General features: G+C 38.8%; 3 protein-coding genes and 2 pseudogenes across 9 annotated transcripts; 4 read left to right on the top strand and 1 right to left on the bottom strand.

Moving 5' to 3' along the window:
- Window positions 1-21,111: 21,111 nt before the first annotated feature.
- Window positions 21,112-62,949, top strand: LOC114496533 (intracisternal A particle-promoted polypeptide). Of its 4 annotated transcripts, none has more exons than XM_036026000.1 (9): window positions 21,114-21,304; window positions 23,815-24,156; window positions 29,175-29,606; window positions 34,393-34,548; window positions 35,575-35,742; window positions 40,807-40,944; window positions 43,943-44,065; window positions 45,507-45,727; window positions 60,179-62,949. In XM_036026000.1, the coding sequence occupies exons 2-9, from the start codon at window positions 23,862-23,864 to the stop codon at window positions 60,401-60,403; spliced, it is 1,758 nt and encodes a 585-aa protein (XP_035881893.1). In that variant the 5' UTR covers window positions 21,114-21,304; window positions 23,815-23,861; the 3' UTR covers window positions 60,404-62,949. The 4 variants fall into 4 exon arrangements, with proteins under 4 accessions (XP_035881894.1, XP_028367879.1, XP_035881893.1 ...); XM_028512077.2 differs by having other exon boundaries at window positions 21,114-21,760; XM_036026001.1 differs by lacking the exon at window positions 29,175-29,606 and having other exon boundaries at window positions 21,112-21,304.
- LOC114496163 lies at window positions 24,831-25,978 on the top strand (annotated as a pseudogene).
- A 2,214-nt stretch (window positions 62,950-65,163) lies between the features above and the next one.
- TMEM69 (transmembrane protein 69) lies at window positions 65,164-70,153 on the bottom strand. The gene is made up of 3 exons (XM_028514232.2): window positions 70,066-70,153; window positions 68,224-68,362; window positions 65,164-66,176 (listed from the first exon to the last, which is right to left on the bottom strand). Exons 2-3 carry the CDS (start codon window positions 68,263-68,265, stop codon window positions 65,469-65,471), a joined length of 750 nt encoding a protein of 249 aa, XP_028370033.1. The 5' UTR covers window positions 68,266-68,362; window positions 70,066-70,153; the 3' UTR covers window positions 65,164-65,468.
- A 1,003-nt stretch (window positions 70,154-71,156) lies between these two features.
- Window positions 71,157-117,277, top strand: GPBP1L1 (GC-rich promoter binding protein 1 like 1). Of its 4 annotated transcripts, XM_036026002.1 has the most exons (13): window positions 71,680-71,833; window positions 90,707-91,051; window positions 91,539-91,732; window positions 92,294-92,408; window positions 94,457-94,586; window positions 94,944-95,230; window positions 104,025-104,097; window positions 105,237-105,430; window positions 112,096-112,236; window positions 112,689-112,847; window positions 113,610-113,734; window positions 114,649-114,751; window positions 116,399-117,277. In XM_036026002.1, exons 4-13 carry the CDS (start codon window positions 92,349-92,351, stop codon window positions 116,549-116,551), a joined length of 1,425 nt encoding a protein of 474 aa, XP_035881895.1. In that variant the 5' UTR covers window positions 71,680-71,833; window positions 90,707-91,051; window positions 91,539-91,732; window positions 92,294-92,348; the 3' UTR covers window positions 116,552-117,277. The 4 variants fall into 4 exon arrangements, with proteins under 4 accessions (XP_028370028.1, XP_028370027.1, XP_035881896.1 ...); XM_028514227.2 differs by lacking the exon at window positions 71,680-71,833 and adding an exon at window positions 71,157-71,304 and having other exon boundaries at window positions 90,707-91,732; XM_028514226.2 differs by having other exon boundaries at window positions 71,602-71,833; window positions 90,707-91,732.
- Window positions 114,758-116,131, top strand: LOC114498136 (annotated as a pseudogene).
- Window positions 117,278-118,290: the final 1,013 nt, after the last annotated feature.

The following is a 118,290-nucleotide window of genomic DNA, read 5'->3' as shown; positions in this document are numbered from 1 at the left end:
AAGGGTAAGTCCAGGAGTGGGAATGGGACAACTCAAAAACTAGAGCCAAGAAAACAAGAATTGAGAAGCCCTTTTCTATGATATACTGGATCTAGATATGATTTTCCAACCAGTTATTGGACTGGCCCAGAGTGGCCAGGCAGAACTTCCTGCACAATCTCTGTCCAATGCCAGCTCAAGCTGAAGCAGGGCCACGTTACAAATAAACTGTTTGGATGAAGGCAGAAATTCTGCTTGGCTTCCCTGGGACCCAACACAGCAGCCTGAGTCAGAGTAGATGCACGCTCTATGTGCAGGAATCCACTAGCCACTTTGGCCATACAGGAAGCAATCATCCTTACAATAACAATGGTGTGTGTTTGCACAGGGACAAATAGTTTATGAGGCCCTTTAACTGTATTGTCTCATTTGAGCCTTATATGGGCCCTTTGGGGACATTGTCATATGCATTTTATAGATGAAGTGATGTAGGTTTAGAGCTGAAGTAATTTTCCTGTGATCCTGTAACTAGTTAGTAACATATCTAGAATTGCAATTCAAGTTTGTCACCCAAACTAGAAAATATTGTCTCTTCTGTTTCCTTTCCTAAACTGGTCTCCTTGGTGTTCTCTTCCTGGATACATATACTGTAGAGGCCTCTGGAAAAATAAGGGTCCACTTCATTGGGCCCTGTAAAGCCCAAGAACCTGTTTGTCCTCAAGCAGATAAGGTCCTCAGCTCAGCCACATGATGCTTTTCCTGCCAATTCACCCAGGGAACCCTGTATGAACTGGAATAAAGGGAATCTGGGAGCAGAATGTCTCATAGTCTATCTTGGTAAATGTCCTATGCGCATTTGAAAACAATATCTATTCTGAGTATAGTGTTCTATAAATGTCAATTAGGTCAAGTTTGTTGATAGTATTGTCCAAGGCTTCTGCAGGATACACAGGCCATCAAGGTCAGAGATGATGAGAACTGATACAGGTTTCAGTCCATCCTTGCGAGCTTAAACTTGTGCTTCTGGCCATTATTTTTTCATCCTTTTCTATTTCATTTTGGCTAGTTCCTATTGCTTTGTCTTCAGGTTAACTGATCTGCAATATCTAATCTGCTGTTATTACCATCCAATATATTTATCATTTCATTCTTCTTTTTCCTCTAGAAGCTTCTTTTGGGACTTTTTCTTATATCTTCATGTTTCTGTCTAATATGTTCATGAATGCTTCCTTCTACCTTTTTGAAACATATGAAATGTAGTTAAAATAATCTTAGAGCCCTAACTGGTGTAGCTCAGTGGACTGAGCACAGGCTGCAAACTAAAGGGTCACTGGTTCAATTCCCAGTCAGACACATGCCTGGGTTTCAGGCTAGGTCCCACTGGGGGGCCATGTGAGAGGCAACCACACATTGATGTTCTCTCCCTCTCTTTCCCCCTCCCTTCCTCTCTCTCTAAAAATAAATAACATCTTTAAAAATAGTAATCATAATTTTAATGTCCTTGACTATTAATTCTATCATCTGCATCATTTCTGGATCTGTTGTCTACTCATTGATTTTTTCCTCATCATAGTTTATATTCTTTACTTCTTTGTATTACTGATAATCTTTTATTGAATGACATACTTTGTCAATTGTTGGGTGCTGGATATTTTTTGTATTTCTATAAATTAGTGAGCTTTGAGCTAAAAAACCATTTGATTCTTTCAAGACCAAAACAGCTTTCAGTCTAGCTATAATTTTGCTACACAACTGAGGCGTAATTCAACCTGATGACCTACTCTGGCTCTTGGGAACATAAAATGTTTCCAGCCTATGTGAGACCAGGATTTTTCCACCTACTTTACCAGACTTGGATAGTTTTCTTCCTACATGTACTGATCAGTACCCAGATAAAGATGTTGAGGAGAGCCTTCTGAAGGTCTTCAAAGTACTGTCCCTTCTCTGCATTGCTCTCTCCTCTCTGATACTTTACCTTTCAAATTCTATCCCCCTTGGCCTCCTCAAGTTCTCACATTGTCTCTTTAACTCAGTGAATGCTGGACCCTGAGCTCCCCCTCCTTAAACTGTGGCAGAAACTTCTCTCCGTGCAGTAAGTTGGGGCAATTACGGGGCTCACCTTATTTGTTTCCTTCTCTCAAGAATCACTTTTTGTTCTGCCTGCTTTCCAACATTTGAAATGTATTGTTTCAAATTTTTGGTCCAAACTTTTACACATTTTATGCTGAAGGGTAAATTATTGTTGGAAACAAAGAATGTATGAGGAGATACTTGATATTATGTAAATATTGTGTTCTCCAGCATATTTTTATTCAATGGTTTTAGCATCCGTCGATTATTCTTATTTATATCATCTGTTGCCATGATGGTTGCAATAAGTGATTTCCTGACTATTTATCATTCCTTCTACACTTTTTAGTTGGCCTATTACCGTGAAGAATAGCTTTCCCTTTTACATCCTTCACTTATTACTTGGATAGTTAGGAAGTGAGGTGGACAGGCTCAGGGTGTTTGTTCTCCATTATCCCTGCTTCCCACTTTGAATGTGTGAGACTTGTGACTTGATTCTCACCAGCAGAATACAGCAAAGGCGACTGCATGTATGTGATTATCTGCATGTGACTATATTACATAAGATTTAACTATCTTTCTACTAGAACCTGTCTCTCTTTTTCTAGATTAGAAAAAAAAAAGCTGCCGTGTCGTGAACTACCACAGAGAAGGACACTGTGCGGAGCTGAGAGTGGTTTCCTGTTGACATCCAGCAAGAAACAGGTCCTCGACTTGTAGCCTGTGAGAAACTGAAGACTGCCAACAACCACATGAGCCTGGAAGCCAATTCGTATCCAGTCAATTCTCAGATGAGATGGCAGCCTTGGTGAATAGCTGATTATAACTTTGGGACACCCTGAAGCAGAGGGTCCAACTAAGCCATCATCAGATTCCTGATTCTCTGAGGCTTCAAGACAATAAATGTGTGTTGTTTTTAAGCCTGAGTTCATGCTATTATGGCTTAATAGCAATAAGTAGCTAATACAGTTAGTTATTTGCATCTTTTAGTGTCCGGACTGAAAGGACACATGGAACTTTTTTCTGAATTATTTTTAAACTATAATATCCATTAAATCAAACATAGGAATAAATTAAACCTACACCTGGATCTTCAAATTACTGTTTACAAGATATTTAAGAAGAAAAACCCAGTCTGTCTCAATGCTCTCAATAGAAAGCAGTAAAAGGGTTCTTTACACCATTAAAAGTAAAATAAAACTATTTTAGAAATATTGTTTGTCATATTTTATATCTTTTATTTTAATTTTATAGTTTTTTAATATAATTTACACAAAATAAATATACATATATTTGGAAGACATTCAAAATATTTTACTGATGAGGTATATACAATCAGTTTGGAATAACTGTCCTCTATATATACCTTTTATGCCCTATTATCAAAGCCACACCTTTTTATTTTTTAAACCCCAAAGCCTTTAAGTCTTTTATTCTAGAACAGTGATTCTCAGCCTTAGCTACATATTGGAATCACCTAGGAACTGTTTAGAACATAAAAAGACTGTGCCCCACCCTAAGATAATTTAATCAGTATCTCTGGGGGTTAGGCATAGTATTGTTTTAAAAACTCTTCAGGTGATTCTAATGAGCAGCCAGGGTTGAGAAGTACTGCCTCTGAAATAAGCAATTGTCTTTGAAAAGTACTTTGTGAAAAATGACCCAGTTGGAAAAACATCCTGTTTGAGGTGATTCTCTGGCTAAACCCAACTCCTGGAAGCCCTGAAACTGACCCCTAGAGGAAATTTAATCCAGATCACAAGATGTCCAGCCAGCATTCACCTCACTTCTCTTAACCAAAATAAAGTCATGAGTATTAGATGAAGGTCAAAACCAACACATGTTTTACAGGCAAAGTGGTCCTCAACCACTTCAGGTGTTTAGTTTTGAGGGAAGTAAGGACAATGGTGAACCCTGAACTTTGAGGTCAGTTCTCTTCTGGTATGTAAATAAGCTACTTACCCTTTGATTCTCTGTTGACTCGAAAGCCAAATTAGTACAGTATTTTGCCATGTATAATGAGCACTTTTTTCCCCAGTTTTCTGAGGGAAAAATAAGGATGCACATCATGCATGGATAGTACTAATTCCATATCTATATATATTTTTTAATTCTTTATTTATGCTTATGCGTTAACAGTGTAACTCTGGAAAGCAATAACAATATCTGTATGCAAAATAATAATACTCTGGAATATGATCATTGGTTTTGTTTCTAAATATAAATAAGTAAAAAAATTGAATTAAAAAATGAAAATGAGCCTTGGCTGGTGTGGCTCAGTGGACTGAGCACCAGCCTGAGAACCAAAGGGTCACTGGTTCGATTTCCAGTCAGGGCACATGCATGGGTTGCAGGCCAGGTCCCCATTAGGGGGCATGCAAGAGGCAGCCACACATTGATGTTTCTCTCTCTCCCCAATTCCCCTCTCTAAAAAGAAAGAAAATCATTTTTTGAAAAAGCTCACAAATTTTTTTAAATTAAAACGAAAGATTTTTTTTTCATGAAAGTTTGAGCCAAAAACGGAGGTGTGCATTATACATAGCAAAATACAGGTAAATACAGTGACTGCATAATAATCAAGCACTTCTGGGCAAGGCACCAAAAAGAAGCAGTAGGCCCTTTATATAATTTGCAGACACCAACACAGAGATATCTGATCAGATTACTGGGACGAACACGAGGGCTGTAGGAGGCAGCAGTGGTAAACAGTCTGAGATGGTATTAGCTGAAAAGCTGAATGCCTCCAGAGCACATGGAATTGAGGGCTAGAAGATTTGAAATACAGGGCTAGGTCTCTGGTTCAGAAGCTCTCAGGCTCTCAGGCTTGCTCCAGCTCTCAGCCTCGAGGATGCGTGGGTGATCATGCTGCAGCTGCCTGTATTTCCCAAAGGACAGTATTTTGGATGGGAAGGAACTCCTGGCACAGCTTAGGATAAGGCTGGCCTGGCAGAGGGTGGCAGGTTTATTCTTTGGGTGTTCTACAGGGAACAGTGTCTGAGGCAGAAATCTGCCAGTCTTCCAAAATTTTATAGCTTTTGTATCTTATGTTGTTTTAGTTTATAAGCTAACCCTATAGAAATAAGATAATTAAAACTAACAGGGGAATGATAGGAGAATTCAGGTGTTAAAGAGTTTAGCCTTAATTGATAGGCCTAAGTGACTAATTCATGTGGAAAGCTGTTATTTCAAAATTGTGAAGCTTTTGAATAGACTCCTTTCCTTAGGATTCATGGACAACAGTTTGGTGATTGCTGGGGGAAGAGTGTATAAGGGGACTAAATAGTAATAGAAAAAATAATAAAGACAAAAAATAAAAGACTCCTTTCCTTTATCACCAAAACTTTACCTCTGGAATTTTGCCTAGATCAGGGGTGTCAAACTCATTTTAACCAGGGGCCACATTATCCTCAAGGTTGCCTTCAAAGGGCTGAATGTAATTTTAGAGCTGTATAAATGTAACTACTCCTTAACCATTAAGCAAGAGCTCGGCACTGCCACCAGGTATAAACAAGGTGCCAGGCCGGATAAAACAAAGTGGATGGCTGGATTCAGCCTGAGGGCCTTGTATTTGCTGCCTGTGGCCTAGATGGTGGCAGTGGGCAGCAGGACTCCAATTGCTATTTGGTAACAATCTTTCTTTCCTTCCATAACCACCGCATTTACAGAACCACTGCATTGTTTTCTATCTCCTCTGCATTTCAGTGTTATTTTTTTTAGTATTATGAAAAATTCTGTTTTGTCTATGTCTCAGACAATTCTACAGCAAATTTTCTGTTCAAACCTAAAACCTGGCTCTTTAATCAAACCATCTTTCTTCTCTACTCCTTATTTCCAATCTAAACTATTATTTCTAGGGAAAAAGAAAAAAGAAGGAAGGAAGGGGAGGAGAGGGAGGAGGAAGGAAAGGAAGGAAGGAAGAAGGAAGAAGAAGGAAGGGGGAGCGAGGGAAAGACAAAATATTGAGCTTCTGATTAATAAATTTAGCCTATTTCATTGTAAAGAAGATTGCTTAATTAGAAAGTTTCCATTCTCTAGTCTTTTTAAATATATATTTATATTATTATATTATTTATATTAGAAAGAGGAAAATGAGGGAGAAAGAGATTAAGAGAAACATTGATGTGTGAGAGATTCATTGATCAGCCTGCAACCCAGGTATGTGCCCTGATTGGGAATTGAACCAATGACCTTTTGGTTTGCAGGCCAGCACTCAATCCACTGAGCCACACCAGCCAGGACCCATTCTCTAGTCTTTACATAACCTTCCAAGGAAAACAGTGATATTAACCTAACTGTATACTAACTCAAAATCTTTTTTAAAAATTATATATGCTCGAACCCAGTAGCAATTAGCTCCCTCTGGTGTCCAGATTGTGATCTCTAAAGACCATTTTTCATTAGGTAGCACCTATTTACTTGATGGGATGATGACCGATTCATGAATCGTTGAATAAGCCAATTAGATCTTTAAAATTAAAAAGTATCTATAGCTCCATGGAGAAATGGCTGATTCCAGGCTTGGGACAAAAAATGTCAAGATGGTCTATGATTTCATAATGATGCCAAAAGGTACTCTTTTGTTCACCGTTAAGGTTGTCAGAGCCCTGAACCATCACTCTGAAACCTGATAAATGACAATAAGCATCAATCCTGGATGTTTAACATTTAAAATATACTTTAGGGGAACCAAAGACATGAGGTGGGAAGTTTCTTTACAGAAAAAGGATCATTGGTGGTAAGTGAATGATAAAAAAAAGTAGAATTCTTTAATTAACAGTTTGTAAACTTTTAAAAAGTGATGGATTTGGCTTATTATCTAGGCAAGATTACATGGTAAATTATTTAATTACTATAACTCTAAGATGTAGACATTCTAATTATTCCCTGTTTTACCAATAAGGTAAATAAATTGTACAAAGGCACATACCATAAGTATTATAGTAGATTGGACTAGGCACTCTGAGCTGGCTTGTACTCTTGAATACTTCATTATACTTCTTCCTGAACATAATAGGAAACTACTAAAGGATTTTAAGCCAGGGCCCTGATAATAATCCTACATGTAAAAAGATCACTCTGACCTGCAGGTAGAAGATGGATTGAGTAGGGATAAAATGTGAGGCAAAAGAGTAAATGTTATTCATTCATTCATCTAATAAATATTTATTGAGCATCTTCCATCTGCTAGCCAGTGTTCTAGGTACTGAAAATAAGGACTGACAAAGAGAGAAAAATACCTGTTTCCATAGAGTTTACATTTGGATGCAGGAAGGCAGTCAATAAGCACATAAGTAACTAATATTTACAGTATGTCAACTATATATAAGTGATATGGAGACAAGTATAGATGGGAACTGGGAAAGAGAGTTCGGGAGAGAGAGTGAAGTTAGGATGGCTTCTCTGAGAAGGTAAAATTTGAAAAATATCTGAAGAGATGAGTCAGGAAGATATATTGGAGAAGAATGAGCTAGGCAAATGCAAGCCCCCAACAGGAATGTGCCTATGGTATGAAGAACAGCAACCAAGCCCAGAGAGACTAAAGCAGAGTGAACGCAGAGAGAGCATAGATGGAATCAAACGGAGAGAGCAGATCCTGTAGGGTCTTTGGACAATTGAAGACTTAACTTTTTAAGTGAAATGGAAACACTGGAGAGTTCTGAGCACAGGAATAATATAATCCTTTTTTGTAGGAGAGCTTTACTGAGATATAATTCACATATCATCAAATTTACCCTTTTGTAATATAATTCAATGGTTTTTAATGTATTTACATAGTTAAGCAATAATCACCATTATCTAAATTTTTTTATCTTCATCCAAGGACATTTTCTTCATTGCTTTTACAGAGAGGGGAAGAGAGGGAGGAAGGGAGACAGAGAAACATCATGTGAGAGAAGCATCACTGGCTGCCTTCTGTATGTGCCTGGACTGGGGATCGCCAGTGTCAGTACCAGGGACAGAACCTGCAACCCAGATAAGTACCCTGATCAGGAATCGAACCCGCAACCACTTGGTTTAGGACAACACTCCACCAACCATACCAGCCAGGGCACCATATCTAATTTTAGAGCATTTTTATTATCCTCAATAGAAATGCTGTACCCATTACCAGTCACACCCTTCTCATTAATTCCCCTTAGCTCCTAGTAATCACAAATCTAATTTCCATCTCTACAGATTTCCTGATTCTAGATATTTCATATAAATGGAATGATACAATATGTGGTCTTTTGTGACTGGCTTCTTTGTCTTAGCAAAATATTTGCAGGGTCCATCTATACTGTAGCACATATCACTACTTCATTTTCTTTTATTGCCAAATCATATTCCATTGTATGGCTGTAACACATTTTGTTTATCCATTCATCAACTGACGGCCATTGGGTTGTTTCCACTTGTTGGGTGCTTAAGTGACACTGCTATAGCCATTTCTGTGGTCACATATTTTCACTTCTCTTGAGTATATAACTGGAATAGAATTGTTAGGTCATATGACAACTCCATGGTTACTTTTCAGGAATTGCCAAACTTTTCCCTCAGTAGCTGCCCTATTTTACAATTCTACCAGCAATGAATGAGGGGTTCAATGTCTTTACATCCTCACCAACATTTGCTATTGTCTGTATATTTTTAATTTTAGCCAGTTCGGTGGGTTTAAAATAGTATCTTCTTGTAGTTTTTTTTTTTGTTTTTTTTTTTTTTTTTAGAGAAAAGAAAAGGGAAAGAGAAAGGAGGGAGAGAAACATCAGTGCCTCTCCCTCTGGTTGCCTCTCATACACCCCCTACCGGGGACCAGGCCCGCAACCCAGGCATGTTCCCTGGGTGGGAATTGAACCAATGACCCTTTGATTCTCAGGCCAGCACTCAATCCACTGATCCACTCCAGCCAGGGGTCTTCTTATAGTTTTGATTTGCCTTTCTCTGATGACTAATGATGTTGAGCATCTTTTCATGTACTTATTGGTTATTCATGTATCTTCTTTGGGGGATGTAAATCAAATCCTTTGCTCATTAAGAAAAAGACTGTAAGACTGGCTGGCGTAGCTCAGTGGATTGAGCGTGGGCTGCGAACCAAAGTGTCGCAGGTTCAATTCCCAGTCAGGGTACATGCCTGGGTTGCAGGCCATGACCCCCAGCAATCGCACATTGATTTTTCTCTCTCTCTTTCTCCCTCCCTTCCCTCTCTGAAAATAAATAAATAAAATCTTAAAAAAAAAAAAAAAAAAGACTATAGCCCCAGCTAGGTGGCTCAGTTTGGTTGGAGCATTGTCCTGTACACTAGAAATTTTACAGGTTCAATTACCAGTTTAGGGCACATACCTAGGTTGCAGGTTTAATTCCCACTTGCGGTGCATTTGGAAGGCAACCATTCAATGTTTCTCTCTGGCGTCAATATTTCTCTCAGTCTCTCTATTGCTTCTTCTCCCTCTCCCCATCCTCTCTCTCTAATATAAAATTAAAAAAAAATATATATATATATATATATCCCCTCAGGTGAGGATTAAAAAAAATAATAAATAAATGTAAAAAGACTATATTTTTAGAACAGATGTAGAAGAAGAACAGAGTTCTCATATACCCCACACTCAGATTCCCCTATTATTAACATTTACATTAGTATGTACATTTTTAATAAATAATGAGCTAATATTGATATACTGTTAACAAATTCTATAGTTTTTTCATAGTTTCTTAATTTTTACTTAATTCTTTTTTTTTCTGTCCTGGAGAGCATCCGAAATATCATATTACACTTTAGTTGTCATGTTTTCTTAGGCTGTGACAGTTGCTTAGACTTTCCTTGTTTTTGATGACCATGAGAGTTTTGAGGCATACTGGTAAGGTATTTTGTAGGATGCTCCTTTATTGAAATTTGTCTGATATGTTTTTCATAATTAGACTGGAGATGTGGAATTGGGGAGAAAGATCACAGAGGTAAAGTGCCATTCTCTTCACCTTATATCAAGGGTGAAGAGGGTGTATCTCTTTATTTTTAGAGAGAGGGGAAGGGAAGGAGAAAGAGAGAGAGAAACATCAATGTGTGGTTGCTTCTCACACTGCCCTCTATCTGTGGATCTAGCAAGGCAACCTAGGCATGTGCCCTGACTGGGAATTGAACTGGCGACCCTTTGGTTCACAGCCCGTGCTCAGTTCACTGAGCTATACCAGCCAGGGCCCTTTGTCCATTTTTAAATTGGTTATTTGTGGGTGGCGGGAGGGTGAGTTGGAAGCATTCTTTACATATTCTAGATATGTCCCTTATCAGATATATGGTTTGCACAAATTTTCTCCCATTATTTAGTTGTCTTTTCACTTTTTCAGTGGTGTCCTTTGAAGCACAAAAGTTTTTAGTTTTGTTGAAGTCCAATTTATTTTTTTTCTTTTGTCACTTGTGCTTTTGGTATTGTATCTAAGAAGCCATCCTAAACCAAAGTGCTGAAAATTTATGCTTATGTTTTCTTCTAACATGTTATAGTTTGGGCTCTTATACTTATGTTTTTGATCTGTCTATATAAGAAAATGTCAAAACCTGTAGAGAATTTTTATAAGAGTTTATTTGAGCCCTGACTGGTGTGGCTCAGTGGGATGAGCATCATCACCCAACTCCAAAGTTTACCAGTTTGATTAAGTGTCATGGCACCTACCGGGGTTGCAGGCCAGGTCCCTGCTTGGGGGCATCTGAGAGGCAACTGATTGATGTTTCTCTCCCTCTATTTCTCCCTCCCTTCCCCTCTCTCTAAAAATAAATAAATAAAATCCTTTTTAAAAAAAGTTTATTTGAGCCAAAACTGACAACAATGCCAGGAAGCAAGATCTTAAATACTCCCTTGAGGGTAGTTATGCCTCCTAGTGGTCTAAAAAGAGGATTACTCTGGCATTTCAAAGATGTGTTACCCTAGATACACAAGAACAGACAGGGCCTGCTTAAGGCAAAGATAACCTTTTAGTAGGGAAGTTGTAGGTCTGAGAAGGGACTACCCACCATGACCTCCCCAGTCAGGAATTTGTAATCAGATCACCCTCTGGGGTTACTTTCAGTTAGATTTATTACAGTACCTTTTCATCTACATGGTTGAAAGAAATTGAAGGAGAGCTAAACAAATTAAAAGAAATCCTGTGTTCATGGATCAAAAAATTTAAAATATTGTTAAGATAGCAATACTCCTTATTAAGACAGTAATCTTCCTTACAATCCCTCCTTAATTCCAAATGTATAAAAGAAACTGCAAAACTAATTATCTGGAATATATGAGATATTGTTTCCTCACATTGCTGTCAGTTTCACTCAAATAAATTCTTTTTTTTTTTAAGATTGTATTTACTTTTTTAGAGAGGGTTAGGAAGGGAGAAAGAAAGGGAGAAAAACATCAGTGTCTGGTTGCCTCTCAAGAGCCCCCCACTGGGGACCTGGCCCGCAACCCAGACATGTTCCCTGACTGGGCATTGAACCAGCGACCCTTTGGTTCACAGGCCAGCATTCAACCCACTCAGCCACACCAGTCAAGGCCCAAATAAATTCTCATAAAAACTTTCTACAGGTTTGAACATTCTTGTATGAACATTTTATAGTTTTCCATTATAACTCTTATACTTTTGTTAAATTTATTCCTAAGTATTTTATATTTTCATGCTATTATAAATGAATTGCTTTCTTAATTTTATTTTCAGATTGTTCATTTCTAGAGTATGGAATACAATTGACTTTTGTATACTGACCTAGTATCTGCAACCTTGCTGAATTCAATTATTAGTTCTAATCTGTTTTTTTTACATGGATCATGTAGAATTTTCTACACAAGATCATGTCATCTGCAAACAGACAATGTTTTACCTCTTTCTTTTCAACCTGGTTGCCTTTTACTTTTTCTCCTTTCTTAATTTCTCTGGCTAAACCTCCAGTGTAATGTTCAACAGAAGTTGTAAGAGCAGACATCTTCATCTTGCCCCTTACCTTTGGGGGAAAGTATTCAGTCTTTCACTACTAAGATGTTAGATGAGGGCTTTTTTGTAGATTCCCTTTATCAGAATGGAATCTATAGGAGTTCCCTTCTATTCCTAGCTTTTTTGTGTTTTTATCATGAAAGAGCATCTTATGTTTTATATGGATCATTTTACTTGCTGTGTAGAGAATGAATTGGAGTGGACAAGGTCTAAAACACAGAACTGGTTAGGATGCTATTGTGATAATCTAGGTAAGAGATGATGATGACTTGCAGTTTTTTAGGCAAGAAATTATGAAAGAGAATGGAAACTACCCAGTGGTAATCAGAATAATCAGAAATATCAAGATAATAGAATTGATAGAGCTTTATGAAAGTTGAATATGATATTGGGCACAGCATGTAATGTTGCTGCCCTGTGTAGATCTTCTTTACTAGGCTGGTACAACCATCTTACAGCTACTGTGTGTGTTGGCTGATAATGACTCAGACCTGCACTTCTCTTAACGATGGGCATTAGCTACCTCATCCAGAGAAATCTGGAAGATTGCCATCCCTTTGAAGGACGATGACTTACTGATGTGAGGCTCTAAAAGGCTATCCATATCTAAAGGGACTATATATTACAAAGATTATGATCCTTGAAGTGCCCACTGGGAGTGAAAAGCCATCTCTTAGTGATGAATTCAGTTATTAATAGAAACTGTTGAGATGAACTGATAATTGGTCCAGAAGTTTACCAAGCAATTTGCAGAGGACTTTAGAGATAATGAAAATACTTGCGGTTAGAAAATAAATGAAAACAAGTCCTCAAAATTTACCATATTTTGCTGTGTATAATGCACACTTCTTTGCTCAAATTTTGTAGGGAAGAACAAGGATGCACATTATACATAGGTAGTACTAATTCCCTATTTACATAAAGGTTTTCAATTCTTTTATTTATACTTATGAGTTAGAAGTATAACTCTAGAAAGCAATAATATCCATATACAAAATAAAACCCTGGAATACAATAATTGATTTTTTTTCTAAATATAGATAAGTAAATAACTGAATTTAAAAATTAAAACAAAATACACTGACTGGTGTTGTGCTCAGTGGATTGAGCGCTGGCCTGAGAACCAAAGGGTCACCAGTTTGATTCCCAGTCATGGAACAGCCCCGGGTTGCACGCCAGGTCCCCGTAGGAGGTGTACAAGAGGCAACCACACATTGATGTTTCTCTCCTTCTTCTCCTCCCTTTACTCTCTCTCTAAAAATAAATAAATAAAACATTTAGGGGAAAAACTTTTTTTCCTGAAAGTTTGGCCCAAAAATGTGGGTGCACAGTATACACAGCAAAATATGGTATGTTAGTTTATGGATTGATGGGAATAATTTATGTCTTGATTGTGGTAGGCTAAATGACTTTAACTTGGAATGGTCATATGAATGTGCCTTGTAGACTTTCAACTACAGGGAGCATAGTTGACCAAGGGTCCTAACTGCTGGGCCTAGAAATCTGTCACCACATTTGAACCAATGCTACATTTCAATGGGCTATTCCCAGACAATGAATGGACACAGCAAGGATACTAAGGTGGGTGCAAACGGAAAAGTCCTAAGAAGATCAACTTGAGCTCAGACTCCCAAAGGCCTTGCCTGCTGTTCTTTCCTAGACTTCCTAGCATTCAAAGACACTCTCAACATTTTTTCCTTCTCTATTTCACTTGGATCAGGCTTGCATTGTGATCGCAGTCTTTCCTGGTTCCCTCCTCATTTCTATTACAAATGTTGCCCTAAAAAAAAGTCCTTGAATGTTTGATTTGATATTGGCCATCTGGTTTAAGGATAACCTGAACGAACACAATACCTTTGTCAATACTCAGAACTGTACATTCAAAAAGGGTGAATTTTACTGTATATAAATTATACCTCAATAAACTTGACTTTTAAAAACTTTATGTTAGTTTTAAGCATTTATCAACAGTAGGTAACTTGTGCCTATTTCTTCTCCACCATCTACTTCCAAGGTTATATCCTGGAACAGGCCACCACTTAAGACGACTACAATTCCACGTCTCACAATGACCATATCCACCTAGCCTTGCAACTTGCTTGCTCAGTTACTCCCCAAATCTGACTGTCATGGTTTCTCAGGGTTACCTAGAGACACAAAGGACATAAGACTGAATTTTACAACTAACATATGAGGAAAAGGTGAGATATCTGGACATGGGAAAAGAATGCCTAGGCTAGATAGAAGAACTGGCCCTAGAGAACCTCCACCATCTGACTGCTCAACAATCAGATCTGTAGAGAACATGTAATTATTATTAAGGACTCAAAAGACTGTGATCTCAGACAACTTGACTGGGTTTTTATATGCAGAAATGTGTAACCACCATTTGTTGTTCAAAACACCAAAACAAATGAAAACAACAAAACACACACAAAAGAACAGCTATTTCACTCCAAAGAAAAGCCAAAGCCTCTCTTACATATACAAGACACTACATGATACTGCTTCTAGCTACCTGTCTGCCTTAATATCCTGACCTCCTTCCCCTTGCTATTGTCTCTTCAGTAATGATGTATTCCTTGCTGTTCCTTAAACATCCTAAGTATATGCTCAGGATAAGACCTTTGCATTTACTTTTCTATCTGTCTAGGATTCTCTACATGGCTGCCTCTCTCCATTCAGGCCTCTGGTCAAATGTTTTCTTAGGCTTTTGCTGACACTGTTGTCTCGAACAATACCCCTTTCCCCAATACGTCACTCTCTAGTCCACAGGTGGCAAACACAAGGCCCATTGGGCAAATCTGGCCCTCCACCTTGTTTTATCCAGTCCAGCACCTTGTTACTAACCTGTGGCAGCACCGAGCTCCTTGCTCCTACTTAAGGAGTAGTTATATTTATACAGTCCTAAAATTATATTCGGCCCTTTGAAGGCAACTGCAAGGCTGATGTGGCCCCTGGTGAAAATGAGTTCAACACCCCTGTTCTAGTCCCTTATCCTTCTTTATTATTCTTCATAACACTATCATCCTCTGACATAAATCTATTCATTTGTTTATTTTCTGCTTCCCCAACTAGAATGTAAACCTACAAGAGCAGGAATTTTGCTTTGTTCACTACCTAATCACCATGATCTAAAGTGCATGACCAATGTGGCACATTGTTGATACTCACTAAGTATTAGTTGAATAAATGAATAAAGTTCACCATCATGTCGCCTTTCTATTCCTTCCTCAGTTCATCTCAGTAAAAATAGAAAGAAAAGTTGGCAAAAGAAGAATCTTAGCAAAGAGTAGACCTCAGCCACAGACTTATCTGGGGCTTTGAGCAGGATGGCATGTTCCACTGAACAAGTTCTCTGGGACTTTTGAGAGTGACTCTTTTAGATGTTTCCACCACTATCTTACAAAACCCTCAAGGTCTTTGACCCTCTTTCTTTTTATGGTACCCACATAGCCAAACCTTAATTCTGGAGCTCTGGATCAATCCAAATGTTTATTTTTTCTGTATTCAGGCAGGTTGCAAAGTGTTGGGAACCGCCCTGCCTGGTATCAGAAGCTGTAACCCCCACTAAGGCTAAGGCTGATGGAATGACCTTGGACCTTAAGCCAGCAAGAAGACAAAAGTTTATCTCCCTGGCTGGAGCACCGCTTCTGCTCCTTTCACTTCACCCTGCCTGGCCCCCAATGCTTAGTCAGTTAGCCAATGATGGGTAAGATTCCCCAAGGGGGGAATGACCTAAGACAGGCACAGTCACGTGGGAGGCCCCCAAGGAAGGACTTTGGGGGCTACAGCAAAAAGGGGTGATGGACCCCTGCCCCTCGGCTTTGATAAAACCTGAGTCCTCATTGTCTGCAAGAAAATCTCCTAATCTCTTGGCTGCCTTACTTCACTTGCTCCACCTAAGCCTGAAACAATGACAGAGGGTGGTGCAGCCCTGTGCTGGAAAGGGCAGGTTCCCCAGGTGATCAGGCCTAAGAAAGGATATGTAAAATCCTGTGAAACCTGCTTTGTTTAGAATGTTCTCAATTAACTAATAAGGGTCCAAGGAAGAAGTAAGTTTGTTCCTCAAAGTTTTACAGCACTTTAGCTATCTGACCCTGACTCAAAATAGGCCCTCAGAGTTCTTTGTTATCTATTGTTTGATCCTTACTTCCTGGCAATGATTAATGAGCTTTACCTGAATTCCTGTGTAAAAGAACCCAATAAAAGCCTGCTTGGGCGGGAGATGAGGCGCTCTCCCCTAGGGAGGGTGGCTGAGGCACTTCCACTAGAGAGAGTGTTACAGAACACAACAAGGGGGGCCTGGGATGATATACTATTATTGAAAGAAGGCCCCGGGTCCGTTATGTCCGCCCCCTAGGAAAGACGTCTCTCAATGCCAGAGATTCGTGAAAAGGAAAGGAAATGTTTATTAATGATATACTAACTTAAAGTAGTGACCTAATGTCTATCAAAATCCCAAAGTCACTTAAAACACCCACAAACACACAGTCCTTCCTTCCTTCCCCCTTTGCCCAGTCCAGAGTACCGTATCTCAAGAAAGGAAATAGAAGTCCATGGCTTAGGCAGTCCTCTGGTTCTTCCCAGTTAGTACTCCATCTCGACTGGGAGACCTCCCTGGGTTCCCAGCACCCTCAGCTGAGTCGCCGGGATCTCTGCTAAAACCAGGTGGTGGTTCCCCCTTCTAAAGCTGTGGGGGTCCCCACTCTGCCAGGTTGCGCGGTTCCCTCTCTCTGGGATGCAGGAGTCTCCACTCTGCTAAAGACGCATGGTCTCTCCTCAGGGCTGCGCATCTCTCCTCCTCAAAGCAGCATGGCTCTCCCTTCCCTAAAGCAGCATGGTTCTCCTCCTCCTCTCAATGGCCGCCAAGTCAGGGTTTTAAATCCCCGCGGCCAATCTTCCTCTGCAGCCTCATTTCCGACTCCTCCCACACTTGGCTTCACATGCCAGAACTTGTATCCTTCCAGCTTTACTGGGCTGCCATCATGAGTCTGGGCAGGCGTGGCCCCATGTCCTGGAGTCAATCATCTCTAAGCTCCCATGCAGGCACTGTAACTCAGGGGACCCGCCCCCCAGTTACATCTGGGTGGGGAAGTTACTTCCATTCCCCTGGCTTAGAGCTGATCACAGCTACTTAACATATCTATGCAACCAGTCAAAGGTTATAGATATGCCAAATGACCACGCCAGAGCTTAGCTGCAAGGCTGTTGCTATGCAAAACAGCTCTCAATGGCCCTGCTCCATCTGTCCCCTCCCCCAACCCACACCCTGGGCGGGGGGATGGAGACATCCCAAAATCTCCTGGACACCTTAAGTTCTGGACCCATTTCAAATGCCTATTTGGGGTCCCCCCTCTTGGCTGCACCCTGTAACAAGAGTGGCCATTTCGTCCCTATTTCCCCACAGGACCTGGTTGTCTCTGTGTATGTTTTTTTCGTGTTTCAATGAGCCATCCGCAGCGTTCCGTGGTCACTGCAGGCCAGTGGTCGTGTCAGCAAAGCACTGTTGAAGAAAAATCATTCAGTTGGGTAGATTGATGCCACTATAATTTATGGTCATTTAATTTCAATCAATGAAGACAAAACAATAAGAAAAAAAATAGTTAATGTTTATCCCTGAAAATGGTATAGATACTTTATATGCATTAACTCATTTAATGCTTATAAACCACCAAAAAGCAGATATTTATTCCATTTTACCAATGAAGAAATTAAAGCACAGGTAACTAGACAAAAGACACACAGCTAGTAAGAAACAGTCTGAATGTTTAACTCAGGTATTCTGATTCCAAAGCTTGAGCTTTTAACCCCTACTGTCCAGGCAATTTAATTATTTTTTTCCAGTCAGTTGTATCTCTACCGCCAACTATAACCTACAGGGCTATTTTGTTTGTCTAATTCCCAGGGGTACCATTCATGTTTACATTCTAAGCAATACTTACAAGGTAAATTTATAGCCTTAAACCTATATTTTAAAAGAAGGAAGACTGAGAAGTCAGGAACTAAGCAACCAAAAAACTGAAGAAACTGAAAAAGAGAAACAAATTCAATAATAGCTAAAGTAAGGAAATAATATATTACAGTGGAAGGTAATGAAGAAGGAAACAAAGATGTAATTGAAAAATCAACAAAGCTAAAGTCAGTTCTTTAAAAAAAAATGTAGATGGATATTTGATATTACTATTTTTGTTTTATTGATTTTGAAGTGCTAATAGTTACCAGGTACCTGCAGTGTTGTCCAACCTGCAGCCTAAGGGTTGCATGCAGCTCAGGATGACTATGAATGCAGCCCAAACCAAAATCATAAATTTACTTAAAACATTATTGGAAGCTCCCTGCCTGGTTTCAGAAGTTGTAATCCCTCATGGCTAAGGCTGAATAAAAAGACCTTGAGACCATAAGCCATTAAGGAGACAAAGCTTATCTTCCTTGTAGTGGCACCACCTCTGCCCCCTTTCACTTCACCCTGCTTGGCTCAGGGTAGATGACTGGTTAGCCAATGACGGGTAAGATTACTCAAAGGAGGTATGACCTAAGAGAGGCATGGTCATGAAGGGGCCCTCAGGGAAAGACTTGGGGGGGCTATAGAAAAAGGGGGTGATGGACATTTGCCCCTTGGCTTTGAATAGCCTGAGTTCTCATTCTATCTGCAAGAAGTCTCCTAATCTCTTGGCTGCCTTACTTTCCCTGACTGATTTAAGCCTGAAACAATGACTTAAGCCTGAAACAATGCTGGAGGTAGGTGCAGACATAGGTGTTCTGGAAAGGGCGGGTTCCCTGGGGCAATCAGGCCTAAGAAAGAATGCGTAAAATCCTATGAAACCTACTTTACTAATACCCTCAATTTAAATGATAAGGATCCAAGCATGAAGTGAGTTTGTTCCCCAAAGTTTTATGGCTCTTTAACTATCTGACCACGGTAGCTATCTGACTCAGAATAAGCCCTCAGAGTTCTTTGGATGTAATCTATTATTTAGTCATATCTGCCTGACAATGATTGATGAGATTTACGTATATACCCTGTATTCCTATGCAAATTAAACCCAACAAAAGCTCATTGAGGAATAGGTTCCTGGTCCTTCTCCTTTGAGAGATTGGCCACCTTTCCCCCCAAGCAGACCATGTCTTGGTAGACTTATTCTCATGGTGGTGGTGGGGGGGACGCTGTGGGCCCCCCACATCTCATTATGAGATTTTTTTGTGTGATTACATGTCACAATATATTTAATGTGTGGTCCAAGACAACTCTTCTTCCAGTCTGGCCCAGAGACACCAGAAAGTTGGACACTCCTAGAAGTGTTTTACATACATTAACAGATTTAATCCTACAGCAATTAAATGATGTGAAATAATTAGACATAGTTTAGTTTAAAAAATATGAGTTATAAGAAAAGTTAAACAGCTTGCTCAAGATCTCAGAGTGGCAGAGCCAGGTTTTGGACTTAGGCATTTGGCTCAGAATTCAATGCATTAACTCCTACATTATACTGCTTCTGCAATCAGCCTTATACTGGAAATCTTAGCCAGCCAAGTAAACAAAAGAAAATGAAATAAGATACAAGTTTGGAAAGAAAGACACAAAACTATCATATGTGTAGTTGATATATTCATTTACACAGAAAAATAAAAAAAACCTACAATTTTTTAAAATTAGTAAGGGTGTTAAATTAAGCAAAGTTGTCGTCTATAAAATCAACATATAGAAGTTACCCTGGCTGGTGTGGCTCAGTGGACTGAACATCGGCCTGAGAACCAAAAGGTCTCCAGTTTGATTCCCAGTCAGGGCACATGCCTGGGTTGCAGGCCAGGTCTCCAGTGGGGACCACATGAGAGACAATCACACATTCATATTTCTCTCTCTTGCTTTCTCCCTCCCCCCCTCTCTAAAAGTAAATAAATTTTAAAAAATTACACCTTTTAAATAAGTAAATAAACACATGTCAAAAACATTTATCTTATTAACTAATTAATGAGAGAGCTGGAAAATGTTATAGGAATGTTGTACAAATTTGCTAAAAATCAGACATGTTGAAATGAATTTGCTAAAAGAGGCAAAAATAATTTAATATACCATAGGCTAATGTAGTGTTTTGGGGGCATCTTTTCTACAGAGTGGACAACAATTATTTTAAATATCAATTTTCTTGTAAAATAACTTAGTCAACAAAAAGTCGGAGGTCCCTATGGATTCAAATCCTTCTAGCTTCTGCTAGACAATGCCCAGACTTACACTGAAGGGGCACCCAGCAATCTCTTTCACTCATTTCCAAGTCTTTGACAAATTTGCCTGATAATGGGTCCATTTTTAGCATTTTTAATAATGCAACAAAAAAGATAAAATAGAAATTTAATGTATTGCTGGTAGTAAGTACAAAATTTTGTTAATATTGTCAATAATGGTTTACAGCTATGTACCATGCCAGGTGGGTTACTGAATATCACCCAGGGGCCACTTTGTTCAAGTACATGATTATCTAACCACTATGCTATACACCTGAAATACAAAATAATATTGAATATAAGTAATTGAAAAATAAAATTAAAAAAAACGTTTTTTGTTTCAGGTATACTCCTTTACATACACACATACGTGGTATTATTGGGTTTGATGTAGAATGTTTTTGTTCACTCTGGGCTGGGGTCAACAAGTCTGAAAGCCACTAATGCGACATATGAGGTTCTACAATGAAAAGAACTGAATGTTCCGAGCTTTCCCTTCCCTCAAGTAGACATACATTCACAGTGCCAGGATCTAGTAAAGAATGGAGAGAAACTATAAATATCATATCATTACATTGTACACCTGAAACTAATTGTGTTATACGCCCATTTTATTTCAATAAAAACATTAAGTTAAAAAATTAGAAGTGCCTTGCCGGATGTTCTCCTCTGTCTTTCCTTGGCACTGAGGTTCGCGGGCTCTCTCGGATGCCACAAAAATGAAGAGAGCGTCCGTGGAATGGAAAGGACGACGCGGCAGTCCCCAGGAAGGACGTCTTCCTTGCAGCTGAACGGTTCTCAGAGGGAATCAAGCACTAGCCTGGGGTGGCGGCCGCGCAAGCGGCGGGGACGTCGCTACCAGCGAGCGGAAGAGCACCGCGCATGCGCAGACCCGTGCGGGGCGGGTGAAGCGCGACAGGCATCTTCCACCAGGCCTCGCCTCGCCTGGCGTCCACCCCTGGATCTACCGCGCACTGCCTGGTCACCCCCCACCTCGTCGTCCAAGCCAGGTTTCCCCCGCCCCCTCTGTGCCGGTGCGGGTCGCGAGTGTGCGCGCAGAGCCTGAGCGGGCGGGAAGGGGAAGCAGCGGGTAAGGAGGGCCTGAGTTCAGGGTGCGTTTTTGACGGGGTTGGGAATTTCCTCTAGGGCTCTCTCCGGCTCTCGGAACCTCTGAGGAAGAGGAAAAGGAGCCTCTGGAACCGTTCCCTCTCGCCGCTCGGGCATACCTCTGCCAGTCGATGTGTTTTTGTCACGAAAACCGGAACTTCGTCCGGTCCGCTCGGCTCCCCGCCTCCACCGGGGAGTCCGAAGACCCAGCCCCGGCCAGTCTGCTATCCCAGTCCCGTCTGAGAGGCCTTCCCAGCCCCAGACAGTGTCGGACGTTTATCCGCCTGCAGTGTCTCCGCACTGAAGGAACTCCCCAGGTCCAGCGCTCAAATCAAGCACAAAGAGCCTCGTGGCTTTGTTTGTTTTGATGCTTGCCGGCCCTGGGATTCTTTCTGACACTCCGCTGAAGGAACTTTCGTGGTCTACAAGGCCACCAAACGTAGGTCTTTTTTTTTTTTTTTTTTTTTTTTTACTTCTGGGCTGCTCTAATCTGTCTTTCAAGTTTGAGTCTCTTGATGCTGGTCTCTTACATCCCTGTGCAATGTCCCGGAGTTCTGATCTTTCCTGTGGAAATCCAGTCACACCACGTGTGCCTTTTGGGGTGAAGTATGCTACTATGGCAGTGGAATAGTATCAGTAGTTTTTTTTTTTAAGATTTTATTTATTTATTTTTAGAGAAAGGGGAAGGGAAGGAGAAGAGAGGGAAAAACACATTAGTGTGTGGTTGCCTCTTGCGCACCCCCCCAGACTGCAACCCAGGCATGTGCCCTGACTGGCAACCCAGTGGGTGACACTTTGGCTCCCAGGCCAGCAACTCAATCCACAGAGCCACACCAGCCAGGAGTATCAGTAGTTCTAAGAAGTGGTAATAAATTACAATTTCTGCCGTCGCTGCTACCCCAGTGAATAGATACTCAGTGAACTCTTTAGTAGAAGGAGGTAGCATTTTAGCCCAGTGACTGTGCCTGATGCCCTGAAGATACCTTGTAATTAGATCACCGAAGTACAAAATCTGCTGACAGGAAGAAATCTGGAACAGAATAAAGGCTGATAGTCTGGTCATGTTTACTAATATCTGCAGGTCAAATTACTATGTAGAGATTTAAGTGCCAGTTAAGTCTACTGTATTGACATTCTGTAGATACTGATGTGAACTTTTAGCAGCCACCTTGCAACTTCTCAAATTTCTCAAATTAATTCCTAGGTAGTCATGATAATCAGCTTAGTCATTTTTACTTTGGTAAGTGTGGATGCAATAAACTTACCCACATTTTTCTAACATCAGCCCACACGATTCCTGTCAGCCTTATTACCAATTCTCCTTGACGCTTACATTACAAAACCTTAGTCATCTTAGATTTCCCCTGTGCTTAATCTCCTCACCTCATATTCCTTGAATAAAGAATCACGTGGTTTCTTTATTTGAAAAGTAACTTGCATTATGTCTTTGATTCTCATTCCACTAACACTGTCCTTGGGAAGCTGAGCTTATTTCCTTCTCTCTCATTTTGAATAACAATATCCTTTCTTCCAACCAATTAATTATTGTGAGAATTCCAACTGGCATAATGTGTGGAAAAGCTATCAGAGTTAAACAGAAACAACCCAAGCTATTATTTTTCATTGTACTCATTCATTTTACAAACATTTGAAAACCTAATATATGTTAGATTCTTGTGCTATATCTATGAAAGATAGTCCCTGCATTTAAGGGGCTGTCTTTCAAGGAACTATCAAAGAAAGAGTAGGGAGTAGAGTGATAGAGTGTCTGACAAGATAGAGTGTGGTATAGGCTGTAAAACGGGTAAGCTTAGAGTGAGCACCTAACCCAGAGGAGAAAGGAACAGGGATGAGTTCTTGAAGGAAATTATGTTTGAACAGTCTTGAATTATAACAAAGATCCAGAAGGAAATGGTGAGGAAGGGTGCCATGAAAGAATCACGTTAGAGAACTGCAAATTGTTAGGCGTTGGAGTATTAAGTTCAAAGAGAAGTATAGGAAATAGGACTGGATAGGTAGACAGAGGTGAGATTTAAAGGTGTTTGTGTACTAAGGGAAGTGTACAAATTGAAGGATGCTAAGCAGACAGTTGCCCTGATTATAGTTGCATTTTGAAAGTTCATTCTGGCTGCAATGTGTGCTTGCTTTCCTATTGCAGTGTACAAATACTTCTTTCTGTCTTTGTATCTTTCCGTATCTTCTTTACTGTACCCAGAAAGGCTAATGCCCTCCTTATAGTTTTTATCTTTCAGTATCCAGTTCAGGTCTTTTGTAAAGTATCCTCTAATTATTTTAGACTCCATTACTTATTCCATTCTCTGAAACCCTAGGAATGGTACCACACAGCTGAGTCGTTATTTGTTTCATGTGTGTTTTATGTCCCTAAGTAGATTTAGTAAGACCCTTGAGGATGGGGAGTGTTTCATATGTATATGAGTAGAAGACATGTTAAACAAAAAAATGTTGTTTGGTCTCTTTCTGTTTGTTTTTCAGGGCAGGATCAGATTATGGGCAGCAGTCCTTTAAATTAATTAATCATCATGATGGCTAATGAGGGCTGTCCCAAGGCTGGTGATAGTTCTTTTTCCTCAGATAAACATGCCCAACTCATCTTGGCCCAGATCAATAAAATGAGAAATGGACAGCATTTCTGTGATGTGCAGCTACAAGTTGGGAAGGAAACTTTTAAAGTTCATCGGCTGATTCTGGCTGCCAGTAGTCCTTACTTTGCAGCTTTGTTCACTGGAGGAATGAAAGAGTCTTCAAAAGATGTTGTACAGATTTTAGGAATTGAAGCTGGAATATTTCAAATACTTCTAGATTTCATTTACACAGGTATGTTACGTGAACCTTTAGTTTTAAGTGGAGAATGATGAAATCACTCATGTACTGCTATGGAAACATAAATTGATCTTATATATATGGAACATAATTTGACAATATGTTATTATGAGTCTTTGAAAAGTTCGTATCTTTTGACACTATATTCCTTTTCTAGGAATCCTAAGGAGCTAATTAGTGATACAGGCAAACATTTACGTACCAAGATATTTATAGTAACATTATTTATAATAGTATGTAATTGAATACAAGCTAATCGTCCCTCAATAGGTTATATAGTTAAAAAAATCATGATGCATGTATATATAATGGAATATTTTTTAGATCTCACAAATGATTTAAATGTGTACTATCATGGAAGAATGTTTGCAGTATATTAAATGAAGAAAATATGGATATAATACCACCTCAGTTTTGTTTAAGCATTTGTGTGTGGGCATGACTGGTATGGCTTAGTTGCTTGGGCATTGTCCCACAAACCAAAAGATTGATGGTTTGATTCCCCATCAGAGCACGTGCCTAGGTTGTGGGCCAGGCCCCCAATTAGGGGTATGGGAGGCAACTGATGATGTTTCTTCTCCCTTCCTTCCCTCTCTCTAAAAATAAATGATTTTGATGTTTTCTCCCTCTCTTTCACATCAGTTGGTTGCCTTCTGCATGCTTCCAACATGGGGCTGGCCTGGCCTGCAACCCAAGTATGTGCCCTCATGGGGAATTGAACTGGCAACCCCTCAGTTTGCAGGATGACCCAACCTACTAAGCCACACGAGTCAGGGTCATTTGTGTGTGTTTGTGCACAGGAAAAAAGACCAGGGTTGATATTTACCTCCTAGGTGATGGAATATGAAAGATTCTTATTTCTCCTTTTTTTGGTTTTTTCTCAAAATGTTCATAATCAAGATGTATTATTTAATCAAAACTTTTATCTTTAAAATATTTTTGATATGTTTTTGTTAACGATATAGAAAATTCACACAAACTATGTATAAAATATGCCTCATATGATATGTAACATAGATAAATATACATGGAAAAAAGATTTGAAAGAAGTAGAATAGGGAGGTTCTTTCTTTCCACCTGGCCACAGCCATAAGGTAAGCCAGGGGTGTCAAACTCATTTTCACCAGGGGACACATCAGCCTCCCAATTGCCTTCAAAGGGTGGAATGTAATTTCAACTCCTTAACAGTTAAGGAACAGTTACATTTATACAGTCCTAAAATTATTTTGGCTTCCAGTGCTTCCTTCTCAGGGTGCACTGCTGACAGTACTGCCAGCTCTCTGAACTCCACAGGGCCCCCCACCCGACCAGGCCCAATAAAGCATATAATCTGGGATACAAGGCCAAACAAGGTTATGTCATATATCAGATTTGTGTGTGCATGGTGGCCACAAATGCCCTGTTCCTAAGGGTATGACCTATGGGAAGCCTGTCCATCATGGTGTTAACCAACTGAAGTTTGCCCAAAGTCTTTAATCTGTTGCTGAGGGGCGAGCTGGGTGCCACTATGGGGCTCTGAGAGTCCTGAATTCTTACTGGGTTGGTGAAGATTCCATGTACAAATTCTTTGAGGTATCCTCATTGACCCATTCCATAAGGCTATTAGAAGGAATCCTGACACCCAATGGATCACCAAACCAGCCCTCAAGCACAGGGAGATGTGAGGGCCATGGCCTTGGAAAAGGCCACAAGTTCCACCACACTATTGATGGTTCTTGCCCTGCAGCTTAGAGAAGGCACAATACTCTCCAGTTCCACTGTTCCTGCTAATATGTGTCATGTTTGTAAAATTCTTACCTAATAAACAATTTAGGACCATAAAAGAAAAAAGAAATATAGTAAAGTGTTAATAGTATATGTATATTACAAAATGTATGATTTTAATATTAATTTTTATTTTTTTGCCTTGAAGTTTTTTCTGTAGTGAATATATATTACAATCTGGAAAAAAAGTTTGAAAACAAAGATGTTTGGTCTAGTTTTGAGAATATACTATGCCCTCCTTTAAGGAGATAATTATGTGGCCTGAAAAAGTGTTTCTTTTTTTTTTGTTTTTAAAGATTTATTTATTTTTCAAGAGGGGGGAAGGGAGGGAAAAAGAGAGGGAGAGAAACATTGATGTTTATGAGAGTACTTCAGCAGCCTGTTGCCCCTCGCCTGACCCCAGCTGGAGACCTGGCCCTCAACCCAGGCACGTTCCCTGACAAGGAATTAAGCTGGTGACCTTTGGGTTCACAGGCTGGCACTCAATCCACTGAGCCACACCAGCCAGGGCTCATGAGATGTTCTTGATCTCACTTTTCTATATATGACTTATGTGAGCTGAAAACTGCTTCATAAATACCCCTGCTTCTCATATTTGCAAAGTAGAAATTAACACATTAATCCAAAGGAATTAGTGTTAAACTATATAAAAACAGAATACCACATGCTGTGTCTCCCGCCTCTGTTGTCTGATAGTAACAAGAAGAGATATATAGTGAAAGAATATTCATGGCATCATTGTCATATTGCTAGTGATTAGCACTTGAACCAAAGAAGTAAAAAATGGTAAAACCCAGAGAAGTGAAAGCTACTGAGCATATCTACAGGGAAATAACATTGTACAATATTGACATTTAAGGCTAAAATTGGTATAACAGTTAAGAACAGTGTTAGTAAAAGATAAAAGTGACTTAATAAGATAGGAATTTACTTACTTTTTCCACAAAAATTAATTCATAGTAATTCCAAGGCTGATATTGGAATTTGGTGGCTTCATGATGTCATTGGTGTCCCATTATTCTTCTGACATTTTACTCCACCACCTATAGCTTACAGCCTCTAATGTCATGCTCACTGAACTCCAGCCAGTGGAAGGAGGAAGAGGAAAAAGCAAAAGAGTCTGCCAGCTGAATCTATCATTTTTTAAAGTTTTTTGGTAACCCTGCCCAGTAATTGCACCTATATCTTGTTGGCCAAACTCATTCAAAAAATTAATTTCTGTCTGCAAGTGGAGGCTAAGAAATGTAATTTTCAGTTGTGCACAATTGCCACCCAAAATCTAGGTTCTGTTAGTAAATATGAAAAGAAAATGAATTTGGGGTATTTATTGGTCAGGAAACTGTAGTCTTTGATACAATTAGTTTTAAAAAAGAAACATGTTCTTTGATTTCACTGTAATAACGTTTCCTTTTGGGGAGATGTGGGGGCAGCAAAATCTGTTATTTTGTTGATTCTCCTTTGGACTTGTCTTTGCTTTTTTTTTTTTTTTTTTTTTTCTTTTTTTGGAGCGGGGAGGGAGGGAGAAAGAGAGGAAGAGAAACATCATTGTGTGGTTGCCTCTCATGTGCCCCCTACTCTGTAGATCTAGCAAAGCAACCTAGGCTTGTGCCCTGACTGGGAATCAAACCAATGACCCTTTGGTTCACAGGCCAGCACTCAATCCATTGAGCCACACCAGCCAGGGCTCTATGCATTCTTTATTAACCATTCACAGTTCTAATAGGTGTTAACAGATATTTCTTACCTTAGATTTTTATGCACTTCATTTAGAATCAAATGACCTTTGTTTGTGATCTAGCTCTGCCACTAGTTAGCTGTGTGGTACAAGGCATTTCATTTAGCTTTAGTCATTTATTCATTGATTCTTTCAACAGATATTTATGAATACTTTTTGAGGTAGGTACTAGGGATATGAAGTAAATAAGACAGTCGTGGCTTCTGCCTTTACAGAGTTTTCTAGGTAATACAGATAATGTATTTACAAAATAGAAATGAGTTTGTGAGAGCCTCGTTTTCCTTATTGTGAAGTGGGGAATTGTAAATAGCACTTTATAATTCCTGTGAAGGTTAAATGAGATAAATTTTAATACTTGTAAATGTAAAAGTACACTTTGTAATCTATAAAACCTTATTAAATTGGAGGGCATTTTTTTTATTAGTCTGAAGTAACAGCTTTATCCAGTAGTAGTCATTCACCCCCCTTAGTTCACAATCCATGTTCTTCTCGAAGTTTGTGGTGAGTTCTCATTTTATTCAAGTAAGTCTTATCTTAGTTTTCCTTGAAGCCACTACTTTTACTCCTGTGGTGGATTTGACTTCTTATACTTTTGGAAAACCCCCTGTTTGCATTCAATAAGCCATATCCTTCCTCTCGCCATAATTTTTTTGGCCACTCATTTATTCAAAACAAGTTTCTTGAGCACCTAGTATGGGCTAGTCATTGGAAATACAAAAGGGGCAAGCCTCGCCCCAACAGACTTTATAATTCTAATTGGGAGTACAGATTTTAGGGAAATAGTTTAGTGAAATAAATGAGAATTAAAGGGATAAAGGGAAAGTACAAAATTGAATAGACAGTTTATCCTTATAAGGAAGGAGAATTACAGTGGCTTTTTTTTTTCCTTCTAAGTATAATTGACTGATGTTGTTCCAAAGTCATTATGTAAATATATGAAAGTGAAGCCATCTGGAAAGAAAGTGGTATATATAGTTACTTAAATGTGAAGTATTAATAACTTCTCATATGTTATAGACTCTTGGTTATAACTAATATTAAAATTAACATTTGTATGGCACTTTATCATAATCGAAGATAGAGCCTCAGTCTTACCTTCCCCAGTGCCTAACTAAATGTTTAGTAGATTCATATAGCCCAATGTTAAAAGCACAGACTTTGGTGTCAATCCCTACCCTCAACTCACTTAACCATGTGACTTGGAGACAAGTTACTTAAACTTTCTGATTCTGTTTTCTTAATACAAAAATAAGAAAGAAAAAAACCCCTACTATATAGGGTTGTATTCAGGGTTAAATTAATGTAGAAAGCAATTAATGCAGTGTCTGGTTCATTGTAAGCATTCCATAAATGTTAGGTTATCATTATTATTTAAGTTTTGTGCCCTTTCTATAAATCCTTTGTTGATTTTTACTTAGCAATCAGTGGAATAAAATATATTTTTTAAAAAATATAAGCCTAATGTTTGTTTTTATTTTACTGTACTGGTTATTTTGTCTTCTTGTTTCCCTAGGCATAGTGAACATAAGTGTGAATAATGTTCAGGAGTTGATTGTTGCAGCAGACATGCTACAATTGACTGAAGTTGTTAATCTTTGTTGTGAATTTCTGAAAGGACAAATTGATCCACTGAACTGCATTGGGATCTTTCAGTTCTCTGAGCAAATTGCCTGCCACGATCTTTTGGAATTCACAGAAAACTATATTCATGTCCATTTCTTGGAGGTTCAGAGTGGGGAAGAGTTCCTGGCACTTACAAAAGATCAGCTGATCAAAATTTTGAGAAGTGAAGAGCTTAGCATTGAGGATGAATACCAAGTCTTCTTAGCTGCAATGCAGTGGATTCTCAAAGATCTAGGAAAGAGAAAAAAATATGTGGTGGAAGTGCTAGACCCAATTCGATTCCCTTTACTACCTCCTCAGAGGCTTTTAAAGTATATAGAAGGTAATTATTTTTGTTGCATATCAGATTAGTCAATTAATTGTCTGGTTGCTTTTTCTGTGTGAAATGTAATGGTGTTTTTATTTTTCAGTTCAATAGTAGACATTTATTGAATGATTACTGTATGCCAAGATATATACTTTTGGTTTTGTGGGTAGACAGTAGTGTTTCCATATTTCTACCTTTTATTTTAATAAAATTCTTATGTACCTTTCTTGAGATTCAGTACTAATGGAGATGAGAGTTACAGATAAAATTACTGACTGAGCTGAGACATTGCTGTTTTTGACGGTACCAATTATTTCAGTGTAAGATTTCCTGGTCACTTTTTAAAAAAATTGATTCCAGAGAGAGAAGAAGGGAGAGAGAGAGAAACATCCATGTGCAGAAACATCGATAGGTTACCTCCTGTACGCACCTGATCCAGGAACCAAACCTGTAGCCTAGGTACGTGCCCTGACTGGGAATCGAACCCACAGTCTTTCAGTGCATGAGATGATGTTCCAACCCACTGAGCCACACCAGTGAGGCATCTTGTCACTTTTAAAAAGTCAGCAAAGCCCTAGCCCATGTGGCTCAGTGGGTTGGACGTCAGGGCACATGCCTAGGTTGCTGGTTTGGTTCCTGGTATAAAAGGCAAGCAATTAATGTTTCTCTCCCACATCGATGTTTCTCTCCCACATCGATGTTTCTCTCCCTCCCTTCCCTTCTCAAATAAAAAATGAATTAATTAATATAAATATATTAAAGCCAATTATTTAAAAAAATAGAAAATAAAAAGTCAGCAAATTCTAACATTTGAGGGAAATGTATATGCTAAAACCAAAACATAAACATAACAAATCCTACAAGTCCTCATTATAAAATAAATTTTATATTGATATGATATTGTAGCTCCGAAGTAGCCTTTGAATTATCTTTAGGTTCTAAACTTTGAAAATACTTTTCACCATGGTATAAAATAGTTTTCATCTTTATATTAGAAAAAATAATATTTAATTTTATTTTTAAAGACTATTTTAGACCTGGTTTCAAGATTTGAAGTTTTAACTCTTGTCCTGCACTTGAAAATTTAGGATGTGACTGAATTATAAATGATCTTATGAATTAAGTATACTATTAGAATTAAAAGTGTAATTCTGTGAAGTATATTTAATGTGGATTTTTATTTTTTCTCACTGTAACTTAACAGTGTTAACAGAATTTTGTAGGTTTTCTGAGTGATATTGTTTTAATTCAAATATATATCCTTATTATTCATGGTAGTTATGTTCTATAAAGTTACCATAAACATTGAATTGGCAAATACTAAGCCATTGATCCTAGGGGAGAAATGGAGTAAATTCTTAAAGCCTCTGGTCATGACATTTTTGTCAACTGATCAATACATAATCTTGTTTATGTATATTTGTTAAAATACCTTATTTATTATTATATATTGCTGGTGCATTAACATTGAACTCATGTCAAAAGCACTATAACTCCTACCTTCATGCAGCCTACCTAATGTGTGCATTTTCTATGTAAGGCCATCACAACCTTCTTGCACTTAGGAACGCTTGGGCAGCACTTAAGCATTTTAAACAGCAAAATCACCAACAAGGAACTCAAAAATGTGAAAAACATGACATTAAATCTGAAAAGGACACTTGTTTACAGTATGAGAACTGAAACAAAAGATAGAGTATCACTTCATTCAGTCTCATTTAGGAACAGTCAAGTCAGATGATTCACATTTTTTGCCACTCTGTGAGATATCCATGAATGACCAGGAAAGCACCATGAGTGTTGATTTGGGTTACAAATACATTTTCGGAGTAGGTATAATCACAGGTGAGGAATCCATAAACCCATGCTAAAACAAGAAGAGGGAAATTATCCATACACATTTTTGCATGAATCATGGGAGAATTTAGGAATAGGGCAAAAGCTTTCATGGTAGAGTTAGTTTTTTTTCAAGTGTCATAGGTACAGCATGCTAAAGAAAAGTTTCTCTGCCAGGAGCAAAGGAATATTCCCTAGAATTGGGGTATATTTTCCTACAACTTAGTATTAAATAGTCCAGTCTTGTACTGCTTATTATAAGCATGCCCAATAGTTACCACCTAAAGGTATTTCACTGGAAGAAAACTGCAAAGAGGCAAGGGAGAAGTAAATGGAGGATTTTTAAAAAAGGCAACCTTAAGCCCTGACTGGTTTGCTCAGTTGGTTAGAGGGTGGTCCTGTACACCAAAAGGTTGCAGGTTCTATCCCTAGTCAGTGCACATACCTAGGTTGTGGGTTCAATCCCTGGGCAGGACGTGGATGGGAGGCAGCCAATCAATGTTTCTCCTCACATTGATGTTTCTCCTCTCTTCCTCCTTCCCTTCCTCTCTATCTAAAAAAACAAAAACAATAAACACATCTTCAGGTGAGGGTAAATAAATAAATAAATAACAACCTTAGTATTTTTCAAGTTTGAAACTTTTTCTTTTTGATCACGTTGGAGAAAAGACAATTTATGTAAAAATGTATTGAGACTCTACCACAAAATTTGGAGAGGGCAGAAGCCTTCCTTGAAATGGTTAAATTATGTTATATGAAATGTATAGATTTTTATAAATGGTACATGGTTTGCCCTGACTGGTGTAGCTCAGTGAGTTGGGCATCATCCCACAAACCACAATGTTGCTGGTTCTATTCCTGGTCAGGACATGTCTGGGTTGCAGGCCAGATTCCTGGTTGGGAGTATATGCGAGGCAACCAATCAGTGTCTCTCTCACACATCAATGTTCTCTCCCTCTCTTTCTCCTTCCCTTCCCCTCTCTCTAAAAATAAAAATAAATAAAATTTTAAAATGGTACATGGTTTTATAAAAAGTTTAGGTGATAAAGTATAAAAAAAATAAATCATCCAAAGTCTGTCACCCCAAAATAACCAGTTATAATTAACATTCAGGTATCACTGTATAGGAGGTTGGATGAATGGTTGGATATGGTTGCTGACTCGTTACAAGCCTTATCGAAGCCTACTGCTTCTCTACACTTTTGTAATCTAAACATGGTACTTACCTCTCCCTCAAAGTTAACAAGCAGCTGAAGTAATAACTCCTCCATTATTTGCCATGTTCTGCACCTCCCATTTTGTGCACCTTCCATGTAGGCTTATTCTACCCATTATTATACCCATGGTCTACCTGCCCATGTATATGTTCATCCTATTTTTCCCTCAAAAATATGGCAAAAAAATGCACATTAGACAGCAAAATATGGTAATTTCAGATAAATGTCTATCCTAAGAAAACTCATTCTAGAAAGCACTAATAGAGTTAAGGACAAAAGATGAAGTCACTAAAAGATGAAGTCATAGTCTCATTTTGCATTTCAGTTTTAAACAGTATAGACTCTATGCTAAGAAAAACTGAGATAATTAGCATTCTTATTTTTCTTACCCCCTTCAATATTTATACCTTTGTATAGATTTTTTGCAGTCATGATTCTCTCAGCTCTGCGCTTTGTTCTATATTAAATAGATTTGATGCCCTCTAAAAGTTTTTCATAGTCTTTTTATTCCTGTATTTTCTTTTTTGATTCATCAAAATCATTTAGTTGGCTGGATTTTTATCACAAAGTATTTTTTTCAAGAAAGGCTCGTCGTTATTATATTTTCTGAATTCTTTTTATTTAGAATTTCCCTGATTTTTATTTAACAGCAATTTTGGTGAGATAATATTCTAAATTATAAATGATACTTTTGAGCAGGAACAACTTATAAAATCATGCTCAATGTCTTTTAGGAAATGGACCTCATTCCAACACAGATCTTTTGTTTCTGCTTTAACTGTCATTTTTGAAAGCTTATGACATAATTTTATATCCTTTTGTTATTAGTTGTATGTATAGAATTGGGGCTACTTTATATTTTGTATTTTCATTTTGTTAGATAGTTGTGATCCTGTTTCACCTTGCCATCTTTTTTTTAATTTCTTTTTTTATATTAAAGATTTTATTTATTTTTAGAGAGGGAAGGGAGGGAGAAAGAGAGAGAGAAAGAGAGAGAAAACATCAATGTGCTGTTGCTGGGGGCTGTGGCCTGCAACCCAGGTATGTGCCCTGACTGGGAATTGAACCTGTGACACTTTGGTTCACAGCCCGCACTCAGTTCCACTGAGCTATGCCAGCCAGGGCTTCACCTTGCCTCTATTTTAGAAATTCTCATACATGTATTTACAAATTGCCTGTTATGAAACATTTTTTAAAACCCTTTGATTTAAAGAAAATATTTTTTAGTAGCAATGAGAAAATATTTGGTATTGTAGAAAACAAACACCATTGTTTAATGATGATTTTTAAAAACTGATTAAATTTACAAAGAGAGAAGAAGGGGAGAGGGAGAGAGAGAAAGAAATCCATTTGTTCCATTTATTTGCATTCATTAGTTGATTCTTTTAAAAAAATTTTTTTTAATTTATTTTTAGAGATAGGGTAAGGGAAGGAGAAATAGAGTGAGAGAAACATTGATGCCTGAGAGAAACATCAATCAGTTGCCTCTTGCATGCTCCCCAACCAGAGATGGCCCCACAACCCAGGCATGTTTCCATCATGGTTGGTTCTTGTGTATGTCTGACAGGGATTGAACCCACAACCTTGGCATATTTGGAGGATGCTCTAACCAACTGAGCTACCTGACCAGGGCTTGATGATGAGATTTTATTTTTTTGATTGTTAAATGTGTTTTATCTTAGGTAGTCATGTCTTTTCAATATTATTTACAAGTTGGTTAAACATTATCTTTTACAACATTACTTTAGGAGTATCTGATTTTAATCTTCGTGTTGCATTGCAAACACTTTTGAAAGAGTACTGTGAGGTGTGCAGATCTCCCAAAGAGAACAAGTTTTGTAGTTTTCTGCAGACATCTAAGGTTCGACCTCGAAAGAAAGCAAGAAAGTACCTGTATGCAGTAGGTAAGAACCTCTTTTAAAAAGTAATAGAAATTATCTCTATTGTAGGAATTTTAAGGATCAAAACCTTTTAATATATTGTTGTTATTATACATTTCAAAATATTCAAGTATGTAAAATAGACACTTAATTTCCATACAGGCTCAGATTATAAATTGCAGCTACTATAATACAATGAACACATCCAAGAGTAAATAGCTACTCTTCTGACATCTATTATTCTGTGATCTATTCTTTTGGGTTCTTAGATTATTCATTATTGTCAATAGCTAACTAAAGAAATATTACTTTAAAAATTGAAAATTTGTATTCTAGTGAAATATAAGGAAAATAAACCTCAAAAATATTACACTATTCATAGTGTCTTATATAGTTATTAGGGATGATGGAAACTAGTGGTCTCCAAAGTGTGGGTGTGCAGGATAATCCAGAGGCATATCAGATAAACATAGTAAAACTCTTTTTATTTAAAAGCATTAAACCTCATCAATATTTGATATATACATATAGACAGATTTGACCAGATTTTTATATATAATTTATATATAAATAAATTCTGTATAATTATACATGTAATTAAATGTATAATTTTATGTATGCTATGATATATAAATAGGTAATTTTTGAGTGCATGGTAAACTTCTTTAATGATGGGATGTGCAACCAAACCAGAGTTTCAACTCACTATTTTTAATTGAAATAGACACTAATAGAAGCCATAATGAAACTTTTTAACTAGACAGATAACCAGCTCCTAGATTTATGTTTTAGCTAATATTCTATTATAACCAAGACCAGGTAGTAGAATACTGTGGTTAACTCATTGCATTTAAGCCATAATCTCTCAGAACTTGGCACATTTATGAATAGTATGTGTATATATGGCAGGCTCTAAAGCTTTTATTCCTTGCTATGAAATAGGTAATACTGAATGTCTAGATGTAGAAGGCTAGATTTTTCTCCTTACTACCATTTCCATATTTAGCAATAAAGGATCTGCCATGTTCCTCTTATCCTTCCTTTGTTCAGGTGGATATACTCGATTGCAAGGGGGTCGTTGGAGTGACAGCAGAGCCCTCAGCTGTGTAGAACGTTTTGACACTTTTAGCCAGTACTGGACCACTGTGTCTTCACTTCATCAGGCTCGATGCGGGCTGGGAGTAGCAGTTCTGGGAGGAATGGTGTACGCTATTGGAGGTAATAATGATAATGTCGTATTTTCCTTATTAGTCTCTAGCTGTAAGTTGACTGAATTCTTATATGCCATATATATATTGCTAGGTACTATCATAGATACAGTTGTGCTTATACATAGATACAGTTGTGCTTATTAAATATTTATTGAATAAATGAGTGAAAAAAGAAACATAAGATATTGAATATTTCAGACTAGAGGGATACTGTGATTTATCATAAGGCAGAATACTTAGGTTTGATTTTACTGAAAAGTTGCCCATAAAATGTGGCATCAAAATTTAGGCCAACATTTATAAAAACTTTTAAATTCTTAAAGCTGCATTACAACTTTTTAAAAATTTTTTAAAGATTTTATTTATTTATTTTTAGAGAGGGAAGGGATGGAGAAAGAGAGAGAGAGAAACATCAATGTACAGTTGCTGGGGGTCATGGCCTGCAACCCAGGCATGTACCCTGACTGGGAATCGAACCTGCGACACTTTGGTTCCCAGCCCGCGCTCAATCCACTGAGCTACGCCAGCCAGGGCATACAAATTTTTAATTAAGTTATCTGGACAGTGGGATATTTAAAAAACTGGTCAACTAGACGTTATGATATATTTCTTGATTGAAATTGTGTTTTCTGAAAATATTCTGAATTATAAAGTGGTTAATAAATAAAATTAAATTTGAATGTTGGAGGGAAATAATTACAGAAAGATGTAAAGAGAAGAAATGCTGACACTTAACATCAATATTTACTTCTGGATAATTTTGTTGTTATAGCAACAAATCAAGATAGTTAATCTCTAACCCTTATAGCCAGTCTTTTTGTTTTATTTCTGTGAGTCAGTCTAAAACACTAAAAATTGTATGTCAAAAATGTTGTTGTTTTCTGACTATAATACTGTCAGTAGGGAATAGTTTATTTTTATCCTTTGGAAAGGACATAATTATCCCTCAAAAACTTCATTAAATCAGTAAATTTGATGGTGCATATGAAAATCCCAACAAAGACTTTAAAGTTTTAAGCCTTAAAACCATAGTTCTATATAATCTTTGACTAGAACTCTAATAGTTCTTTTTATGTATATATTTTGGCAATTGTGGATAGTTTCCTTGCATGAACTCTCCTGTTTAACCTAGGGTCACGGTGTCCCATGTGATACTTGCATATATATGTATCCCCTTTCCTAAAGCCACAGAGTATTTATGGGGGCTCTTCAAAAATGCTATGACTTTTCTAGCTGTTATTAATACTACCAGCATTGCTATATTAAGATTCCTCATTATATAATTTTAAAATAATTTTTATTATCAAAGTAATTCAGGTTTGTTGTAGGAAATTTTGCTAAAACCAAAGCATATTAAAAAAAAATGCTGTAGCTAGTGTTGGCTTAGTGGGTTTAGTGCCAGACTACAAATCAAAGGGTCGTCAGTTCGATTCCCAGTCTAAGGCACATGCCTGGATTGTGGGCCAGGTCCCTGGTTGGGGACACTCGAGAGGAAACCACACATTGATGTTTCTCTCCTCTTTCTCCCTCCCTTCCCCTCTCTAAAATACATAAATAAAATCTTTTAAAAGGGAGGGAGGGAAGGGAAAAGAAAATAAAGCCCTGAACTGTGTGGCTCAGTTGGTTGGGCATCCTCCCACAAAGCAAAATGTCACTGATTCAATGCCCAGTCACAGCCCATGCCTAGGATATGGATTCAATCCCAGCTGGGGGCACATATGAGAGGCCACTGATTGATGTTTCTCTGTCACATCAATGTTTCTCTCCCTCTCTTCTTCTCTCCCTTGCCCTCTCTCTAAAAATAAATACATAAAAATCTTTAAAAAGTGCCCTGGCTGGTGTAGCTCAGTGGATTGAGTGTGGGCTGTGAACCAGAGGGTCGCTGGTCCGATTCCCAGTCAGGGCACATGCCTGGGTTGCAGGCCAGGTCCCCAGTGGTAGGTGTTTGAGAGGCAACCACACACTGATGCTTCTCTCCCTCTCTTTCTCCTTCCCTTCCCCTCTTTCTAAAAATAAATTTACAATTTTTTAAAAAATCTTTAAAAAGCAATAAAAAAAGAAAAATCACCCATATTATAATTATACCATCCAGAAATAATCACAGTTAATAGTTTAGTTTATTTCCTTCCAGATACATATCTGGGTTAATTTTCTAAATACTACTTTTAAAAATTAAGATACCATAAAATTCACCATTAGTGTATACAGTTCAGTGGTTTTTAGTATATTCACCAAGTTGTGCAACCATCACCTCTAATTCCAGAACATTTTCATCACTTCAAAAAGCCATTCTTATTATTTGGGGAAAATTTTATATCTGTGTAGGGAACTGTTTAGTCAACTTCCCCCCAGACTCCAGCCAAGGGTCAACCTCGCAAAGGAGGCCTTTCTAAGGATAGGCAGTCTTGGGCCTGCTATGTTAACTCTTTTCTACACAGTAGGAGTTTTGTATTCATTCAGGATTCTAGGCCCTTATAAAGTTGTATGCGCTGCAAATATCTTTCCTACTCTGCTGCTTCACCTTTCACACTCTTTATGGGATCTTTTGATAAACAGATGTTTTTAATTTTAATGTAGCCAACTCTATTTTTTTTCTCTTTATGTTCAGTGTTTCTTATATGCATGTATATATTTATATATTTATTATCCTCACCCAAGGACAGTGTATTGTTTTGAGAGAGAGAGGAAAGTAGGAAGTGAGAGAGGGAGGGAAACATTGATGTGAGAAAGAAACACCAGTTGGTTGTCTCTCATATGCACCCCAGCTGAGACTAAACCCTCAACTTAGGCATGTGCCCTAACCAGGAATTGAACCGTGACCTTAAGTTTATGGAACAAGGTTCCAACCAACTGAGCCACACTGGCCAGGGCTCTTGTACTTTTTTAAAGAAATCCTTCTCTACTCCAAAGTCACAAAGATACATACCTTTATTGTTTTCTACAATTTTGTAGTTTTTCTGTTTACATTTATATCTGTAATCTACCTGGATTTGCGTTTTTATAAATAGTGTGAGTAAGGAACCAGTTTTTTTTTATATCTATATAAACAATTATCCTAGCATGGAAAAACTTTTTTTGCCACTGCTCTGTAGTACACAGAGTCATATATCAAATAATTACATATGTATGGATCTATTTCTAGATTTCTGTTCCATTGGTCTCTTTGTCTATCCCTATATTAATTACTAAAGTTCTATTTTAAGTCTAATAAGCTTATCTGATAAGGCAGTTTCTCAACATTATTTTGTGAGAGTACTTGGACCATTGTACTTCCCATTTCAATTTTAGAATCGGTTTGTTTTTTAAAATAATACTGTATGATTCCACTTATATGGGGTACTTAGAGTAGTCAAAATCATAAAGACAGAATATAATAGTGATTTTCAGGGGTTGGGAGGGAAAATGGGGAGTTTTTGTTTAATAGGTATAGTTTTAGTTTGATAAGACAGAAAGAGTTGTGGGATGGATAGTTGTGATGGCTGCACAACAATATGAATGTGTTAACATCACTGAACTATAAACTTAAAAATTGAGATTGTAACTTTTATATTGTGTTAAATGTAATCCAATAAAAAAGAAAGGATATCTGCCCTGGCTGGCGTAACTCAGTGGATTGAGCGCGGCCTGTGAACCAAAGTGTCACAGGTTCAATTCCCAGTCAGGGTACATGCCTGGGTTGCAGGCCATGACCCCCAGCAACTGCACATTGATGATTCTCTCTCTCTATCTCCTCCCTTCCCTCTCTAGAAATAAATAAGTAAATAAATCTAAAAAAAAAAAGAAATGCATTTAAAAAAAGAAAGAAAGGATATCTTAAAAATTGGGATTAAATTATAGCTATAAATCAGTTTGGGGATAATCGTCTTTACATTGGCTCTTCTGATTCATGAAGGTGATACATTTCTTCACTTATTTAGATATTCCTTATTTACAATTTTATTTAAGTAGCACTGGCCAGTGTGGCTCAGTTGATTGGAGCTTTATCCCATGCACCAAAAGATTGCTGTTGATTCCCTATCAGCACACATACCTGGCTGTGGTTAGGTCCCAGTCAGGCGTTTGCAGGAGGCAATCAATCAAAATTTCTCTCTCTCTCTCTGTCTTTTTCCTCTCTCTCTCTCTCTAGAATCAGTGAATATATCCTTGGGTAAGGATTAAAAAAGAAAACAATTATTTAAATAAAGTTTGTAGCCCTGACTGGTGTGGCTCAGTTGGTTCGACATCAACCTGCAAAGTGAAAGGTCACCAGTTCATTGCCAGTCAGGGTACATGCCTGAGTTGCGGTTAGGTCCCTGGTCGGGGTACATATGAGAGGCAACTAATAGGTGTTTCTCTCTCACATCATGTCTCTCTCCTCTTTCTCCGTCCCTTCCTCTCTCTCTAAAAATAAATAAATAAAATATTTAACAAATAAACAAATAAATAAAGTTTATAAATTTTAACCATAGAGGTCTTGTACAATATTTGATTAGATTTACTCCTAGGTATAGTATATTTTAAAATTCTATTCTGTGTATCATTTTTTAAAAGATTTTATTTATTTATAGAGAGAGGGGAGAGGAGGGAGAAGAAGAGGGAGAGAAACACAGATAGGCTAGAGAAACATTGATTGGTTGCCTCTCACAGAACCCCAACTGGAAAACTGGCCTGCAGCCCAGGCTTGTATCAAACTAGCAACCTTTTGCTTTGAAGGACAACGCCCAAACCACTGAGCCACACCAGTCAGGACTTAAGTGATATCTTTTTTTAAAGTTTCATTTTCTATTTGTTGCTAGATAAGGATTACATTAAAACTCAAATTTTATAAGAGTCAAAATGCAAATTATATGGATTGTTTGGTGGTAATAGATAATAGGAAGATTATGTCATTGCTTCATTAAATGGAGTTTACTAAATAATGGTGCTATGATTTCAAAATAACATGCTGAGCAAATGAATTTAATAAATAGTATAAATCAGATATAATAGTTGAATTTCTGACAACATGGAATGCTACTGTATATTGTAAATATGATGCTAGGCTATTAGCATCAGTAAACCTCCTCATATGTGTCTCTCTTATTTAACTCAGGTGAAAAAGATTCAATGATTTTTGACTGTACTGAATGCTATGATCCAGTTACTAAACAGTGGACAACTGTAGCTTCAATGAATCACCCCCGCTGTGGCTTGGGAGTATGTGTCTGTAATGGGGCTATCTATGCTTTGGGTAATTATGCTATTCACTTAAGGATATCTAATATTATTTAAATTCTATTTTTAAATTATATTTTATTGATAATTCTATTACAGTTATCCCAATTATTCCTCCTTTGCCCCCCTCCACCCAGAACCCTCTACTTCCTCAGGCAATTCCCACACCATTGTTTGTGTCAATGTCATATATATAAGTTCTTTGGCTACTCCATTTCCTATACTGTACTTTACATCTGCATGGCTATTCTATAACTACCTATTTGTATTTTTTAAATATTTTTCTTTCTTTCTTTTTTTTTATAGAGAGGGGAAGGGAGAAGGAAAGGGAGAGAAACATCAATGTGTGAGAGAAACATAGATTGTTTGCCTCTCACCTGCCCCCAACTGGAGACCTGGCCCCCAACCCGGGCATGTGCCCTAGCTTGGAATGTAACCAGCAACACTTCCATTTGCAGGCCAGTGCTCAATCCATGGAGCCACACCAGCAAGGGCCCTAATTGTATTTCTTAGCCACCTCACCTCTTCACCCATCCCTAAAAACTCCCCTCCCATCTGGCAAATCTTCTCTTGTTATCTGTGATTCTGTCTCTGTTTATTTTGTATCCTTAGTTTGTTTTTTAGATTCAATTGTTAATAGATATGTATTTATTGCTATTGTATTTTATTGTTCATATTTGATCTTTTTCTTTTTCTTAAATAAGCCCCTTTATCATTTCATATGATAATGTTTTGGTGATGATGAACTCCTTTAGTTTTTTTCTTGTCTAGGAAGCTCTTTATCTGCCCTTCAATTCTAAATGTTAGCTTTGCTGGGTAAAGCAATCTCGGCTGTAGGTCCCTGCTTTTCAGGACTTTGAATATTTGTTGTCAATCCCTCCTAGCCTGCAACGTTTCTTTTGAAAAATAAGCTGACAGTCTTATGGGAACTCCCCTATAAGTAACTAACTTCTTTTCTCTTGCTGCTTTTAAGATTCTCTCTTTATCTTTAACCTTTGGCATTTTAACTATGATGTGTGTTGGAGTGAGCCTGTTTGCATCTACCTTCTGTGCCTCTCTGTGCTTCCTGGACTTGCATGTCTATTTCCTTCCCTAAATTAGGGAAGTTTTCTTTCATTATTTTTTCAGATAGATTTCCAATTTCTTGCTCTTTCTCTTCTCCTTCTGGCACCCTATGATGTCAGTGTTAGGTCATTCAAAGTTATCCCAAAGACTCCTTGCACTATCCTCTTTTAGGTACTTAAGGTGTGCCCTCCATGTGAGCTGAGTATGTCTTCCTCTTGTAGTTGAGCCTTGATTGGTGTTGGCAGGTCAATGGGAGGATTTACCCAGGCCAGTCAGTTGCAAGGACTGACTGTAATCATTGCCCGCTAACCTTCACCCTCCATGGAGGATTAACTGTGCAGGGTCAGGGTGGTGGTGCTCTAATATGGTCTGTAGCTGTCCACTGGCTGTGCAGGCTCTGGGATGTCCTGGTTGTTGCAGGCGAGGTCATCCCCCACCTGCATTCTACCTGGGGCAACCCTGCATGAGCTATAAACCAGTATGAGATGGCTTGGAGATGTATCTGGGCTTGGAGATGCCCAGGTGAAGCCAAGCTATGAATCTAAGATGGCTAGTGCTAGCACTGGGCCTGGGGCCACTTAGCAACAGGTACAGGGGCTTGGGGCTTAATGAGGCCAGCTGTTTCTGGTTTGAGAGGATTTAAGAAGTTGTGAAGCATGAGCTAAGACCAGCCATTCATATGAAAAAGTCATGGTTAAAAGTTTGGTGAGCCTGTAAATTGGGTGGGACAAATCTCAGGGGATCTTATGGGCAGGGAAAACAATGTCAACCAGGTTGATGGAGTCTCAGATATGGCACCCACCTGCCAGCTTGTGGCTCTGTGGGGGGAGGGTTCAAAAAAAGGACAACAGCCTCTGCCAGTCTTTCTCTCTGGTAGAAAGCAGTCTCCTAGCTCCCACCTTGATGTCAGACACTTCAGTTCCTCCCTGTGTGCCACTGGTGTCTTTCAAGCTGCTACCCAGGTGCTGGAGCTCAGAGGGAGTGAATCTGAGTAAGTCCATGAATAGGTTCTTTAAGGGGAACTGCTTGGGACTCTAGAAATTTCTTCTACTGACTCAATCCCTGCAGGTTTTTGCAGGCAGAAGTTATGGGGACTTATCTTCCTGACACTGGAACCCTGGGCTATGGGGTCTGGTGTGAGGCTAGGACTCCTTGCTCCCAAGATATATTTCCCAAATTTTTATCCACCATAGGTGAATATAGGACCAGCCCATTTCACGTCTCTGCCCCTCCTACCAGTCTGGATGGATGTGGTTTCTTTAATTCCATAGTTGTCAGACTTGCATTCATCTCAGTTTCTGACAGTTCTGAGTGATGGTTGTTCTACATTTTAGTTGTAATTTTAATGTAGTTGTGCAAGGAGGTGAACCATGTTTACCTTTGCTGCCATCTTGACCAGAAGTCTGTTATTTAAATTCTTAATCAGATTCTGATTACTTCAGAAATTTTCCTTCACTCCCATAAAAAACTTGTATCCTTTCAGGTTTATAAATTCTTATTCTGAAAATAGTATTACTTGGGGAATATTATCAAATGTGGAACTCTTAGAGATGGAGATAAAATATATAGATGAGATGTCCAATGAAGCACTTTAGCTGATAGTTAAATTTCATGATTATTAAGCATTCTGAATATGCAGAAGTTGTTTTAAAAGATAGTTTTGTAAAAATAATGAAAGTTTTGTGAAATGCCAAATTTCCTATGCAATATGTTGAAGTGTTTGTTTTTTGTTTTATATTAAATCTCATGTTGAAAAGGCAGAGGGTTAAAAAGTCTGAATTCTACTCACAGTCAAATTGAAACTTCTCATGTGATCTTGGACAAATAACCCCTCTGTTCCATGTAATAATCACCCATAATATGAAGTTGTAAGATCAAAAGTTTCCTAAGGTTTTTTGATAATTAAGATTCCTTTATTCCAGACATAAAATTTTTCTCTTTGGTTACAGGTGGATGGGTTGGAGCTGAGATAGGGAACACCATTGAACGATTTGATCCTGATGAAAATAAATGGGAAGTAGTTGGCAACATGGCTTTGTCACGCTACTACTTTGGCTGTTGCGAAATGCAAGGTGATTATTGTATAAAATATTTTTCCGGAAAAAATATATTTTTAGAAACTGAGCTTGAGGCTTCATTTACATAGAAGTATAGTTTATGTTAGTATTAAATGGTTAACACTAACAATATTGAAGTTCGGTTTTTATCCTCTTATTTTTGTATTTCTGTATTGCCAAAATAATCAGTTTTTTCCAAAATGAACAAAGCTAGAATTTAAATTCCAAATAGGCAAAAATACTTGACTAGCACAATAAGCATTTAAAAGTCATTCTTTATTGTTAATAATTTTCTTTCCTATGCAGGCCTTAGTAAGTGTTTCTAAGGAGGGAGAGAATATCAAAAAGAATCATCACAGTCTCTTCTTATAGGCTGCTTCAGTGTTATTTTTAAAGGATGCATTGTGATTCAGTCCACACAGAATATAATGCCATGATAGATTTGAAATATATTGTACCAAATATTAAAGTGGTATACAGACATTATTTTAATTGTCTACTATACCTGAGAGGTAGTAAGCACTGTCAAATAAAACCTGATTCTCTGTCCAGAGTTGGAGAGCAGAGTTATATTTACCTGCAGAGTAGGAAGCAGCCTGGCCATTGTTATATGACAACTCAGCCTGCTTTATTCCCAGCTCAAGTTCTTCCTGCTTTGTGAGTACCTTCTCAGATTTACACTAGCATTTAATGTTCAAATTACATGGTGCAGACTATATTCTGTTATTTAATATTACAGTATTCTTTAGTTGTTTTATATTTATTATCTTTATCTTCCCAGCTAAAATCAGACCTACAGAAGCATCCTGGAGATTATCTATTTTAATGCCTTTATTTATAAGTGAGGAAGTTGAAGATTAGAAAGGCTGTGAATTGTCTTTTTTCATAGCTGGTTACTGACAAAGCTGGAGCTAGAACCCAAGTTTATTAATGTTTAGCTCACATTTCTTAAAATGCCATTTAACTTCTCACTTTCAGAACATGGGAAACACACTGGGCACTCAAAAATGATGATAGATGGTCAGAGCCATTAGTTTCAGTCAAATTTAAAAAGGGACTGTGTGAATTGCATTCTATTGTACTCTCTATTTTATGTCCATCTGAACAATAGGTAGGCTGTCACCAAACACAGTCATGCCATTCCCAGTTACTAAAGTGCGTGTTTTTTAGGGGGGGGGAGTCCCTTTCCCTCTCCTTTTTTACCTATTCATGATAGCAGTGCATCTGGAAATTGAGATCATCACACAGACAATAAGATGGGAAATCCTTATCTGACATTTAATAGCATCATTAGGTTCTTTGAAAATTCAATTCCACTTTAAATTCATACCCCTAATTCATAATAAGTCCTACTTAAATATAGCATCAGCACAACAAACTGAACTTGCAACTATTGCTTTGCTAATTATTATATCCTATTTTCTATAGCATCTAAACAAAAGTATTTAATTTCCAGGTTTAATTTATGTAATTGGGGGCATCAGCAATGAAGGAATAGAGCTTCGTTCTTTTGAAGTTTATGATCCACTTTCCAAGCGTTGGTCTCCACTTCCTCCAATGGGAACCAGGAGAGCATATCTTGGGGTGGCTGCACTCAATGATTGCATCTATTCTATTGGAGGATGGAATGAGACACAAGATGCTCTTCATACTGTAGAAAAATATTCCTTTGAAGAGGTAGGTTGGATGATTTCAAATATTTAGTATCCCGTTATTCTTTTAATGTCTATAAGATCTGTAGTGATGTGCATTCTTTCATTCATGTCATTGATCATTTGTAGTTTTTTTTCTCTTTTCCTTCAAAGAACTAATTTTTGGCGTCATTAGTTTTGTTGTACTGATTGGGCACCTTCTATTTAATTCTTTTCTGTTCCTTTTCCCCCCCTTTCTTCCATTTGTTTTAGGTTTAATTCACTCTTATTTTTCTAGATTCTTAAAGTGGAAGCTTAGATTATTGATTTTCAGAACTTTCTTTTTCTGTAATGTAAACCTTTAAAGCTATAAATTGTTTCAAGCACTTTTTTAACTGCACCCCACACATTTTGGTATGTTCTTTTTAAAAAATTACTTACTTACTTACTTACTTATTTTTAGAGAGAGGGGAAGGGAAGGAGAAAGAGAGGGAGAGAAACATCAGTGTGTGGTTGCCTCTCATGTGCCCTCTACTGGGGACCTGGGGACCCAGGCATTCATCATAGGAATCAAACTGGCAACCCTTTGGTTCACAGGCCGCTTACCTACTGAGCTACCCCAGCCACAGCAGTATGTTTTGTTTTAATAGCATTCATCTCAAAATAACTTCTGATTTCCCTGGCAAGGTTTTTTGTCGTTTTTGTTTTTTTTTTTTTTTTTTGGACCAATAAGTTGTTAGAAGTATGTGTTTTAATTTCAAAATATTTGGGGATTTTCTAGTTATCTTTGTGTTACTGATTTTTAATTTAATGTCATTGTGATCAAGAAGCATACTTTGAATGATTTCTGTTCTGGTAAATGTTTCATGTGTACCTGAAAAAATTTGTATTTTGCTGTTGTTGAGTGTAGTGTTCTATAAATGTCAGTTAAGTCAAGTTGACTAGTGTTGATCAAGTCTTCTCAACATGTCTGATTGTTTTGTAAATTAGAAGTGTTGGAACCTCCACCTGTAATTATGGATTTGTCTGTTTTTACTTCCATTCCTGTCAGGTTTTGCTTCACATTTTAAATCTGTGTATTGGGCCAGGCCAGGTGTCTGTCTCACTTGGTTAGAGTGTTGCATCCTGATACACCAAGTTTGCAGGTTTGATCCCTGTTCATAGCACATACAAGAATCAACCAGGGAAGGCATGAATGGGTGGAGCAACAAGTCAATGTTTCTCTCTCTTTTTCTTTCTCTCTCTGAAATCAATTTTTAAAAAATGAATTTCTGTTATGAAGTCTCTAAACATTGAAATTATGTCTTCTTAATGAATTGATCTTTTTATAATATGAAGTATTTTTCTTTACCGCTGGTAATAATCTTTGTTCTGAAGTCCACTTTGATATTAATGCAACCATTAATATAGCCAATTTATGTTTTGATTAGTATTTTCATGGCATGTGTTTTTTCCTTCTACTTCAATTCTGTGTCTTTACATATAGTTGTAGCCTATGTTTTTTATGCAGTTTAACAGTCCCTGACTTTCACATGGAGTCTTTAAAATTTCTATTATATATATGTAATATAGTTGCAGATGTGGTTGGTTCTTAGACTTCTCTTTTGCTGTTTTTTTATTTGTATAATCCGTTCTTTGATACCTTCCCCCCATTTTTCTGTCTTTAGATTGATTATTTTAGTATTCCATTTTATCTCTTTTCTTTTCAGTTACCTCTATCTCTTTACCTTTTTCCCTAGTGGTAGCTTTAGGGGTTACATTATGTCCATATATTTTTTTAATGTATCAAATCTAACTTCAAGTAATATCATACGACTTCACTTTCAATGTAAGAAACTTGCAAAAACATACTTTCATTTCCCACTCCCATCCTTTGTGCTGGTTTATTTCTGTATGTGTTGTAAACTCCACAGTATTTTGTTACAGTTACTTAAATAGTTATATCTAAAATATTTTTAATGAGAAAGTTCTGGTAATTATGTATGTATTTACCATTTCTAGTTCTGTTTATTTTTTTGTGTAGAGCTAAGTTTGTATCATATCATTTTCTCTTAGCCTGAAGAATTTTCTTTATTGTTTCTTTTAGTGCTGGTCTACTAGCAATGATTCTCTTAGCTATCATTTTCTGGAACTCTATTTTTCCACCTTCACTTTTGAAGATATTTCGCTGAGTAAAGAGTTATAGATTGTTATAGATTGTTTGTATTTCTCCTATTTATTTTTTTAAAGATGTTATTTATGTATTTTTAGAGAGAGGCGAGGGGAGGCAGAAAGAGAGGAGAGAAACTCCTCTCTTACTCCCCGCAACCAGGGAATGGGCTGCAACCCAAGCATATGCCCTAAACATGAAACTAGCAATCTTTTACTTTGCAGGAAAACGCCTACCAACGGAGCCACACGAGTCAGGGCATATTTACTATTATATTATTTATTTTTCTTTTTTAAAAATTATATTTAATTAATTGCACTATAACAGTTGTTCCAATTTTTCCCCTTTGTTCCTCCTCTACCCAGAACCCTCTGCTCTCTCAGAAAATCCCCACACAATTGTTTGTGTCCACTGGTCATGTGTACAAGTTCATTAGCTACTCCATCTCCTGTACTGTACTTTAAATCCCAATGCCTATTCTGTAACTACCTATTTGTACTTCTGAAGCCCCTCATCTCTTCACTCATTCCCCCACATCCCCCTCTCATCTGGCAACCATCAAAATGCTCTCTGTATCCATGATTCTTTCTCTATTCTTGTTTCCTTAGATTGTTTTTTAGATTCAGTTGTTGGTAACATATTTATTGCCATTTTATTGTTCCTAGTCTTGATCTTTTTCTTCCTTTTTCTAATTTTAAATAGTTATATATTTATTTTTAGAGAGAGAAGAAGGGAGAATGAGAGGGAGAGAAACATCAGTGTGTGGTTGCCTCTTGAGTACCCCCTACTGGGGACCTGGCCCCCAACCCAGTAATGTGACTTGACTAAGAATGGAACTGGCAACCCTTTTGTTCATGTCGGCACTCAATCCATTGAGCCACACTAGCCAGGGCTTTTTCTTTTTCTTAAATAAGCCCCTTTATCATTTCATATGATAATGTTTTGGTGATGATGAACTCCTTTAGTTTTTTTCTTGTCTAGGAAGCTCTTTATCTGCCCTTCAATTCTAAATGTTAGCTTTGCTGGGTAAAGCAATCTCGGCTGTAGGTCCCTGCTTTTCAGGACTTTGAATATTTGTTGTCAATCCCTCCTAGCCTGCAACGTTTCTTTTGAAAAATAAGCTGACAGTCTTATGGGAACTCCCCTATAAGTAACTAACTTCTTTTCTCTTGCTGCTTTTAAGATTCTCTCTTTATCTTTAACCTTTGGCATTTTAACTATGATGTGTGTTGGAGTGAGCCTGTTTGCATCTACCTTCTGTGCCTCTCTGTGCTTCCTGGACTTGCATGTCTATTTCCTTCCCTAAATTAGGGAAGTTTTCTTTCATTACTTTTTCAGATAGATTTCCAATTTCTTGCTCTTTCTCTTCTCCTTCTGGCACCCTATGATGTCAATGTTAGATCATTCAAAGTTATCCCAAAGACTCCTTGCACTATCCTTTTTTGGATTTTTAAAAAAATTTTATAGCCCTGGCTGGCGTAGCTCAGTGGATTGAGCGCGGGCTGGGAACCAAAGTGTCCCAGGTTCGATTCCCAGCCAGGGTACATTCCTGGGTAGCAGGCCATAACCCCCAGCAACTGCACATTGATGTCTCTCTCTCTCTCTCTCTCTTTCTCTCTCTCTCTCTCCCCCCCCCTTCCTTCCCTCCCTAGAAATAAATAAATAAAATCTTAAAAACAAAACAAAACAAAAAAAATTTATTTATTTTTTTTTTTTAGAGAGGGAAGGGAGTGAGAAAGAGAGAGAGAAACATCAATGTGCGGTTGCTGGGGGCCATGGCCTGCAACTCAGGCATGTGCCCAGACTGGGAATTGAACCTGCGACACTTTGGTTTGCAGCCCGCGCTCAGTCCACTGAGCTACACCAGTCAGGGTTTGATTTTTTTTTTTTTCTTGTTCTGATTGGTTGTTTTTTTTTGCTTCCTTGTGTTCCATATCATTAATTTGGTTCTTGGCTTCATTCACTCTACAGTTGTTTCCCTGTATGTTGTTCTTTACTTCAATTACTGTATCCTTCATTTCTGACTGAATATTTTTTATGTTGTCAAACTCTGCATGTGCTAGATTACTTATTTCCGTTTTGTTTAGTTCTTTTCCTGGAGTTTTGATCTGTTCTTTCATTTGGGCCTTGTTTCTCTGTCTTCTCATTTGGGCAGCCTCCCTGTGTTTGTTTCTGTTTATTAGGTAGAGCTGCTATGATTCCTTGTGTTGGTAGTGTGGCCTAATGTTGTAGGTGTCCTGTAGGGCCCCGTGGCACAGTCTCCCCTATCACAGAAGCTCAGCACTTGAGGTGTGCCCTTCATGTCGGCTAAGTATATCCTCCTCTTATAGTTGAGCCTTGACTGCTGTTGGTAGGTCAATGGGAGGGATTTACCCATACAAGTCAGCTGCCAAGTACTAGCAGCAGCCAGCTGCTGACTGTGACCACTGACCACCAACCTCCTCCCTCTTTAGAGGATCCACCTAGCTGGGCAGGGTGGTGGTGCTCTGATGTAGTTTGTAGCTGTCTACTGGGTGCTCGGGTTCTAGGGTTTCCCATGTGGTGTGGGCCAAGGTCAGCTACTACCTTTGTTCTCCTCAGGACCTCCCAACATGAGCTAAAAGGCAATCTGCAGGTGGCTGATACTTGTTGTTGGGTGTTGGATTTGGAGGTTCTTAGGCAAAGCCACCCTGTGAACCTAGGCTGGCTGCTGCTCGGGCTGGGCCTGGGCCACATTGCAGGAGGTATTGGAGCTGGGGGTTCACTGAGACTGGCTATTGCTTGTTTGAGAGGATTTAGGAAGTTGTGAAGCATGGGCTAAGACCAGCCATTCATATGGGAAAGTCATGGTTAATAGTTTCGGTGGGGTTGGGTGGCATGGAGCCTTGGGAAAACACCAGAGTGGGGCAAACAGTGTGAGCCAAGTTGATGGAATCTCAGATATAGCTCCTGCCTGCTGGCTCTGGCTGTGTGGGAAGAGGATTCAGAAAAGGAGCAGTGGCCGCTGCCTACCATTCTATTTGGGAAAAAACTGTCCCCCAGCTCTCACCCTGATGCCAGATACTTCACTTCCTCCCTGTATGCCACTGGTTCCTTTCAAGCTGCTACCCTGGCACTGGAGCTCAGAGGGAGTGAGTCTGAGTAAGTCCATGTGCGGGTCTTCTCAGAGGAACTGCTTGGGATTCTAGCATTTTCTTTCACTTACTGAATCCCTGCTGGTTTTTACAGCCAGAACTTATAAGGCTTATTTTACTGGCCCTGCAACCCTGGGTTGTGGGGCCTGGTGTGGTGCCAGGACTCCTTGTTCCCAAGGTATCCCTCCTGAATTTTTATCCACCACGTGTGGATGTGAGACCAGCCCATTCCATGTGTCCTCCCCTCCTTCCAGTCTTGATGGATATGGTTTCTTTAATTCCATAGTTGTCTGACTTCCATTGAACTCAGTTTCTGATGGTTCTGAGTAACCGTTCTATAACATAGTTGTAATTTTGATGTGGTCGTGCAAGGAGTAAGCTGTGTTTACTTATGCCTCCATCTTGACTGGAAGTCAGACATCTTTATATTGGCTTATTGATCACTTATACATCTTTGAAGAGAAACATATTCAAGTTTTATTTTCAAATGGATTACTTATTCATCTTTTTATAGTTGAGTTGTAAGCATTCTTATGTATTCTAAGTGCAAGTCCTTTGTCAGATACACAATTTGTAAAAATTTTCTCCAATTCTCTGGCTTCCTTCCCTTTCTTTATGGTATCCTTGGAAACACAAAAATTTTAAATTTTGATGTTCAATTGATTTTTTCTGTTGTTGCGTGTGCTTTTGGTGTCATACCTAAGAAACTATTGATTAATTCAAGTTCATGAAGATTTATGCCTACACTTTTTTTTCTAAGAGTTTTATAGTTTTAGCTCTTATAGTTAGGTCTTTGATTAATTTTTGAGTTAATTTTTTTATGTAGTGTGAGGTAGGAGTTTGCCTTTATTCTTTTACATGTGGCTAGGCAGTTATTCCAGCACGATATATTGAAAAGACTATTCTTTTCTTTTGGATTGTCTTGACACCTTTGTTCTAAGTCAATTGATCATAACTGTGAGAGTTTATTTCTAGCCTCTTAATTTTATTAATTTATTTATATGTCTATTCTTATCTATATGTCTATCCTTATGCCAGCGCCACAGTGTTTGAATTTACTGTAGCTTTCTAGTATGTTTTGAAATCAGCAAGTGTGAGTTCTCCGGCTTTGTACTTTTTTTTTTTTTCATCTTGAAATAGGGACCTTTCTTTTTATTTTTTAAGTATGTTTTATTGATTTTGCTGTTACAGTTGTCCCATGTACAACTTATGAGTTGTACATGTAAGTTCTTTGGCTTCTCCATTTCCTATAGTCTTCTTAACCTTCCCCTTTCTATTTTATACCTACCAATTTTGCTTCTTATTTCCTGTACCTTTCACCCATTCTCCCTCCTCCCTCTCCCCACTGATAACCCTTCACGTGATCTCCATTTCTCTGGTTCTGTTCCTGTTCTAGTTGTTTGCTTAGTTTTTTTAGTTTTTTTTTTAAGTTCATTTGTTGATAATTGTGAGTTTATTGTCATTTTACTGTTTATAGTTTTTCTTTTAAAGATTTTATTTATTTATTTATTTATTTTAGAGAGAGAAGGGAGGGAGAGCGAGAGAGAGAGAGAGAAACATCAATGTGCGGTTACTGGGGATTATGGCCTGCAACCCAGGCATGTACCCTGGCTGGGAATCGAACCTGGAACACTTTGGTTCCCAGCCCGCACTCAATCCACTGAGCTACGCCAGCCAGGGCTTGTTTATAGTTTTTCTTAAATAAGTTTTTCTTTTTCATAGATAAGTACCTTTAACATTTTATAAACTAAGGGCTTGATGATGATGAACTCCTTTAACTTGTCCTTCTCTGGAAAGCACTTTTTTCTGCCCTTCCATTGTAAATGATAGCTTTGCTGAATAAGTAATCTTGGATGTAGGTCCTTGCTTTTCATGATTTTCAATATTTCCTTCTAACCTCTTCTTGCCTGCAAGGTTTGAGAGATCAGCTGCAGATTTTATGGGAACTCATTTGTAGGTGACTCTCTTCTTTTCTCTTGCTGCTTTTAAGATTCTCTCCTTAACTTGGTCTTTGGCAATTTAATTATGATGTGTCTTGGTGTGCTCCTCTTTGGGTCCAGCTTGTTTGAGAGTCTGATCTTCCTGGACCAGTATGAGACACTCAGAAATTCCTGGACTTGTATGTCTATTTCCTTCACCAGATTAGGAAAGTTTTCTTTATTATTCTTTCGAATAAGTTTATAATTTCTTGCTCTTTCTCTTCTCCTTCTGGCACCTCTAAGATCTGAATGTTGGAATGTTTGAAGTTATTGAAAGGTTCTTAAGCCTCTCCTCATTTTTTTGCATTCTGTTTCTTCATTCTGTTCCAATTGAGTGTTTATTTTTTCCTTTTGTTCCGTATCATTGATTTAAGTCCCAGTTTCTTTCCTTTCACTGTTGGGTCCTATATATTTTTCTTTATTTCACTTTGTATAGCCTTCACCTCTTCCTTTATTTTGTGGCCATACTCGATCATTTCTGTAAGCATCTATTTACCAGTGTTTTGAATTCTGCATCTGATAGGTTGGCTATTTCCTTGTCGCTTAGTTCTTTTTCTGGAGTTTTGATCTCTTCTTTCATTTGGGCCATATTTCTTTGTCTCAGTGCACCTATTATGTTGTAAGGGCAGAGCCTTGGTATTTGCCAGGATTGGGCAACCCACTTCACTGCGTTGTGGCGCTGTATTTGGGGTAGGGATCAATGCCACTTGCTTTGCTTCTACTCTGCTTTCAGTCACTTCCTCCACTTCCCACAAGTGAATTGCTTCCTTCCAGGTGGTGCTCTGGTGCTGATTCCCAGATGGGTGGGCTTGTGTATGTTCTAGGACCCTGTGGGCTTCTCCAGCAGATTCTCATGTGAGACTGGCAGTTTCTCCCACTGCTGCAATCCCCACAGATTTTTATAGCCAGAGGTTTTGAGGCTTTAGTTCCTCACACTGGAACGCTGGCTTGCACAGTCTATCTCACTCCCCAGTTGTCTGTCCTGGTTTATCCAAATGCAAATATGGGACTACCTGGTCCTCCAGCCTCCACCTCTCCTTCCCAGTCTGCCAGCTACCCCCTTGCCATGCATTCTCTCTGCTCTGGCTGACCATCTTCACACCTCCTACCAGTCTGGATGAATGTTTCTTCTTTAACTCCTTGGTTGTTGGGCTTCCATACAGTTTGATTTTCTGGCATTTCTGGTTGTTTTTTGTTTTTAAATTGGTGTTGTCCTTCTTTTGGTTGTTGAGGAAGCAAAGCATATCTACCTATGCCTCCATCTTGGCCGAAAGCCTGTACTTAAAAAAAAAAAAGTATTTAGCTTTGGTTTCTTGAATTTCATATGAATTTTAGGATCAGCTTGTTAATTTCTACCAAGAAATCAGCTGGGTTTTTTGATAAGGATTACATTGAATTTGAGATCAAGTTAGGGAGTATTGCCTAACTATTTTAGGTGTTTTAATCTTGAACATAAGATGACTTTCCATTTATTTAGGTCTTCAATTTATCTCAACAGTGTTTAATAGTTTTTAAGAGTTTTCAGTTTTTTGCACTTTATTGGTTAAATTTATTCCTATTTTATTTCTTTTGAACCTATTGAAGATTGAACTGTTTTCTTAACTTTGTGTTTAAGTTTTTCATTGCTGGTGTAGAGAAATTCAGTTTATTTTTGTCTGTTGATCTAATATATTTTAACCTTGCAGCACTCATATTTTGGGGTTTTTTTTGTGTGTGAATTCCTTGGGATTTTCCATATGTAAGATCATGTCACCCTGGCCAGGTAGCTGAGTTGGTTAGAGCATAGTCCCAATTCTCCAAGGTTGCAGGTTTGATCCTCAGTCACAGCACATTCAAGAATAAATCAATGAATGCATAAATAAGTAGAACAACAAATAGATGTTTCTCTATCCCTTCCTTCCTCCCTCTCTCCCTGTTCCAGTGTTCTTCTGTCCCCCTCCCTTCCTCTCTCTCTATAAAATCAATAAATAAAAATGAAATGAAAGATCATGACATGTGTGGAGATCATTTTACTTTTTCCTTTCCAATCCAAATGCCTTTTATTTCATTTTCTTTCCTAATTGCCCTGCCTAGAGTCTTCAGTACAATGTTGAATAGAAGTGGCAGTCTTGTCTTAGTTTAAAGCATGATTTTGATTCTCATTTCTGACAAGTTTTAAACTTTAGTGATATTTCTAATTACTTTCTATATGATTTTATTTGGTAATATAGAAAGTGAACTTTCTGTTGCTACTTTTTCCATATGGCTGGAATTGAATAGACTTTTGTTCCAAGTGCTTATCGGTAATAAGTTATTTTGGTTTTCATGTGCAAATCTGAAATTTTATTGTTATTTACAGTCTACTAAAGTCCTACATTATAAATCCAAATCCTTAAAATAATGTAAACACGTTTCTGGTTTTACAGAGTTTATTTTGAGGTAACTCAGGATAAAAAGCAAATTATAGTTCTTTTTTAAAATTTTTCATTTATTGATTTCAGGGAGAGAGAAGGGAAGGGAGGAAGAAACATTGTTCTGCTGCCTCACTCACTGTATGCATTCCCTGGTTGACCCTTGCATGTGCCCCAACCAGAAATTGTTCCTGCATGCAACCCTGACATTTTAGAAGGATGTTCCAACTGAGCCACCTGGCCAGGACACAAATTATAGTTCTAATGCACAGATAGAAATGAAATATAAATATTACTGAATGAGCCTGGTTCCCTTTTTATTTCAAGAGCAATTTTGGGGGGGAAGCAAATGTTAGTTCCCCCTAATGAAAAATATAACCCCAACAGCCTAATCAGCTATAGAATTTTGTAAATATATCTGTCTTTTAAAACTATTTTTTCAACTATGCCAACTTTATGATATGTTCTGTAATTCAGCCTTTAAATTTAATATGGTTCTTCAATTTCAAAGGATTGTGCTGGGTTAGTATTTCAGCATTTCATTTACCTTCAAATCAGCAAATACACATTCAGTCTCTATAATGTGCTAGAGCTGTACTGAAAAAGTTCACTTTCTAGCATTGAGGAATAATTGTTCACTTTTCACAATTTTATAAACTTTGTTTACCCTGTACTTTATTTCTGGGTTCTTTTTTTACCTGGCTACTTGCTCATTTTGTTGTAGGAAAAACTAGATTCTTCTTGCTGGCACAGTAAAGAGTTACAGATCAGCAAGTCTATTAACCTGCAAAATTTATTAGTGATAAGTTTTCATGGAAGAGGATAGGCCTAGGTAAGGTGAGGGTGAAAGGTGTAGGCTTGGGCTGCAAAAAGCATCAGGTCCTTTGTCCTGAGGACTTATATAGTTGAGAGATGGGGTGAGGGAGTTACATATTGATTGGTGGGTAAAGATAGTGACAGCTTTCCCCAGGGACTGACGTATATGTGGAGGGTTATTAACCCAGATTCTTCTCTTGCTCCATACCACCTTTTGTCATCTGTTGTAAAACAGGTAGATGACCAAAGGCAGTTAGTCAAAGTTGAGGCAGTTACCCAAAGTTATCTATGGGTTCTTTTTGTAAGCACTAGAGACACCCTCTTGAAACAGATAGTGACTAGTGACAGGCAGTTAACCAAAGTTGTTTTATAGGCTTTTTCTTTGGGTACCATAGACCTCCTCCTTTTTCCCCTTCTAGACCTTGGGATGAATACATAGTTTCAAAGGCTTTCTCCCAGATAATGGAAATGATACATACAGAATTTCAAGGGCTCCCCTCCTCTTGTGCTATCATGGTGTTTCCTGTGATGTTTGGAACACCTGGCAATCTTATCAGCCCCGGCTCAGGACTGCTGAGTTAGTGGGTGAGATATGTCTCCCTCTCCCTCCCTGCCTTGGTTTAATATCTATCCTACCTAACAGTTTCTCTTTTGATTATGTTGCAGGACCTTAACTGGCTTTCCTATTTTCTGGGTATAGACATTTTCCTTGAAGTAGGACTTCACAATTCATTTTGGTTACAGCAGCTTATTGAAATTTCTTCAGAGAATAAAGTATACAAGAAGTTAGCAAAATTTTTGTTCAAGGGCCATATACAATCTTTTTTGTATTTTCATTTTTGTTTTTTTAAGTAACTCTTTAAAGTGGAAAAATAATTCTTAGTTTGTAGGCTTACACAAATAGGCTATAGTTTCTGACCCCTGATCTATACCACCTTTCTGAAAATATGTTTTGCAGTCTCTAACTCCAACTAGATGATCCTTGCAGAAAGGATTACATGGTCAAATAAATTTGGCAAGTGTTTTTTGTTATATCATTCTCCTGGAGGTTTGTAAGGCTCATTAGCATTTCTTTTTTTTTAATATATTTTATTGATTATGCTATTACAGTTGTCCCATTTCCCCTTTCATTCCCCTCCACCCTGTGCACCCTCTCCCACCCACATCCCCCCCTTTAGTCATGTCCATGTGTCATACTTATAAGTTCTTTAGCTTCTCCATTTCCCATACTATTCTTACCCTCCCCCTATCTATTTTCAACCTACAATCTATGCTACTTATTCTCTGTACCTTTTCCCCGCTCTCTCCTCCTCCCACTTCCCTGTTGCTAACCCTCCCTGTGACCTCCATTTCTGTGGTTCTGTTCCTGTTCTTGTTGTTTGCTTAGTTTCTTTTGGTTTTGCTTTACCTGTGGTTGTTAATAACTGTGAATTTGCTATCCTACTATACATGTTTTTTCTGTATCTTCTTTTCTTAGATAAGTCCCTTTAACATTTCATAAAATAAGGGGTGGTGATGATAAACTCCTTTAACTTGACCTTTTCTGAGAAGCACTTTATCTTCCCTTCCATTCTAAATGAGAGCTTTGCTGGATAGAGTAATCTGGGATATAGGTCTTTGTCTTTCATGACTTGGAATACTTCTTTCTAGCCCCTCCTTGCCTGTAAGGTCTCTTTTGAGAAGTCAGCTGACAGTCTGATGGGAACTCCTTTGTAGGTAACTGTCTCCTTGTCTCTTGCTGCTTCTAGGATTCTCTCCTTCATATTTACCTTGGCTAATGTAATTATGATGTGCCTTTGTGTGTTTCTTCTTGGGTCCAACTTCTTTGGGACTCTGAGCTTCCTGGATTTCCTGGAAGTCTATTTCCTTTGCCAGATTGGGGAAGCTCTCCTTTATTATTTGTTCAAATAACTTGTCCACTTGTTGCTCTTCCTCTTCCCCTTCTGGTACCCCTATAATTCGGATGTTGGAACGTTTAAAGATGCCCTGGAGGTTCCTAAGCTTCTCCTCGTTTTTTTGAATTCTTATTTCTCCATTCTTTCCTGTTTGGTTGTTTTTTTCTTCCTTCTGATCCACTCTATTGTTTTGAGTCCCAGTTTCCTTCCCATCACTATTGGTTCTCTATGCATTTTCCTTCATTTCTTTTATGTTTATGGTAACCTGCATTTTTCATGTAATTTGCACCCAAAATCAACCAGTTCTGTGAGCTTCCTGATCACCAGTGTTTTGAACTGTGCATCTGATAGATTGGCTATCTCTCAGTCACTTAAAATGATGAGTCCTGGGGCACTGATCTGTTCTTCTGTTTGAGACATGTCTCTCTCTCTCTCTCTCTCTCTCTTTTTTTTTTTCCTTTTTTTTTTTTGGTCTGGTCGCTCCTGTTACAGTGAGGAGCGGAGCCTTAGGTGTTCACCGCGGCTGGGCACCCCAGTCGCTAGATTGTGACGTTGTATGTGCGGGTGGGGGCGGGAGGGAACAATGGCGGTAGCTCTGTTCTCCGTGGGACCCCAGTCCCCTCTCTGGGATCCTGGGTTGTGCGCTCTGCCCTGCTCCACAATCGCCGCCTCATTGGGTCTGCCAGCTGCCGCTTGCATACTCAGGGTCCACTCGCTGCGATCTTGCACACCCCAGATGCCTTAGGCACTCCCGGTTGCCTTATGTGCCCAACTCTCTTTGCTCTCTTCGCTGAGACCCGTGCCGCTACCTGCACCTGGGTGCTCCTCTTTGCCCCTCCTACTGGTCTGGATGAACAGGTCTACTTCAACTTCTTGACTGTCCGACTTCCATTCAGATAAATTCTCTGTCAGTTCTGGGTGTTATTCTGCCTCTAAATTGTTGTTGTTCTAATCTTGGTTGTGCATGGAGGTCCAGTGAGTCCACTTATGCCTCCATCTTGGCCAGAAGTCCGCTCATTAGCATTTCAAAGACTTTCAAAAGCCCTCAGTACACTGTATATAAGCACTTTTCTTCTAGGAGCTTTGTGAGTTTGGGGGTGGTGTACATTAACTACTTGTATTCCAAAGAACTAGTTTTCCAGAAAGCCTACCTATAAGAAAATCTATCTCTTGATTATTTCTTAATAATAATTTATAATCAATCACAGACTTGTTCTTCCTCTAAATATTGGGTTGGCCAAAAATTTTGTTTGTATTTTTCCATAAGATCGCTCTAATAGCACTTAGTTGTCTTTAACTTCATTTGAAACAATTTTGTTAGATTGTATTGTGACAGTTGTCATATCAGTGTGCATTTAAAAAAACGTTGCCCTGGCTGGTGTGGCTCAGTGGATTGGGTGCTGGCTTACAAACCAAAAGGTTGCCAGTTTGATTCCCGGTTAGGGTACATGCCTGGGTTGCAGGGTGGGCCCCAGGCAACCGATCAATGTATCTCTCTTGTACATCGATGTTTCTCTCACTCTCTTTCTCCCTCCTCCTCTCTCTAAAAAAAAACAAATAAAATCTTTTAAAAAATCAAAATTGGTGATTTTTTTGTGTAGCCATTTTAATATTGAAGATGAAAGAAAATATACGTTTTTGGCATATTATGCTTTATTATCTCAAGAAAGATAAAAGCACAACTGAAACACAGAGAAGAGATTTGTTTAGTGTATGGAAAAGGTGCTGTGACTGATCAAATGTGCAAAAGTGCTTTGCAAAGTTTTGTGCTGGAGATTTCTCACTGGATGATGTATCACGTTCAGGTTGAAGTTGATAGTGATCAAATTGAGACATTAATTCAGAACAATCAACATTATACCACATGAGAGGTAGCCAACATACTCAAAATATCCAAATCAATAAAGTTATTGGTGAAAATGAAAAAATGTCTTTTATTTTAAGAAAAAAGACATACAGACTTTTCAGCCAACCCAGTACTTTGTCTATATCTATCAACTTGAAAGTTCATTTACAAATGTTCTATATACTAATGTGACTGGATTGGGAGTTTGAAATTTAAACATTTAAAAAGAACCATAGAATCTGATTTCTCAGCAGTTTTCTCTATTATCATTTTATGACACTGCTAACTTATTTTTTTTCTCTTCACCAGGAAAAATGGGTTGAAGTTGCCTCAATGAAAGTGCCTAGAGCAGGCATGTGTGTTGTGGCAGTCAATGGGCTTCTGTATGTTTCTGGAGGTCGATCTTCCAGCCATGATTTCTTGGCCCCAGGTACTTTGGACTCAGTTGAAGTTTATAACCCTCATTCAGATACCTGGACAGAAATTGGTAACATGATCACCAGTCGTTGTGAAGGAGGTGTTGCTGTACTATGAAATATGAACTGTGAGAGAATACAAGAAACATTTTGAAAGTATAGGGCCTGACCTTTTGCAAATCACACACATATTTGGTCATAGGACTTTTGATTCGGTTGAGTTTTTCATTTACTTGATAGGTAAATGACTAACGGATTATTTTTCTAAGAATTTCAGTGAGAAGGGATATGGAATATATCCTAAATTCATAAAGAGGTCAGAAAAATTTTCCAAGTTTACTAACAGAAATACTATTTATGCTCTAGAATTGTCTAGTTAGGAATAGAGTCCTATTTGTAAAAATGATTTGCTAGAAACTTCTTGGCAAATAGCCCCTTTAGTGGCTTCTCCAGTGCAGTTTAAACTGTAACAGGACCTTTCTGTGATGTAATAACAATGAAAACAATTTAAAGATGTGTATACATTCATGGTTCAATGCAGAGCACAATTTCTCATAGTTTAACTTACAGCAAAAAGCCAGTGAAACTATTTCCAACTTTTATGTGATGCTAGGAGTTTCACTAGCCCAAAACTTTTTTCTTTTTTTAAATATAACTTATTGATTATGCTATTACAGTTGTCCCATTCTACCCCCCCTGCTTAATTCCCCTTTGCCCTGTACTCCCCTCCCATCCTCATTTCCTCCCCTTGGTTCATGTCTGTGGGTCGTGCATATAAGTTCTTTGGCTTCTCCATTTCCCATACTATTCTTAACCTCCCCATCTATTTTGTACCTACCATTTATGCTTCTTATTCCCTGTACCTTTTCCCCCCATCCTCTCCTCTCCCCCTCCCCTCTGATAACCCTCCATGTGATCTCCATTTCTCTGGTTCAGTTCCTGTTCTAGGTGTTTGCTTAGTTTGTTTTTGTTTTTTTTTTTTAGGTTCAGTTGTTGATAGTTGTATGTTGTCATTTTACTGTTCATATTTTTTATCTTGTTCTTTTTCTTAGATAAGTCCCTTTAACATTTCATATAATAAGGGCTTGGTGATGATGAACTCCTTTAACTTGACCTTATCTGGAAAGCACTTTATCTGCCCTTCCATTCTAAATGACAGCTTTGCTGAAGAGTAATCTTGAGTGTAAGTCCTTACCCTTCATGACTTCAAATGCTTATTTCCAGCCTCTTCTTGCCTGCAAGTTTTCTTTTGAGAGTAGCCCCAAATTTTTTATTGGCAACAGGTATATTGGGAAGGACATGTGGGAAATACCTAGCTATGTATATAGATATTTATTTATTTATATATAAGTTTTGACCTATTGATAACAGCATAAAAAAGCTTTTGCTCACTTATGTTTTTTGTCTTGACACTGAGGACGCAAGTGGGTAATTAAGAATAGGTTCTTAGTGATTGTCTTAATGCAACAGGGTGATAGAGCACAGTAGATGGTATGCACCTAATAAATTTCTTCCCTGTTTTCTAAGTAATCACCAAAAATATTTGTTTGGCTTTGGGAAGGTGGAATTTTATTAGATCATCAAGCTTTGTGAAGCTTACTTGTACTTAGACAAGCCTAAGTAGGAGCTTACTACAAAGCTACTGCCTGGCTTGGAGAAGATGGAACTGTATAGATGCCTGTGAAAATTCTTACAGACATTGATTCATAAGTATGAGATGAAAGGCTTCTGATCCAAAACTACTTCTCAAAACTTCTCATTTCCCCCCATGAGAAGCATTTTAAAGAATTGTTCTCTATCTTTTTAAATAATTATTCTCTATCTAGTTCTGAGAAGAAAATTCATGTACATGATCATCACTTTTATCTCTACTAGTCAGTCCATTGGAGGCATTTGTGTTAAAGATATTGCATACATTTAGGTTTACCTAGCTGATTCCAGAATTTGATTAGTATATTCCTGATTCCCCCTTTCTTTACTAAAGTCTTTGGGAATATTGTTATAAGCATCAATAGCTTATTTAGATAGAAAACTCTTGGTAAGCATTAAAGACTCAGCTTTCATGTCAAACATATTTGGATTGGCCCACAAGGATATTTTTCTTCATAACTTAACCATATGCTTGTATTAAGAAAAGTTTATATAATGCAAACAGAAAGCTCTGAAAGTCTGAAGGGTCAAGATACTTAGTTGGGATCCATAAAATGTCAAGGAATGAAGTGTCAAGATAATTTGTAGACTACTTAAGCCTACATGCCTTTAATATTTCTAGTTATAGAGAATCTGCATTCCGATTCAAAAGAGATTTACCAAATGTTCCTATAATTTAATTCTCATCATTACCTGGCAACCTGAAATGGCATCATGAAGGGAGGCATTATGTACTGCTCTGGCAGAAATGTAATGTCTAGACAGTCTTTGGGCTTAATAGGTCCAGATGATCCCTGAAGATAGGTAATTGTAAATATGCTGTTTCCTAAGTAATAACAAATTGCTTTAAAAAGAATGTACCAATAAAGTATTTTGATTTTTGCTTTTCCATCTGAGATTTTGCTTTTCCTTTGGAAAAACATCTTCTGAAGAATGTGTTTTCTTTCCTTTATTATCAGGCTGTAGTAAATTTTTCTGTATGTTAATAAAGAAGGATCATGTGTTGGTATTAGCCACGGTCTTTAGTAAACTTCTTAATGATCTGAACAAGTTCTAGCTCGATGGTATTTTATATATATATATATATTTTTTTTTTTAATTTTGCTTAGGGTTGCTGGAATAAAGTACTATAGAAATATAAACAACAAAATTTATTGTCTTAGTTGCAGAGGCTGGAAGTCTGAACTCAAGGTGTTGGTAGAGTTGGTTCCTTCTGTGGGCTAAGAGAGAGGGATCTATTCAGGCTTCTCTCCTTCACATAGCCACCTTCATGTGTACATGGCGTTCTCCCTATATGCATGTTTATCTCTAAATTTTCCCTTGTAATAAGAATACCGTAAGAATAAGAATACCGTAAGAATAAGAATAAGAATACAGTAATATTACATTATAGCCTACCCTTATGACCTCATTTTAACCATACTCTCTGTGAAGACCTATTTCCAAATAAGGTCACATTCTTATATATTGGAGATTAGGACTTCATCACATACTTCAACCCATAACAGGTATGTAAAAAAGTAAACAGGTTACCAGTCTAGACTCGCATCTTTGCACAGCAAGAATCAATACAGTAGAAATCATATGTACATAATCTACTTATGAAATTTAATATTTGAATACTTAAGCAAAGATAACATCAAGGTGATATTATTTCCTTATTTATATTCTTACACTAGTTAAAATGTTTTTCCTTTTTTATTTTACTAAGAATCTCAAGAGACAAGATTTTCAAGTTAGAATTCTAAGGTAATGCTTTAGCTGTTTTGAAAAAGCTTTCTGTGAGTTAACATGTAAAACCATGCTCAACATCACTAGCCATTAGAGAAATGCAAATTAAAACCACAATGAAATATCACCTCACACCTGTCAGAATGGCTGTCATTAACAAATCAACTAACCAGTGCTGGTGAGGATGTGGAGGAAAAGGAACCCTAGTGCACTGTTGGTGGGAATGCAGACTGGTGCAGCCACTGTGGAAAACAGGATGGAATTTCCTCAAAAAATTAAAAATGGAACTGCCTTATGACCCAGCAATTCCACTGCTGGGAATATACCCTAAGAATCCTGAAACACCAATTCAGAACTTATGCACCCCTATATTCATAGCAGCACAATTTATAATAGCTAGGTGTTAGAAACAGCCCAAGTGCCCATAAGTAGATGAGTGGATTAAAAAACTGTGGTACATTTACACAATGGAATACTATGCAGCAGAAAGAATTCCTACCTTTTGCAACAGCACAGATGGAACTGGAGACTATTATGCTAAGTGAAATAAACCAGTCAGCAAAAGACAAATACCATATGACCTCACTTATAACTAGAATCAAATGAAAAAATAGAACCAGAGACATAGAAACATGGAACAGACTGACAGCTATAGGGAGGAGAGAGGAAGGCAGTAGTAGAAGGAATGGAAAGAGATTAATGACTAATGACTAATGTTAATGATTAACATGAATGAATGACTCATGAACATGACAATGGAGAGGGGATTGACTGTGAGAGAGAGGGGTAGGCTGGATAAGGGAAAAAAAATAAGGATGACTGTAATAGAGTAAACAATTAAAAAAAACATGTAAAGACAGTTAGCCCCTTTCATTAGAATATCAAGATGGCTTCAGTTTGACTTTTCCTAGTTTTTTGCATTAGTGGCTTTATTCTTTAAATAATTTTGACCCACTGGTGTTTTTTTGTTGGTAAGTTGCATCTATACTCTGCTAAATATCCTGATAAAAACTGGAAAATGTATCCATCTTTTTTTTTAATTTAAAAAATTTATTTATTTTTAGAGACAAGAAGGGAGGGAGAAAGAGAGAGAAACATCAATGTGTGGTTGCTTCTCCTGTGGCCCCCACTGGGGACCTGGCCCGCAACCCAGGCGTGTGCCCTGACTGGGAATCCAACCTGCAATGCTTTGGTTCGCAGCCCGCACTCAACCTTCTAAGCTATACCAGCCAGGGCTGCATCCATCTTTTTAAACATGACTTGTCCTGTGACACTACTCCCAAATGACTTGAGAGCCAAAGATCTTTCAGCTAATATAAGTTATACCAGGTAAAATGAACTTGGAAATGTAGTTACCAGGGGCAACTGAAATGAAAACTCCACCCTGGAACCACATATTATTTTCAGACATTCATGGATTGAAGTTATTCTCTTGAAACAGGAGACTCTGTATATTTTTTCAGTGATCATAGGCTCTAGCAAAAGGAATTTTTTTTCATTTTTTTATTTTACATTTTTCAAAATAATTAAAACATTGAAATGTATGAGTGGACAACTATATAATTCATAAGACTGCATGAGAACTGTAACCTAATATGACATGGAAAGGACTTGTTAAGGATTTTCATGCTGTTGATCATATAGGTCCTTTGAAATAAAGATTTCTAGAAATGAAAAAAAAATGTGAATAAATTATCACTGGTGGGAAACAGTTACACAGTAGTAGAAGAAAAAGGAGATGCAAAACAACTTACAAGGCTTATAACCAACATGCTAACATCATCTACAGGGTAGTTTTATACTTATTCTACTTGACCAAGTCTCTTGGGTCCTTTCTCTGTATAAGTATCTTTAAGTAGTAAAGTGATTACAAATGATAAAAAGGCGACTAAAGTGATTACTATCCTCAGGGCTTTGAACCAGTTAGGATAATGTGGCAAGAGAAAAAGTTCATTATGTAATGCTATCCCCAAACCTATTATTACTGTGACTATAGCTTCACTGAGCCTTTCAGAAATAAGGAAGGCTAACCATGAAAACACAACAGGAGCTGTACTACCAGCTATATTGAGGAAGTCTAGTTTGGCTGGACTACCTTCTGGCAGAGCAAAACCCCATCTGATCCCTCCCAAGAAAGATAGGAAACTCGCTCCGTAAGCCATCTGAGTAAAAGCTAACATGGGGATGTAAGTCTTTGTCATCAGCATGATCAGTGGTGGTGCAAAGAAGGGGATTAGTCCCGCCAGAGATACATATAATGCTGGCTTTGGGCTGTCAGGCAGATACATGATAGTTTTTGGTGGCCTGGCTGGAAGGACTGGCTGCTTCTTCTTAAAGCTGCATGGAGAAGTATGATAGTATTGTGTCTTGTTCATACACACTAGAAAGGATGAGAAGGGCAAAGGCCTTAGAAACAAAGGTGAAAAGTTCTGCTGGAGACATGTCTTGAGAGAAAGTATTTCTGTTCTCCTGCTGGCTCCTAGTCCGACCATGAAAGGGTACTTCAGCATCTACAGAGAAAATAGAACCAGAAGACAAAAACAGGTATTTTTTTAAAAATCACCAATGTCTTAGTTAATTCCAACATAAAACAATATAAAAACAAATTATTGCCCTGGCTGGTGTAACTCAGTGGATTGAGCATGGACTGCGAACCAGAGGGTTGCCAGTTCGATTCCCAGTCAGGGCACATGCCTGGGTTGCAGGCCAGATCTCCAATATGGGGCGTGCAAGAGGCAACCACATATTGATAGTTCTCTCCTCCTCTTTCTCCTCTTCCCCTCTCTCTAAAAATAAATAAATAAAATCTTTTTTAAAAAGGCTTAAAAATTAATTGAAAACAAATTATCTACTTTCTGTTAGCACACTGAACTTTACAGGAAGGTTGGACTACATCGTGATGTTATTGCTGGCTAAGACTATTAAGAGCTATACAAAATGCAAAAGAAACTACTGAATAGAAACTAATGTTTTGGCTTACCGTTAATCTTATCCCATGAGAAAAATATCTCAAAGAACAGGTAAAGACTAGATGTTCATTTTTGATATTCTAAACTGCCTCTCCTATTTATAAATTGCAAAAGCAGTTGCATTGATCACTGGGAATTCTTTTTTAAAAACACTTTTTAGCCCTGGCTGGCGTAGCTCAGTGGATTGAGCGCGGGCTGCGAACCAAAGTGTCGCAGGTTCGATTCTCAGCCAGGGTACGTGCCTGGGTTGCAGGCCATAACCCCCAGCAACCGCACATTGATGTTTCTCTCTCTCTCTCTGTCTCTATCTCTATCTCCCTCCCTTCCTTCTCTAAAAATAAATAAAAAATATTTTTAAATATTTGTAAACGTTTTTTAAATATTTTAAGATTTTATTTATTTATTTTTAGAGAGGGAAGGGGGGGGGGGGAGAGAAAGAGAGAGAAACATCAATGTGCGGTTGCTGGGGGTTATGGCCTGCAACCCAGGAATGTACCCTGGCTGGGAATCAAACCTGGGACACTTTGGTTCCCAGCCTGCACTCAATCCACTGAGCTACGCCAGCCAGGGTTTTTTAAATATTTTTTAAAAGATTTTATTTATTTTTAGAAAGAGGGAAAAAGAGAAGCATCTGATGTGTGAGACAGACATCAATTGGTTGCCTCTCACACACCAAATGGGGGCCTGGCCCACAACCCAGGCATGTGCCCTGACTGGGAATCGAATCAGTGACCTCTCAGTTCATAGGCTGGTGCTCAATCCATGGAACCACACCAGCCAGGGCAGGTATTCTATTTATGTAGAGAAAAGCAATCTACCTTCCAATTTAGCTTTATGAACACTTGACACTTTTCATAGCTTCATGTTTTTTTATGTCTCTGCCTAGAATACTGGCATACTACTTTACTATCTGGGAACTTGTCTTTCCAAATTCAGCTTAAAACTTTGTCCCACCTGGTTTAATCCTCCTACAAGTACCCTATGTGCACTTCCATTATAATTCTCACAGTGAATTAAAATTGTGTGTACTTGTCTGAGTAGACTTGAGAGCCAAGGGCATATTTTTTCTTTGCTTTTAAAAGAGTCCCTAGTGCCTTTCATGTTATATGGCCAAATAACCTTCCCTGCTGATTCTGTGCTTTAGTGAGCAGATTCCAAACTTCAACCAACAGATCAACGGTAACTCAAGAAGTGTTAGATGGAAGGAAAAATGAAACAGTTATTTAAGAATGTTGGTAATTTCTCAAAATGCTAGGAATAATCCCATCTTGGGGCCTCCTTTTTCCTTTTATCTAGATTGTTCTTCCCTGAGCTACTTGCATGGCTCATTCCCTAATTTCTGACCACCCTGTTTATAAAAAGTGTAATCGCAAGTCTGTTGTAGACAATGAGTTCCCTTCCTCTGCTTTATAGTTCTCCACAGCACTTACCACTTGACATATTAAATATTTTACTTTTTTGTGTTTTACCCCCATCCCCACCCCTAAATATATGAGGATAGGATTTTTTTTGTCCTCTTTTTCACTGCTATTTGCCAGCCAAACCATGCCTGGCAAGTAATGCTCAAATATTTGCGAAATAAACCAACCTTTGAAGATGCTTGAGAAAACTTCTGGATGAAGTGAAGCATACTGGGCCCAAATGAAGTCTTGCTCAGGAGGATGCCAGGTAGTTCTGATTAATGTGTTTTTACAACTAAGTGGGCGAGATGAATCAGAAGCATGTTGCTGTGTACAAAATAAGATGTCACTTAATTTTCTTCAAAAAGTAATGAGAATTTCTTCCATATAAGTTTCCTTTGAGAACAATCATTAACTAATGTTTTCAAAAACTCAGTAACATCTTAATAGATCCTTTCCTTCTCTGAAAAGAGTAATGCACAGCCCTGGCTGGTGTGGCTCAGTGGGTTGAGCTCAGGCCTGCAAACTGAGAAATTGCCAGTTTGATTCCTAGTCAGGGCACATGCCTGGGTTGCAGACCAGGTCCTCTGTTGGGGGTGTGTACCTCCATCATTTCCCAGCTGTATGGCCCTGGATAAATTGCTTCCTTGAAGTGACAATTTTCTCATCTTTAAACTGAAGGTCATAGCATCTCTGTTCTCTCCCCTCCCCACTTAGTTATCTATTTTAGGACTTTACAGCTCAAAATGATGACACAGTAATACAATTCAGCTGTCAACCACACAGTGTAGCTTATGTTTTACATGCATTAACTCATTTAATACAAGAACCGCATCAGGTTGGTGCTGAGAGACTGTATAACCTGTTAAGCTAGAGCACAGACTTTAGAATCAAACAATCTGGCTCAGCCACTTATTAGCTATATGACTTTGGGCAAGTTATATAATCTTGCTATGGTGCAGTTCACTTACCTTTAAAAAATAAGGATTATAGTAACTACACAGGGTCGTTGTAAAAACTAAATCAGTTAATACACATAAAGAGCTGAGAACTGTCCCTGACACAGGGAAAGCACTAAAAAAAATATCAGCTATTATTTCCTCCTTACACAAGAGGGAATAGTTAAGAAACCTGTCTAATATAAGCAACCAGTACATGACTGAGAATGTGAATCCCATTCTTAACCTGGAGAATGAGGTGTCAAAAAAATCCAAAAGCCAGAGTTGCCACTTCACTAACAATTTTAATGGACTAAGTTCTTGATCACAGATCTGAGAACTCCTGTATACTGGTCAATGTCTTCATTCTATACATAGGAAGCAAATAGGAAGTAAAGTTCTGCTGAGCCTCTGAGTAAGTCTTAAAATCTACCACACAGCCCTGGCTGGCATAGCCCAGTGGATTGAGTGTGGGCTGTGAACCAAAGCATCGCAGGTTCGATTCCCAGTCAGGACACATGCCTGGGTTGCAGGCCACGGTACCCAGCAACCACACATTGATGTTTTTTTTTTCTCTCCCTCTCCTCTCTCAAAATAAATAAATAAAATCTTTTAAAAAAATCTACCACATACACCTCCTGACCCCCAGACACACATTTATGTGCAGGGCCCACGCACACCCTTGCTCAAAATCACCAGTGTATGGGCCTTCTGGACCACTCCACTCAAAATCTCAGCGCTCCCTCCGCCTTCAGAACTCCTTGCGCGCTGTGATACATGCTTCCCAACTCAGGTCTTAAAGCGAATAAATGATAGCCTAAAACCTGGGGACGGCCAACTGGTGAAGGAATTAAGGACAGATCCAAGGGCTAATCCACTCAATTCAGGAGAAAACGCTCAGTATGTACACTGCTCCAAAAGAAAAAGTTGCAAACTGCAAGCCTCAGCGGCTACATCTGAGAAAGGATGTGGGGTCTGGACACAATGATCCACGGTAAACTTTCCCCAACAATGCCCGCAGCTCTGGCTTACTGCCAACTCTTAGTACCCCCCTTCTCAACCTGCACCTCTCACAGCTGCCCCGCTACTCACTTGCGGGTGTTGCGCGGGAAGACGGAAAGTTGAGCTACTAGAACAACCAGGTACTCCAGAAAAGGAACTTCCGGCAAGTAGGATTAGATAGTCCCCAACTTCCTGACAGCCGAAAAAAAATGATTCCGGGTGGGGACTGAACCAGCGCAAAGTGGTTCCCATGTTGGGCTTTCCTTTCCGTCTTGGGTCCATTCTCTTAATTCTAGGGAAACCCGACTTTTGAAGTCTGTAAAGTAGCTGAACAATCTTTGCCTCTCTCTATTCTAGGTTTCCCAGCCAGTTCGGGTAGGTAAAGAGCAACTCCTGAAACAATCTCAGAGTGATGATAGAAGAAGGTAGGAAAGGTTTAGAGTCTAGGCTAAGTTTGACTTGGTCAATTTGCTTGTCAATTCTGAAACTTACCTTTTAGTTTGCATAACAACAGGGTTTCTAGGATCGACGGGACACATCTGCGCATTAGGGTTTTAAATTACTAATACTACTTAAAATAAATTTAAAAAGCTACTTCCTTTTGCTGGGACCTGGAAACTTAAGAAATAACGAACACAAGAGGCAAGATTTTCACCTCCATGAAAGGTGTGGTGGTAAGAACTTTAGGGGTGATTCAGAAAAAATCATTCGTCCCCTTCACTTTAATTTTTGTCGGTTGTGTGACCCTGGGCAAGTCCGCTCCCTTCTCGGGGCCTCCATTTTACAGTCTATCAAAGGGGATCAGCACCAAGCAATCTGAGCGGCCTTAAGACAAGAGGACAGCTCAAGGAGCCCACGGGGCCAGTTCCTCCATGCCTCCTCCATCTGGATAGTTTAACTTTCTGGTCACAGGACATCACATTAGCTTCCAGTGCAGGAGGGGCTCACAGCAAATTCTGCATAACAGTAATCACTTGCAGTCGGCATAGGCTTTCACTTTTTATTTCCTTCTTTGTCTGTCATAGCAGCACCGCCCCTTCCCGTCGTGCTATACCCAATGAGACTTTGGGTCGGAGAACATCTTCTCCGCCAGGAAGTGAAGCCAGAAACCGCACTGTGCTGAGTCTGGGGCGTGACGCCAGCCGTCTAGCGGAACTACTACTCCCAGCGGGTAGTGCGTTGGGCTCAACCGCGCAGGCCTGTAGAGCTGGGTGCTGTGGTCCGCTGGGGGCTGGAGTCTTAGCGATACGCGCACGTGAAGGAGCAGAAGGTGGGAAAGGGTCGGTAATCGCTTGCTCCTACGAAACCGATTTGCTAGTACTTGTAGAGGTAATTTGGAGATGGGTACTTGCTCAGAGGTGAGGTGTGGGAGGGTAAAGAACGAAGGGGCGGGGAAAACCGGGTACACATACACACCACCCAATCACTGACACGCTTCCAGGCCCTAGTGTTGGGCTGGGGCATGAGGGGAGTACTAAACTCGAATGGCCGCCGCCTCTAGCCGAGGGGAAAGGGAGCTGGGGGGCGGGGCGAGGAATAACTGCCGTTCTCGCGCCCGAACGTTGGCGGCGCGAGGCGAGGGCAGGGTCATCAGAACAGGGCGCGTGCGCTCGCGTTCCCAGTGGGCGGTGGGAGTGGGTGGGTGTGTGTGAGGCGGGGTCGAATGGGGGCGGGCTGGTCTGGTCATCGCTCCTCCCCCACCACCCGCTCTGCCCCTCCTGGGTCTTGTGGGCCGGGCAGCCATTTTGGGAAGAGCTTTGTTATGGTTGTGGGCTCTACACCTCTGCGGGATCAGGAAGCTGAGGACGCATCTTCAGACTCCGCGTTTGGTCCTTAGCCGTAGCCCGGCTGCTGCCTGGTGAGTAGGAGTTCCAGACCGTGGGGTAATAGGAGATCTAGGGTCTTGCGGGTGCGGGACTCCGCCCGGTGCCTGGCCGGCCGGCTGTTAAAACAAGTTAAAGGAGGTTCTCAGCACAGGTGGTTGGGTGTAGGTAGGTCCCGGGAAGGAGAGCGGAGCCCACGGGTCTCGCGGTTCGCACCGCGCACCTCCCCCAGCGAGCAGCGCTTTCAGCGCGAGCGTCGCCGTGTCCTCCGCCAGAGTGCTCCTACTTTAACTTTGGTCTGCGGGTCGGGACTCTCACCTGCGGCTCTCTGGCTCCTCTCCAGGCGAAATTCGCCTTGGCGGTTGAGTGACTTGGTTTACGTGGGTTTTTTTTTTCCTTTTCTTCTTAAATTAGAGCCAACGGCTTTTTTCCAATGAAGGAAAATCTAAGGAAATATTTGTGTAAGTCAAACGTGGGGTATGTGAAGGGGGAAAATCCTTTAAGCCCCCAGCGTTCTGGTTTTCCTTGGTAGCGAGGCATTTTCGTTAATTTAGATTGTCTATCCACCACCTACCTCCCCCACCACCGAAAAAAGGCTGGTAGATTTTGAAGTATAACGAAAAATTTATTTCTGTTGTAAATCTACCTCTCACTCCTCACCCGCCCCCCCCCCCGCCGTGAAATTCAAAAGAAAGGCTGAATCTAAAATGGCTGTAGCTTGGGGAAGTGCCCAGAGCTTCGGTAACTTAAATACGTTAAGCCGTCTGAAATTTTTAGTTGTTCCGCTTACGGGGACAACAACTGAATCTTTTGATCTTTTGGTCTTCTTGCAACTGATGTCTTATCTTGAAGAGTCCTTGGTAGGTGAAAAGCAAGGTGAGGCCAAACAACTTTGCTTACTCCAGAAGTTTACATAAGAGTGGGTGCGGGGTTTGTTTGTTGTAGTTGCTTATAGTTTTGAAATTACCCTGTAGTGTTAATCAGCCAGTTTTGTGCTCCGAGGTTGGTTTGTCATATTTGTTGAAATACTTGCTCTTAACGTTGGTATTTATTGCTTGGGAAAAACGGAGTTCATGGGTGATTTATGTTATAGTTTAGTAACAGAACCCCATCCAAAAGTAAAGTGACTTGTAGTCTTCAGTAGACTTAGATTTGTAATTTGGTGGACTGCTGGCTCTTTCTAAAGTCTTTTATGTGTAATACTTGAAAGGGAATCCGTGCTGTTAAGGTTGGGACATTTATTAGAAGCGTGTAGACAACTGAAAACAAACTTCATCTGTGGAGTGCCTGATTTTTTTGCCCTTTTAAACAAGACTGTCTTTTTGTTTGCTTTTTTTTTTTTTTAACCATAAAATCCAGAAGTCTAACTAAAAACAAAAAGGCATAGAATGGAAACAAGAAACAGTTAACTTCAGTGTTTGGGAAGGTGCTTGAGTTTCAAGTTGCAGTCTGTCTAAAAGATAATAAAATGTGAATGAGAACTTTGCAATTAATAGTAAAATAAACTGTCATCTTCCCTAGGGAGTGAGTTTCAGTTTACCTTCCTACATTCTTTCTACACAAAAGTTTTCTTTTGTCAGTTCTTTTAGGACTTTTTTGTTATTCTTATTTTGGTGGTTTTAACAAGAAAAAAAACATTTAAAGTGCTTTATAGAAATTACAAGTCTGTTTTTTGCCATCGTTATGTACTGGACATTAATTTAGATGAGACTTTACTGTAGGTTTTTTTGTTTTTGTTTGTTTTCAGGGTACTCAATGGTTTTATATGTTTATACAAATATTCTTTCAGTTGATTCTGGGTAGTATCTTAGAGCTCTTGAAATTTTGGGGGGAAGTGCTGTGAAGCCTTTTATATTTCGGATGAATTGAAATACGTAGTTCTCTCCATCAGTGGCTATTTAAAAGCTTGGCTGAGGAGGTCACATGCCACCATTTTAATAAGTTTGGAATAGTAAGATATCTGGGGTACATTTGTTCTTATAATTCATTTTTAAATGCTCAGGTAAAGATAAAACAATTCTGAATCAGACTTCGGGTTGCAAAACTTTTATGATTGAATTGTATACACAATAATAGTGGTAACTCTAATGTGCCAGGGAGTGTTGCTCCAAGTATTTTATATTTATTAATTTGTTATTCCTATGAGGTAAATATTGTTTTACCCCCTAATTTTATAGTTGAGGAAAATAAGTCCTAAGACTCATCATTGAGTGGATAATAGAGCCTGTATTCAAAGTTAAGCAATCTCTTTCTAAAAGTCATTTGCTTAATTAATCATTATTACTGCCGCCTTGAACCATGGAAATAAGACTATTGAAAATTTGACACACAACAGAATTTTAAACGATCCCAATTGGAAATGTAATTCATGGAAAAAATAAATTTTGGTGTATTTATGGTTTTTCAGCTCAGGGGAAAAAATTAGGTTTGCTTAGATAAATGACCATTAATTCTATTGTCTGGAATTAATACGTGTTTCTGCTGAACCTAGCTGCCCAAATCATGTCTAAACCAAACTCTGATTTTTATTTCCCACTGAAGTCTGCCCAAAACAAAACTGACTACAGTCAGCCTTGAAATAACAGTTCAGTAAGCAGAGCTAAACTTTTGTCTGGAAGCATAGCTCAACTAAAGAAGTAACATATTGCTATTGTTAAGTAAATTGAATTTGTATAGGTGATTTCAAATACACTAGGCAGATATTTGAAAGGTCCTAATAGTTATTTTCCTTTACTAAAGCAAACAGCCTTTAATTGATCTTTTGGGCAGATTATTTTTCATTTTCTTAGACAAAACTTGTCAATCAGCCTGGCTGGTGTAGCTCAGTTGATTGAGCGCAGTGCAGGCTTCGAACCAAAGCGTCACCAGTTCGATTCCTAGTCAGGGCACATGCCTAGGTTACAGGCCAGGTCCCGAATGGGGGACGTATGAGAGACAAACCACACACTGATGTTTCTTTCCTTCTTCTTCCTTTCTCCTCTCTCTAAAAACAAATAAATAAAATATTTTTTTAAAAACTTGTCAATCATTCTCCTTTTATGAAATGCTAGAGGCTTTATGGTGCCAATTTCTGCATGCTAGGCGCTAGGAATATCTGGGTGACCTTAGAACATTTCTGCCACCAAGTAACTTAGTAGTTTAACAAAATAAGCACACAAATATTCACAGGATAACAACATAGAAGGCTGTCTTTTAAGGAGTTGGTTTTTAAGCATACTCATTAAATTTACCTTCCTTTCCTATGATAAAAACTACTTTGCCTTATACTAAGCAGACATCAGGCTAGAGAATCACCAGCATCAACAAAGTGTTAGTAAACTTTCAAACAATAGGTCTGTTTGTGTGGAGTAAGTTTGGTTTTGTATTGTTTTGTTTTGTTTTTTAAATCAACTTTATATAAGTTTGGCTGTACTTTACATTTAGATTGCAAACTTCTGTTTCTAATTTTAAGTGTGCATTTCATTGTACAAAATATTGTTCTCTGAATTATTGCTATTCTTGGAGTTTATAAATATGTTGAAAAGTTGGTTTGGGTGATCTTTGGTTAGCTAATTAAAAGGTAGAGCTGTTCCACTGTTTCTGCTATGTGTTTATGAAATCATTCGCTCTACTTTTTCATTAGTTTTACCAGGAAGGGTAGTGAGAACCATTTATTGTGGGCTTTGTAAACTAGAGACTGTAATGCGGTCTAATATATATTGTCATTCCTTAAAACACTTGAAACATTAACCCTTTTGCAACTGAGTGTACAGAGGTTCTGAAAAGTTAAATAATTTATATAACGTAAAGAGAGATGGGCATTTCAGCAGTTTTATCAGATTCCAAAGTGCTGTTTCCATCACATCATGTAGAGAGATAGTATGATGTGGTAATTAAGGGCACCAACTTTATAGCCTGGGTTTGAATCTCAGCATTGCCACTTACAGCTTTATGACCTTGGGAGAGTTTTAGTTGAGGTTTCAGTGCCTGTTTCTTCCTCTGATAAATAGGGACAGTAGTACCTTAAAGGGTTATTGTGGTTAATAAATGAAATGATATTTGTAGTGTTCTTAAAACAATGCCTGAAAATAATAAGCACTTCATAATTGCTAAATTGCCTGAAATTGTTGTTTTGTTTTGTTTTGAGATTTTATTTATTCACTTTCAGAGAGAGGGGAAGGAAGAGAGAAAGAGAGGGAGGGAAACATCAATATGTGTGGTTTCCTCTTATGTACCTGCAACTGGGGACCTGGCCACTGGGGACCTGGCTGGCAACCCAGACATGTTCCCTGACTGGGAATTGAATCGGGAACCCTTTGGTTCACAGGCCCACGCTCAATCCACCGAAATTGTTTTTAATGAACATCCTTTTACCAGTCCAGTGAAATCTAAACAGATCCCTGCACATGGAGTTTTTGTTTTGTTTTTCTTAGATGTTTCTGTTGATTTTTCTAGTGTTTTGGTTTTTGGTGTGTGTGTGTGTGGGTGGTTTGTTTTTGTTTGTTTTTTTTTTTTTAATCATAATTTAGGTCCCATACGCTGTAATTGACCGATGTTCTTTCAAGCCTCTTAATTTGTGTTTCTTCTCGCTTTTTTCCTTACACTTTTTAAAAAGATTTCATAGTTGGGTTTCTTGTGTTTTGTTTTTAAGGGAAAGAGAGGGAGAGAAACATTGACATATCTGTCGGTTGCCTCTTGATGCCCACAAACCAGGCATGGGCCCTGACCAGCAATCAGTGGCTCAACCCACTAAGCCACACCAGCCAGGGTTCCTCCTTGCACTTTGTTAAAGAACCCAGGTCATTTGTCCTGCCGAGTGTCCCACAGACTGGATTTTCCTGATTTCCTGTAAATTGGTAGTTGGATATAGAGGCTTAGATTGAGATTGATTTTGTGGGGGAGCGATTAGGAGAAGGTAATTCTCCTAACTTCATAGAGGTAACTTCATGAGGTGATTTTACTAGAGGTAATTTAATAGGTGATTCTGTGCGTTTGGGGATTCCCCTGCCCCCACTGAATATTAAATTTTCAGGTAGTTTGTTTCCTATTCTTTTTCTCTCTCTAGTATATATTTATTATATTACAAAAATTGAGGTAAGAATGCTGTGTTTACACTGGTTTTGTGTACTGGTTTTGGTTACTAGTGAATCGTTTTCTCATCCTATCTTGTCTGAAATTTTCTCTTCTCAGAAACTGCATTTTTAGCACTACATATATTCACTCATTTAACCATCAACTTCCCAACAGTTTTCAAATTGCAGATAAGAATTTACCTGGCTGGCATAGCTCAGTGGATTGAGCGCAGGCTGGGAACCAAAGTGTCCCAGGTTCGATTCCCAGCCAGGGTACATTCCTGGGTTGCAGGCCATAACCCCCAGCAACCGCACATTGATGTTTCTCTCTCCCCCCCCCCCCCTTCCCTCTCTAAAAATAAATAAATAAAATCTTTAAAAATTTTTAAAAAAAAGAATTTGAAGCAAAAATAGGTGAAGTAATTTGCCGAAACTCACACAGCTAGTAAATGGCAGAGCCAGCTAGATCCAGAGTCTGCTCTTCTAATGTAAAATAATGTTTGGATGGGAAGCAAAAGTTTATTATTGAGAAGTGTTTAGAAATACTTGTAAGTAAAATGAAGTAAAAATGTGTATCTTGTGATATAGTAGACACTACTCTTAAATGTTAGTTATAAAAACTAGTTTTTAAAATGTGACAAGTAGTCTGTTTACTTAATATTTATAGGGAATTTGGAGCCTTTCAGGGCCAATATAGCTGCAAATATTACTACCGAATAACCTGTTTGTAGTGTAGTTGATACAGTGACTTAGTAAATGCTATAAAAACATTTTTTCTGATTCTAAAATCTTAGTTTCAGAAACTTGAATAAATCTAATCCACTTAGTTATCTGAATCTTAGAGGCAGAATTTAATGTCAGATTGCATTAGATAGTAAATGGATGTTTGTATGATACTATTCTTACTTGGAACTGTTGGGATTTCAGTGAATTCCGTTTCTACTAGTGGGATAGTAATTTTAGGTATGGTTGCAGCAAGTGTTTGTTTTGAAAGACAAAATATTGGAAAGGAGATTATCTGAGGAGGATTATAAATTTTATTTATTTACCTATTTTTTTAGAGAGGGGAGGGAGGGGAGGAAGAAACATCAATGTGTGGTTTGCTGGGGGTCATGGCCTGCAACCCAGACATGTACCCTGACTGGGAATTGAACCTGCGACACTTTGGTTCACAGCCCACGCTCAATCCACTGAGCTATGCCAGCCAGGGCAAATTTTATTTTATTTTTAAAGATTTTATTTACTTTTAGAGAGAGGGGAAGGGAGGGAGAAAGGGAGAGAGAAACATCAGTGTGGGAGACATTACATTGATGGGTTGCCTCTCGCACGCCCCCAACTGGGGGACCTGGCCCACAACCCAGGCATGTGCCCTGACTGGGAATTGAACCACTGACCTTTCTGTTCACAGGCTGGTGCCAGTCCACTGAGCCACACAAGCCAAGGCAATGTAAATTCTATTTTTTTTTTAATTTTGTACTTTGTGCAATTACTTTCTGGAAATGTTTTTTGGAACATGAAGCAGAAGAAGGCATACAGTTAAAGTTTATTACTAATGGGAAAATTGGAAGGATTCTTGGGTTGCATATTCTACTCCTTTGTTGTTCCTTTTGTCTGTTTACTATTTTAACCCTCTTCCAGAGTTGCCTTTTTGTGAATCTTAGTGGAAGAGGAAACTGGAAAGGCTGTGTGCCTATACCTTGTATGCATACACAGATACACACATCTTACGTATATATGCTCTCTGTCCTAAGCCTCTGGCAGTTGTGCCAACTCAGATACACTTGACTGGGGACTTGCATCTGGAGTGAGAGGTGCAAGGAAGCAATGACAGTTTAGAGTCCCTTTTGTTAGCTTGTGGCAGTGGCTGTGCTAGTGGGCCAGTTTCCTAAGAGGCTCTTCCTGTGGTGTGACCTTGGTTTGTGGGTTTGATTAAGCTTTACTTAGTTCTTGCATGTTTGCCAAGTTAAGGATGGTTTTTCATTCATTCTCTGAACTCCCAATACCTGACAAATTCTTTATCTGCTTAGTCTACCTAACTATGGTTTCTTTTGTCAAAAGACCCTGGTTTTTAAAATTGTCGAATTTGTTCTTTCTAGAAGATCTTGTTTGTTACTGCTTCTATTTAGGGTAGTTTCCCCACTAATATGGAAAACTTCAATGCCTTTTTAATCTTTTTTTTTTTTAATATATTTTATTGATTATGCTATTACAGTTGTCCCATTTCCCCCCTTCTCTCCCCTCCACCCTGTACCCCCCTCCCACCCACATTTCCCCCTTTAGTTCATGTCCATGTGTCATACTTATGAGTTCTTTAGTTTCTACATTTCCTGTACTATTCTTGCCCTCCCCCTATCTATTTTCAACCTACATTCTATGCTACTTATTCTCTATACCTTTTCCCCCCTCTCCTCCTCCCACCCCCCTGCTGCTAACCCTCCATGTGCCCTCCATTTCTGTGGTTCTGTTCCTGTTCTAATTGTTTACTTAGTTTCTTTTGGTTTTGCTTTAGGTGTGATTGTTAATATTTGTGAGTTTGCTGTCCTTTTACTATACATGTCTTTTCTTTATCTTCTTTTCTTAGATAAGTCCCTTTAGCATTTCATAAAATAAGGGCTTGGTGATGATGAACTCCTTTAACTTGACCTTATCTGAGAAGCACTTTATCTGCCCTTCCATTCTAAATGAAAGCTTTGCTGGATAGAGCAATCTGGGATGTAGGTCCTTGTCTTTCATGACTTGGAATATTTCTTTCCAGCCCCTTCTTGCCTGTAAGGTCTCTTTGGAGAAATCAGCTGACAGTCTGATGGGAACTCCTTTGTAGGTGACTGTCCCCTTACCTCTTGCTGCTTCTAGGATTCTCTCCTTCGTTTTTACCTTGGCTAATGTAATTATGATGTGCCTTGGTGTGTTCCTTCTTGGGTCCAACTTCTTTGGGGCTCTCTGAGCTTCTTGGATTTCTTGGAAGACTGTTCCCTTTGCCAGATTGGGGAAGTTCTCCTTTATTATTTGTTCAAATACGTGCTCAATCTGTTGCTTTTCCTCTTCCCCTTCTGGTACCCCTATAATTCGGATATTGGAACGTTTAAAGGTGTCTTGGATGCTCTTAATCTTTTCCTCAATTTTTTGAATTCTTATTTCATCATGCTTTCCTGCTTGGTTGATTCTATCTTCCTTCTGGTCCACTGTAGTGTTTTGAGACTTATATTCCTTCCTTTCACTATTGGTTCTCCTCTGCGTGTCTTCCTGCATCTGTTTTATGGTAATCTGCATTCTTTCATCTAAATTTCATCCAAAATCCACCAGTTCCGTGAGCTTTCTGATCACCAGTGTTTTGAACTGCGCATCTGATAGATTGGCTAATTCTTGGTCGCTCAAAAGGATGAGTCCTGGGGGGACTGATCTGCTCTGTTGAAAACATACCCCCCCCCCGTCTCTCCTTTTTTTTTCCGGTCTGATTGCTCTTGTTACGGTGCGGGGCGGAGCCTTAGGTGCTCACCAGGGCTGGGCACCCCGGTCGCTAGGTTGTGACGTTATATGTGGGGGTGGGAGTGGGAGAAAACAATGGCGGTAGTTCCGTTTCCCTAGACTCAGACCCTTGTCTGGGCTTCTGGGCCGCGAGTTCTGCCCTGGTCTACAATCGCTACCCCTCTGGGTCTGCCAGCTGCAGCTCGCGTACTCAGGGATCACCGCTGCCTTTTTGCGCCGATTTTGCGCCAAACCTTCCCCCGACCTCCGCTCGCCGCCTGCCCCGCGCCCGCCGGCTTGTCTTCTCCTACCAGTCCGGATGAATGCGTCTACTTCAACTTCTTGGCTGCCCGACTTCCATTCAGATAAATCCTCTGCCGGATCTGGGTGTTATTCTGATAGTAAATTATTGTTGTAAATTATTGGTTTTCTAATCTTGGTTGTACGAGGAGGTACGGTGCGTCCACCTATTCCTCCATCTTGCCGGAAGTCCCTTAATCTTTTTTTTTAAGATGCTCTTAAATAAGAATTTCCCTTTTATCTACTCCCAATTCTTAAAAGTGATAGTTCTCAACCTTTTAAAATTTATCTGGAGAAAGGCCTGAGCATTTTGTCTTGTTTTGTGTGATAAAGATTGGCGGGTCATAGAGGTTTCACAGCTTCAGCTTTGTGTTTGCCAAACTTTCCTAAAGTGGTTGTACAGGTTTACACTTCCACCTGCAATATGTGAGAATTCCTTGTTGCTTTGCATCTTTATAAATACAGAATTTGTTTTTGCCAGGTTCACAGATGTGAAGTAGTATCTCATGATTTGGCTCAGGTCTTTAAAGTAGGAATTGGTGAGTGATTTCAAGGTATTGTTTTCTGTGGCACTTTATATTATTTCAGAGCACTTCCATATCACTTGCATATTTCTTATGGGCATGATAATATATAAAATCTTCAGTTACAGTTTTTGACAAATAAGTTTGTTGTCATCAAGTTTGTACTAGAGGAGAATTCTTTTTCTGTTTATTGGACCCCAATCATGTAATAGCAGGCTTCACTTCTCAGTATAGTAATGGTGGTATTAATATTTTCTTACTGGGAAAATGCTATACTGGAAAAAATCTTAAAGGTGTCATATGTCCCCTTTTGGTCATTGCTGCTCATGTTTTATATCCTCTATGAATTTTTTAGTGAAATTAAAATAAATACTAAGGTAACCCTGATTGGTGTGATTCAGTTGGTTGAGTGTCATCATCCTACAAAGCCAGGGGTTGCTGGTTTGATTTCACAGTCAAGGCACATGCCTGGGTTGTAAGTTTGGTCCCCGTTTGGGGTTTGCAACCAGTGAATGTTTCTCTCCCTTTTCCCATGTCTGTAAAAAATAAATACAATCTTTAAAAAATAAAATAGCCCTGCTGGTGTATCTCAGTGGATTAAGTGTCAGCCTTCGAACTGAAAGTTTGATTCCTGGTCAGGGCACATGCCTGGGTTGTGGGCCACATCCCCAGTAGGGGGCATGCCAGAGGCTACTGATCGATGTCTCTCTCCCTCTCTTTCTCCCTCTGTTCCCTTCTCTGTAAATAAATAAGTAAAATCCTTTTTTTTTTTTTTTAGCTTTTTAAGTAAATAAATAAGATAAAGTAAATACTAAGGTGGAAAATGATTTTGGGCTCTTGGTGTACTGAGTTATCAAATGTGAGAATCAAAAAACCGAGTAACGGGCCAGTAACCCTAGTGTTTTCCTTACTGAGGATTTTAGAAGGGAAACTGCTATACAGACAGGAAATGAGTATAGACTCTTGTAGGGTTACTGAGTTCTTAAGAGGAAGTGAAAGTGGTATTCTTTTCACTTTTCAGTTCATGAGATTTGGAAAGGAAATATTAGGGACAATGACTCTGAAGATATGTAGGAGTTACAGTCTTGGGCTCTGCAATTTAAGGAATAGGAATGTTCAAGAAGAGCTCTTAAGAACAGTAAGATAAAAGAGATACTAATTGATAGAATTGTCAACATCTCTTAAATTAATATTTAATGGGCATTCCCATGTCCTAAGAGATGATCTAATTTGCTATTAATCCCTACTAAGTGCTCCCTGTTTGTAGATAAGTATATAAAAAAGTAATGCAATGTGGTGGGTGCTTGAGTATAGGTATGTATATAATATAATGCTTCATGAAGCAGGAATTTACATCACTCAGAGGTGAGAACTGGTGGCTTCAAAATTAATGAGATGGTCAAGAGATTCCAGAGAAACTAAGCTTTCCAGTAGCTGTTATGTTTACAGAGCAAAAGAAAAAGCAAGAAAAGAAGTAATGCCTCTGGCTGGCATAGCTCAGTGGATTGAGCGCGGGCTGCAAACCAAAGCATCGCAGGTTCGATTCCCAGTCGGGGCACATGCCTGGGTTGCAGGCCATGGCCCTCAGCAACTGCACATTGATGTTTCTCCCTCTCTCTCTCTCTCTCTCTCTCTCTCTCTCTCTCTCTTTCTCTTTCTCCCTCCCTTCCCTCTCTAAAAATAAATAAGTAAAATCTCTTTTAAAGAAGGAAAAGAAGTAATCTCGGGTCAGGGAGAGGACCAGGGTACCTTTATGCAGTTGTTAACCACTCCTGCAGCTCTCTGACAAACATGTCCCAAGCCCCTCATGATTATTATCAATTGTATGAGTGGCAATTTTTCTTTTCTTTTTTTTTTTTAAATATGAATTGTCCTTTTTTTAGTGTTCTACACATCCATATAAAATTGGCAGCCTGTATCATCAGAACATTTCAAAATTTTATTCCGTGATGCAATCCTGCTCTAGTGATGTAATGTCAGGGAAACCAAGAGAAGGGATTGTAAGATGGAATCGGCCCAGGTACATGTAAACAGTGTGTAAGCCTTTCAGGTTAGTGAGCCACAAGTTTCTGAGCTTTGAGAGTGTATTGGTCGGGGGTTTGTTGTTGTTGTTGTTAACAGAAATGTTTACAAGCATGATTCTGTGTGTTTCTTCAACCACTGTCAACTTCATGGGTGATGAATAGAGTAAGCAAGGTTTGTATTTTACTGAGATTGGCGTTTTGGGGATTGGGTACAGGTCTTTGAGAAAAGAGCCAGTGACTTCAGAGAGTACATAATGATGGACTAGATTGTTTAAACTGCAAAACTATGCTAACTGTTCTCACTTTGAATTCATGATAACTTACAAGTATGGGCCCTTACTGTGCTAAACTAGCATATTTACTAATAGTTCGTTTACTCTCCAGTTCTCATTTCATACCCTTATCTTCTCAAACCTGCTCCCTCCCTTCCCCCTCCCTCCCATCCTCACTCTTAGCTGAAGACCTTGTGTTTCTACTTCATTGAGAAGATAGAAGCAATCGGAATAGACATTCTAAGCTCTCACTGTAGTAGTACCTAGATATTCTGCCTTCCCTGCTGTTATAATAAATGAAGTGTGTACAAATCCATTGAAGGCCAGTCTTTGCTGGTTTATAGGGAGAGAGACATTGATGTGTGAGAGATACATCAATAGATTCCCTCTCACATGCTGCCAGCCAGGGACCTATCCTGCAACCCAGGCATGTCCTCTGGTTGGAAATAGAACCAGCAACCTTTAGGTTTGCAGGTCAGCACTCAGTCCACTGAGCCACACCAACCAGGGCTAAAAACTTCTTTTTGATTTTATGTCTCCTTCTAGCTACTACTCATTTTCTCTGTTCTACAACACTCAAAGGAGTTGTTTGCCCTTGGAGTCTACAATCCTTTCCATTTTGAAAGACCGGGGGTCAGTTCTCAGTCTTCCATCTGATTTAATAGCACTTGTTATAGCTCATCACTACTACTTTCTTGAAATACACTTTTGCTGAGCTTCTGGGTCCCCATACTCTCTTGGTTTTCTCTTCAGCGGTCCCAATTTTCAAAGTTATATAATATGCTAAAACAAGAGTGTTTAAAAATTAGACACTGCATATTGGGGGAAGGGGTTCCATAGGTTATTTTTTGGTAATCTATATTAGAGCCAAAACCTCGGTGGTGTTATGGAGGTAACTTTTGAATTATTGTATATATGTGGGGGGGGGGGGCGGTGATTTTCTGTGGATTGAGGAATAAATGAGGGAGTGAGAAAGTGAAGACACTAAGAGTACACTGCTCTCTGTAGAAGTTTTAAGAAAGACTACAGGGAAATGAGCATAAATACCTTAGAGGGAAAGACAGACTCTATGAGTTTTGTTTCAAGTTGGGGGAGAAGTGGGTGTGGGGTTTTTTTGCATAAAAACAGAGTAGACAGAGGTTGTGTTTACCAGTAGTAGTAGATGGTGCCAATATTGTTCTGTAGAAAAAATGGGAGTGATTGAGATCAAGAACACAAAGTGGAGTGGTAAAGGGAACCTAAAGTAGAGGAGATTGAGATAAGGCCCTTGGCATGGACATCCTCTCCTAGCAGTATAAACGTAATTATAAGGTATAAACTTAGGCTATATTGTGAAGTACCTCAGAGGTTGCAAGGGCATAAGTGAAGTGCCCGGTAAGTCTAAGTATTGCAAAGGTTGACTATTTGACAAATGTTTGTGAATGGTTAGATCAGATATTCAGATATAGGCAATTCTGACATGTATAGTTATTTAATTGTGGCAAAATACACATAATTTAAGATTTACCATCATAACCATTTTAAAGTATACAGTTTGATGGCTTTAAGTACATTCACAATATTTTGCCATCACCACCACTATCTAGTTCCAGAACTTTTTCATTATCCCAAACATAAACCTCATATGCATTAAGCAATTACACTTCCTCTTCCCTGGCCCCTGGTAACCACTAATCTGTTTTGTATCTCTGGATTGGCTATTTCATAAAATGGAATCATAATAATATGTATCATTTTGTGTGTCTGGCTTCTTTGACTTAGCATAATGTTTTCAAGGTTCATCAATGTGGTAGCATGTATCAGTACTTCGTTCTTTTTTATAGCTGAATAATATTCCATTGTATGGATATACCACATTTTGTTTATGTATTCATCTGTTGGTGGGCATATGGATGGGTTGTTTTATCTTACGGCTTTGTGACTGAAACTGTTATGAATACTCACAAATTTTTATGTGAATATATGTTTTCATTTCTCTTGGATATATATATATATACCTAGGGGTGGAAATGTTAGGTCATATAACTATATTTAACTTTCTGAGGAACCACCAAATATTTTCCAAGGCACGATTTCATATTTCTACCAGTGATGTATGAGCGTTCCAATTTCTCTGCATCCTTGCTTTATTATAATTTATAAAATTCATTAAACCTCTGAATCCTTACTCTGTAGAAGGCACTACGCTAGATGGCTGTGTGAGTTTCAACGGACGAGGCAGCATTCTAGAAGCAACAAGTTTTTGGCCTGCTGGGAGTTAAGTCAACATTTGTAACTATCCTGGAAGGAGCAGGTGTTAAGTATAGTAGACATCACAATTAAACTACTTTGAGGATTTTAGAAGGGTAAGTTACTTGTGGGGAATGGCTTATTTCTGAACTATCAGACCAAGGAATTTAAATCCTATTCTGTAGTTGGTAAGAAGCCAGAAAATTTCTGAGCAGGATAGTGATATAATTTGAGCCTGGATTTAGGAAGAGTGATCTGAGAGCCAAGAATAGAGACTAATAGTGTCTGTGGAACCAGTCTTTTGAATTGGAGAGTAATTGGAACCTGGAGTGACAAATAGAAATGGAAACTAAGGAATGGAGTACACAGGACTTGGAAACTCTTAATAGCTTTATAATCTCTCTAGATCTCTTCTCTTCTTCTTCTTCTTTTTTTTTTTAAATATTATTTTTAGAGAGAAAGGAAGGGAGAGAAACATCAATGTGTGGGTTGCCTCTCCTGTGCCCCCTTTACAGGGGACCTGGCCCACAACCCAGGCATATGCCCTGACTGGGAATTAAACTGGCGACCCTTTGGTTCACAGCCAGTGTTTAATCTACTGAGCTACACCAGCCAGGGCCTCTTCTGACTTTAAACAGTGTCTATACTATATTAACAGTTCTCAAAATTCTATCTCCAGACAGACCTCTCTCAGTTCCAGACCACATACTTGACATGTCATACTTAAAAATTTTACCTTTATTTCCCCTCTAATCTAGTCTTGCACAGTGTTTTTAAAAGTTCTAAGAGAGTTTTAAGTGATATATTTTTCTTTCTCAAGATTTGTCAGTAGTTAAGCAAAAGCCACTCCAATTAGTCTCTCTAAAATGTTACAAACCCAAAACAAAACACATGACCAAAGAACATTATATAATTTCATAAAAAGGTCCTGACCCATGTAGCTCAGTTAGAGCATTGTCCCATTTGGTTACAGGTTTGATTCCCAATCAGGGCATGTAGCTAGGCTGTGGGTCTGATCCCTGGTCTGGATGGGTATAAGAGGCAGCCAATCGATGATTTTCTCTCTTTCTTCATCTCTCTCTCTAAAAGCAATTTTTAAAAAACAGTCTTTGGGTAAGGATTTAAAAATTTTGTTTATGTAAAAAATTACAAAATTATTTGTCCTCTTTGTCCTTTGTTTCCTTTTACTGAACACTTCCATTTGTCCGTTATCTCCCTACCATGTACTCTGCACGTGTATGCACATAACACACTCTTATGTAACTTTACCTCCTAGGTGTTGGAGTGTATTGAGGATGGTCCATAAGTAGTTGTTATGGGATATGTGACAGCTTTAGTGCTTTTACACCAGGTAGCATTGCCAGTTAGTATCTCCTCCACAAACACTGCCTCACCTGGGAAGACTGAGAATACCAGTCTTCCTAGTGGATTTTGAAATGGGGAACTGTTTACATTTAAAATCGAAGCATTTTCCTTCATGTCTAACAGTTTCATAACCACTGGGTAATTCATCTCTCTGCCTTGAATTTCAGGTTTAAACCAGAATTCTTTAGATAAAAAAAAAATATGTAGTAAACAATTTTGATTATTTTTCCATAAAAACCTGTCAACAGGGACATTATCATCATGCACTCATTACTGGGGGTTGCAGGTATAGACCTATCAATATATAAAAACAACTCTGAATTATACTGAAGAAACAGTAACTAATCGGCATTTACTCCCTATATCAGTGAATTATATGATGGTCGAGTACCTAGTTTCACAGCTACAAACTAGAGTATGAGCCTATATTTCTTCTTTATACCCATATCCCATCAGTAATAAAGTCCTGTTTATTTCATTCCTACTAAATGTTTTATACATTGGCTTCTTTCAGTTTGTTTATATTAAAAAGTGGTGTCCCCTGGAGTGTGTCTTACAGTCACTCCTGATTTTTAAAATCTCTAGACTGGACCACAGAACCAGTATCGGGGGCTGACTATATTTGATCTAGCTGTTCTTTTTATGCAGGCTGGCTCTGAATACCAGACCCGGGACAAAGTGCTAGCCACCCCTGTGCCAGCTCACCAACTGAGAAAGCTCTTTGCTGCCCAAGAGAGCAAATTAAAGGCAGAAATTCATCCCTGTCTGGTATAGCTCAGTGGATTGAGCACTGGCCTGCGAACTGAAAGGTCGCCAGTTCAATTCCCAGTCAGGGCACAACAAGCCTGGGTTGCAGATCAGGTCTCCAGTTGGGGTCATGTGAGAAGCAACTGGCAGATGTTTCTCTCACACATCGATGTTTCTCTCCCTCTCCCCCCACCCAAAAAATAAATAATTTTTAAGGGTTTCATTTATTTATGTTTAGAGAGATGGGGAAGGGAGGGAGAAAGAGAGGGAAAGAAACATCAGTGTGCGGTTGCTTCTCATGTGCCCTTGTTGGGGACCTGGCCTGTAACCCAGGCATGTGCCCCGACTGGGAATTGAACCGGCGACCCTTTGGTTCGCAGGCTGGCACTCAATCCACTGAGCTACACCAGCCAGGGCCAAAATAAATAATTTTTAAAAGCTCTTTTAAAAAAAAGAATTACAATTTTAAAGTCATTTGAGGTTTTTTCCTTTTGGCGGGGGGGCTTTTCTCCTTTCTTTAGGTTTATTTTATTGCTCTTTTTGGTCACCTAGATTAAAATGCTTAGGTCTGTTTGTTTTTAGTTTGTTTAAAAAGTGTTTTTAAAACCTGTTTTCTATTAAGCACCGCCCTAGCTGTAATATTGCGAATTTATTCAGTGTTGTTTGTCACTCTATTTATTTTGAAATTTTCTTTATCATTGCCTCCTTTCTCACACAGAAAAAAATCTGACTCTAATTCTTCCCTAATATTTTTTTACTTTTTAATCAATTTGCAGCATACAACCAGCCCCAGTCATCACATCCTGCCTTGAATAGATTCCTCCTTCACCACACCCAGGTTGTAACACCTAGGCAAATTACCTTGCTGCAAGGAAGCCCTGAACCAGTTTGGCCTTGTCCCTCTGCCAGCATGCCCTTCTCATTCTGCTCAAGGTCCCACTCTGCACTGGGTTGTCCTCCTACTGGGATACTTGCCTTATGTTGCCTAATGGGCTCTGGCATCCTGCACTGGGCAGCTACCGTACCCACACACATTTCCCTATCTGCCAGCCCACATGGACACCTTTCATATCTGGTTAGGCCCCAGCACTCTGCAACATACCCTCTGCTACGCATAGATTCTTAACCTTGCTTGACCCCACCTACTGGCTTTGGCCAGGATTTCTTCAGGAAGGGGAAGGAGAGTAGGGACTGCAAGAGAAAGTTTTTTCATTTGATTTTATTTTTTTTTTAATAATTGATTTGGGGTGGGGATCAATTTGTTGTTCTTCATTTATGCATTCATTGATTGCTTCCTGAATATGTCCCGACCAGGGATCAAACCTACAACTTCAGTGTATCAAGACAATGTTCTAATCAACTGAGCAACCCAGTCAGGGCTTGTTTTCTAATTTCAATGCAGGATGATTAGAGAATGTAGAATGTTCTTTGGAACTAATTGAAATGTCTTATAACTAATATATGGTCAATTTTTATGTCTATTTTGCTGAAGGACTATATATACTCTGGTTGATTGATATGTAAGTATGTTTATATACACATATATGTATTTCAGCTTATAAATTACATTATTTAAATCATGTACCTAACTTCTTATATGCTTGTTCTATTAATAGAATTTAAATATTACAACTATTTAAAAACTATAGAGAAAAAGTGAATAGTCATGTACAAATCATTCAACTTAAGAAATAATGCATTATGGATACAATTGAAGCCCCTGTGATCTTTTTGGTTTCCTTCCCTTTATTTCCCCACAGAGGTATTTACTATCATGAATTTGACATCTTAATCCTATGAACTTAAAACAGTAGAGCAAGGCTGCTAATTGACTATATGAGTAATATCCACCAAACTAGAATTTACCAGCGTGTACCAGAATTGCCCACAAATGTAAGCATTTTCTTACATCAGAAAAGTTTTAGCCCCAGCTAGCATGGCTCAGTGGATTGAGCGCAGGCTGGGAACCAAAGGGTCACCGGTTCGATTCCCAGTCAGGGCACATGCCTGGGTTGTGGGCCAGGTCCCTAGTGGGGCCCACGTGACAGGCAACCACACATTGATGTTTCTCTCCCTCTCTTTCTCCCTCCCTTGTCCTCTCTAAAAAATAAAATAAATAAAATCTTCTAAAAAAGGAAGAAAGAAAGAACAATTTTTAGCCCCTGGAAGAGAGTTGGGAATTTGCCAAAGAAATATTTGTGTCATCTCTTACTGCCTAACTTAAGTCAGAGCTTAAGTCTCTTCATTGATAACTAAGTACCTAAAAATATGTAAATAAATGAAGAATGCTGTGACAGATGTATTGTTTTTAAGAATCTAGTTATGGTTAGTGTTAAATAATTAGATAGTTGATGACAGGTAATAAATGAGCAAGTTACTTGGCTCTTTGACCAATACGGCAAGCTGTTCTGTCTGAGAGAAAATCTAAATCTAACAGACTCATTAATTTGAATTTCTGAATTACCTTTGATAGCTAATTAGAGAAATGGTTATATTTAAAAAACAAACTCTTACTCTGTCAGGTGGTTCAGTTGGTTAGAGCATCATCATGTGCATTAGGGGGTTATAGGTTTGATCCCTGGTTGGGGTATGTGCTGGAGGCAACCAATAGATGTTTCTCTACCTCCTTCCCACCCCCACCACCAATGTCAATATAAAGCATATCCTCAGGTGAGGGCTGGTTGGTTGGTTGATTTTTGGAAGGCAAACTCTGTTCAGGTGACTCTTCCAAAATCCTTAGAATTATGGACAGTTATGTTCATAATTGTTGCTATAGGTGGCAACACATTAATGTCTAAGTTAGACTTCAGAGTTTTGACTCCTGGGACCTTAATTTGATTGATCATTTGACTGTCTCATTTTAGCAATTATATATATATAACAGTGATTTAGCCTCGTGGTAATGTTTCTGTTTTTTGTTTTTTCATTCAGAGTGTTATATTCCTATGGCCTTGTAAATGATCGAAAAATGATGGAAATGGATGGAAAATAATACGTGGCTTCTCTACTGAAGCAGGAGAATATTCTTCATATCACCTTCCAGTAGTTCAGTTTCAGTCTTCAAAAGGAGACAAAACAAGTGAAATAGAGAAAACTGAAAAGACGAGACAACTTTGGAACTGTCTTTCTGCTTGACTACTCCTTAATCCCCTTGTCTTTCTACTTGTTTTAATTTTGCTGTGAATTTATAAATAGTGAAGACCAAAGAAATAGAAGATACATTTGGAAGCTTTATACCAAGAAATTTGCCTTGAAAGCTGCTATTTGGAGGGGAAAGTATATCAAGTTCCTGTCTGATTTTTTTTTAACAAGATTTCTTATATCCTTAGATTTTGAAGGATAAAACAAATATAAGTAACATATTTGCACATCATTTTTAGCAGCTGTGTGAGGATAATGAGATTTGGAAATTAAGGGCTTTGTCATGTGGATGTTTTGCCACTGGAATTGAGTGCTCAGATCTTTTATAGATAGCTCTTTAATATATTTTTGATCTGTCGCTTAGATGACATTATTTGCCCATGTGAATTCACCTGTCTTTTTATTTATGACCTTGTTATGAACAGTGTTTGTACTCACTGTGCAAATGTCCATGTATTATCTATTTAAGCAACATCATAGTGCCATCACTCAAGGAAGTTGAATGAGGTGAACATAGACATAAGTCTTTCCCCTTCCCCCCCTTTTTTAAATGTAACAAATACTTTTTATCTTCCCCCCTTCCCCCCTCCCCCTCCCCTCCCCCCTTTTGGAAGTGTGTCAGGAACTAGGTAGTTTAAGATGAGCAATTGAGGGGACTGAGAGTGATCCACACAGAGCCTGGCTTCTTTGTGCTTCATCATAAGGTGTGCTGCTGCCCAACCTTATTAAGCACCCTTCTAACAAGAACCTCGTGGGAAATCCAGCTGGCAGACTCAAGGAATTCAGGAAACAGGACCACAGAGGTTACGCTCTGGGGTAAATATTCTCCTGTGTCTAACTTGGGAAGAAGACTGTGCATGTATATGTATCATGGAAAATATGCTGCTTTCTGATGTATTTAATTTTGAAAAATACCAGTGGGGTGGTTTGGAGACACTAACGGATCTCTCAGGAAAATTGATGATAGTTGGTGTTCAAGGAAGTTAATGTGAACTAAATAGAACACTTGAAAGATTGTATCTTCCTTCTCTAGGAAGATCTTTTTCTACTGCTTTTGCCAGAAGTTACCTGAAGAAGTTATCTCTTCATCATAAGTATCTCTAATTTTGAGTAGATGTTTATTCTTAAGGTTCTTCCAAAAAAACTCAAGAATTCATAAGCTTTTATATAACCTTTCAGATCTATGTTACTTTTCTCTTTATGCATTTTTCAAGGTTGTGTATTCATGGACCACTGCTATCTTTAGAACCTGTGAAGTATGCGGTCTGATCAGTAGTCTAGAGAAGCTTAGAGGGCGGGTCTTTTCTGTAAGGTGGAGGATCTTAAATAATCACAAACTCCTTTACACTTTGCTATCAAGATATTTCACCTTTTCAGATCCTGGCCATGAGGTTGGATGCCTCACCTTGTTGAAAAGAGACACTGGACCTAAATGGCGCAGCATGATTTTGTTCCTGCTTGGCTAAATTTCTCAACACCACAGGCAGTTAAGGTACTGTTCTGTTCCTATAGTAACCATCCAAATGGCCTCCATTTTACAGTCTGTGTGTTTTTTTGGTATATTTAGTGGGTTTGTTTTTTTAAGATTTTATTTATTTACTTTTATAGAGAGGGAAGGGAGGGAGAGAGAGAGAGAGAGAAACATCAATGTGCGGTTGCTGGGGGCCGTGGCCTGCAACCCAGGCATGTGCCCTGACTGGGAATCGAACCTGCAATGCTTTGGTTTGCAGCCCGTGCTCAACCCACTGAGCTACGCCAGCCAGGGCTGGTATATTTAGTTTTGCCTGAGGGTTTGAAATAAGTTTCCATAGATTAATTACCTTTGTTGTTGTTTCTTTAAGATTTTATAAAACAAAGAAACAAGCAAAATATAACCAAAGACCCTGAAATAGAGTGACTGGCGGGGAGAGAAGAGGGAATTTAAGGGGACAGTGGGAAGGGTTCACAGGAACAAACTTAAAGGACACATGGTCATAAACTAAGGGGAGGGTGGTAATGGGAGGGAAGTGGGGAGGGTGGGAAGGGGGAATGGATTGGGAGTAAAAAGGAGAAAACTGTATTTGAACACTGATTAAAATTTAAAAAAAGATTTTATTTAATTTTAGAGAGAGGGGAAAGGAGGGAAAAAGAGAGGGATAGAAACATCAATGTATGGTTGCCTCCTACTCACCGCCTATTGGGACCTGGCCCTCAACCCAGGCATGTGCCCTGACTGGTAATCGAAACAGCAACCCTTTAGTTTGCAGGCCAGCACACAATCCACTGAGCCACACTAGCCAGGACACATATAGTCAGTTGATTTTTTTACCAAAATAATTCAATGCAGAAGTGATAGTCTCTTTAACAAATCGTTATAGAGCTGGATATATCTGTATAGGGGCAGAGCAGAGGGGAGAATCTCATTCTTCATATCTTATACAGAAATTAACTTGAAGGGGATCATAACCTAACTTAAAAAATTAAAAACCATAAAACCTTTGCGTGACTGATGTGGCCCAGTGGATTGAGCCCCAGCCTGTGAACCGAACAGTCACTGGTTTGATTCCCAGTCAGGGCACATGCCAGGGTTGCCCAGTTGGGGGTGTGCAAGAGGCAGTTGATCGTTGCTTCTCTCCTATTCTCTCTCTTCCTTCTCCTCTCTCTAAAAACTAAGAAATAAAGATATTTTAAAAGCCCATAAGCCCTGGCTGGCATAGCTCAGTGGCTTGAGTGAGGGCTGCAAACCAAAGCATAGCAAGTTTGATTCCCAGTCAGGGCACATGCCTGGGTTGCAGGCCACGGCCCCCAGCAACCGCACATTGGTGTTTCTCTCTTCCTCTCTCTTTCTCCCTCCCTTCCCTCTCTAAAAATAAAATAAATAAAATCTTTTTTTTTAAAGCCCATAAAACTTTATTTTTCTAGAGACATTTTTAAACATTCCTGAAACATTTTAAGGAGACCATTTTCCTTTCCTATTGCAAGATTAATATTTATTTTGAAAGTAAAAAATCTTACCATTAAATTTTTTTTCTTCTTTTTATTGATCTAGGGAGAGGGCAAGGGAGGGAGAAAATCATCAATATGAGAGAGAAACATTGATCAGTTGCTTCCCTCACGTGCCCCAATTGAGGACCTTTCCTTTTGGGGGGATGATGCCCAACCAACTGAGCCACACCTGCCAGAGCAGATTAATATTTTTAAGTGTAATGTTTTGGGGCTTATTTTTTCTGGCAAGGTTTTGTTTTTGTTTTTGTTTTGGGGGGTTTTTTGTTTTTTTTTTTTTTTTTTTTTTTTTTTTTTTTTTTTTTTTTTTTTTTTTTTTTTTTTGGCAAATTGGAGTAGCTTCCTTTTCTTCCTTTATGAGATAACGTAAATGAGTTAATGATTAAATACACAGCCTAGGACGACTATAACTCAGGCCTCTGGTACCTTTATGATGGTCCATATGTTCATAATGGCGGTTTCTACTGCCGTTACTATTTTCTAAAAGCCTGGTATAAAACCTAAGATACTGAAAGATGTCTATTTATCTGTTTGTTTCTCTGTACTTTATCATCTTAGTCACCTACAGCCACCTTCGAAAAACAGGGAGAGCACCTACCCCGAGGAGATGGTAGATTTGGAGTAAGCCGTCGTCGACATAATTCCTCTGATGGCTTTTTTAACAATGGACCTCTGCGAACTACAGGAGGTGAGCCATGCCCAATTTCCATAATTACATTTAGCTACTCATTTAGGGCAAGCTCAGCATGGCAGTGCATGTCCATAATTTGAAATAGTGATCTTTTTGTAAGACTAGTCCTTTCTAAGTCGAACATTGTTATGTTCTTATGAGTCCTTTATTCACTTGAAGAACTTATATAGAAATTATATGAAAAGAAAAATGTATTTTGTGATTTCTTCTGTATGGATTTAATGTTTTATTTAAAAGGTCCCCTGAAGGGCTTTCGGTAATACCATAAAAAGGTTTAGGGAGCATTTGGCCCAGCTACTTCTGAGTTTCCAGGAAGCAGACACTTTAATGTTGTACTTTTCCTTACTATTTCAGATTCCTGGCACCAGCCCTCCCTGTTTCGCCATGATTCAGTGGACTCTGGTGTCTCTAAGGGAGCATATACTGGAATCACAGGAAACGTTTCTGGTTGGCATGGCTCTTCCCGAGGTCATGATGGCATGAGCCAGCGTAGTGGGGGTGGCACAGGAAACCATCGCCACTGGAATGGCAGCTTTCACTCCCGGAAAGGCTGTGCCTTTCAGGAAAAGCCACCTACAGAGATTAGGGAAGAAAAGAAAGAGGACAAGATGGAAAAGTTGCAGTTTGAAGAGGAAGACTTTGTAAGTATGATGGTTTGTTGTGTAGTTAAAATCTAACAATATCTCAAATATAAGACCCCGTTAGTAATGAGAACATTTCAGAAATTACTAAAAATGGAGTCTCTACGTTTCGATTTTTATTGTTTTTAGAGAGAAGCAGTCAATGACCATGAAGATGGTGCTATAAATCTTGTGTAACTTTTAGCAAATTTTGGCTTTCATCTTTATGCCTTTGGAACTTAAAGTCCTTAATTTCTCTTAAGTTTTATAAGACTCAGTATTCAAATATATAATTATGTAAAAAATGTAATCTTGCATGTTAAATTGTTTTTCTCCAACTATCATTTGAGGTTTTTTCTCTTAAGTTTATCCTCTTCTGTAAAATAGTTGTGATAACTTATAAACATGCAAACATGCAATTGGAAGTAGTCTAGCTGTTGCCTATGTATTCAGGAAGACTTGATGCTGTTGTGTGTTGAATTACATACTCTTTGGACTCTAAACCAAAAGTAGTTTTTAGTACACCTTTAAAAAGTTCATAAATTAAGTATATCAATATTATCACAATACATGATAGGTTTTTTTAAGAGAGAAACATTGATTTGTTGTCTCACTTATTAATACATTCATTAATTCTGTGTGCCCTGACCAAGGATTGAACCCACAACCTTGGTTTATTGGGATGATGCTTTAACCAACTGAGCTACCTGGCCAGGGCTGTAAGAGATATGTTAAATAATTAAGATAATTTATATTATTTTTTGTGCTAGATCTTCAAAATCCTTTGTGTATTCTGTACTTGTAGCACATACCTGTAGACTGCAGAGTCATGGTGCTCAGAAATCACATTTGGCTAGTGGCTACCATATTCGATATTGCAGCTCTAGTTTTATGTTTTGTTTGGTTTTTTAAGAGAGAAACATGGGTGTGAGAGAGAAACATTGATTGGCCGCCTCCCATTTGTTCCCCAACCAAAGCCACCCCCAGCCTTTCAGTGTATGCTAACCAACTGAGCCACTCTGCCCAGGGTGACTCTAGTTATTTTCAAGTGGCACATCAAATTAACCAGTCATATCTATGAGAGCCATTGTATTATGTTAATAAAATTAAATAGTCAGATTTAGGCATGTGCCCATCTTCTGATTCTAGCAAATGTCCTGGGGGTTCTAGAATGTCATTTATTAATATGAACTCATACCCCCAAGCACTTATCCTTCAGACCTTTATTTTTGGAAAACTTTCTACTTCCCTGACACTGAATATTCATCTAGAATTTTCCACATGTCCAGTAGTCCAAAAGTTGCTATAACATAAAATTGTAACTGATTATTCAATAAACTCATAAGCAAACCCAGGAAGACCAGTGAAAATGATAAAGAAACAAAATCTCTGTTGTTCATCACAACCTGGGAACTTGGTGAAATCTTCATCAAAGACACTCATTCTTATCAAATTAGTTTCTTTTTATGTTTTTATTCTGTATAATTGAACCCACTATAATTAATATCTGACATGAATATTTATCTAAAGTACATCTTCTGCTATGACCACAACTAGCTGAGTATATAAAAAATACATTTAACCCTGGCTGGTATGGCTCAGTGGATTGAGCACAAGCTGCAAATCAGGGTCATGGATTCGATTTCCAGTCAGGGCACATGCCTGGGTTGTGAGCGAGGTCCCCAGTGGGGAGCATGTGAGAGGCAACCACACACTGATGTTTGTCTCTCTCTCTTTTTCCTTCCCTTCTTCTCTCTCTAAATAAAATCTTTTTAAAACATGATTGATTTTTTAAAATTAAAAAAGATTATGAAGAGTAGTGTGGGGTAAAGTGGAAATTACTAAGTATACATAGAATATGAAGAAACAGTCAAGTTAACACATCACCTAACTTTGTGAAATATTAACATTTTGCTACATATGCTCTAGACCACTATTTTATAAAAGGTAAAATATTACAGATACAGTTAAAGCTTTCCTAATCTGCTCTCCTCACTTTCCCCTGGAGGTAATCACTATCTTGATTTTCAGTGTTTTATCATCCTCATGCCTGTTTATTTTTTTAAGATTTTATTTATTTTTAGAGAGAGAAGGGAGCGAGAGAGGGAAACATCAGTGTGTGGTTGCCTCTCAAGTGCCCCCTACTGGGAACCTGGCCTGCAAGCCATGCATGTGCCCTGACTGGAAATCAAACTGCTGACCTTTGGTTTGCAGGCTGGCGCTCAATCCACTAAGACACACCATCTAGGGCTAGGAAAAGATCTCAAACACAGGAAGCATTAACTATAAGGAAAACATTGATAAATCATGCTTCCCTAAATCTGAAAACTTTGTATCTCACATATTCAAGGAAAATGTTAGTAAAATATATACTTGAAATGGGACCTATATCCATAGTAGAAATAACTCCTGCAACTCGATAATTTTTTTACAAAAATGAGCAAGATTTGAACAACTATTCACAAGGGAATATACACAAGTGGCCAGTAGGCATCTGAATAAAATGATCAGTGTCATCGGTCATAAGGAAAACTTGGAAATTAAGACTACTATGAGGTACTGTTGCACACCCACCAGAATGGCTAAATTTAACAGTCTGAAAACACTAAATTTGGTGACATTTTAGAGCACCCGGAACTCTATTACATTGTTAGGAATGTAAAGGAGTATAACCATTTTGGGGAAAGGAAAGTCTGCAAGTTTCTTACAAAACTAAACATAAACTGACCCTGAGGCCCGTTAATTCCACTTGTAGGTATTTACTCAAGAGAAATTAAAGTAGATGTGTATTTATTACAGTTTTATTCTTAATGGCCCAAATTGTCAGTAATTTAAATGTCTATCAACATAAAAATAGAAAAGCTATGGTGTAATGCAATGGACTATTTATTCACTAATAGAAAAGAAGGGCTGACATGATTACATTATGAATCTCAGTGAAGCCTTACAGTGAAGGGTACATCCTGTATAATTACATTCATTTGACATTTTAGAATGGGCAAATAATCTATTGTGGGAAAGAAAATCACAACAAGTGTTTCCTTTGTGGAGTAGAGATCAACTGGGAAAATGTATGAGGGAACTTGCTGATTGTAGGAAATAGTTTTTTATCTTTAGAGAGGTTGGTGAGGTGTAAGCATTTTTCAGAACTCCTAGAATGATATACCTGGTATTGGTGCAATTCATTTTATGTTATTAAGAAGTAGATTACTGTCACTAGTTGTGAAACAAATAGACATCATAAGCCTCCTGGTGTGATGCACTGAGGATCCTACACTACCTCTGTGAATTCCTTCTAAAAATACATAACCTTGATTCTAACCATGAGAAAACATTGTACAAACTGAAATTTAGGTTTCCACTAAAGAAAGAGAAATTCTATAAAAGAACTAGCCTATGCTGTTTAAAAAATGTTATGGTCATAAAAAAAAAAGTTCCAGATTAAAGAAACCCAAAGAGAACAACTAAAGGCAACATCTGAACCTAGATTACATTCTGGATGGAGAGAAAAACAATGTTTTTAAGGCAAGGACCTACATCCAAGATTGCTCTATCCAGCAAAACTTTCATTTAGGATGGAAGGGCAGATAAAGTGCTTCTCAGGTAAGGTCAAGTTAAAGGAGTTCATCAACAAGCCCTTATTATATGAAATGTTAAAGGGATGTATCTAAGAAAAAGAAGATAAAAAAGAACATGTACAGTAAAATGACAGCAAACTTATAATTATTAACAGCCACAGCTAAAACAAAAACAAACTAAACAAACAACAGGAACAGAACCACAGAAATGGAGATCACATGGAGGGTTAGCAACAGGGGAGTGGGAGGAGGGAGGGGGGGAAAGGTACAGAGAATAAGTAGCATAGATGGTAGGTAGAAAATAGACCGGGGGAGGGTAAGGATAGTATGGGAAATGTACAAGCTAAAGAATTTATAAGTATGACACATGGACATGAACTAAAGGGGGGGAATGTGGGTGGGAGGGAGTGAAGGGAGGAAATTGGGCAACTATAATAGCATAATCAATAAAATATATTAAAAGAAAAATAAAAAAAACTTTTGCCTTGCTATAAAAGACATCAGCGTTAGGGTTCCTAAGTGTTGTGGATTAGATGATAGTGTTTATTGTTAGTTGGGTTTTTTGTTTTTGTTTGTGGGGTTGTTTGTTGTTTTGTTTTTAAGTTTTTAGGGTTCCTTTCCCTTATCCAAGGATACATTTATTGATTTGAGAGAGAAAGGAAGGAGAGAAAGAAACATTAATGTGAGAGAGAAACATCAATCACTTGCTTCCCATACATGCAGACTCACAAGCTTTTACCAACTGAGCCACCTGGCCAGGGCTATTGTGAACTTCTTGATTTTTAAATTATACTGTGATTATGTAAGAGAATATTCTTTTAAGGAAATACATAGTAAAATATTTGAGGGTGAATGACATCAAGTCCTTCACTTACAAATGGTGTGGGTAGGAAATATAGCTACAGAGAATGAATGGTGGGGCAGCTGTGGTAAAATGCTGACATCACTGGTGAAAGCAAAGAACAATTTGACAACTCTGCTTTTGTGGAGTGAGTGTAGAAGCAGGACTTCGAGGTAGTATATTAGACGGAGCAAATTGGTGAGAACTGTGTGCAGCAGCTCAAGTTTGGGAAAGTTTGATCTCAGTTACCAAGGGGGGTTTGGAGCTACCTGAAGATGAAGAGAAGAAAATGGAAGAGAGCAAAGCCAAATTTTAAGAACCTCTGCAGGCTCATGAAGGAAATCTTGGATAAGGAGGTTAAGAAGGCGACAGTCTCCAATAGGCTTATCTTCACCCCGCAGCATTAGGATTAGTGCCTGTGGCTGGACAGCTCTGCAATGGGCACTGCGGGGTTAAACCTTGACCACCCCATTGTGGACACTCTGAAGCAGAAGGCAGAGGCAGATAAGAATGACAGGGCTGTCAAGGACCATGTGGTGCTGCTGTTTGAAACTGTACTGCTCTCTCTCAGCTTCTCACTTAGGGGTCCCCAGACTTTGTCTAATTAAATCTGCCTAATCAAACTGGCTTTTGACATTGATGAAGATGAAGCCAGTGCTATTGTTTCTGATGAGATCCCCCCATTGAGGGCGATGAGGATGCACCTTGTATGGAAGTAGATTAGGAGTTTCTACCTGCAGACCACACATGCACGCAAGCGAATATCCCACTTCTCAATCGCCACTTCAGACCTTGTTGGAAAGGGGTTAACTAGCTGTTAACTGAATGTCATGGTGAAGCTGCTTAACTCCAGTTGCCCATAGCTGCAGTTGTACAAATCACCTGAATAGTTTCCACACAGGAATATTAAAGCTTAACACAAAATCTGATGCAGATTTGTTGCTCACTCTTGCTCAGTCCTTTTGAATGTGACAGCCACACAGTACACGTGTTCTCTTAATGGCATCTACTTCCCCCACTGACTAGCACAATGAAGTTATCATTGTTCGTGCATGTGTATTCTGTTCCACTCTCCTTGGCTTCCAGGTTACATCAATGTCATGCAAACTGTGTTTAGTTATGTTAACAATGGCTGGACTTTTTCTGGAGAGACTGTGTGTGTGTGTGCGCGCGCGCGCCCGCGAGCACACATTTCCTGGATGTAGGCTCTGTCCACTGGAAAAATCTAAAAACATAAAAGTGGAATGTTTTGTCACACTAATTAGCAAAGAAGTAATTAAAGACTACTAGGATTGTTACAGAGGGATTCACAAGCCAAATTAAAGAGGTTCCCACTAGCCAGACTTGGGATATTTCATCTATCAATTAAGGATAATTATAACAAGGGTCTGACTCACAACTATGATTAAATCTGAGTTCACAATGATACTTCATCTTAGATAAAACAAGCATGCATTTATCTTTTCCATATGAATTTTACCACTGAGTCACCAAATAGAGGAAGTTTTTTTTATGGAAGTATAATAACTAGTAAAGAAAGAATAATAAAATTAGAAGATCATTGTTTTCCAGCTTGTAGAAGATTAATGGTTTTATTCTATGAATGGGTTTCGGCCACCATCACAAAAAGAGGCATAATTAGACATATATGCCTCCTGAAGGAAAAGCACCCAGCAAGAAGTTGCCTCGCCAGAATAAAAAGGTGGGGCCCTGGCCAAGTAGTTCAGTTGATTAGAGCATCATCCCACTACACCAAGGTTGTGGATTGAGACCCCAGTCAGGGCACATACAAGAATCAGCCAATGAATAAGCTGTAATCTGTAGATTAAAAAATGATTTTGGAGGCAAAAGTCAGGAGAGATTTTTTTGTTTTTAAATCAGGTTTATAAAATGTTTTATGAGAACTTTTTTTCCTGTATCTGTTACATTTTTAAATTTTAAAAAATCAGTGGAAAGAGAACAAAGCTATCACATAAATAGGGGCAATATTTCTGAAAACCCTAGATAGAATATGACTGAGAACACGATGTTTCATGGTAGAGCAAATGCATAAGTGGCCACCATAACAAGAAAGGTTTGTGGGGTTTTTTGTTTTTGTTTTAAATGATTTAAAGTCTTTCCACTGTATTTAGGTCTCTGCTGATTCCTGCTAATCATTTTATTTTATTTTATTTTAGATTTTATTTATTTATTTTTAGAGAGGGGAAGAAAGGGAGAGAGAGGGAGAAAGAGAGAAACATCAGTGTGTGGTCGCCTCTCTTGTGGCCCCCACTGGGGACCTGGCCCGCAACCTAGGCATGTGCCCTGATTGGGAATCAAACCTGCGATGTTTTGGTTCACAGCCTGGGCTCAATCCACTGAGCTACACCAGCCAGGGCAAGAAAGGTTTCTTAATTGACAGGCAAAGCAGGCAACTCTGTAGAGTATAGCAGTAGAGTACTTAGTGGGAGATTGGGTTGGAGTGGAACAGAAGACTCAGCAATTCTGAGCAGATTTTTCTCCCCTAAAGGTTCCTGTTACTATACTTATTTTATATTATGACTTGGGTAGTACAAAGGGACGAAAATGCAGTAACACCAGGAGCCATACCTCCTGGTGGTCTCGTGACAAATGATTGTTTATAGTTGATACTATCACCAGTTTGGTGTTTACTTAGTTGTTATTGCCATTTTGGCTGTCACTAATAACATTTATGGCTTCATTTTAAGGAACACAAGTAATCAGTTGGAAGACTTTGATATGTTTGCTAAGGACAGTGAGGTCAGTCAAAGTTCACAGCATTAAACTTTAAAAATCAAATGATCCCTGGCTGGTGTAGGACAGTAGATTGAGCGTGGGCTTTGAACCAAAGGGTCACTGGTTCAATTCCCAATCAGGGCACATTCCTGGGTTGCAGACAGGGTCCCAGTAAGGGGTGTGTGAGAGGCGACCACACACTGATGTTTTTGTCCCTCTCTTTCTCCTTCCCTTCCCCTCTATAAAAATAAATAAAATCTTTTTTTTTTTTTATAAAATAAAAATCAAATGAAATCTGGAACACGATGATGGGTTTGGTTTTGTTCACATCTACATCTATCAAGTAGGCCTATTAAAGTAAGAAAACCACTCTTACCCATGGTGGACTCCTATATAAACCTGCTTGGACCCTGCTTCAGGAGATTTTGATTTAGAAGCTCTGTAGCACAGTCTGGGTGTCATTCTATTTGTTTAATGTTCTGTGGTCAATTGTGGTGAAAAGCCATTTCTTACTCTGTTAACCAGATGTTTAAAAGTTTGAGCTGGGACACTAGTGTCATTCTTACATTCTCTATACACTTAGTTCTTAGGTCCAGTCAGTTGCTCTGAACACTTCTCCATCCTTTTCCTATGTTCTTTTACTTTTGTTGCCTTCATTACTCTCCCAGACTATGGAATTGGTCTCCTAGTTGATATTTAAACTCAAATACACCCGTCAAGCCGCCACAAGGCTGTTGGAAACTGTTGGTTGGATCATGGTTAACTTTGTTTATGAACGGATCCCCATTACCTATAGAATAAAAGTCCCCCCAAAATATTCCATAGTCTGGCTCTTGCCTACTTTGCCAAACATCTCTTTCCCCACAGGAGAGCACCTCCTTTCCTATCACTAATCACGTTGAACTATTTTGCAGATCACTGAACAATCTGTTCTTTTTCATGCTTCTTGTCTTGGTGTTCATTGAACACTGCTCTTGGAATTGCCTGTGTTCCAGCTTTGGGATTCTTCTTTAAGGACTCTTAGTCATCGACTCTAAAGAAGCCTTTTCTAAATAGCACTTCTCTTTCAAATAGAATCGACTATTAGTTCTTTTTCTTCTCTAAATGTTTTTAATAGCCCTTATAACCTTTGATTGTACGTACTTGTCTACAAGTTTATCTTTGTAGTGAAACTCATCCTTTGGGGACAAGGGCTCTTTTTAATTGACTTAAGTGTCTGTATTTCTAGCAGTCTCTGGTCCGTGGTTTGCTTTTGTCCTAAAGCAATCTTAGAAAGGTGGTAACTACTACACATTTCACTGACAGATTGTCCTTAAGTCTGTGAAAAGTGATCCACGTTCTTCATTCAGCTTTCTGTGCCTCCTTATTTGGCATACATGTCCTATGTAAAGATAAATTGCACGATTGGTCTATTATTTTTATTTTTGATCTTATTAAAGAAAACTAAACCCAAGAGAGCCTAACATAAGATCTAACATAAACATAAGATCTATTGATTTTGCATTTCAACATCTTTTATCTGTTTGTTAGTTCTGATCAGAGCATTAAGTAAGTGCTGCTGATACAATTATGTGATAGATTCCATGGTGCTGGCTACTTTGCAAAAAGTGCAAAACTGCTTAGCTTTCTGTTTCAATCATTAATATCCCTTTTTTCCTAGCCTTCTTTGAATCCAGAAGCTGGCAAACAGAATCAACCATGCAGACCTATTGGGACCCCTTCTGGAGTGTGGGGTAGGTAGATTTTGCCATTTTAAAGGCACAACTTTAAATTTTTCGTAGCAGAGGAGCAAAAAATCTTCATCTCTTTTTTTAATTGTTTCTTTATCTTGTTTCTCATCTCATCTGTTTGTATACTGTAAGTAACAACTATTAACTCTTACTCTGCTCCCCAAGATACCATTGAAATGTATATGGTAGTAGAACCATAACATAGACAGTTGAGAGCTTATATAGCCCTGAACTTGGAAGTACATTTTAGGCAAAGGGAGAATAATACAAAGTTTATAGGAAGTAATTTTTAATTAACATTGCAAATTTGCTTATAACAGTTGAATTGATTTTATTGTTGTCTCCTAAATACAACAATGTATTCTAAGCAGTCTTCCATATTATTGTTCTTCTGAAGTGTTATTTAAAATGGTATATAATACCACATTTTATAGTCCATTTTGTTTAGCCAGGTTCCAGTTGCTGGGGTTTTTTTGTTTTGTTTTGGCAGTTATTAGTGATGTTTATTATATAGGGCAAGGAGAAAATAAATACGTGTGTGTGTGTGTGCGCGCGCGCGTACACACACACACACACACCTAGCCTTATAAATTAATAGACAAATCAGTGTATTTCAAACCAAACCTGATCTGTGGTTTTGAGATCTTTGACATTTACAAATTGGACTCTCCTAGTGCCTGCGTTGGACATGTTTAGTAGCCAGGCATCTTATTGAGAAGGTTTTATCTAAATACTGGGTTTGGATCTTGAGTTTTAGAACTAAGGGTGGTTGCTGTCATTTCCCCTTCATTAATGATTCATAGTCTGCTCCAGTTTCCTCAACAGTAGGTCACATGGCAGTTTCCCCAGTTCCCTCGTCTCTATTCCCATGCTGTCAGGAGCTGTCACCCTTGGATATATTACTGTTGGGTCCGTACCTGTGTGGTACACTGCTAACATCTTTAGGCTTTCTCGTTGGTTTATGAATTTAGAATCAAGTGCTTAATATAATGGCATTTCTTTCTACAGTTCTCAAGTAGTGTCGCTTTTGAGAGTATCTGTTAAGTGTCAGCTCTTTATTGAAAGAGGGGCCTTATTAACTGTGCTTTCTGTTAACCAGTAATTTTGACATTGTTTTATTTCTCCGTGGTTGTACTTCACAGAAAACCCACCTGGTGCCAAGCAAACCTCCAAAATGCTAGTCATCAAAAAAGTTTCCAAAGAAGATCCTGCTGCTGCCTTCTCTGCTGCATTCACCTCACCCGGATTGCACCCTGCAAATGGGAACAAATTGTCAAACATGGTTCCAAGTGTCTATAAGAACCTGGTTCCTAAGCCTGCACCACCTCCTTCCAAGGTAGGATTTGGAATCCATGTCAGAAAGTTATACGGCAGAGGTTTTGGAATAAATCCGGAAAATAGTAAATTTATCATTTTTTTTTGGTTGAATCATTCACTAGATATTCAGAACTCGTTATATGTGTTCTATTGTAGTCTTTCTCCAAACTCTACTGCCACCAGCTGGATTTTTAGTAGGCCTCTCTTTCATTAACTTCATTTCATAAACTTTCTGCTGTTTCCATTAATAGCACAGACATCCATCTGATCATGTAGCTGAATATCTTGATTGCTTCTTTTCCCTTTCTCTTTATTCATTTTCCCTGTACCAAAAAATTATAAAGTCCCTGTTACTCTCTCTCTAATGCCCTATGTTTTTGTCATCCCACCTTTACTGTTGTGTATACTTCTATTTCCTCATCTTTCTGTTCATCTTACGCAGAACTGCCAGAATGATCATCCTTCAATATGTCATGTTCTTTCCTAAATCCCTTCAGTGGTTCCAAACCATCTACTTAGCAGGGGTTGATAAACTTTTCTGTAAAGGATCAGATAATTAAATATTTTAGGCTTTGCTGGTCACACATGGTAATGTGGTCTTTGGCTCATGGGTCATACCATGCCAATCCATGATCTGATAATACAATATCCAAACTCCTCAGTATTGGTGTATATAGTTCTTGATAGCCTAAGCTCAATCCATCTTTCACATTTTACTCCCCCTTTCTCCTTACCTAAGAAATCATTCTTCAAGTTCATGTCATCCTTTGTGAATCCTTTTCTGTCACATACATCTGAAGATCTAATTAATCCATATGTCTCTGTGATTAAATACCACTCTGTTATCACAGTCTCTACAACACTTAATTGGCTTTGATTTTATTTCTTTACTTGGTTGTAATCTTAAATGCAGGTTTCAGATCCTCTTCATCTTTGTTATCCCTAGCTTCCTCACAAAAGCTCATAATAATTGTTTAAAGGAATTCCAGCCTCTGTAAGAAAACAAGTGATGAGAATTCACAGTGTAAGCGCTGTGTTTGGTGCTAATGAGCAGTGCAAAGAAGTATAACATTGGTCATGATTTACCATGAGCTGAAAGTTTAATTGATTTGACAAGATACTATGATATAAAAGGTCATATATGTGTGTGTGTGTGTGTGTGTGTGAATTAAAATGACAAATCCTAAACAGAGTTGTTATAACTAAATTAAATACTGTTTACATAATGCAGAGGAACAAGGTTAGTCCAGACGATGACCATCTAGGAAAATTTTACTGAAAAATTGTAATTTGACTGACCTTTGAAGGATGGTCCACATTTAGGTAGGCAGAAGAATCTATAAGAGTAATGCAAATTAGAAGAGGTGGTTAAATAAAAATTCCAAAACTAGAAAACACTAGGAATATTTGAAGACTAAAGAATGAATCATTTTAATTACTCCTCATAGCACTGGAGAAATACCAGGACTGAGGATCATTATCCTGCTGATAACGAAGCTTTCAGGATAGATAAGATCTCCAAGAGCAGAGAAAGAGGAATAAAGAATGGGAAAATAAGACTTGGGGGAACTATTTTATATTTTGTAAAATATTAGGAAAATAAGATAGTCATGAGAACTGAGAAATTGTAATTCAGACATAGAAAAATTGTTTTACTACCAAAGAAATCTGGGTGGGTGAGTTTAGGATAACAGCCAAGGTTGTCAATACTTGTCAATTGCAGATGACAGGTTAAGGAAAATAACAAAAATATTTTGACCTTAGCAGTTTGAAAGTTTTTAGTAAGCATTGAGTTGAGGTTTGGAGGAAGTAGTGTAGGGTCGAGAGAAGATTTCAGGGGGTTCTGGAATTGTGTGGGTTGAAGTGGAGATAACAGCACCTCTGAGACCTGGCAGTAAAAGGAAGTAGAATATGGGTGGTGGTGAAAGGATGAAGAAAATCTTCAGGAAGAAGCCCCTGAAGACAACCTGAAATATACTTGAAAGAGGTCATTTTAAAGGATTATCACCCAAGAAGAAAAATGGGAATAAAACTGAAAAGTGGAGTTATTTCTGAAAAGGGTTTAAGGTACTTGTTCCTCTCACATGGAAGGGAAAGAACATGAATTCACAATGTAGCATAGAAATTAATGGCAGAACTTTGGAATAGACAGATTCCACTTGCACATCCTTAATGATATGATCTTGGGCAACTTCTAAGTTTCCATTTCGTCATCTATAAAATAGAGGTAATAGTGTCTGTCTTATATAAGGATATTTGGAGGAATAAGAAAATTTTATGAAGTACTTAAAATTGGCATATGGTGTTAATAAATGGTAGCTGTTACTGTCCACATGGCCCCACCTTATGTTTGTTCCATTCTTTAAGAGTTTTATATAAAGAGTTTTCCTAAGTGTTACTTCATTTGAAATGTCTACAAGCATTCTGTTAGATAAGAGAATATAAAAAGTAAGACAATTTCATATCCTCAAGGATCTCAAAATTTTTCAGGGAGTGAAGTGGCAAGGATAAAAGTCATGACACAGTTCATTAAGAACAGTTTACTGGTGTTGTGGAGGACTAAGGTGAAGAGGGACTAAAAATTGGAAAAGGAATCTCAAGGCTGCTGCTGTTGTCTTTCTGAAAGGTAGTGAAGCGTGAACAGGGATGATAAAAGTAGGCGAAGAGCCCTGGCTGGTGAAGGTCAGTGGGTTGGGCATAGTCCTGCAAAGCAAGGGGTCGCCAGTTTGATGCCTGGTCTGCAAGTTCAGTCCCACTTTGCAGCACATGCAGGAGGCAACCAATCAATGTTCCTCTCGCATGGGTGTTTCTCCCTCTTTTCCTCCCTCCCTTCCCCTCTTTCTAGAAATGAATAAATAAAATCTGTAAAAGGGGGGGGGGGGCTGAATATTCTTCCCTGAGAAACTGGAATAACCATGGAACCATTTCACTGGAGTTAGAGAAGTGAGAAAGATCAGTTTCAGGAAAAGGTGGAAGTGGTTCTGGGTACTTTGTGCGATGTTGGAGGAAGGAAGAGGTGTGTTGAAGGAAGGAAGAGGTAAGATGACTAGGATGGCTAGTAAGCAGATGAAGATTCATCCGTTCATTTTCTCTAGGTGTTCAGCAAACAACTACTAAACATTGAGTATCTATATACTAAAATCTGTGGGTTACTAGAGGCACAAAATAATCTCAGAGAGTTCAGTGTCTGGTAGACAGACAGGTAGTAACTGTGCCCATCTGCCTGGAGAGGATCCTCAGAGTCTTTACCAATAAGGTCAACTCGGTTTTGAAGTGGCAAAGGAAACAACTACCATTTGTTGATACCTTACAATGTTCCAAGATACTGACTAGGCATTTTACATACATTGTAACATTTACTCCTGGTCCTAAATAGAAAATTATGTAATGAGGTTGGGTAGCTAATGAAGTCTGGACTCTTTAAACCAAGTTTGTCCGACTTCAAATCAGGGCTCTTTCTACTGCCCAGAATGCCTCCCATCTTGAAGTATAGAAAGGAGAGGGGAAGTTGAGAATTGAGATTTTGTAGTTAGACATCTTAACACTCTGGGCTGTGATTTTGAGGAAGTTATTTAATTTTCTTAAACTTTAATTATTAAAAACAAGCAAAGTGGAGAGTATAAGAGGACTAAAAGATAGTATTTAAAAAATACAGTATGCCCTGGCTAGTGTAGCTCAGTGCATTAAGCACCGGCCTACCAACCAAAAGGTTGCTGGTTCAGTTCCCAGTCAGGGTACATACCTCGGTTGTGGGCCAGGTTCCCAGTAGGGGATGCATGAGAGGCAACCAGTTGATGTTTCTCTTCTTCTCTCTTTCCCTCCCTTCCACTCTCTCTAAAAATAGTCTTTATAAAATATATACAATAAAGATTTTTAAAAAGAAAGTAATTATTATATCTATCACATAACTGTGGTAAAACAATAAATGAAATTAAAGTTTGGGGGTTTATTTTATTATTATTTTATTTGTTTGTTTGATTTTAGAGAGAGGGGAAGGAAGGTAGAGAGAGAGAGAAACATCAATGTGTGGTTGCCTCTCCCATGCCCCCCTACTGGGGACCTGCTCTGCAACCCAGGCATGTGGCCTGACTGGGAATCGAACCAGAGACCCTTTGGTTCACAGGCCCACACTTAGTCCACTGAGCTACACCAGCCAGAGCTAAAATTAAAGTTTTAATAATACTTGGAATATGTAATACTAACACCTTCTAAGTAGTAGTAGTCAGTAAAGGGTAATTTTAAAACAGGGATTTATTAGGGAGCAAGTAAGTTGGGCCATTCTAGGCCCAGTAGGAACTATTGTTACCAAAAATAAAAAGCCAAAGCATGTTGTGTTTGGGAAAAGTTGCATGATTAAATGTAGCTGGTAGTGGGAAAGTGTTAGAAGGTAGTAAGACCTAAGCCAAATCATGAGGGTCTTTATAAAAGCTCAAGAGAAGGCTTAGGGGTAGAGATACAGTTTTACATACTATCAACATGATTTTAATACTAACAATTACAAGTTACAAATAGCCAATTTTCCTAATGAAGTTTGCCTGGGAACAGAAGAGCAGTGAGGCTAGACCCCTGGAGAATGCAGTGGAGCGTCAAGGAATGGGGAAGGGAAAGAGGAACAGAGAAATGGGTTTAAACAATTATCTCTCATCCTCCAAAACCAGATTTTTAAAATTGGCCTTTGAATGTAATATATAGAACAAGATTTATTGAAAGAGCTGGTTTATTAAAATGAGAACAGAGGAAAGTATTACAGGGAATTAGTGACTAATAATGAAGTGAAAAACAGTGAGTACTGGCTTAGGCTGAAAAGTTAAACAATAAAAGGATGATAGTATAAGGGAAAATAAATCTGTTTGGTTGTGTGTGTATGTCCCTATACACAGCTTAAATAAAATGGACTATCATGTTTGTAATTAAAACATGGAAGCACTTGCAAGAAGGTAATTAAAGATACAAAGGAGCCCTGGCTGGTGTGGCTCAGTGGATTGAGTGCTGACCTGAGAACTAAAAGGTTACCGGTTTGGTTCCCAGCCAGGGAACACGCCTGGGTTGCAGGCCAGGTTCCCAGTTGGGGGCATGCAAGAGGCAACCAATTGATGTTTCTCTCCCTCTCTTTCTCCCTCCCTTTCCCTCTCTAAAAAATAAATTTAATTTTTTTTTTTAAATTAAGATACAGGGGAGGAAAACATTGATAAATTCTTAAAGGAAAGAATACACGGCATGTTTCTGGTGTGCTTTTTTTCCCAGGCTGTCAGGATTACATCAAGGTTAACAACACACTGTAAAAGACTATTTTGGGGTCATACATTTGGAAAATGCTGTGTATTAACAAACAGTTAACAGATTGGTAGAGGAGAGGAAGCTGCCAAAGGAACTTAAGGTTCAAAGGAAGGAATTGGGGGGAGTTGCATTCAGTGATTTCTGCTTTTCAATCCAGTTGGAGAAGGCACATCATAATTTGAGGTAGAAAATTGGAGTTGAGTGGGAGTATGGAGGAAAAGAGAACACATTTTTAAAAGAAAACAATGGTTCACGTTCGTGTATTTCTACATAAAGTCAAGTTGGAATAAATTTGGGCAGAGATGGGATATCCTGTTGCACGTAACACACCGCCTGTTAAACCTTCGTACTACTTTAAAGTACCCTGTGGATAATTTAGCCTGACATAAACAGCATCTTCAGAGTTTTCAGCAAGACAAATAATCTTATCTGTCTCTTATCTAATTTTCCTGAGTGTTCTTTTTGTGAAAAATATATCACATACTAGTTGAGTGACCTTGGACAAAGTGCATAACTTTCTTCAGTGTTACTCTCTCTAAAAAGTCAACGTCATAATTATACCCAATTGGGTTAAATAAAACAGTATGATAAACGTCTTGTACATGGTAGATGGTCAGTTAATTCCCTTCCTAAAGCTTAGCATATCCTCTCTAATACCAAGAAAGAATTCTTTCTACTCAGACCGTTCCTTTGTCATAAAGGTGTTTCAGTTTTAATTGTTTCTTTCTGGAGAAAAAGGTGTTTTTCAATTACTTCAGCCTCACTCCATTGACATGCTTTGCTTTCCCTGTTCTTAGGCAGGGTGACTGACTCTATATTCCAGCTATGCGCCATCGTCGTTGGGGCCAGGTCCCACAGGGCTGAGCAGAAAAAGGGCCTCTGGACCAAACAGGATTGTCCCGCCATTTGCATTGCCTACCCTGGACTGGAGCTACCCCTCCTGCCATTGACGTCCCTGGGAAACAGCATGTTTCTGGTGTGCTTTTTTTCCCAGGCTGTCAGGATTACATCAAGGTTAACAACACACTGTAAAAGAATATTTTGGGGTCATACATTTGGAAAATGCTGTGTATTATATCTGCTCCTCAATTCACATATACAGTTAAATGCTTTGAGAAGTGACATGGTAAAGAACCCTATTCAACTTTACTCACCCCAGCATCTCCCAGGCTTATTGAACTAGAGTTCTCTCTTTGAGAAACACCTATTAATATCCTGTGGATCTTTTGATTTCCATCTTCCTTTTTATTTCAACTGTCTGAGAGGTTGCATACCTCCCAAACATGTTGAAACAGGTAGCTCTGGGCACTCGTGTTTCCATGTAACATTACTCTTTGCTTTTTGATCTTACAGGCTTAGCTTCTGTCTGCATGTGTTTTGACTGATTTGTTCTTTCTTCCCGTGTAGCCCAGTGCATGGAAAGCTAACAGAATGGAACACAAATCAGGATCCCTTTCCTCTAGCCGGGAGTCTGCTTTTACCAGTCCAATCTCTGTTACCAAACCAGTAGTGCTGGCTGGTAGCACAATTTTAAGCTCTCCCAAAGAGGTGAGTGAGGATAAAGGGAAGGCCTTTTCTAAGGTTGGCATTTCCCATTCGCTTTTACTGAGATATGCAATGTGATATGTACAGCTCTAACTCTATTTCCTTTATAGTTCTGCTTAACTCAAACTCATTTGTGTACTGGTGATTCCCGTTAGCCTGTAAAGATGGGCAGTAGCTGGATGAGGTGGTAGTTCTGTAGTAGACCAGGGTCAGTCTGTATTAGAAAAATGAAATAGATACTATATAAGCCATTCAGCCTTATCTGTTTGTTTTTTTAAAAAAAAAAAGGCTGAAGACTGTTTAAATGAAAAGGATAGTTTTTTTGGGTTTTGTTTTTTGGTGAAAGATGAAATGATTAACAGATTCTGGAAATCAGTACCACGTAGAAGTGACCCAGAGAATCCCAGTTCTTGCTGTTTACTGTCAGGAGCAACTTAATTGTGGTGTTTGCACAGAGTCCGTCCAGCACCACCCCTCCAATTGAGATCAGCTCGTCTCGTCTGACCAAGTTGACCCGGCGAACTACCGACAGGAAAAGCGAGTTCCTGAAGACTCTGAAGGATGACCGGAATGGAGACTTCTCAGAGAACAGAGACTGTGACAAGCTGGAGGATGTAAGAGAGAGGGTTTTTCTGGGGCAACATAGGTGTTTTCCTATGTTACACGTGTATGGGGGGGGTTGTCTTAGAAGAAAGATATGGCAGGGGGTTTTAATGTACAGAGAAGTGTCTATGAGAGTGACCATCTGGTAGCGTGGGTTTAATCCATTGTTCAACAGATGTCAAACTACGGCTTATTTTAATGATAGTTGCCTTGGAACTTGGTGGGGTTTTTGTTTTGTTTTGTTTTAAAGATTTTATTTATTTATTTTTAGAGAGGGAAGGGAGGGAGGGAGAGGGAGAGAGAGAGAAACATCAATGTGCGGTTGCTGGGGGTTATGGCCTGCAACCCAGGAATGTACCCTGGCTGGGAATCGAACCTGGGACACTTTGGTTCCCAGCCCGCGCTCAATCCACTGAGCTACGCCAGCCAGGGCTGGAACTTGGTGTTTTTAAACACAGCAACACTGCTTAAATCTTGAATTGTTCGGTTCTGTAAGAACTTGGTAAATCATAGAAGTTTTTGTCACACAGATTATATTTTATTGCAATGTAAGAACATAGGTGTCTCGTCGTTTCTGCCACAGTTGACATAATCTGTAGATAGTAGCCAGTTGGTATCCTTTGGAAATCTTAGCAAGGTGAGCAAGTCCTCATTTTTAAATGGGGAAATCCTGTGGGTTGAAATTGTCTTGTAAGCATTTCCGTGGGCTCTATAGATTGCTTATCTTGCCACAAAGAATTATTAAACCAACTGTGTTCTTTTCTTTATTGCAGTTGGAGGAAAACAGCACACCTGAACCAAAGGAAAATGGAGAAGAAGGCTGTCATCAGAATGGCCTTCCTCTCCCTATAGAGGAGGAAGGGGAGGTCCTCTCACAGTCTCTGGAAGCAGAGCACAGGTATGTGAGGATCGGGTCACATGTGTGGCCTGCAAGGAGCTGGACAGTACTTAAGGCAGCATTTCAGACTGAGTGCAGCGTACACAGAGAAGTCCCACAAGCACCCTACCGTGTTGTCTTGGTGTGCCCCAAATTGGCCTGTTTCTCATTGGGTGTTCCTTCACAGACTCAACAAGCCACTTCACACTTTTCTTTTGTGTAGCTTAGTTTCAGACTTAGTTTATGGCTCCACTTGATAAGGGGAAAGGGGAACCTGTTTCCTGGGACTGTTGTACTCTCTCCCCTTGGACACTTCTGGCCCAACTGAAGTTACCCATAAGACGCCTTTAAGGGGCCTTGGGAAGGATGAGACCCCTATGCCTGGAGCTTGTTTTTTAAATGAGGGCCTTGAACACTGGGCAGCTGATGGCACATGGGGCCTGCCACGCATGATAGTGCCTTTCTGAAAGGAGGCCCCTGTCCAGAGGAACCTTTAGGGGTTGGAATGTTATGAAGGAGACCATAATGCCGTGACATTGAAAGAGCACTTCAGCATATGTGGAAAGTGCTAATTTGCTCACAAGACAAAAAAGAGATGTATTCCTCTGTTATGTCTAAAGGACAGAGAGGGTCCTTGCAGTTTGGCACTTTTTTTTAAATTCTGTCTTATTTTCTGTGGTATTTATTCTCTCTTCTCTGTAGCTCTTATGCTCTGGAAAGAGCAACTGTGGAGATCCCCCTTTTAATCATAAGCACCTGAACAGCAATAATTCAAGTTTATCCCACTGGGGAGAAAAGACAAACCTAAGTTTCTTCTCTAACCTCCAAGTGGGTACCATTGTCCCTGAGCGGGAAAGGTTTTTGTGGAAAGTTGTGGGCTTCCCACTTAGGGCTTAAAGTTATCGTGTTTTCTTTGCCTGACCTGCCTCCTCCAGGTTACTGAAAGCAATGGGATGGCAGGAGTATCCTGAAAATGATGAGAATTATCTTCCCCTCACAGAGGATGAGCTCAAAGAGTTCCACATGAAAATTGAGCAGGTACGTCATAAACCTTTCCTAGAGGCCACTTAATGAGTAGGAGGATGAGGAGTTAGGACAGTCATTGCCCTTTGGGAGCCCAGTGTAGTGTGAAAAAGAAAGACCTTGCAAAGAAAACATAAAGTTACCATAGTAGAAATACAGAAGAACATCTAAATCTGCCTAGATGGCAGGTTTGCTGAATTGTGGCAGTCAGCGGTCCTGCTACACAATAGGCAGTCATGTGCTATAACAGAGGGGTCATCATGGCCATGAAGGGGGGGAACTGTGTGGCCATCGCCGCCGACAGGCACTTCAGGATCCAAGCCCAGATGGTGATCATGGATTTCCAGAAGATCTTTCCCATGGGTGACCAGCTGTACATCAGCCTAGCCAGGCTAGCCACCAGTTCCCTTACTGATGCCCAGCCCCTCAAGTTCTCGTTGAATCCGTATGAGCTGAAGGAAGGCGGGCAGCTCAAGCTCTACACCCTCATGAACATGGTGGTCCACCTCCTGTATGAGAAGCGGTTTGGCCCCTATACATTGAGCCAGTCATTGCTGGCTTGGACCTGAAGACCTTTAAGCCCTTCATTTGCTCTCTAAACCTTACTGGCTACGCCAGTGACTGATGACTCTGTGGTCAGTGGCACCTACACCAAACAAACATATAGGGTGTCTGAGTCCCTCTGGGAGCCCAACATGGATCCATAACACCTATATGAGACCATCTCACAAGCCATGCTGAATGCTGTGGACGCACTGTCAGGCACGGGAGTCAGCGTCCGTATCATTGAGAAGGACAAATGACCACCAGGACACTGAAGGCCCGAATGGACTAATCGTCTGTTCCCAGAGCCCACTCTTTTTTTTTTTCTTTTTTTTTTTATTATTAATAAAATAGTTTTTCTTTCTAGAATAATACTAATAAAATAAATCTGCCTAGGCAATAGGGATCTCCAGTGTTGCATATAAAAACCAGGTGAATACTTAGCAGATTTCAGTACATGGTATGCTCTTTCATCCTGGAAGCTTTAACCCCTTATCCAGGACCACAAGGCTATGTTCCAAAGTTATGGGCTGAGCCCTTGGTTCCTAGGTAGGCAGCCCCACCCTCTGCTTTTAGCCCTGTGGGTTTCCTCTGGTACTCGGGCCAGAGCCAAGAAGCCAAATTTTAATTTATTCAACAAATGCTTAGATTCTTTCTCTGAGTAAAATATTGCCAGACCTTAGGGTTTACAACAATGGACAAGACTAATGGGTCTCTACAGACCTTGTGGAGCTTGTGTCCTGGTGGTGTATATTTAAAGCATAAATAACAGTTGGGTCTTATAAAGCGAAAATACAGGCTGACCAAAAGACTTTGCTGCTCAGAACTGTTTCCCAATCATTGATATCACCTGAGAATTTGTAGAAATACAGAATCTCAAAATTTTACCCAAGTTATCCTGAATCTGAATCTGCATTTTAAACAGAGCCTTAAATGATTCATTTGTGCATTAAAGTTTGATAAGCACTGCTGCCAAACTTGAATCTGTTAGAAGGTCGTCCGTCTACATTCTGTCTGGAATTGAATTGAGGCCTGGCTTTCCCAGGTCCCATTGGCCAGTAAAGATACTGATGTTTTCTTTTTGTTCTTTTTCCTCTGTCCCATGCTTACTTATACCAGCTGAGAAGAAATGGCTTTGGGAAGAATGGCTTCTTGCAGAGCCGCAGTTCCAGCCTGTTCTCCCCTTGGAGAAGCACTTGTAAAGCAGAGTTTGAGGACTCAGACACGGAAACCAGTAGCAGTGAAACATCAGATGACGATGCCTGGAAGTAGGCATATATATATGTTGACAGTTAAATCTGACCCATGAACTCAGCTTGTGTGCTTAGGGAATATACAAAAAAAATCTTCTTTTCCTTTTCTTATGTTGTTGAATATTTCGTGCACAAGGGAAATAATCATATCCCAAAGAGAGATTTGACTTGTTTAGCTTTTGTTGTTCTTCCTGTTATCTGCTTAATAGAAATTCGTATGGTGGGAAAGATTTTTAAAACACACACACAGTATAGATGGGGCGATGCACAAGTGGGAGCTGGCAGTGCAGAGAGGAGGCGGCACTGGTCTGCAGCAACAGCTCCCACCAGCCCTTGGGGCACTCACCCCTGTGCTCAAGCAATCATTGTCAATGACAAAGTGACTATTGAAGTTATAATTGTATTAAATTAATGCTAATAATTTGGATATTTTATTTTATTTTTGGCTGCTCGGGTAACATTAGCCCTTAACTAAGTATATGTGGGTTTCCTTTATTTTTTTTCTTTCTTTTTTTCCTTTTTTTGGGTACAGCTGTAAAATATTTGGATATAGGAAATGTGTTATTCTTGCAGCCTTGATATTCAGGGTGGATTGTAAAATATAAATTTTTGTGAGATTTCAAAGATTAAGATTATTTTGATAACATTATTTACAGATTTAAAAGATGTGGTTATCACAAGTCTTGAGGGGGAAACTACTGCATAAAATAACTAACTTGGAATAAATATTTTGCATCAGTTTGGATTGTCTTGTGTAAGAAGTCTGTTTTCTTTAAAATTAGATGAGTAGTTTTTTGTTTTTGTTTTGTTTTTTGTTTGTTTTTGTTTTTTAGGGGAATGCATCTGGCACTCTAACTTCTGAATTTCATACACACTTGTTTCTCCTTTTAGCAGCTACTTTTTTGATGCAGAAAAACCTGTGCAATAAATTACCAGTAATAAAATCAGAAACCAAAGTTTCTTTCCTGAAGCTGTTGCTCACTACCCCTGTATTTACCAAGGTACCTATTTTAAGGAAGGACTGTTCCTTAATTTTCTTGCTAAATAAGAACATGGGAGGAAAGGATTTGAGCCAGTGCTGGCTAGGTGACCGGTGGAGGAAAGTGGTTTTTCATTTAACAAATACTCAGGCTCTTTAGTGTCCCAGGCATTCTGTAAGGCCCTGAGGGATGCAAGGGGTGCCCAGTCCAGTAGGAAAGGGGATAACCAGTTATGTTAAAAATGAAACCTTAGGCCAACATCTGATGGACAGGCAGAAGTTCGGCAACAGGTATTTACTAACTGGCAATCTTTGGCTGTCCCTGTATCCTCTCTAGTGGATATGGAGGTCCAAGATCATACTCTGATGGACAACAGCAGAAGTAATAGGCCTGATTTCATGTTAGAAAGATGCTAACTTGAAGTATGGGCTGCAGAAGGGGTACCAGCCACAGACTAGAATGACGTTTCTTAGATTCTAAAGGTTAAGAAGGCAGGGGCTCTGCTTACTGTACTATAGTCTCTTCAGCTAGTATGGAGTGCAAGCTGTGGGAATAGTGTTTGAAATAGAGCAGTAAAAACTATCATATTTCATGGAATGTATATATTTTATGACATTATTTTATGTATTAATAAGAAAACTCGCCAGTTAAATTATGACACTCCGTTAGTTGTGAATCCTGATTTCAGCATTAAAAAAATTGCATCTTAGAGTCAGTGATACAGGCCCTGGCGAAGTAGCTCTGTTGTTAGAGCCTTGTCCCACTGCACCAAAATTGT

This window comes from Phyllostomus discolor, chromosome 5 (genome assembly GCF_004126475.2).
Source record: "Phyllostomus discolor isolate MPI-MPIP mPhyDis1 chromosome 5, mPhyDis1.pri.v3, whole genome shotgun sequence".
In the NCBI taxonomy this organism is placed as follows: Eukaryota; Metazoa; Chordata; class Mammalia; order Chiroptera; family Phyllostomidae; genus Phyllostomus; species Phyllostomus discolor.
Note: the sequence above shows the minus strand (reverse complement) of the source record. Positions and strands in the feature narration are given on the sequence as shown.

Bases quoted from the DNA above. Each gene is read 5' to 3' on its own strand.
- GPBP1L1 (XM_028514227.2), top strand. From the start codon at position 92,349: ATGGCGCAGCATGATTTTGTTCCTGCTTGGCTAAATTTCTCAACACCA. The intron at 94,587-94,943 runs GTGAGCCATGCC...TTACTATTTCAG, and splicing joins ACCTCTGCGAACTACAGGAG to ATTCCTGGCACCAGCCCTCC. The intron at 95,231-104,024 runs GTAAGTATGATG...CTTTTTTCCTAG, and splicing joins AGTTTGAAGAGGAAGACTTT to CCTTCTTTGAATCCAGAAGC.
- LOC114496533 (XM_036026000.1), top strand. From the start codon at position 23,862: ATGATGGCTAATGAGGGCTGTCCCAAGGCTGGTGATAGTTCTTTTTCC. The intron at 24,157-29,174 runs GTATGTTACGTG...TTGTTTCCCTAG, and splicing joins TCTAGATTTCATTTACACAG to GCATAGTGAACATAAGTGTG. The intron at 34,549-35,574 runs GTAAGAACCTCT...TCCTTTGTTCAG, and splicing joins AAAGTACCTGTATGCAGTAG to GTGGATATACTCGATTGCAA.
- TMEM69 (XM_028514232.2), bottom strand. From the start codon at position 68,265: ATGCTTCACTTCATCCAGAAGTTTTCTCAAGCATCTTCAAAG. The intron at 66,177-68,223 runs GTTGGTTTATTT...TTTTCTCTGTAG, and splicing joins TTTCTCAAGCATCTTCAAAG to ATGCTGAAGTACCCTTTCAT.